Genomic DNA, 144,179 nt, shown 5'->3' with positions numbered 1-144,179 from the left:
GACAGGAGTGAGAGGACATAGAGTGGACTGAGAGGACATAGAGTGGACTGAGAGGTCATAGAGTGGACTCAGATGAGATACACTGGACTGAGAATAGATAGACTGGACTGAGAGGACATAGATTCGACTGAGAGGACATAGAGTGGACTGAGAGGACATAGAGTGGACTGAGATGACATAGAGTTGACTGAGAGGACATAGAGTAGACTGAGAAGACAGGGAGTTGACTCAGATGACATTGAGTGTACTGACAGGAGATAGAGTGGACTGAGAAGACATAGAGTAGAATGAGAGGAAATAGAGTGGACTGAGGGCACAGAGTGGTCTGAGACGACATAGAGTAGACTGAGAAGACAGGGAGTGGACTCTGATGACATACAGTGTACTGAGAGGAGATAGAGTGGACTGAGAGGACATAGAGTGGACTAAGAGGACTTAGAGTGGACTGAGACGATTTGAGAGGACAGAGAGGACATAGAGTGGACTCAAATTAGATAGACTGGACTGAGAATAGACTGGACTGAGAGGACATAGATTCGACTGAGAGGACATAGAGTGTACTGAGAGGAGATAGAGTGGACTGAGAGGACATAGAGTGGACTGAGAGGACATAGAGTGGACTGAGAGGACATAGAGTGGACTGTGATGACATAGAGTGGACTGAGATGATATAGACTTGGCTGAGAGGACATAGAGTGGACTGAGAATAGATAGAATGGACTGAGAGGACATACATTCGACCGAGAGGACATAGAGAGGACTGAGAGGAGATAGAGTGGACTGAGAGGACATAGAGTAGACTTAGAGTACATAGAGTGGACTGAGAGGAGATAGAGTGGACTGTGAGGACATAGGGTGGACTGAGAGATGATAGTGTAGACTCTGTCATCTGAGTCCCCTCTATGTCCTCTCAGTCCAATTTCTATTCTCTCAGTCAACTCTATGTACTCTCAGTACACTGTCTCCTCTCAGTCCAATTTTTATTCTTTCACTCAACTCTATGTTCTCTCAATCCACTCTATATATTCTCAGTCCACTTTATGTCCTCTCCGTCCACTCTATGTCCTCTCAGTACACTCTGTCCTCTCAGTCCACATTTTGTCCTCTCGGTCCACTGTATGTCCTCTCGGTCCACTTTCTACTCGAAGTCCAATCTGAGACCTCTCAGTCCACTTTTTGTCCTCTCAGGCCACTGTATGTACTCTCAGTCCACTTGCTATTCTCTCAGTACACTCTATGTCCTCTCACTCCACTCTATGTCCTCTCAGTACACTCTGTTTCCTCTCAGTTTACTTTCTGTCCTCTCAGTCCACTCTGTCTCCTCTCTGTGCTCTCAGTTCACTCTATGTCCTCTCAGTATTCTCTGTGTCCTGTGAGTCCACTTTCTGTCCTATCAGTCCACTCTATGTTCTCTCAGTCCACCCTACGTCCTGTCAGTACACTCTGTGTCCTCTCAGTCCACTTTCTGTCCTCTCAGTCCACTCTATCTCCTTTCAGTCCATTCTATGTCCTCTCAGTACACTCTGTGTCCTCTCAGTCCACTTTCTGTCCTCTCAGTCCACTCTATCTCCTCTCAGTCCACTCTATGTCCTCTCAGTACACTCTGTAGCCTCTCAGTCCACCTTCTGTACTCTCAGTGCACTCTACATCCTCTCAGTCCACTCTATGTTCTCTCAGTCCACTCTATATCTTCTCAGTCCACTTTAAGTCCTCTCAGTCCACTCTATATCATCTCAGTCCACTCTATGTCCTCTCAGTACTCTTTGTGTCCTCTCTGTCCACTTTCTGTACTCTCAGTGCACTCTACATCCTCTCAGTCCACTCTATGTCCTCTCAGGACACTGTGTCCTCTCAGTCCACTTTCTGTCCTCTCAGTCCACTCTATCTCCTCTCAGTCCATTCTACGTCCTCTCAGTACACTCTATGTCCCCTCAGTCCACTTTCTTTACTCTCAGTCCACTCTATCTCCTCTCAATCCACTCAATGTCCTCTCAGTACATTCTGTATTCTCTCAGTCCACCTCCTCTCCTCTCAGTCCACTCTATGTCCTCTCAGTCCACTCTACTTCCACTCAGTCCACTCTATGTTCTCTCTGTCCACTCTATAACTTCTCAGTCCACTTTGTGTCGTCTCAGTCCACTCTATATTCTCTCATTTCACTCTATATCTTCTCAGTCCACTTGATGTCCTCTCAGTCCACTCTACATCCTCTGAATCCACTCTATGTTCTCTCAGTCCACTCCATACCTTCTCAGTCCACATTATGTCCTCTCAGTCCACTCTATATCTTCTCAGTCCACTCTCTGTCCTCTCAGTCCACTCTATGTTCTCTCAGTCCACTCTATGTCCTCTCAGTACACTCTTGTGTCCTCTCAGCCTACGTTCTGTCCTCTCAGTCCACTCTATCTCCTCTCAGTCCATTCTACGTCCTCTCAGTACACTCTTTGTCCTCTCAGTTCACTTTCTGTCCTCTCACTCCACTCTATCTCCTCTCATTCCATTCTACGTCCTGTCAGTACACTCTGTGTCCTCTCAGTCCACTTTCTGTCTTCTCATTCCACTCTATGTCCTCTCAGTCCACTCTATGTTCTCTCAGTCCACTCTATATCTTCTCAGTCCACTTTATGTTCTCTCAGTCCACTCTATATCTTCTCAGTCCACTCTATGTCTTCTCAGTCCACTCTATATTTCTCAGTCCACTCTATGTCCTTTCATTCCTCTCTATGTCCTCTCAGTCCACTCTCAATCTTCTCACGCCACTCTATGTCCTCTCAGTCCACTCTACTTCTGTTCAGTCCACTCTATGTACTTTCAGTCCACTCTATTTCCTGTCAGTCCTCTCTATATATTCTCAGTCCAGTCTATGTCCTCTCAGTCCACTCTATGTTCTTTCAGTCCACTCTATATACCTTCTCAATCCACTCTATATCCTCTCAGTCCACTCTACGTCCACTCAGTCCACTCTATATCCTCTCAGTCCACTGTATCTCCTCTCAATCTACTCTATATCTTCTCTGTCCACTCTATGTACTCTCTGTCCACTCTATGTACTCTCAGTCCACTCTATGTCCTCTCAGTCTACTCTATATCTTCTCAGTTCACTCTATGTCCTCTCTGTCCACACTATGTCCTCTCAGTCCACTCTATGTTCTCTCACTCTTCTCTATATCTTCTCAGTCCACTCTATGTCCTGTCAGTCCACTCTATGTCCTCTCAGTCCACTCTTTGTCCTCTCAGTCCACTCTATGTCCACTCAGTCCACTCTATGTCCTCTCAGTCAACTCTATATCCTCTCAGTCTACTCTATATCTTCTCAGTCCACTCTATGTCCTCTCAGTACACTCTATGTACTCTCAATTCACTCTATATGTTTTCAGTCCAATCTATGTCCTTTCACTCTACTCTATCTCCTCTCAGTCTACTCTATATCTTCTCATTACACTCTATGTTTTCTCTGTGCACTCTATATGTTTTCAGCCCAATCTATGTCCTTTCAGTCCACTCTATCTCTTCTCAGTCTACTCTATATCTTCCCAGTGCGCTCTATGTGCTCTCAGTCCAGTCTCCGTCTTGTCAGTCCTTTCCCTGTCCTCTCATTGGATGTATAAGTTCCTAATTTTACGATAATTTGCAATTCTCTCATACATTTCCCAAAGAATTACTTCTATACTGGAATCGATCCCGGGTATTAATGTGTTGGATCAACACTTGCTGTACCGCACGGGTTTACTGTGCTGGATGCATCGTATCAATGCGACTCTGGTGTTGTGTCTATAAACTACGTCCACGATTTCATAGTCAAAACTTATTGGCTTTTCAAATACATGATTGCAGGCTTTCTCTCATTGCTAAATAGTGTAGTGTTGGCTGCAATTTATACGTGCATAATTTTGAATGACGTAGTAGCCTTGCGCTCGCCCGCCATGACACTTGGCAACCTATCATTGGATTTAACCAGGATTTGAATTATGTGCATATGATCTCTCTGTAGTAACGTTAATTTTCCTTTGACGTGCCTCAAATTTTTTCACTGGATGTTTAGATGCAGGCAGAAAATCAATGGCTTTAATTTGATTATATTGGGTTACTGTTCAGTTAAAACTTATCACTTTTACACAATGAATTATATCATTGTATGTAAATATATTTTATTTTATTATATGACGAGCGCTTTCGCCTTACAGCATCACCAGGTTTCATGATCATAACAGAAACACATTATAAAGCATCTGGTTAACAACATATAATATGCATGAATTACAACATTGCGATGAAGACTAGAAATACCGGTGATTTGCTTAGGAGCATGTCAGGATGCATATATAATTTATGAGGCATTTGCATATTATTGTTCAATATGGAAGAACCAGAAATATACAATATTATGCACATGATGTATGTCTTATATGCCAGGTAAAATAATTAAAATACAATGATAGTTGTAGGTGGATATTGGATAGTGGTAAGTTTAGACTGAACAGTAACCCAATACAATTAATTTATTAGTAACTTATCTGAAAAAAGTCTGTCAATGACTTTGGCTAAGGAGAGCTACAAACTCGTCTACTAATGAGAAAAACGTATTATCATCGATATCATTATTTAATTTACTTCTCTACATTACCATTCGCTTATATTCTGAATTTTGTTGTTGACTATTATTGTTAGACTTAACTCCATTACTGGCTTCCTGTTCAAGGGGTAACAATAAAGTCACTTGTGATTTAGAAATAACAGAATTATTAGATGGGTCATTTATCTGTCTGTTCACTAACCATGTACGATGTAGCTCTGGATGCACTTTTGTGACATGAATATTAACACCTTTAGCGAATTTGAATAATTTTCCACAGTGAATGCACGCAGTCTGAGAATGAGAGTCACAGTTATTAAGGGGAGAGACGGTATTTGTTAAAAGTTTTTCTCTATTTGGTGTAAAATATTGTTTTTTGTATGTAGAGACCTCATGGCTATAGAAACTCAACCAAATATAAATATTTTGAAAAAAATATATATATATTTTGGGACTCAGATTTGAAAAAAAAAAAATGTACTCAATGTAGGATTTTACTAAAACCGATATATCTAAGCCATTTTTAAAGATAAATTCAACAGTTTTTTTTTTCCGTTTCACTTGTAAAAGCATGCTGTACAAACTGTCTGTCACAGAACTTTGATATTAGTCTTTACATTTGTAAAATAAACAATTAAAATTGAATAACCCTTTTTGATTTCCTTTTTTGCAAACAGACAGACATATTTTTAAAATGAAAACAATTACCAAAATTCTGTTACAGAAAAACGTTTCCTAATAGTCTAGGGAGTATGTGTTCTACTTTATCCACGTATCTTTAATAGTTTAGAAATTATATCCATTTTTGTCTATCAATGTAGCAAAAAAAATGAAGTTGGCGGAAACAAGAATCAAAGGGGGCATGTGATTTAAAAATCCAGAGTGCAGGAAGTTTAAAAATGGCATCTCAACATCCAATAAGGGCAAAAATACCCACAAAATTTATGCAATGTATTCCACACATATAACAGAGTATTTTTAAGATTTTCTTTTATTTATTCATTTTTACAAAAAATACGATCTCCTCCCCTTAAATTAATCATTACAAATACTGATTCAACGATGTCAATATCATTTTCTGAGTACTGTTGTTTATCCGTAACTAGGGACGTATCAGAAGACATCACAAAAATCTTGAATTACACACAAAATTCATAATGCACATCCGAATATTCACAGAAAATATTGAAACAGTTATCGTCAATTATAATACAAAAATGAAGTATCTACCGCGAAATCAGGTGGCCTGGGTTCGAATCCCGGTCGGGACAAGTTACGTGGTTGATGTTTTTCCGGGGTTTTCCTTCAACCCAATATGAGGAAATGCTGAGTAATTATCGGTGCTGGACCCCGAACTCATTTCACCGACATTATGACCTTCATCTCATTCAGACGCTAAATAACCTACAGTAAGATGTTGATACAGCGTCGTAAAATAAACTACAAAAAAATAAAACAAAATAAATCGCTGATACCTATAGATTTCTTGTAGGCCTAATAAACAACAGAACAAACAACTGTTTGATAAGTCATAGCTCCCTCAAACTCTCGAATTTCTGTGGTGAACTGAAGTGCCCTGATACTTTTTTCCAAGATTTCTGACCCATTTCTTTTACTAATCTTAAATTTAAATTGTTGCAGCAACGATATTTCTTACTTACATACTTACAAATGGCTTTTAAGGAACCAGCAGGTTCATTGCCGCCCTCACATAAGCACCCCATCAGTCCCTATCCTGTACAAGATTACTCCAGTCTCTATCATCATGTCCCACCTCCCTCAAATCCATTTTAATATTAATGTCCCATCTCCGTCTCGTCCTCGTCAAATGTCTTTTTTCCTCCCGTCTCTCAACTAACACTGTATGCATTTCTGGATTCGCCCATATGTGCTACTTGCCCTGCCTATCCAAAACGTCTGGATTTAATGTTCCTAATTATGTCAGGTGAAGAATACAATGCGTGCAGTTCTATGTTGTTTAACTTTCTCCATTCTCCTGTAACTTCATCCCTCTTATCCCCAAACATTTTGCTAAGAACAGTATTCTCAAACAGCTTCAATCACTGTTTTTTCCTCAAAGTGAGAGTCCAAACAAAAAATTAAAAATGACCATCAAATAGGAAAAAGTTCAAATTATACAATCCATACCCTTAAGAATAAGGTTTACATGTATCTTAAATAGTACAAGCAGGTCACTGACAGATTGTGTATCTGTGTATGCCTTGTGTAGGGATGGGGAAGGGTGTGTATCGATTTATGTGTAGGTCATAAAGAAATGCCGTTCCATTTAGTGAATTAAATTATTAAATATTCAGGCCAGTATAACTGATTCTGTGACAATAGGGCTGTGATTTCGTTCCGGGGGGGGGGGAGATGAGAGTCACTACTCAAAAGTAGAAATTAAAAAAATATATATATTATTAAACACACAGTTGGTTGTGCAAACTTTTCGGATATCAAAGCGCACTTAAACGTTAATATGAGTATAGGAAAATGTATTATTTTAATAACAATTATTTTATATTTATTTTCGAAAATTGAAAAGGGTCAACTATCTGAATATGGCTCCTAAGTCTTTTCATTGTAAAAACTAATAGAAAGCAACAAGAATTTACAGTAGCAGCAGCAGTGATAGTAGTGGCAATACTCCTCTATCTTCCCTCTACTGCAGCAATACTTGTATTCATTGCTCTTGTTTAAAACATTCTCGGCTACAATCTAACTAATCCTCCTCTACTATTTATTGCTACATTTCATTACTATTGTCCCTAATTTTCTGTCTATATTCAAGCTTTTATATCTTCTTCTTGTTCTTCTCTTCATGGAGTAGGAGAGTCTCCTGTTCCGTCCTCAACTTCCCACCTTGTTCTTGGCCGACCAATATCTCTTCTCCCTTGTGGTTTATAATCCAACACCTGTTTCGGTATTCGTTCCTTATCCATTCTTCTCAAATGATTCGACCAACGAATTCTATATTTCTTTATTTTATCTATAATTGGGAGCAGGTTTAGTTCATTCCTTATGTCATCATTTCTATATCTATCCAATCTTGTACATCCTTTTACTCCTCTGAGAAATTTCATTTCCGCTGACTGGATTCTATTAATATCATTTTTCTTCAGGGTCCATGCTTCACATCCATATAAGAGAGTTTGTATAGCCATTGTCTTATAAAATTTTATTTGCGTTTCTTTCCTTGTTTTCTTCTTTAAATTCTTGGCAATTGTGCCACATATAGCCTGGAAGCGTTGTGTTTTAATATTCACATCCTTATCATAATCATAAGTAATATCGCAACCTAGGTATTTAAAATGGCTCACCTGTTCTATAACAGTATTATTTATTATTATTTTACTTCTAACTGGATGTTTTCCTCTGAAAGCCATTACTTTTGTCTTTTGTATTGATATTTTTAGATGATATTCTCCACATATTGTATTTAATTTGTGTATGGCCTTTTGCAAGTTATCTTCACTATCCTGAATAATTATCTGGTCGTCTGCAAATAAAAGGGTATTTAAAATGTTTTGTCGATTTAACGAAATCCCGTCATTAGTACATTTCTTCCATTCTCTAAGAATGTCGTCTATGTATATATTAAAAAGATTTGGGGATAGACTACATCCTTGTCTGACACCTTTATTAATCATAAATTCTTCCGATAATTTTCCTTTTATTGATATTCTGTTCATTGTTTTGGCGTAAATCGATTTTATAACTTGTATTAAGTGCAGTGGAATGCCTCTTCTTTCCATGATTTTCCATAATGTCTTGCGATGTAGTGTATCAAAGGCTTTTTCATAATCGATAAAGCCAATATATGTCTCTAAATTATGCTCTCTTCGCTTTTGTATAACCATGTTAATTGTAAATATGTCATCCATGCAAGATCTTCCATGTCTAAACCCATTTTGTTCTTCTAGCAGTATTTTATCAGATATAGTTGTAAATCTTTTATTTATAATTTTCGTATATATCTTATATGCAACATTTAATAACGTAATTCCTCTATAATTTTCTGGCGAGCTTCTGTTTCCCTTTTTAAAAAGAGATATTACTTTCGCTTTTGTCCATTCATCTGGTATTTTGCAATTCTTCCAGCATAAATTCAGAAGATGTAATAATCTTTGTTTTAATGTTGTTCCTGAGTATTTGATCAACTCTAAATTAATTCCATCAAGTCCCGGAGCCTTCCTATTTTTTGATTTTTGTAATGCCTCTTCAAATTCATCCATAGTGAGTGGATCGATGTTATATACTTCATATGAGGTTGAATCCTCCTCTTCAATTTCTGGATCATACCATAATTTTCTGTAATGCTCCAACCATCCCTTCTCTTTAATGATATTTAATTCTGCATTATCTTTTTCTTCTGTGTTTAAATGTCTCATGATTTTATAAGCTATTTCTTGTCTTCCATGAATATCATTTTCAATATTACTTGCAAACCGGTCCCAGGATTCTTGATGTGCTTTTGTTACTAATATCTTTGAATAGTTTCGTTTTTGTTTATGTATCTCTTTCGTCTCTTCTGTACTTAGTTGTAGCATCTTTTTGTACGCTTCTTTCTTTTCTTCTATGGCTGCAGCTATCTCGGGTGTCCAAATTCTTAAACCCTTCCTTCTTCTATTTTTGGTTTTTGATCCTAAAGCTTCATTTGCTGCTATTTTTATGATTCCCTGTATATTGTTCCATTCTTTATTTATATCCAAATCTATTGGGGTATTAGCTGTGATCGAATTTATTCGTGTCTGATATAGATTCCTGATACTTTCTTGATTCAGAAGGTAGATCTTGTACATCTATGTCTCTGTTGGTGGAACATTTTTTATTTTATTTCTTTTCCATCTAGCCATTATTTGGATTTTTGACATTACTAGGAAATGATATGAGTTCACATCATTTCCTCTATAAACCGTTGTATCAATTATTTGTGATGCTATCTTTCTATTGGCAATTACATAATCTATAATTGATCTACTTCCTCTAGCGCTCCAGGTATATTTGTGAATATGTTTCTTCCTGAAAAATGTGTTTGTTATTTTAAGATCATTATATGTTACAAACTCTTTTAGTTCTTCTCCATTTTTGTTTATAGTCTCTTCTCCAAATTTTCCGATTACATTAGGGATATTTATATTCCCAACCCTAGCATTTAAATCCCCTGCAATAATAAGATAGTCTTTCTTATTCCATTTATGTAGTTGTTTTTGAAGATTTTCGTAAAATTCTTCTGTGTCTTCTTTTTTGCCTTCTTCCGGAGCATATACTCCAATTATGGTTAGATGTCCTCTTTCTATATTAAACCTCGTCATTAAGATTCTATCGTTTATGAAAGTATAGCTATGTAGCTTATTTTTACATTTCTTATCTATTAATATTGTGACACCACTGCTAGCTCTCTCATTTTGAGGTTTTCCATTATAAATCATTACATAATTATCTAGGTCTTTCTTTCCTTTACATTTTAATTTTGTCTCTGATATTACTGCTATGTTTATTCTCTTAGACATAAGTTCATTTTCCAATTCTTTTTCTTTATTTCGTAGTCCTCTTACATTCCATACTCCCAAGTTCATTATATCTTAAATACCTACTCGTTTTCCTTTGTTCTTGCTGTGGTCGTCACCATTGTTTCCGTCCGGCTTCATTTGTTGAGGATTGTCAGTATAAAAATGTCCCCATAACAGGTTACGAGCCTGTTGATGGGTTAGTCCAGTGATGGGGCTGCCATCTTAATGCCTCTGGACTGGCATCCTTGTTTAATTCCCCAAACAGGAGGGGTGCCTTCTCCGCCGACTGAGCCGTGTTGAAAGAGTCTTTCTTCGCCTGAGTCGCCGTTAAGGTCTTCTTCACCATAACCCTGGCAGGGCTCTCCATATTTATGTCCCCTGGAGAGAGGGTGTCCCAGTATTTTAAAGCCCCCAGGAATTGGGCTCCTTGTTGGTCCACGGGTCTTTATTGTTAATTATTCGGACCACCCCACCATATCTGGTGGGATCCCTCATCCGCCACCTGAGGGACGCGCCCGATAGGGGTTACAAGGTCCCCCACGGGGACTATCTCTGACTAATATTCACTACCGTCAACTGGGGTTACTTTACACACTTTTTTTGCTTATTCGTTAAAATAATTGAAGATTATAAAGTTAGATACACAAATTAATTTTTATGTGAATGTTCCTGGTTAATTTGAGTAAATTTGAAAATCTAGTGGTTGTACATATGCATTATGACACACTTGTAAATAAATAATCACGTGTGGAAAGATGCCCCGTTTACAGGGTTACTTCACACACATATTTACTTTGTCTTATAATCGAGTATTCTGTCCCATATGGTCCATCATTGCACTGTTTTAAGTACTGGGATTGGAAAGGTAAAGCATTTCTGAACATGACGTGTTTCGCAATTTATTAGCCCACTACAGTTAGCACAGTGGGAACAAAATGTATAGGTAAATTCCTGAAAATGAAATATTTTATATAAAAGTAAAGAAATGTAATAACAGTACAATAAATGGTTATATGCTGTTCATGAATGCGCTGCTACATTGTGATTTTCCTGGGAAGGTGCTGTAGGAAGCCTTTCAGAACCTGGTGACGGTCCAACGGTTGAGAGATAGCGTCATGCTAACCACATGACTATACTGCTACCTACTAGATGCAGTAACCGATCCAACTGGCATTGATCCTTCAGAGCTGACGTGCCACGGATTTTTAAAATAATAATAATGATAATAGTAATGATAATAATAATCTACAAGTAACAACCTTGTCTGTTTTGAAAGTCATTTATTTTCCCCTATCATTGACGGGAATCGATCCTACTACCATTAATAGTGACATTATATATCATATTAAAAAGAATTTTTATTTTTAATAAGTGTCCATAAACACTTCACATCTGTGTAAAGTTGCCCCATTCAGAGGTACATTAGGTTATTATCATTCTTGTTTTCCCTCTCGCAGGATAGCACATGTAACGAAAAACTGATCAAGGCAGTCCGAAAGCTTCATAATTTCATACAATACTAGTCAACATTGAATGTGTGAACTGAACTGTTCAGTGCAACACAAAGTTTTTACACAAAAAAAAAGAGTAAAAATACTTGCCTCGTGAAATTCACCAGCAACAATGGTGTATAACAGCTTTAATAATGGCACACACTTCAGACTACTACACACATGTGCTGTTGTCACACAGAATCAGTTCCACGGAGTTGCTACACATTGTCTGTAATTTGCTGCCATCTAAACATTTTTTCTAGAAATGTGTAAAGTTACCCCCCTTGTGTAAAGTATACCCGGTTGACGGTAATTATCTATATTCCACTTTTTCATTTACATTGCAATATTACATTATTTGCTCTACTTTTTACTGACCTTTTCTCAGAATTTTACTCTTGCATTCATTCAGTGTTCAGTATTCAATACTCCAATGTTTCTATAATATGATATGGTATGGTATGGTATGGTATGGTATAGTATGGTATGGTAAGGTATGGTATGGTATGGTATGGTATGGTATGGTATTATATGATGATACGATATGGCATGGCATGGTATGGTATGGTATGGTAGGTTAGGGTAAGGTACAGTACAATATGATAATTGTATTTATTGATTGATTTCTTTGATTGATTTCTTTATTTATTGATTTGTTTGTTTGTTTGTTTCATTGTTTGTTTGATAATTAGTTTACTAGCATATTAGTTTATTAATTAATTTATTCGTTTATTAATTCATTTATTAATTTATACATTTATTTATTAATTTATTAATTACTAATTAGATAATTAAAGTATTTACTTATTTATCTACTTATTTATTTATTTAACAATATACTAATTTATTAACTAATTTATTAATTTAATTATTAATTAATTAATTAATATATTTAATTAGTTCTTAACTTATTAATTACTTTTATACATCAGATACAGATTGAACTTAGCACTCTGTTGCTCACATTGTTTGTACTCAATGTTCTACCGAGGATTTCCCTCTAACTGTTCACCTTGTTCATTATTCACAGAATTCTACCAGGGATTTCATTCGTTTTTTGCATTTGGTTACGTGGTATCGGTCACATGGTTGCTCGCGCAGTTCACACACACAGTTGTTCCCAGGTTCGTGGAAGCACTTAGTCTTGCATATTTTGTGGTGGTATCCATGCACCGCTATTGAGTTCACTAGGTGTCGGAGATCTTGATTTGCGTCGGTCCAGGATCTGTTTGTCATGGCTTCTGTTGTATAAAAATCCAACCATATGTCCCTTCTCTTTTTCTCCCTTTCGTGTAGAAGTTTCTTTGAGTTGTCGGTAGATGGGAGCCTCATACGTAGGTCTTCTATGAAGAAGGGTTCCCTGGCGAGTTCGTATGCTAGCCTCGACTTTGTGTATTTGGAGATACCCAAGGTGGCTTTCAGAAATCGTGACTTCACTGCTTGCAGAGTCATTAAGTCTTTTAGGCTCAGCTTTTCCCAGATGAGGTCTATTCTGTAGGTTGCGATGGGAACTATTTTTGCGTTGAACAAGGCCATGGCGGTTTTGAGTGATATTCTGGATATCGCCTGGATGTCAAACATGGCTTTTGTGGCTGCTGCTGCTCGGGATTTTATGTGTATTCTAAATGACCTGGCGGTGGTTTGCAGAGTTAGACCCAGGTATTTGAAGCTGTTAACTGTCCTGAGAGGTTCTGATCCTATGTAGATTCTGTCCTCCTCAGCTTCTCGGCCTCCGTTGCGGAATGTCATCTGTACCGTTTTCTCCATGTTAATTTCCATTTTGTTTTCCCATGCCCACTTCTCAAGTTGGTTGGTTGCTCTTTGCAGGGTGTGTGTGGAGTTCGATCCGATGACCATGTCATCTGCGTATATGTAGATTTTGACTTCCTCCGTCTCTTGTTTAATCATCTGAACAACATCGTATGTGGCAATGTTAAAGAGTAGGGGGCTTAATGGGTCCCCCTGCAATACGCCGTTGGTTTGCCTTATTGTTTTCGATGTGGTTACGTCGTCTGTGATCTGGATGACGTTGGCTGTCAGCATATTATGGATCAGCACTGTGAGTTTATCTTTTCCTTTTATTTGTTCCAGCTTCGATACTAGAAGGCGTCTGTTTAATTCATCAAAGGCCTTCGTATAATCTACGAAGACTGCGTGGAATTTTCTTCAGGGGTGTCTTAGTGTCATCTAGCAGGTTCTTGATGGCATGTAGTGTGCTCCGGCCTTTTCGGAATCCGAATTGCTCTTCCGGTATCTTGTGTTCTACTTCCTTGGAGATGCGTTTTGTGATGATGCTTGTGAGTATTTTCAGTATGCTTTTCTCCAGGGCGATGCCTCTGTAGGAATTCGGGTCCATTTGGTCGCCTCTCCCTTTGAATAACATTTTTATTGTCGAGAGCCTCCATATATCTGGTATGTTGCCCTTTTTTAGGCATAGATTTAACATATCTGTGATTGCTTGTGGTATTAGGTTTGAGTCTTTGATATGCTCGTTACATATCCGATCTGGGTCTGGAGTCTTTTTCTTTTTCAGAGACATTATTGTCTCGTGCACCTCTTCCATCGTGAAGGGGTTCGTTCCGCTAGGTGTATCCCCGCAGTGACCGGTTCATATGCTGAGGTGGTTTTTTCTATGTTGAGAATGCTGCTAAAGTGTTCTTCCCAGATTCTTATGTCCATTTTTCCGCTGCTCTGAGCTCTTCGCGGCCTCAATGCTATGTACGGGTCCTTTTTGGCTTCCTCCACCATCTTAGTTTCTTCCTGTTCCATGTACTTGCGTTTGGCCTTCAGGAGGTCTTTGTATTCTTTCCTGTTTTGGCTGTAGTATCTGAGGTCTTCTGGGCTTCCACTGGATCTTGCCGTATGCAGCACCTGGAGGGTGGTTCTTCTTTTTTCCATAGCATTTTTTGTCGAACCATTTCTGTGCTCTTCTTTCGGGGTTGTATACCATAGCAGACTGAATGGTTTTTTCCAGTGTGATGGCTGCCAATTCAATATCGTTTTCTTTTATGTGGTTTTCAAATTCTCTCCATTCACTTGTCTTCTGGCTTAGTAGTTGGTTATTTAGCTGTCGTGAGGTTTTGGTAGCTGTGATTTTTACTCTGTTCTCCACTTTTGGGATGCGGAAGTTGGCCACGACCGGGCAGTGTTTCTTTAGGGGTGTTTCATCTTCTGTGTAACAAACTTTGTAAGCGAGATGTTGGGTCCTTTGAAGAAGATTAGGTCTATGGTGCTACATCCGGAGTGTGCGAAGTATGTTCGTTCGTCTGCTTTGTTGGCAAGGGTGAAACCTTCTTCCGTCATCATGTCTAGCAGTTCGTTTGCTTTGTGACTGGCGACGTCTAGTCTGCAGTTCAGGTCCCTGGCTATGATGATGTTTTGCCCTGGCGCAACGTGCCTTAAGGCGGTCATGATGGTTTCTATTATGTCTTCTATTGGGGTTAGTGGCTCTGTGTATATGGCTATTACGGAGAGGTTTTCGAAATTCATCACTAGTGTGTCTTGATCCTGATGCGTGCTTAGTAATTTTCCCATTTGAGGTTTGAAGAAACAGGAGGTTCCTCGCTTTGGCCGTCGTCTTGGACCTTGCCTTGCAGGTATGTGTTGTGAGTAGAATCCGTTTATTTCTAATGTTTTAGTTGCCAGAGTTTCTACGAGGACTATTATGTCATGTGTGTGCAGAAAGTTATTAGTGTTAGTGCTAGGGCGCTCTTTATCCCTTCTACATTCCACAGAAGTAGACTAAACTGGTAGTCTGGCTCCTGCTCCCTGTGACCGAAAAAGCCAATAGCGTCTTATGACGACTCCCTCTGGCCACGCCTCCGGTGTGTTGACTTTTGTTACATCTGTCAGAGGGATCACCACTTTGTATGCCTTAAGTGTGCCTCTTGATTGGAGTTCTTCGCATTCCATTACGTTGGTTACATGTAAATTTGTGAGATGTCTTTTAACTGCTTCCTCGGTTGTACTGTGGTGTAGTTTCCCTATGTATAACCAGGCTCTGCGTTCTGCGGCTTGCAGTTGTCGTGGTTGCGATTGTTGGTTATCATTCTCATTTTCGGGTTTTCTTGTACCCACGGTTGTTGTGGCCTTCATTTTCGCGCTGTTTTCCTTGGGCGTTAAGGGTTTAGTGACTACAGTTGTCCATAGTTCTTTGTCTCTCTGTGGTTGCTCTTGAGGTGTTTGCATCTGAACGATTTTTTTTATCAGCCGTCAGTTTTGGGTTTGTTTTGTTTGTAACTTCTTCTCTTATCACGTTTCAGATATTACTCGTGAAGCTATCCATCATGTTTTTTAGCATCTGTGTTACGTTTTTAGTGATTTGTGTTCCATTTCGGTGACTGAGTATGCTATGTGGGTCTGTTCTATAGGTGTCGTCTGGTGGGGGAAGTCCTTTTCATCCCCAGTCTCCTGGCTGACGTGATTACGTTGCTGTCCGGTAGGCGTCGGTAGTGACTGGTTTCCGCTGGCAGCTTCCTGCGCAGGGGCCGGCAGATGTCGCTATTTGTCCCTTAGGTCGATTCTCGTCTCCCTCCGTATTTGTTGCTTTATCTATTCCAACCTCATTGTGAGGCCTCTTCTGAGCCTTAGTTCTATCATCTAGGGCGAATTGTAATTCATTAAAACTGTTTCTAATGTCACATCTTTGTGCATGGCTTCCTTTGCTCATTTCTTCATATATCCGCCTTCATCAGCGATATTCTCTAGGTGTGTTATTGCACTTTCGAGACGCGTGTTAGCCCCGTCCGCCATCTTGCACAACCATATTTATTTTATATTTATTGCATTATTTATTTATTAATATATTAATTAATTTAATTACTTATTTCTTAATTTAATAATTTATTAATTTATATACTTCTTAATTAATTCATTCATTAAATTATTTATTTATTTACTTCTTTATGTATTTATTTATTTACTAATTAATTACTTAATTTATTTAATTCCTTATTTATTTATTCATTTATGTATATATTTATTTCATTATTTATTTACATATATATATATATTTTTTTTCATCAAGTATTTAATTAATTGATTAATTTTTTAACTATTTATTTACTGACTTATTTATTTCCTTCTTTATTAAGTTATTCATTTATTTATTTATTTATGAATGAATGAATGAATTGATTAATTATTTAATTTATTTATTTACATATTTGTTTATTTATTTATTATTCATTTTGTTATTTATTTATTTACTTAATTATTTATTTCCTTATTTATTTATTTATTTATTTATTTATTTATTTATTCACTTAATATTTTATTAAATAATTTATATACTAATTTATTTATCTATCTATTTATTAAGTTATTAATTAATTAATTCATTTATTTATTCAATTTATATATTTATTTAATACGTATTTGTTTACTTATTTATTTATATTTATTAATTTATTACTTCTTTAATTTAATTATTGATTTCGTAATTAATTAATAAATTTATTTATTTATGTATTTATTCATTTATACTTTATTTACTTACTTCCTTATTTATTTATTTAATTTTTAATATATCAATTAATTAAGTAATTTAATTATCTATTTATTAATTTCTTAATGTATTTATTAGTTTATTACTTTATTAATTTCTTAATGAATTGATTAAAATATTTATTTATTTACATATTTACATATATATATATTTAATTAATTACTTATTTATATACTTATTTATTTATTTAGGTTCTTAATTTATTTATTTACTTCGTTATTTATTTATTTACCAACTTATTTATTTATTATTTATTTATATACTAAATCACATATTTATGTGTTTATTTATATATTCATTTATTACATTAATTCCTTATTTGTTTATTTCTTTTTTTATTTATTTACATATTTATTTATTTTAATATTTATTTATTTATTAAATAATTAACTAATCTTTATTTATTTACTAAATTAATAGTTTATTTACGTAGTTTATTAATTAATTATGTGTTATTTATGAATTAATTTCATTATTTATTATTAATTAATTAATTTATATATTTATTATTTATTTATTTACTCATTAATTGATTAATGAATTGATTAATTAGATTTATTTATTTATTATACACTTACTTCCTTATTTATTTATTTATTTATTTATTCACTTGTTAATTTATTAACTTATTTGTTTACTTATTTATTTATTTATGTATATTTATGAAGTCATTAATTAATTTATTTATCACTTTATTTATTAATTTATTCATTAATTTATTTTTATATTTACATATTAATAGATATATTTATTTAATATTTATTTATTTACTTATTTATTTGTATACATTTATTTATTTAATCTTTAATTTACTTAATAATTTCGTAATTAATTAATTAATTTTTTTAATTAATTAATAAATTTATTTACTTCCTTATTTATTTATCTATTTATTTACTTCTTAATGAATGAATTTATTTATTTATTTATTTATTTAAAATTTATTACTTTATTAAGTTATTAATTAATTACATAATTAAATAATTAATTTAGTTATTTATTATATATACACTTATTTACATATTTATATACATATATATTTATTTTGATTTATTTATTTACTCATTTATGTATTTATTTATTTAATTATTTATTTATTTTTTTATTTTATTGTGCTAAAACAGCATGTTCTATTGCATACAATAATTTGCAATACTACATTCTATGATATTTTTATTTATTTATTTATTTATTATTATCAATTATTTGCTTACTATTATCAATTTATTTATTAACTTTTATTAATTAATTAATTTATTTTTTAATTAATTTATTTACTTCCTTATTTATTTATCTACTAACTTATTTATTTGTTTATTTACTAATTTATATACTTATTTATTTATATGTTTATTTATTTATTAAATTAATGCTTTATTTACTTAGTTTTCATTTATTTATTTATTTACTTATTCATTTATATATATGGGTATTTATTTCTTTATTCATTTATTCATTTTTTTTCCTTTATTGTGCTAAAACAGCATGTTCCATTGCATACAAGCTTTGAAATACTCATGCTATGCTTATGTTACATATTTGATAGTTCGAAGTTGATATTTATATAGCAGTACACTATTGCAATATACAGAGCCGGACTATGGGCACAAATAACACTCCAAGCGAATCCTATCTACTTAACCTCCATTGGTCACTTCGAAATTGTGTGAGGCTATTTATTATAGTGGGAGACTCTCCTCAATTGGAACTATTATCTCACAATGCTCCAGATATTACAATATCACAATGCACAGATTAATTAATAAGTACTTACACGCATCGGTTAATATGTGTATCTATTTCAGTCAGGCACTTCTACTGCGTCCATGTCCATATTTATTTTATATGTATTGCCTTATTTATTTATTAATATATTAATTAATTAATTTCTTAATTTAATAATTTATTAATTTATATACTTCTTAATTAATTAATTAAATTATTTATTTACTTCTTTATGTATTTATTTATTTACTAATTAATTACTTAATTTATTTAATTCTTTATTTATTTATTTATTCATTTATGTATATATTTATTTCATTATTTATTTACATATATATATATATATTTCTTCAAGTATTTAATTAATTGATTAATTTTTTAACTATTTATTTACTGACTTATTTATTTCTTTCTTTATTAAGTTATTCATTTATTTATTTATCTGTGACTGAATGAATTGATTAATTAATTTATTTATTTATTTACATATTTGTTTATTTATTTATTTATTCATTTTGTTATTTATTTATTTCCTTACTTAATTATTTATTTACTTACTTATTTATTTATTTATTTATTTATTCACTTAATAATTTATTAAATAATTTATATACTAATTTATTTATCTATCTATTTATTAAGTTATTAATTAATTAATTCATTTATTTATTTAATTTATATATTTATTTAATAATTATTTATTTACTTCTTTATTTATATGTATTAATTTATTAATTCTTTAATTTAATTATTAATTACGTAATTAATTAATAAATTTATTAATTTATGTATTTATTCATTTTTAATTTATTTATTTACTTCCTTATTTAATTATTTAATTCTTAATATATCAATTAATTAATTAACTTAATTATCTATGTATTAATTTATTAATGTATTTATTAGTTTATTACTTTATTAATTTCTTAATGAATTAATTAAATTTTTTTTATATATTTACATATATATATTTAATTAATTATTTATTTATATACTTATTTATTTACTTAGGTTCTTAATTTATTTATTTACTTCATTATTTATTTACCAACTTATTTATTTATTATTTATTTATATACTAAATCACATATTTATGTGTTTATTTATATATTCATTTATTAAATTAATTCTTTATTTGTTTACTTCTTGTTTTATCTATTTACTTATTTATTTAAATATTTATTTATTTATTAAATAATTAATTAATCTTTATATAATTACTAAATTAATTATTTATTTACGTACTTATATATTAATTTATTTATGTGTTAATTATGAATTAATTTAATTATTTATTATTAATTAATTAATTTCTTATTTCATTATTTACTCATTATTTCATTAATGAATTGATTAATTAGATTTATTTATTTATTAAACACTTCCTTATTTATTTATTTATTCACTTGTTAATTCATTAATTTATTTATTTACTAATTTATTTATTTATTTATTTATTTATTTATTTATTTATTTATTTATTTATTTATATGTATGAAGTGATTAATTAATTTATTTACCACTTTATTTATCAATTTATTCATTAATTTATTTATATATTTACATATTAATAGATATATTTATTTAATTATTTATTTACTTATTGATTTATATACATTTATTCCTTTATTCTTAAATTCATTTATTAATTTCGTAATTAATTAATTAATTTCTTAACTAATTATGCAATTTATTTACTTCCTTATTTATTTATCTATTTATTTACTTCATAATGAATGAATGAATTTATTTATTTATTTATTTAAAATTTATTACTTTATTAAGTTATTAATTAATTAAATAATTAATTAATTAATTAAATTATTTATTTATATATATGTACTTATTTATATATTTATATATGTTCATTTTGATTTATTTATTTACTCATATGTATTTATTTATTTAATTATTTGTTAATTTTTTTTTATTTTATTGTGCTAAATCAGCATGTTCTATTGCATACAATAATTTGCAATATTACATGCTGTGATATTTATATTTATTTATTTATTATTATCACTTTATTTATTAACTTTTATTAATTTATTTATTAATTAATTTTTAATATTTATGTTTTCTAATTTATTTATTTACTTCCTTATTTATTTATATACTAACTTACTTATTTATTTATTTATATACTAACTTATTTATTTATCCATTTCCTAATTTGTATATTAATGTATTTATATTTATATATAAAATTTTTTTATTAAATTAGTTCTTTATTTATTTACTTACTTTTTTATATATTTACTTATTTATTTTCTTATGTTTTTATTTACTTAATTTATTTATTTATTTACATATTTATATATATTTTTTTAGTTTTTGATTTAAATATTTATTTATTTTATATTTATTTTTTTTATTTCTTAATTTAAAAATTTATTAATTTATATAATTATTAATTGATTTATTTATTTGATTTTTTAATTACTTATTATATTTATTTATTTATTGATTTACTTATTTAACTATGTATGTATTTATTTATTTAATAATTTGTTTACATATTTATTTCTTTATTTATTCATATATATATTTATTTCTGTATTTTATTTATCTTTTATCTACATATTTACTTAATTATATATTTAATAATTTATTCACTTATTAATTTATTAATTAATTTATTTACTCATTTATGTATTTATTTATCTATTTATTTAGTTATCAATTTATATATTATTTGATTAATTAATTAATTATATAATTATATATATTTATTTAATATTCATTTATTTATTTACTTATTTGTTTATATACATCTATATATTAATATTTACATATTTTTTAAATTTATTTATAATGTCTTAATTGATTAATTTCTTATTTATTTATTTATTTATTTATTTATGTATTTATTCATTTTTTCATTTATTTATTTACTTGATTATTTATTTCTTAATGTATTAAGAAATAATTAATTAATTAATTACTTAATTACCTAATTAAATTATTTATTTCAATATTTATTTACTGATATATTTATTTATATATTTATTTTATTTACATATTTATTTTTCTATTATATAGGCCTATATATATATTTTTATTCATTAGTTATTTATTTATTTCTTTACTCATGTCTTTATTCATTTCTTAATTTAAACATTTATTAATTTATATAATTATTAATTAATTTATTTATTTCATTTTTTTTCTTTACTTATTACTTATTTATTTATTTACTTACTCATTATGTATTTATTTATGTCTTTAATTCTTTACTAATTTATTTATTTATTTAGTTTCATATTAATTAATTAATTAATTATTTTATTTGAGTATATATTTATTTATTTTTTTACATATGGATTTCTTTATTTATATATATTTACTCAGGTATTTTATTTATTTATTTTCTACTTACTTATTTACTTACTTATTAATTTCTTTATTTATTCACTTCTTCATTTCTTAATTTATTTACTAAATTATGTATTTATTTATCTATTTATTAAGTTATGAATTTAGTTATTAATTTATTTATTATGTGATTAATTAATTAATTTATATAATTATATGTTTATATATATTTATTTAATATTTATTTATTTAATTATTCATTTTTGTGTATATAAATATATTTATATTTACTTATTTATTTTTTAAATTTCTTTGTTTATTAGTTAATTTATTTATTTACTTATGTATTTATTTATTTATTTATGAATTTATGCATCTTCTCATTTATTTATTCACTTGATTAATTATTTATTTACTTCTTAATGGATTAATTATTTTATTTATTTATCTATTTATTAACTTATTAATGTATTTATTGATTTATTACTTTATTAATTTATTACTTAATTAATTTATTTATTTATATATATTGATTTTGATATATTTATTTATTTTCATATATTTAATTATTTATTAATTTATAAATTTATATATGTATTTATTAACTTTTTATTAATTATTTTATTTATGTATTTAATTAACTTATTTACTTCCTTATTTATTTATTTAGTTATTCATTTATTTATTTAATAATTTATATATTTATGTATTTATTTGTATATTTATTTATTTATTATTTTTTATGTCAAATTATTTCTTATTTATTTACTTATTTTTGTATTTATTTACTCATATATGTATTTTATTTATTATTTTTTATCTATTTACTTATTTACTTATTTCCTTCTTTATTAATTAATTAATTAATTTATGAATGAATTAATTAATTAATATAATTGTTATATATTTATTTATTTTATTATGTTTATTTATTTATTCATTCATTTTTTATCTATTCACTTATTTATTTATTTATGTATTCACTTATTCATTTATTAATTTATTTACTAATTTATTTATTTATTTATTTGTTTATTTATTTATTTATGTATATATTTATTATGTTATTAATTTTTTTATTAAATTATTAATTAATATATTTATTTATATATGTATATTTATATATTTGTTAATATTTACCTATTTATGTATATTTATGGATTTATTTATATATTTATTTATTCCTTAATTTATTTACTAATTTCTTAATTAATTAATTACTTTTTTATTTATGTAGTTACTCATTTTTTATTTATTTATTTACTATTTATTTATTTATTTATTTACTTCTTACTATATTATTAATTGATTTATTAATTGATTTATTTACTTATTTATCTATGTATTTATTAATGTTTTAATGCATTTATTAATTTGTTACTTTATTAATTAATTAATTAAATTATTTATTTATTTATTTACTTATTTATATAATCATGTACCTGTATATTTATTTATTTTCATTTCTTTATATACTTATTTATTTTTCCCTTTATTGTGCTAAAACAGCATGTTCCATTGCATACAAGATTTTCAATACTACATGCTATGTTTATGTTACATATTTTATAGTTCATAGTTGATACTCATATAGCAGTACATTATTGCAATATACAGAGTCGGTTAAAATAGATATTACAATACAAAAATTAAAATAAATAAAAATTATCTTCTCTACACAATATAAGATCATCTAGCCAATTATAAGTTTTATGCTTAATTACATTACAAATCCACAATTAATTAATACATTACAAATACACATTACAAATCCACAATTAAATTATCCATGTACTATATAGAATCAATCCGCTCGCCATTTACAAAGCTTATGCCTAAATGCATTATAAGAAAAATTTTGTACCAGTGTTGCAAAATTACATACTATGTTTATATTATTAATCGAATTTGATATACGTAGAATAGTTCATAGTTATCTAGCAATACACTATTGTAATAGATAGAGTCAAATTTAAATTATACCTAACAAATCCAAAAATTAACATATGTATTACAAATCCACAATTTAAATTGTACCTTACAAATTCACAATTAAAAATATTATACATTACAAATCCACAAATTTAAAATATGCATTACAAATCCACAATTTAATTTATACATTACAAATCAACTAATTTAAAAATATGTATTACAAATCCACAATTTAAATTGTGCCTTAGAATTTCACAATTTAAATATTATACATTACAAATCCACAATTTAAATTGTAACCTACAATTCATAATTTAAAATATACATTACCAATCCAAAATTTAAAAATATGCATTACAAATCCACAATTTAAATTGTACCTTACAAATTCACAATTTAAAATATTATTCATTACAAATCCAAAATTTCAAAATATGCATTACAAATCCACAATTTAAGTTGTACCTTACAAATTCACAATTTAAAATATTATACATTACAAATCCACAATTTAAATTGCACCTTACAAATTCACAATTAAAATATTATACATTACAAATCACAAATTTAAATAAAATTTTCTACTCTGGACAATGGATGATAAGCTAGCCAAATATAAGGCTTATGCTTACATACATTACAAGACAATGTTGTACATGTGTTTTAATATATTTATATGCTATTTTTACGTTACATACATGTTCACAGTCATTTAACAATACACTATTGCAATAGACGGAGTCATATTTGAATTGTACATCACAGATCCACAATTTAAAATCTTATAATTGTATGCTTGTTTGGATTCATGTTTACAATGTGTTGTACTTATTTGTATTCGTGTTTATAATGTGTTAAAGTCTATTGATTGTATGAATGTTTTGAATTGTTTTTAGTGTTTCAAAATGAGTTGATCTTGATTAATTGATTTATTTACTTATTTATCTATTTATTCATGTATTAATGCATTTATTAATTTATTACTTAATGAATTAATTAAATTATTTATTTATTTACTTATATATTTACTTATTTATATATTCATTTATATATATACTGATTTATTTATTTACTTAATTATTTATTTTCTTATTTGTTTATATATTTAATAATTTATTAACTTTTTCTTAATTTACTTATTTATTTATTATGTTTTTTAATTTATTTATTTACTTCCTTATCTATTTATTTACTAACTTATTTATTTTTATTTACTAATTTATATATTTTTATATATATTTATATATTTATTTATTTATTAACTGATTTCTTGTTCTATTTACTAATACTTTATTTACTGCTTTATTTAGTTATTTATTTATTTATTTATAGCAATAAATAAATTAATTTATTTATTTTATATTTATTTATTGCTTTACTTATGTATTTATTAATATATTTATGAATTTATTTATTTATTTCTTAATTCAATAATTTATTAATTTATATAAATATTAATTAATTAATTAATTTTTTGATTTCTTTATTTACTTATTACTTATTTATTTATTTACATACTTATTTATGTACTTATTTACTTCTTTATTTATTTACAAATTAATTAATTTATTTAGTTATATATTAATTACATAATTATTTTATTATGTGTTTATTTAAGTATTTATTAATTTATATAATAATTTATTTACACATTTGTTTCTTTATTTATTCATATATACATATTTACTTATGTATTTTATTTCTTTTTGATCTACTTTTTTACTTATTTGATTATTTAATTATTTTGTATAATTATATATTTATTTATTTATTTTATATTTATTTATTTACTTATATATATTTGTATATACTTTTTAATTTTATTTACAAATGTCTTAATTTATTTATTTGTTATTTATTTATTTATGTATTTATTCACTGTTATCATTTATTTATTCATTTGATTATTTATGTATTTACTTCTTAATGTATTAATTAATTTATTTATTAATTAATTTATATTCTTATCTATTCATTAATTTATTAATGTATTTATTAATTTATTATTTTATTAATTTATTGCTTAATTAATGAATTTATTTACTTATTCATTTATATTTATTTATTTTCATTTATTTATTATTTATTTACACATTTATATATCTATTTATCAATTTTTATTACATTATTAATCACTTTATTTATTTATGTTTTTAAATAATTTAATTACTTCCTTATTTATTTAGTTATTTATTTACTAATTTAAATATATATGTATTTATTTATATATATATTCATTAAATTATTTTTTATTTCTTTACAATTTATTTACTTATTTATGTATTTCATTTATTTATTTATTTTTGTCTATTTATTTATTTACTTATTTTTTTCCTTATTTTTTCCTTATTTATTAATTAATTAATTAATTTATGAATCAATTGATTAGTTTATTTATTGATATATTTATTTATTTGTTTGTTTACTTATTTATTTATTTTTATTTATTAACTTTTTCATTATTCACTTATTTATTAGTTAAATTATTCATTTATTCATTTATTTATTTACTAATATATTTACCTATTTATTTATTTATAAATTTACCCATGTATTTATTAAGTTATTAATTAATTTATTAATTAAATTATTAAGTAATTTATTTATTTGTTTATATATTTATATACTTATTTAATATTTATTTATTTATTTAATTATTTATTCATTTTCTTATTTATTTCCTTATTTATTTATTTTACTTACATATTGATTTATTAATTTATTCATTTATTAAGTTATTAATTTATTTATTTACAAATGTTGTATTTATTTATTTATCTATTTATTAAGTTATCAATATATTAACTAATTTATTAGTTAATTAATTTATATAATTATATATTTATATTTATTTATATATATATATATATATATATATATATATATTTATATTTACTTATTTATTTTTTAAATTTCTTTATTAATTTCTTTATTTATTTATTTGTGCATTTATTCATTTATTTATTTCCTTGATTATTTATATACTTCTCAATATATTAATTAAAAAATTTATTAATTTATTTACTTAACTATTTAATAGTTTATTATTGTATTTATTAATTTATTGTTTTATTAATTGATTACTTAATTAAATTGTTTATTTATTTATATATTTCTTTATTTATTTTGATATATTTATTTATTTTCATATATTTCCTTATTTATTTATTTATTTATTTATTTATTTATTTATTTATTTATTTATCAACATTTAATTAATTAATTAATTTATTTATTTATTTATGTTTTAATTAATTTATTTACTATCTTATTTATTTATTTAATTATTTATTTATTGATTTACTACTTTATATATTTATGAATTTATATATTTATTTATTTATTAAATTATTTCTTTATTTATTTACTTATTTTCATATTAATTTACTTATTTATTTAGTTATTTATTTTTTATCTCTTTATCTTTTTACTTAATTATATCCTTATTAATTTATGAATTAATTTATTTATGAATTAATTAATTAATTAATTTTTTATGTATTTATTTATTTAGATATTTGTTTCTTTATCTATTTATTTATTTACTTATTTATTTATTTACTTATTTATTTATTAATGTATTCACTTATTCATTTATTAATTAATTTATTTACTAATTTCTGTATTTATAAATTTATCTATCTATTTATTAATTTATTAATTTATTTATTAATTTATTAATTTATTTATTAATTCATATATTTATATTTATATATTTTTTAATATTTATTTATTTCCTTATTTATTTATGTATATTTAATGATTGATTTCTTCATTTATTCCTTAATATATTTATTTATTTCTTAATTTACATTTTATTTATATACTTATTAATTTATTATTTATTTATTTACTTTCTTATTTATTTATTTACTTCTTAATGTATTAATTAATTTATCATTTATTTATTAATAGATTTATTTACTTATTTATCTATTAAGGTATTAATGCATTTATTAATTTTTTACTCTATTAATTAATTAAATTATTTATTTATTTATTCACTTATTTATATATTTATTTATATACATATGTATTTATTTATATACTTTCATTTATTTATTTACTTATTTATTTACTTATTTATTTATTTACATATTTATTCATTTATTAACGTTGTGTTAATTAATTTATTAATTATTTTTTTATTTATTTATATTTTATAATTTATTTATTTACATCCTTATTTATTTATTTACTTATTTATTTATCTATTTACTAATATATATATTTATTAATATTTATAAGAATTTATTAAATTATTTCTTTATTTATTTACTTATGTTTTTATTTACTTACTTATTTACTTATTTATTTACATATTGATTTACCTATATATTTATATACTTTATTAATTAATTACTTATTTAATTAATTTTTTATTTATTTATTTACTTATTGAATAATTTGTTAATTTATTTATGTATTGATTTATGAATTAATTAATATATTTCTTTACATATATATATATATATATATATATATATTTGTTGATTTATTTATTTGTTTATTAATTAATTAATTATTTAATTTGCTTATTTATTTATTTATTTACTGATATTATTAGATTTATTTATATATATATATATTAATTTATTTAGCTATTTATTTATGAATTTATTTGTTTACTTATTTATTAACTTATTACTTTATTAATCTATTTATTTATTTAGTAATTTATAAATGTATTAATGAATATATTTATTTATTTTATTTATTTATTTACTTTATATTTTTTTAGTTATTAATTTACTTATTAATTAATTTATTAATTTACTTTTTTATTAATTTATTTATTTACTAATATATATTTATATTAATTAATTTTTTTTATTTATTTATTATTTGATTATTTTTTTTAATTTATTAATTCATTTATTAAATTATTAATTTATTAATATACATACTGATTAATTAATTCATTCATTAATTTATTTATTTATATTAATTTAATAATTTATTAATTTATGTATTATTAAATTAATTAATTTATATATTAATCTATTTATTAATTTGTTTGTTTGGTTTTTTGTGTGTTTGTTTGTTTGTTCGCTTCTTTATTTATTTATTTATCATGGTGATGTGATGCGATGTGATGTGATATTTATTTGTCAGCCAACTGTACAATTCATAGTTATGGTGGATTATTTCATTTCTACCTTTCGATCGACACTTCAGACTAATTCATCATGTAAAATCATCACTGACATTTCATGTTATTCTTAAGCTTCTAACACTTTTTGCGACGTCGAAAGAAGTGTCTTGCAATGTAAGTTTGTTTAAGTGACCACTTGACTTCAATTTTGGCTAATTTCGTATGTACAGCATTGTTCATTTCAACGCTAGTGTGGCATAGCTACCAGGTGATCCATCTGCGCCGTCTTTTGTTGAGCTACACTTCCCTTCGGGTATTAAACGCTAAATAGTTGCCTAGAGGCTTAGAGAACGGATCCCAAAACAAATGCAAGTGTTTGACTCGAGTGTCCACTGTTTCAAACATCAAGCACAACTACAGTAATAACAGGGTTATGAAACCGCTTCATTTAGTTCGTTCCTGTTTTGTTACTAATGAATGATAACTGCAGTATTCCTGGTACACAGACATTGTTTTACTCTTTGGTGAAACACTGCAAAATGCAGCTGTAGCTCGTAGGCTTTACTGGCAGTGATTTGAAAGTGATGTTAATAATAATAATAATAATAATAATAATAATAATAATAATAATAATAACAATAATTACAAGCTATAAATCCCTTTCAGTATATTTAGCCATGGATAGAAACCAGCGACAATCGCAATCACATTGATTTCATGAAGACATTGCTCCTGTAATGCAAAACTCGTTTCGTGCTCTTCTGTTTGATGGGTTTTCAATAATAGTTTTTAAAACGGCGCAGATGGGCCACCTGGTATAATACTCTCGGAATATCTTGACCGATAGAGATCGTTAGATTAGAAGTAGTTGGTACCTATCACGCATGCGTTACATTTACATCTATATTAGCTACATTTCTATTTCTACTGTTGTAATTATATTTCTGTATTCTGTATATATATTCAAATTTAATACATCAGTTGTAGTATGTACTATTTAATTTTACCATATGTACTTAATGATAAGATGTTATTAAATTAAAATTAAATCGTCGAATTCGGTATAGTCTGTAGTTTCTTTGGATGCGACTGCATTATCGATAAAGAACATAATCTAATCCTTTCATTTTCACATGGATAATCCATAGTAAAATGCACAGCTAACTTCAAATAATGGTCTACAATTTGGTTCTCTAAATTATTTCACCGAATAGTAGAACATCTGTCACTACAATTTTATAACATAAAACATTTGTTTCTCTAAATTTTGAGCAATGATTTGAAGAAATCTCATTACATATTATACAAATTTAATAATCTCGTATTCGAGAGCATTTATTTTACTGAAGAAATATTATATGGATGTAATAACGGAAGTTAAAGTATGAAACAGAATTAAAATTGTACCCTACAAAGACATACACTTCGCAATATATACAACGTTGAAAATAGTTCATCATTTCTTGGCTTACACCATCGCAAAGAAAACTTTAAACTTTGATATTGCAACACCATGATGAAGGATAAAATCGTAATTTTTAAAATAACAATAAATTTTATTATACAGTCTACAATATTCAATAATCTTTTACATTACAACAATGTAAAAATTTTAGATACAAAATATACATCAGAATATTAATTTTCGGAAATTTGCATCATTCCAGTTATTTAAGAAAGAACATCTATCACTGAATAATCGTTCGAATTTTTATGTTTGCAATTGAAAATTGCGATTCTTGTGCTGAAACAAAAAATTCACAATACTTTATTAAACGTGTAACAAAACCGAAGTTGGACTACACTGCAATGATGTGCAACTAAAATGTGACTTAACAGAGAGGGCAAGTGAACTCTGGATGGAAGTTAGTAATAAAACAAGAAGAGACGCAGTCGCAGTATTAATATTCTCAAATAGTGAGAACAGCATGGAAAAACATCTTCATCGCCTCAATATAACAGACTGAAAATAACTCCTGATATTATTATGATGAGGGCCATCTTGTACAGTACGAAGACCTGGATCAGTAATAAGAACAACAGTGGTGTGAAAAAGGACAATAAAGTGTATTAAGACAATGCCCGAGAACATTAAATAACGTAAAGCTTCCTTTAAATGAAAGAAAATATCATGTTTGAAATGTAACAAAAAAAAATAGTAAAGGCAAAGGTATAGATCCTAGTCTAGTAGACGGATCCTTGGCAAAGGAATTTGAGAGTCTTGCTGCTGGCAACCGTTGATCCTCTCCTGCCCGGATACACACTTGACATCCTATGGGAATAAATCGTTATTGAAATGGGAAAAAAATTGCTAGAAATATTGACAGTGGATATTTCCATATTTCTTCACAATTTCCAATTCAGATGTTATTTATGTAGAGTATTTCAAGACTAGAAAGAGAGAAACTTCAATACGTATAAAAAAATTGAGAATAAATGGAAGGAAGAGAGAAAGCCATAAAATAGAGAAACAAGAAATATAAGTTACTAAATTCTTGTCACAAAATATTATTCATCATAAAGAAAGTTATCCTACACTTTAGCTAAAAGGGAAAAAAATGACAGACGACAAGAATGACATCGAGCATTTTTTCATATATCTTGTTGCACTGATATACAGTAATTGATTATATTGTACTGGAATATCTTAATAATGTGATTTTCATAAATTGAGACAAAAAAGATATGAAGTGGAAATCTAAATACTGATTCAAGTCGAAGAGTACGAACATAATTGAAAGAACAAAGAATGAATAATGAAATGGACTTGCCCACAAGGTAGGGAGGTTGGGATGGGCAGGGCGGAACTCGACATGCAGCCACCTCCACGTGGTGAGTTCTGGGTTGTTTCAGTTCAAGAATGAAACAAGCAAAGAGCTGCATCTCTTCTTTCGCCATTTCTTTCTTTTTATTTAGTAATAAATCGATTTAACAAAGAGAACATAGATCTAGGATTATCTCACCATAATGCAGTCCTGTTACATGTAACTATACCAAAACAAACAAAAATAATCTAAATGAAAACATTTGCATATGGAAAAGATTTATAATGCTGAAAATATTAAACAATTTAACTTCTTATTATCTAAGGATAATTGGAATGAAGTATTAAACGAAAGTGACATTGAGAAAAAGGCAGACACATTTATAAACATTGTTACATATATTTTTGACCGGGCTTTTCCATTGAAAAGAATTAACAAATCAACTGCCGTATTAATAAAATGGGCAAGGGATGCTCATAAAAACACCTCATTGAAAAAAAGAAATAGTCTTATATTCGAATGCCAGTTCACAAAGTGCAGTCGTAGAGAGCGGTCGAGTGGTAAACAGTGTCTATAAGTAGGTTAGCGTGTGTGAAGAAGTTATGGGTGACGACCTAGTTTCCTACAGAGCGCGGATGAGAGGCTATAATGCAGGGCATTACCACAGGAATACAAAATGTGAAAACGCTGTAGTGATAGATAGATACAATATATTTCTGACCGCGGCTGTTTTATCAATCCTATTAATTATTGGAAATGTGGAGTTAAACCCTGGGCCAGGCTCTAGGGAAGGAAGAGACAACAGTGATGAAGTGTTTCAAAGAGGATGGATAAACTACATGAAAGAAACGAGAGAAGACAGACAGAAAGCAAATGTTCTACTAAAAAAAGTTTCAAACGACTTAGATACACTAGTTAATAGGTATAATGAAGTGGAAAATAAGTTAAAAGAGGTTATTCAAGAGCAGGTTGTGTTAAAAGCAATAGTGAAAAGATGGGAAATTGAAAGCAGAAGAAATAAAATTGTTTTCTATGGTGTGGAAGAGGAAAATTATGAAAAAGGAAGTGACACTTGTTTCGTTGTGTTAGACTTATTAACTAAATATTTGAGACTTAACTTAATTGTAAAGGCATATTGGTTCCGTTAAGTTCAATGTTAATTGATAAATGATTTCTATTCAGTCAATACTTAACATGAAAACACAATAAAACATGTTATAATAACATTTACACAGATCTAAAAACAAACGTTTTCGCCAATTTTGATTGGCATCTTCAGGTCGTGTAGGTCGAATAGAACATGTTATAATAAGTGAACACTTGGCATATAAAGTTAAAAATAGAAGTTAAAACTATGATATAACTTAAAAACAGAGAATAGAACTTAGCAAAATGCCACAATGTATATAGAAGCACTATGTTGAAAGAGGCGTGTGTGACCCAAGGGAACGGCAAAACTCTTCCGTCATTGCAGGTACAGTTTTCGAGACGGATTTGACGATGCTACAAACAGGTCGGTCGTGTGTCCGATTATGGAAAGCGATTTACAGGATTTTTGCCGGTGAACAAAACACATAGGCTACCAGAGCAACGAACGGTGTTTCAAATCCCCACAGAATTTTGTTCTAACAAGCAGTGTAAGCATTGTGGGCGAGAAGAGTGTTAAAATGCCTTAATTCGGTGTGCTTGGTGCATGATTAATTTGTGTTTCAACACTCCGTGAATTACCAACCACAATACAAGTGTAACAACGTTATACAATAACTGCAGGGGTGCAGTCAGGGTGCGATGAAGCGCCGCCCCGGTACTTTTCTCTGCAACCTGTGAGCGCCCTGTTTCTTTATTTTTACTTCTTAAAATAGTAATTGAAAGAAGTGAAATAGGGAGAGGAGTACATCAAGGATGCTCATTATCACCTACCCTGTTCAACATATACTGGAGGATTTAGTGAAGAACTGTTTTCAGAACATGGGAGGAGTGATAGTAGGAGGAAGATGAATAAAGTGCGTAAGATTTACTGATGATACAGAATTTTTAGCAGAAGAGGAGCTGATACTAAGGGATATGCTACTCAAGGTAAATGACAACTGTGAGCAGAATGGAATGAAGATTAATGCAAATAAGACGAAGAGCATGGTCATTGGAAGAAAAATAAAGAAGGTAATCTTGCGAATTCTCAATGAGGCAGTAGAGCAAGTGGGCAGTTTCAAATACTTGGGGTGTACTATAAACAGTAACATGAGCTGCCAGGAAGTGAAAACGAGAACAGCAATGGCAAAGGAAGCTTTTAATAGAAAAAGGACCATCTTCTGCAGACCTCTGGAAAAAGAACTAAGGAAGAGATTAGTGAAGTGCTTTGTATGAAGTGTGGCATTGTATGAGGCAGAAGCATGGACATTACGAGGAAGTGAAGAGAACCGACTAGAAACACTTGAAATTTGGATATGGAGAGAATAGAGCGTATGAAATGGACAGACAGAATAAGAAATAAAGCTGTGTTGGAAAGAGTGAGTGGAGAAAAAATGATGCTGAAACTGATCAGGAAGAGAAAAAGGAATTGGCTGGGTCACTGGCTGAAAAGAAACTGACTACTGAAGGATGTACTGGAAGGAATGGTGAACGGGAGAAAATTTCGGGGCAGAAGAAGATATCAGATGATAGACGACATTAAGATATTATGTGGATCATATGCGGAGAGAAGAGGAAGGCAGAAAATAGGAAAGAGTGAAGGAAGCTGGATTTGGAGTGAAAGACCTGTCTTTGCGCAGAAAACTATGAAAGACTGAATGAATGAAAATAATAAATTGTCTTACTCGCGTTTTACTCGACTTAGTGTAAGTATGGATTAGTAAATCACTAACAAATAATAATAGAAATAATAATAATAATAATAATAATAATAATAATAATAATAATAATAATATATTTATTATTATTATATTCATAATACACTTTTCGTGAAGAGCCTTAGTATTAATTTTTTTACGACTAAATCTCTCACAATAACAAATTTGCAGCTGGTTTAACTTCAAGCTGTACGAGGGTCGAGACGAACAGAAGGCGGAGCTAGAGTGGAGTCGTAGTCCTGGAAAGAAGGCTTCTCAACTTCAATCAGCGATATTTTACACAACTTGTTTCCGTAAGTATTTCAGTTGAAATTTGTAGATAATATTTACAGGTTATCTTTACTTTTTATGTATCTCAGCATCTCCAAAATTTCAGGTAGAGTGTGCTCCCTTGTCAATCACCGCACCTATGCCGCCAGCACACTGGTCTTCCATCCTAGCGACCTGTATTCGACCCCCAGAGAGGTCATAATAGAATTTGTGGTGGACAAAGCAGACGTTGCAGAAGGGTTTTCTCGAGCTACTCCCGTTCCTTCTAAGTAAAAATGGTTAATTTAACTACAATGGCTTTATTATGACGACGACGACAACAACAACAACAACAACAACAACAACAATGGCATTAGATAAAAATACATGAACACGATCTTTTTTCAGTTTGTGAATTAGCAAGGGAAAAAGCAAGAGAAGTAATCAGTTTACTATAAAGGCAATAAAGACAGAGCAAAACAACAGAAGAAGGCAATCTTTCTGAGTTATTGAATTTAAAACAAAAGTATGTTATTTAACGACGTTCGCAACTGCCGAGATTATATCAGCGTCGTCGGGGTACCGGAATTTTGTCCCGGGGGAGTTCTTTTACATGCAATTAAATCTACTAACATAAGCCATCGACCTGGGCCGGGATCGAACCCGCAGCCTCAAGCACATAAGGCCAGCGCTATACCAACTGTGCTACCGAGACCGACTTACTGAATTAAATAAAAGTATTTCACGTAATATATATATATATATATATATATATATATATATATATATATATATATATATATATATATTAGAGTAATCCCATGAAACCCCACCATACATTTTTGCAGACTGTATTAAGCTTATCCACATACTGCACATATGTACAATAGTTGGGAGATTTGTGAAAATTTTAAGAAATATAACTTTAACAATTTCTGGAAAAACGAGATGGAGTCTTCTAGGCTCTCAAAGTTTGTGACTCATTTCCTGGAAATAGTAATTTTAGAATATTTAATTCTTTCAAACATATCTCAGCCAAATATGGTGATACCAAGAAGATATTGGCGTCATTTTCAAGCTTGAAATGTCCCCTAGTGCCTGACAATGAGTAAAATAACATTAATACAATTAATAATCATCTATGGGTTTTTACATGATTTATGCAACAAAATATTATTGTAAAACACATATATGGTAATATTTAATCAATGTAAATAAAAATAAAAAATAGCTCTATGTCAGGCACTAAAGAATAGTTTTAGGTATAAAACAGTGAAAAAACTGTGGCTCTATCTTAAAAACTGCATAAGACATCATGTTTCAAGTTGCATGTCAAAAGCATAAACAAAATAATTTTTATAAACAAATTAGACATAATTTCAAGGGATCTGTTCACTTCATTCTCTTTCTGGTACCATTCTCAATTGTATAAAAATTTATCAGAGCAAAAGTTTACAAAACAAAAATTTTTGTATGTAAAGGTGTACATATACCTTATATTAGAGACAAGACGTAGAGAACAAGTGTTGAATTAGTAAAAGGCAGAAACAGAAAATTATGTGATTTTCAGTCATCCTTCAAGAAAGTAAGGACTGAATAGGGGTTGGAAAATAAAATTCGCAATGTAAGAAAATGAAGCTAGATAGACCTGCACATGGACAGAATAATCTGTTGTCTATCTTTCTCACGCTCGATGCACCACATATACGCGTGTGTGTGTGTGTGTGTGTGTGTGTGTGTGTGTGTGTGTGTCCGTGCGTGCGTTGACCAATTGGGAAGCGTCTTGTGTGTTCATCTGCTATCATTGCATTTCGTGGAGTCGCTTGTATGTTTTCTGCGTCAGTTTCGTTGCCTTTAAACTGTGTGTGACTTCACAATATTACTATTGAACAAAACGTTCGTGTTAATATGATAGAAAGCGAGTGGATTTCTCAAGGGGGGCATAAATAAAGTTTGAATTCATTGTACATATATATAGTCCACACCTGTGGAGTAACGGTTAGCGAAACCAGGTGGCCCGGGTTCGATTCCCGGTCGGAGCAAGTTACCTGGTTGAGATTTTTTCGACCTAGCAAATCCTAGGTAACTCTCAGTGCTGGACCCATGGACCCCGGACTCATTTCACCGGCATTATCACCTTCACCTCATTCAGAAGTTAAATAACCTAAGATGTTGATAAAGCGTCGTTTAATAACCTACTAAAAATAATAATAAATCTTCAATTGATGCTTCTCTAACCGTGTCATTCCACCCAAAATGTTTATATTGCCAAGCAGTTGTCTTCCTCCTCTTCGTCTACTGTTTCAATCTGTCTTGAGGATCCACTTTCACAGTCTTTATCGCCACTTTCATAAGGTACATGTGCCAAATACGGCCCACTTAACGTATCAAGATCTGTTGTACGTTTACTGAAGGAGATAAAATTCTAAAAATTGTACTAAAACATATATCAAGGTGAGCAGTAAAGAAAACGTGGTCTTAGATTTAGAGTTATTGAAAAACTTTTCTATAATATTGCAATATTTAAAATGTGAGTAATGGGCCTTATTTAGCACACTCGTTCCAAATAAGGCCCATTATCAGTCCCAAATAAGGCCCATGTGTAAATAAATAGTCATTACGAAAGCAAATAAAAATCAATTAAATTACAATTCAAATGAACTACAATAATAATATTCAACGTTAAGTAGAGAAAAACACAATCTGGACAAAGCAAATGGATATTTTGTCCTTAGTCTAGAGATCACACTCTGAGTAAAAAAAAACTCTTCTTAGTCTAAGATCACATTCTGGGCAACGAAAACTGAGTATTTTAACCATATTTTCACTGTTGTCTGAAGATTACACTCTTGGCAGAGAGAACTCGTATGTTGTCCTTAGTCTAAGATGACATTCTGGGAAAATCACACTGTGGACAAAGAAAACTGAATATTTTTTCTTAGCCGTAAGTCCAATGCATTCTTCATGAACATAATTTGAACACTTTACAGACAATCTCATGTCAGCAATACGATCTTTTCTGCATAAATAGCAGAACCAACTTTCTTTTCTCACTCTTTTAGTTTGAATGCCACTCGGTCCAACTTCAAGAAGATCTTTCACGGAAGGCACAGGACATATTTTCCTCTACTGAATTGTCTTCACGCTCAAACCTTTAGGAGTAGTGGCACTATTCTTATCGCTTTCGCGGTCCTCTGTAGGCCTATGTTCTTTAGCAGTTTTAACTGATTGAGTCTTCTTTGCCTTGAAACAATTCCTAATTACCTCAACTGCTTGGTAATTAAGGGCCTTTCGTCGCTGGTTTGTATGGTTTTTCTTCATTTCACGGTACGAAAAATGTCTTGAAATGGAGTTTCTAATTGTTCTTCATTATCACTAGAGATATGGGAAAAGTTACTGGATTCGTCATGAAGAGAGAAGATGTCACTTGTGAAGCTTGAGTCCCCTGAATCTCTTTTTCTGGGTTAATGCTTCAACTTGATTTGGCTGACGTATGAGCAATTGGGATCCAGATTGTGATTGTAATCGGGTTTCTTCAGGCTTTTCTCTCCTGGTGAGTTTGGAAGAAGCGAAGGCACTCAGGGATAGCACTAGGGTCGAACGGATAAATTCCAGTAGCGCTAAACCCACTTGATACATTAGAAGGAGTAGCAGCTCTTGGCCAAACCTTACTAAATATTTCCCAAATATCCGTTTGTTTACTGTACGACTTTCAGCATCTTCCTGCGTTGACCAGTAAAGCAAGACTTCATCATCCCAGAATGCTTCGTAAGGTCCAAGCACGGACTTATCGAATGGCTGCAACGTATGTGTGGTATTGCTAGGTAATCAGAACAATGTAACGACTCATGAGTCTTCAAACCTTCTATGTCTCAAGTCATTTCGAGTCAAAATAACGCAAGTTTAAGCTCTCTAAATAACTGAAACTTTTGTGTTTAGGTATTATATATCGAAAGAATTAAAATATTATATTTGACAAATAAACACAATTATTATGCTAAAATAAATAATTAAATTACGAATTTAGAATAATTATCGTAACTTTGATAATTGTCTTCACAATTTTCTGATAAATAAATTACTGTATGTACAGAACGTCTTTATGAGGCTCAAAATAAGAAAAACCTTGAAGATAATTCATGTTCCAAATAAGGCCCATGGGCCTTGTTTAGCTCATCTATAGAGGGCCTTATTTGGAGCTACCTGTAAATCCACACTTTCATTCATAGCTTTACTAAGGGATAAATAAATACACGTTAAGTGGAAAATATCAATACACTATCTTATTCTACTAATCACATGCTTTGAAATGACATATACCATGTTTATTTATGTTAAGTCACCAAAAAATGCATCAGGTTTATTAGAATACCTCGAAATAATAGCGACAACAGCTTCAGACGTCGTTCACTGTTCAACTGAAGCAAACATGGCGAAATCGTTCACTTAAACTGTTATAGTTTCTGGTCTAGCCATTAGAAGCCAGGAACTGTCAGAAACATTAAGAAACTAGTGGAAATTGTAATGTTATCTTAATTAAATGACAGATGGGCCTTATTTAGAACCGGGCTTTATTTGGCTCATGTGCCTTATACAACATTCGTTCCTATGCGGTCAATAACATTATCTGGCAACTTAATTATATGTGTAACAATTGCTGTCACTTCTTTTTAATCCATACCGTGTTGAGAGAATTGGAAATAGCAAAGGAAGATGCATTCCATTTCTTGGTTTGTTTTTCGCTACATTCAATACACTAAACATCCGTTCTATATCCCTATTTCAATGAGGAAGTGTGAGAATGGACTGACAGCGAACTAATAAATTTAATGAAATAATCGCACGACCAAAAGCGAAGTACGAAAGTCTAGATCTAGCTCGAAAAGGGCTAAATTGGCAACGCTGTTGATGAAAGAGAGATGGAACGGAGAAAAATTCTCTCCGGCGCCGGGATTTGAACCCGGGTTTTCAGCTCTACGTGCTGACGCTTTATCCACTAAGCCACGCCGGATACAATCCCGACGCCGTTTAGAATCGTCTCAGATTAAGCTCCATCTCTTGGGTTCCCTCTAGTGGCCGCCCTCTGCACTACGTCATAGATGTCTATGAACGCAGGACCGAAGTCCATACATGTGTTGAGGTGCACTCAGAATATCTGCGTGGAAATATCATATGTACTTCGGTACATCAAAATATATATGATATGCGTAATAAATCACTTTGTGATTTAAAGACGGCGCCCATACCGTCGGATCCCGGCCAAACAGTCACTCATCTGAGTGCACCTCAACACATGTATGGACTTCGGTCCTGCGTTCATAGACATCTATGACGTAGTGCAGAGGGCGGCCACTAGAGGGAACCCAAGAGATGGAGCTTAATCTGAGACGATTCTAAACGGCGTCGGGATTGTATCCGGCGTGGCTTAGTGGATAAAGCGTCAGCACGTAGAGCTGAAAACCCGGGTTCAAATCCCGGCGCCGGAGAGAATTTTTCTCCGTTCCATCTCTCTTTCATCATGTGATGACGCAGAATATCTGCGTGGAAATATCATATGTACTTCGGTACATCAAAATATAAACGCTGTTGATGCTTAGCGTTGTGACGTTTTCTCATAACCTATAAACCTCCTTGATTCTATAAGCTGTATTGAAGGTTGTACTTCCATTTTCCACCAACAGAGTTTATATTAAAACGTTGTGAGAAGACTTATTTTCAGAATTTACGTATTACGTTAAATTCGATCGCACGTAACTGCGTGTACTTCATTATTATGTTAGGTCTGTCCGTTGCTACACATGTCTAAGTTGCTGTTTATGTTCTTACATTTGTACGTAAATCTAATTCCAATTGTTTTGTAACTGTATTTTTGACAACTGTGCTTTTAGTATGAAAATATAAATTCGGAATTAGTTTTATATAAAAAAAATATCTTCCGAGTCATTGGCGTCACCTTGTAAACCCCGTTGCGCAGTAGGCCCCATATGTATTTTTTTACTGAGATTTGCGCGGTCATTACGTCGTAGCAGCTGTGCTACAGTACCTGGCCACATTATTATAATCACTCACATTTTTACTATATTTTTCATATTACTTCCTCATTTGAACTCTGGTTTCCTTTCTTAAGCAGAATTCACATTACATATTTAATTTTTAAACAATATTGAGTATAATTACAATTATAACCATGTTAATTCAAGAAATATTGATAAATAACCAACCACATCTCATTTTTACAGAAATTTCAATATTTCGTACGACCTCCTTTGGCTTTAATTACAGCTTCAATTCACTTTGGCATGCTTACAATACACTTCTGTATTATTTCCTGGATCCTCTCATTGTGATTCCAAACATGTATCAGCCTTTCAATAAGTCGAACTCTGGTAGTAATAAATTATTTTGCTATCTCTCTTTTTACGAGTGTCCAGACGTTCTCAATGGGATTCAAGTGCGGTGAGTTTCCTGGCCATGGCAAAAGTGGAATGTTTTTGGAAGCCAGAAACGTTACGACTCTCCTAGCAGTGTGGCAAGGTGCACCACCTTGCATAAAAATATATTTCTCCCCATTTGGGAACCATTCGTTCAGCTGAGGGATAAGCCTGTTTTCCAATACCTGGATATATTGAACTTGTTTCATTGTTCCCTGAACAATGTAGAGTCGTCCTGAACCTTTGCCTGATATCACAGCGCAAAATAAACATTCCTGAATAGAAGGATAATAAGATTAAAGCCTTAAGGAATGCTGGGATGAAAATATATGAGTAGGAAAGGGTATTTTGTCCCGGGAAAATGTGTATCAGAAATGGTGAGTGAAACACTGATGTAACCGCAATTTTTATTATAAGCTGTTTTTTTTTATTAGTTTTCAGATCTGTAGTCCGATTCATTGGTAATATTTCATTAAATATTTAGGCAACATCATAACATACACATATTACGTCGTGTGAAACCATTTTTAAAAACATGTTTTGTCGAATACAAATTATTTCCGATATCGAAATTGCGATAGAAAATCTGAAAAAGTACAAGTCTCCAGGTATCGATCAAATTCCAGCAGAATTAATACAAGACGGTGGGAGTGCATTATATAGCGAAATTTATAAACTTGTACTTGCTATTTGGGAAAAGGAAATTGTACCAGAACAATGGAAGGAGTCCATAATTGTACCTATTTTTAAAAAGGGGGACAAAACCAACTGTGTTAACTTTCGAGGAATATCACTTTTGTTGACGTCGTACAAAATTTTGTCCAATATTCTTTTGAGAAGATTAACTCCGTACGTAGATGAAATTATTGGGGATCATCAGTGCGGTTTTCGGCGTAATAGATCGACTATTGATCAGATTTTTTGTATTCGACAGATAATGGAGAAAAAATGGGAGTATAAGGGTACAGTACATCAGTTATTCATAGATTTCAAAAAGGCTTATGACTCGGTTAAGAGGGAAGTATTATACGATATTCTTATTGAATTTGGTATTCCCAAGAAACTAGTTCGATTAATTAAAGTGTGTCTCAGTGAAACATACAGCAGAGTCCGTATAGGTCAGTTTCTATCTGATGATTTTCCAATTCACTGCGGGCTAAAGCAAAGTTATGCACTATCACCTTTATTTTTTAACTTTGCTCTAGAATATGCCATTAGGAAAGACCAGAATAACAGACAGGGTTTGGAATTCAATGGACTACATCAGCTGCTTCTTTATGCGGATGATATGCATATGCTAGGAGAAAATACAGAAACGATTTGGGAAAACACGGGAATTTTACTTGAAGCAAGTAGAGCGATCGGTTTGGAAGTAAATCCCGAAAAGACAAAGTATATGATTATGTCTCGTGACCAGAATATTGTACGAAATGGAAATATAAAAATTGGAGATTTATCCTTGGAAGAGGTGGAAAAATTCAAATATCTTGGAGCAACAGTAACAAATATAAATGACACTCGGGAGGAAATTAAACGCAGAATAAATATGGGAAATGCGTGTTATTATTCGGTTGAGAAGCTCTTATCAACCAGTCTGCTGTCCAAAAATCTGAAAGTTAGAATTTAGAAAACAGTTATATTACCGGTTCTTCTGTATGGTTGTGAAACTTGGACTCTCACTCTGAGAGAGGAACATAGGTTCAGGGTGTTTGAGAATAAGGTGCTAAGGAAAATATTTGGGGCTAAGTGGGATGAAGTTACAGGAGAATGGAGAAAGTTACACAACACAGAACTGCACGCATTGTATTCTTCACCTGACATAATTAGGAACATTAAATCCAGACGTTTGAGATGTAGCACGTATGGGCGAATCCAGAAATGCATATAGAGTGTTAGTTGGGAGACCGGAGGGAAAAAGACCTTTGGGGAGGCCGAGACGTAGATGGGAGGATAATATTAAAATGGATTTGAGGGAGGTGGGGTATGATGATAGAGGCTGGATTAATCTTGCACAGGATAGGGACCGCTGGCGGGCTTATGTGAGGGCGGCAATGAACCTTCGGGTTCCTTAAAAGCCATTTGTAAGTAAGTAAGTAAGTATGAAAATTTATTGAAAACTTGGAGGGAGAAAATAGTATTAATTTCACAAAAATACTTTGCTTTCACACTTACTTGAAGTGTAAGCTGTATGTTGATTTTTGTACAATACTGGTAATCATTATTATTAATATTATCATCATCACACTTTTTAGGTTACTCTATGCCGCTGCCATAATCAGTGTGGAGTGATTCTTCCTGATATGAAGAAACAGTTATTCCAGAACTTCTGCAAACTAACATACGATGAACAGTCTATATTTTTAGTAGGATTTGGTGCACTACGATCAGACTCTTGTGCATATTGTGATAAAATGTATATCCAACTCGTGACAGCTGACACTGAAGAAGTAGGGAAGAAGATTACTGCACAGGGTACACTTCACCATATGAAGGCAGAAGGTGCCTACAGAACTCTTCAAAATGATGTTGAAATTGCAAAGAAAAAATCTGAATATGTGGTACTATGTATGGATATGCAGCATGTAGGGGAGGGTGTTGTTCCTAGACCATGATGTACCTTGGACCGTCTTCTTTATCTGAGAGATGCTGCCACCTAGCGAGTCATCCCAAGAGCACGTGCTTCTTTGTATCGTGGTGGAGTGTCTGTGTGAGTCGGCAGGTTTTTGCATAAGTGCTGTGTGTGCAAGGGCAAAAAGTTGTTTTTTCTTCTAAAAAGTAAATTGTTTTCACTCCAATTGTTTGAGAAGTATATTTCAACTAGTGTACGAGGATTATTGTGTGAATGTACATTGGATTCCACGTTATTTGGTGAGTAAAATGAGCATAAAACTTTTACGTTACATTACGTTATGTTATGTTATGTTATAAGTCGTTGGTTACCATGTTTGTATAGTAACAGAGACTCGTGTACCTTGGGCCACGACTACATCTTGTACCTTGCGCCGGCGGTTCATGGTACAATAGGTTACAATATTTTTTTGTTTGTGTGTGTTTCAGTGCTGGAGTAATAGACAAATATGCCTCGTAGCAAAGGTGGAAAGAAAAGGAAACCTGTAGACGCAAATGCTTTGAAAAATCCCCTTAAGGCAATTAATTCTGTTGATCCCGAAAAGAAAATGTCGTATAGAGAGGCACTTAAACAAATTTTTAGATTGCAGAGATGAAGACTTTGAATATTCTGTAAATTATTCAGTTAGGAAGGTATTTTCTGAATACGAGGAAAATTGCCTTGTTAAATATATTGAAACTGCGGGAAAAATGCAATATGGACTAACAAAAAAGGGTGCTAGGCAACTTGCCTATAAATTTGCAAAGGCGAATGGAAAGAAATATCCGCAGTCCTGGGGTGAAGAGCAGATAGCAGGAGAGGAATGGATGCGCGGTTTTCTTAAAAGACATTCCAGTTCACTGTCAATAAGGAAATCCGAAGCAACAAGTTTAAGTCGGGCTACAAGCTTCAACCGCTACAATGTTGAACGTTTTTTCAACAACGTCAAAGACGTCCACAGCAGATTTGGTCCTATTTCCCCCGAGAAAATATGGAACTTGGACGAAACTGGTCTCAGCACTGTGCAAGGGCAATCAAAGATTGTTGCTCCTAAAGGCATGAAACAGATAGGCAGTGCAACGTCAGGCGAAAGGGGGCAACTTGTGACTATGACTGCAGCTGTGAATGCTGTTGGAAATTCCTTACCACCCATGTTTATTTTTCCTCGCGTGCACTTCAAGGACAGAATGTTGTTTGGTGGTCCTGCAGGATGTATTGGAGCCGCCAATATATCAGGGTGGTCAAATGACGGAACCTTTTTGAAGTTTCTTGACCACTTTCTTGGGTCAGTGAAGTGTTCCAAGGAAGATAGGGTTCTCTTGATCTTGGACAACCACGAGACGCATCTCTCTGTTCAAGCCCTGGAAAAGGCATCAGCTGCTGGTGTGGTGATATTAACATTTCCCCCACACACTTCGCACAAACTCCAGCCGTTAGACATTTCTGTCTATGCTCCAATGAAGATATATTACAATCAGGCTGTCGAGTCATGGCTGTACAACAATAGGGGAAAGACTATTGATATCTATGCAGTTGCGGAGGATGCAGGGATAGCCTATCCAAAAGCGTTTACACCACAAAATATTTTGTCGGGATTTCGTAAATCAGGTATCTATCCACTGGACACAGAGATCTTCACAGACGACGATTTCTTGGGCGCCTACGTAACCGATCGAATCCCAGGTAGTCAGCCAACAGAAATTGTTACAGCAAGGCCAGAGAGCATAGAAGAAAACTCAAGACCACACATCACTTCAGCAGATTCGGATGAACCAACTCCTGGGACCTCTTTTGACGCTGGAAACAAACGTTCTGGCTCAGATACTCCCCAATCTAAGCACGAAGTGGCAAATATTGTCATTCCTGAAGAAGTTCAGCCGTATCCAAAAGCCACGCCAAGGAAGAAATCCAACAGAGGACGAAGAGTAGGAAAGACAATGATGGCGACAGACACGCCTGAAAAATTGGCTCTAAAGAAACAAAAAGAAAATAAAAAAACAAAGAAACAAAAATATTGCAACAGAAAAGGTGCGGCATTCTAAAAAAGTGGTAAGAAATTTAGCAGGCATTGTGAAACTACAGCCAGGGATTAAAAAAGCAAGTTGCATGGATCTTCAAAACTGATGAGGAGGCAGAAAATAATGGAGAAATCGTCAATCGAAAGTGTTTGTGTTTCATATACACGTGTTTCAAGATAGTTATAAAAATATTATTATTCTAAAGCTTCCTTTTAAAATATGGTCCGAGGTACAGGATGGCTGGCCCTAGGTACACGAGGGTATTGTACCTTGGTCCACTATGCAGCATAATTTTATTTTCTTATCTGGTAATGTATTTGGCTGAGTTTATGTTTATTTTCAATTAAAATATATTTAAAAAGTATGAAGTTTCATTATGACCTAAGAAATCCCAAAATATGCTAATAAAATCAGAGTTATAACGTATATTTTAAAAAGTGGCTCAAGGTACAACACCATCCCCTACTCTTCTCTTCTGTCCTACACTTCACCATTCTTAAAGACAGTTTGCTACCTACAACCAGGGTATTCATAACATGGGAGAAGATACAGCCTTTTTTTTTCGTATGGAATGAGTCAGTGGCTAAAAAAGGTTCTTGAGAAGTTACGTCGTGAATTCTGGAGTACATCGAACTGCATTTCCAGCCACTAAAACCAGGCGAGAAGAAGAGGTTAGTAGTGTGGTCTGATCGTTGCATCGGTCAGAATAATAACTGCTGATGCTTAACTCTCTATCATTACCTCATTAGGAATAAATATTTTACAACCATTGATAAGAAGTTCTTGGTTACTGGACACAGTTTTCTTCCCTGTGACAGGGATTTTGCATTAATATAGAGAAGAAAGAAAAAATCTACAGTCTATCACCCTAAACACCCTGGATTTTCCGCATACTATATGGACACAGAAGATTTTGTTGATCTGTCACTCATAGAAGGCATGCTTAAAAGAGATCCTAAATTTAAGATTACTTCATGCTTCTGGATCCAGTTTTAAAGAGGAGCCAAATAGACTCTGAACTCGAGCAAGCCATAATATTCTTCAACCATGGCAAACCTATGAGATCTTGGCAACCCACAAACGACGTAATAAGCTAATTCCACTCCCAACAGTTATACCTCAACTCTACAATGGAGATATGGCAATAAAGAAAGCAAAGAAAGTGGATTTGTTGCATATGTGCAGGTTCATTCCTCCCCAATTTTGTGAATTCTATCAAAATCTTAGCGTAACTGAGTGACAATGTGACAGATGTTTTATAAAAAAACTCTCAAAGTAGCTGAGTGAAAGTGACAATATAACATTTGAAACTGAATCATCATTGATTGTGACTTTTACACTTATTATTATAGCATTTTAAGTTAGTTGTAGGGATAGATAGTTTTTCCACTCAATTTTGCATTAATTTGTTAATATTTAATAGTAATATATATTTTTTTGCCTACAGTTTGACTTAAATGTGTTTAAAATAGAATGGAATACTACAAGTATGTATGCTTTGCTTAAATATTAACCTTCAAATAAGAATAAAATGTTTTTTTCGTTTGCTCAACAATTTGTCATTTGTGGGTTAGATCTCTTTTCGGGGTAACTGTTAAACTTATTATAATAACTACAAATAACCCCTTTGCATGCAACATAAAAATTAAAGAATGACACTAATAGAAAGTTACTCATAATCATTAACTAACCACACTTTTGAAATGATAAGATACGGTTAACATTGTTTGTGAGGGTATTTTGTATGCTGAGTTGAACAAGCAACCGTTCCAATGCCATATTGGTGGGTATGTGTGCGTGCGTCAGAAACAACTGGAGCCACAGGTCGCTACACTACTTTTCACGTGATGGACACATCGTGTAGTCTAATATAATTTGAAACAAATATTGATCTCACACGTGTCTCGCAACCAGGCAGAGGCTTTTGAAGACAAAGAAGTATGTGCCTCACCGGGCATTCGTAACAAATCCCGCACGTAGGTGGACGTGGCAAAAACTAACAGCGTGGATGAAAAGATGAAAATGGCTGTGATGATGTGGTGGGCGTTCTGCATGCAATGGTGGCTGGCGGAAAGAAACATTTTGATGAAAAAGACGAGAGAATGAAAAAGGGCTGTGCGGTGGTAAGTGGAGAAATGGACGAAAGAAGAGCACGAGAGCCACCATTACACCATTATACTCCCCGATCACCAATTTGGAGGAACCCACCTCGACCGGATCTGAGAGAATGTCGATGTAAATGAAGTATAAATTATTCTCATAAGTGACATTATCAGCGGTTTCCCGCTAAATCTAATGCTTTTACACAATCATTAGAGAGAGATGAAATTTTGAATTTTATAATGCGGGTATATTTAAGTATTATTGGTGACACTGACTGTTACCTTCGCCATCTATACATGGAGGTAGTAACTAAAGAAGCGACACTTATACCACTGCCATCGTGATCTAATACAGGCCGTAAGGCAGACCACGTGACTCGCTTAACAGCTGATCGCGAAAGGCGGTCTTTCAACCATATGAATTAGTTGCAGTGCATGAAGAATAACATATATTTCAAACAGTGATTGTGAGACACTTGAGACACAATTTACTTGCAATTTAAGGTATAATATTATTTTTGGAGTGAAAATTATGTTGTTGCAGGCAAAGTTCGTATGTGTAATACCTGCCTTTATTTCGATTAAATATTGCGCCCTTATGTGGTTAAGTGAAATTTAGGTCTTATAAACAGTAGGCTAAATATGTGTAATAATATATACGTGAAAGTGAAAAATTGACTGGCATGTAAAGTAAGTTGTGATTAGGCCTAAGTGCAGCGTTACCGATGTTACTCTTGTCTAATCCATGTCCATTATTGTTAGTTTACCGTATTTGTCTTATTAAATTTAAATTATTGTGCCCTTTTTATTTGTGAATAACCTACATTATACGAGTAAATAATACGACGTTTGATAATATACACATTTTGAACTAAAAACGAGATACATATAGTATATTACGAAAAATTATACCCTATAGTTTTCATTACTGTTACAGTATCTAGAATTGTAATTAGTTGAATTCTTGCACATTCATTTATGCACATTTCAACAATTTTCAGTTGCATCGCACGCATATTTTAATGTGTTGAAGTTATAGTTATGTTTATTCTATCAGTACTTGCCTTATTTCCATATTCGCAATTATGCATTATAATTAAGCATAACGCTACGTATAACTTATAAATGGAATTTGTCTACACTTCAATTGTATTTATTCGTTTCAGACGGTACTCCAGTCTGAAGTCTGATTAGTTTAATACCGTATGTTACTAGGGCTAAACTAGCGCTGAGGTAGTTCCCTTCGTATTCATACATCTTGCATATACAAATTAGTTCGGTTCGTTCAGGATTTTAATATGCCTTGCTTATAGGATCAAATGCATCTCCACAAAAAATAAATTCAACTGTTTTCAGTTAAGAAATTACCGGAACTATACCTCAGCGCTACTAAGTAATATAACGTATGTACATTTCATAGGAGGTGAATTTTCTACCTATAAGTAAGGACGGTAACCGTGTTCTGAAGTTTATCCTAAAAATATATTCTTCTTTATTAAATCTCAAAACCGTTTTCGTTCTCAACTTAAGCCTAAAATGTTGACGCAGATAGGTTATGTTAACATGGTAAATTCTCTTCACATAAAAATAACACAGTTTTATTTATTATTCCTGCCACATTATGCAACACATAAATGGAACTTATGCACATATTACATTGAATAAACATTTAATTGTATTATTTATTTATTCCCTACTATACTGGGTTGTAATTAATTGTATTTATCTAACCTACCAGATTAACACACAACTGTACATACACTAATTTCATAGGAGGGACTGTGGTAAATTTTGTACCTACAAGCCTAGATCATATATGTAACATATAACTCCTCGCTATGTTAAAATCGGCAGCACTTTGAAGAGAACAACCGCCAGGATCGCCACCCGTCCGCCGTAAACGAACACGAGATGGCAGCACAGTCGCTAATGCAATTCAAATGAGTATTAGGACGTGACTCCTTATGTAACAACTAGATGGCAGCGTAGTAAACCTGACAAAAGTTGTTAACCTCAAAGCCTATAACCCCGACATATCTGTTACATACATGATCTAGGCTACAAGTAAGGAAGGTAGATGTGCTAAATTAAAACCACAATATAAATAATTCTTCTTTATTAAATCTCAAAATAGCTTCCATTCCAAACTTAAAATGTTGATGCAACCAGGTTATGTTACCACGTGAAACTCCGTTCACATTAAAATAACACAGTTTTGTAATTATTTCTGCAACATATTATGCAATAAGAAGTGTGAAGGGGTCTTATACACACATTACACTAAATAAAATTGAGCGCCGACACGCTATAAAGTAATATATTTCACTCAGCTCCGTATACTCAAATAGAAAAGCCCGACTCATCGAGTGACGTCACACAACCTGCATTACAGCCTGGTCTAGATCACGATGGCAGTGCTTATACGGACAAGTTATCGAACACTATCGATTAGTGAGTTGAGATACCTTTGAACCTCAGTGTACATATATGTTTAAACAGCAAAACTCGTTTTCACTTGTTTTTACCTATTGTGTCCGTTACTGCTGCCACTGTTGGTGGTTGTAGTGTCTGCTGATGCTGCTTACATACTAATGATGACGATGGTGATGAGGGCATCGCCACTCCCTTTACTGTTATTGTTGTTGATACAGACGAAGACATTTGCAGGTAGAATATTTTTAAACTCATGAAAATTTTTGACACAAACGATGACAATTAAAAAAAAAATGCAACGTTCATGTAATTCATACTTTGTATGCAACACTTGAACTGGTAAAAATCACGTCATCTGTCAACCACTTAATAAACGCATCTTCATCTCTTGTCTCTTCTTCTTTCTTTGATTATTTTTGTTTACATTTGGGTGGCAAAAATGACTGATTTGGTAATTATGAAAGAACTGCATCATCTGTGAGTTTAGATACTTTTGTGTGAGATCGTATTTGCTTGGTTTCCGCACAAAACCAATCCGCAGGAAGTCTAAAATTCCACATTCAGTACTCCCAACCTAACACACATAACAATTTCCCTCTTCTTACCGCTTAAGTGACATATTGATTTTACTCCTTTAGGCTTTTAACATATTATTTTTAGAGACGTTCAATATAGTAATAATTATAAATTAGAAACTCTCCTAAATTGCGCTGTTAATTATTGTTTTTAAATATTTGCAAAAATTAAGTAAACTCTACAACTCCACTGAAGTTACTGCATTCGTGATATGTGCAGAATTAGATGTCAAAGATATTTTCCATTTCTAAACATCTCCTTGACCGGCAAAATTAAACTTGCCGATGTTATTACTGCAATATGTTATATAAATAATATTGTTAAAATATTAAAATGAAAAATAAATCATTACATAACCTTATCGTTTGTTTTAAGTTCACATTTATAGACTGGGGAAAAAAAAAAAAAAAAAAAAAAAAAAAAAAAAAAAAAAAAAAGGACAGACGTATATCACGGCCTGTTGGAGTATAGTGAACACAGAAAACATTTTAAAGCAACAATGTTGAAGATAGATATTCTTGTTTTGCAAATTTGACGTCATTGAACAGAAACCAAGATGAAGATTTCATTGCAACTAATTAGAAATTCCTCTTTCAGGTATGTAATAAACGATCTTTGCACAAAATAACATACGATATACGAACGGTATGTTTTCTTTCAATTCTCGGAAATTAAAAGAGCTTAACTGCGTTTCGCTTTTTCAAACTTTTCCTCGAACATGAAAACTTCAACATACCGCTCTTGTGACGCATATTACTATTCTATGCACTAAAAGAACGCTACCGTCTCTTCGAACTGTTCTATCTGCTTGCACAATTTGTTGACAAGAATTATTTGTGTACGACGGTGGTAGTACCACAGTCTACTGTATACAGTCGCGAAGCTTGAGGTGATTTTTTGCAAATCTCGTGATAAAGCGCTCCAAGCGGTTAGCAACTAGAAACAATAGCCTGTCCACGGTCGACTTTGGACTGTGTCGTATTTCCATCGAGTGCTAGCTCGTTGCGTATTTCACATTGATGCTTGTGAAATGTTCGTTATTGTTTGTAATGAAAATGTTAATGGCTAAAATACAATAATTAGAATCATAATATTTTACTAGAGACGTAGAAAAATTAAGTTTGTTTTAATGAAATTTATTGATCACGTTTTATTTTCAATTCTGGTGGGATTATTATTGCTTAGGCCTACTTTATTTTTAAAGGATATGTTTTTAATTAATGCTGTTAATTTTGTTGTTATTTTTGTTACTTTACTAGAGACGTAGAAAAAGTCTGTTACAATAAAATTTATTGATCACGTTTTATTTCCAATTCTGGTGTGATTATTATTGCTTAACCTCATCCCACTTTGTTAACTACGTAAGCCTACACTACAAGTACCGGTACACGTAAGTTACTCCATTAATTCATATTTGCATTATTATTGTTGTAAAGGGAAATGCAAATATATATTTATTGGTTTCATAGTTAATTATCGCTATAATCTTGAATGACTGAAGCGATTATAGTAAATTTCAGTTCGTTTTGCACAAACAAAAATAATATTAACCTATTTCTTGCAGGTATCTTCGAGTTTATGGTGGAATTTAATATACTTCATTAAAATAATAAATTAACTTTATGCATTTAATATTTCAATAATGGAAGGAAGGTGTTAATTTTTCCAAAAGAACACAACGAAAGTGTAACATATTTTGTCGTCTACTAGGCGAGAGATCTGCGATGATGAGGCGATAGTAGCGATCCTAGTGGTGGGCAACTACCCATGTTTGCATTTTTACTACATATTGAGCTTCGCGACTGTATATAGTAGACATGAATGAATGTAACCATTTTTGCTGTCTTTGGAAAAGGAAATGCCGCTATATAATCGTCGGTAACAACATTATAACTTTGCGTACAGCAAGGAACACAACACTACTACGCATGATAAGTTGATAAAAAGAATGTCATCATTTATGTACAAAATGTTCTTAAGAAATTTAAGCAAATCAACACTACAAGAATACAAACCCACACCAACATTTGCATATATTGCAAAGAGTATATTGTCATTGGTACATCACACAACTAAACGACACATTAGTTGCAATGATACTGAAGCAGCTTGCGTAGGCCTGGGAAAGTGTCACATTTTTTATTATAATCGCCAGCCTGCAAATATTACCCACCAATATGGCATTGGAAGGGTTGCTTGTTCCACCCAGCATACAAAATATTCCCTCACAAAAGTTTTATTTGCATAGCTTCACCCGAGAATGTGTACGTGCATGCAGTGTCACATTTACCCGATCTCACAAAACATTTCCCCAAAAACGTCGGACTTGAATGGCTTCTCGCCAGAATATGTTATTTTATGCAGTGAGTAGAACTGATTATTGGAAGCACTTCTCCCAAACTTAGGATTTGAAAGGCTTCCCGCCAGAATGGACGCGTGAATGCACAGTCAACTCACGCGATCTAGCAAAACATTTCCCACACACATTACATTGATATGGCTTTTCACCAGAATGGATACGTGCATGTTCGGTGAGAATGCCCGAGTGTGCAAAAGTTTTCCCACAAACGTCACATTTATAAGGCTTCGCGCCAGAATGCGTACGTGCGTGCAACGCGAGAACACCCGACGTTACAAAACATTTCCCACAAACATTACATTTGAAAGGCTTCTGGCCAGAATGAGTGCGAGCGTGAACAGTCACATCGCGAGACCTTGCGAAACACTTCCCACACACATCACATTGATACGGCCTTTCGCCAGAATGCGTACGTGCGTGTTCGGTGAGAACGCCCGACCGTGCAAAACATTTCCCACAAACGTCACATTTATAACGCTTCGCGCCAGAATGTGTAATTGAATGCAATGCGAGAACACTGGACCTCACAAAACATTTCCCGCAAATATTGCACTTGAAGGGCTTCTCGCCAGAATGGGTGTGAGCATGCATTGTCAAATCGCTAGACCTTGCAAAACATTTCCCACAAACATCACATTTGAATGCTTTCTCTCCTGTGTGTGTAGTGACATGGGATTTGAGATTACCTAATCGTAAAAAATATTTTCCACACGTATCACATTTAAATCTCCTTTCGGCGGTATGGATTCGCAAATGCTTCCTCTGGCTTTGGCGAGACTGTAACAACTTGCCACAAATATTACATTCAAAGGAACTTTCGGCTGTGCGATTATCTGACTGTAACTCCAGGTTCCTCTTTCTTCCATTCAACTGACCGGATAAGTAAGGTTCACGAGTAGATTCGCTCACAGAATATTCTGAGACACTATTTTCAGCTCTTGTGCACTTCATCTGAGCCGTTTCACTCCCGACACTGTTGAGAGTTCTGTAATCAAAAGGTACTATTAGAGAAAGTTACGACCATCGCTACAACAAAGGTTATCAACACCGTCGCCAAAGAAGTTTACTGTCGTAAAATGTTTAGCTATGAAAAATATGTAAGCAGTTTGCATAGAACTTCTTGTACGGATATGGCAACTGGTGTCATAATTCAGATTGGCTAATTAATGCAAAATACAGACAAGATGAGGTAATTACAGAGGCCACAATAAATCACTCCATATGTCAATAAAAGATTATATATACGTGCACGTGTGATTCGCATTTAAAATAAATGTTCCATTATAAAACAACAACGAATCGTCCTAGATTATAGGCATACCGTCACATATTGTCATAAAATCTCCAAACAGCTCAATAATATCAGACATTAAATCTAAATGTTGATATGGAAAACATCGTTTTAACAATTTACAAATACTATTATAAAACTCTGAATGTCTTGATGTAAACCACATGGCGCCCTGAAATGAAGTATATTACTGAGAATTATATCCGAGTCAGGAAAGGCCGTTAAGGACAATAAGGAAAGTGTTGAGGAGTTTAATAGTGAGGTAAGAGACTATGTGGAGCTGAATCACTCTTAAGGGCTAGACACTGCAAATAGGAAAATGAAAGTAAACGTTTTCCAAAGAACTAATCATCTACAATATTGCTTTGAAAAATATATTTCCCTATGTAGATAGATGGTGGATGCATGCTGTAAGGATAGATGCATCAAAAGGTAGACAGACAGACAGGTAGGTGAACTAACGGGTGGATAAATTAACAGAACCAGGCAAGTAGACAGGGCAGGCAGAAAGAAAGGGAAGTAGAGGAAAAGGATTTACATATAGACAGAACAGGTAAACAGAAAGGGCAGGCAGAAAGAAAGGGAGGTAGATGAAAAGGATTTACAGATAGACAGGACAGGTAAACAGAAAGGACAGGCAGAAAGAAAGGGAGATAGATGAAAAGGATATACATATAGACAAGACAGGTAAACAGAAAGGGCAGGCAGAAAGAAAGGGAGGTAGATGAAAAGGATTTACAGATAGACAGGACAGGTAAACAGAAAGGACAGGCAGATAGACAGGGCAGGCAGAAAGAAAGGGAGGTAGATGAAAAGGATTTACATATAGACAGGACAGGTAAACAGAAAGGGCAGGCAGAAAGAAAGGGAGGTAGATGAAAAGGATTTACAGATAGACAGGACAGGTAAACAGAAAGGACAGGCAGATAGACAGGGCAGGCAGAAAGAAAGGGAGGTAGATGAAAAGGATTTACATATAGACAGGACAGGTAAACAGAAAGGGCAGGCAGAAAGAAAGGGAGGTAGATGAAAAGGATTTACAGATAGACAGGACAGGTAAACAGAAAGGACAGGCAGATAGACAGGGCAGGCAGAAAGAAAGGGAGGTAGATGAAAAGGATTTACATATAGATAGGACAGGTAAACAGAAAGGGCAGGCAGAAAGAAAGGGAGGTAGATGAAAAGGGTTTGCAGATAGACTGGACAGGTAAACAGAAAGGACAGGCAGATAGACAGGGCAGGCAGAAAGAAAGGGAGGTAGATGAAAAGGATTTACATATAGACAGGACAGGTAAACAGAAAGGGCAGACAGAAAGAAAGGGAGGTAGATGAAAAGGATTTACAGATAGACAGGACAGGTAAACAGAAAGGACAGGCAGATAGACAGGGCAGGCAGAAAGAAAGGGAGGTAGATGAAAAGGATTTACATATAGATAGGACAAGTAAACAGAAAGGGCAGGCAGAAAGAAAGGGAGGTAGATGAAAAGGGTTTGCAGATAGACTGGACAGGTAAACAGAAAGGACAGGCAGATAGACAGGGCAGGCAGAAAGAAAGGGAGGTAGAGGAAAAGGATTTACATACAGACAGGACAGGTAAACAGAAAGGGCAGGCAGAAAGAAAGGGAGGTAGATGAAAAGGATTTACAGATAGACAGGACAGGTAAACAGAAAGGACAGGCAGATAGACAGGGCAGGCAGAAAGAGAGGTAGATGAAAAGGATTTACATATAGATAGGACAGGTAAACAGAAAGGGCAGGCAGAAAGAAAGGGAGGTAGATGAAAAGGGTTTGCAGATAGACTGGACAGGTAAACAGAAAGGACAGGCAGATAGACAGGGCAGGCAGAAAGAAAGGGAAGTAGAGGAAAAGGATTTACATATAGACAGGACAGGTAAACAGAAAGGGCAGGCAGAAAGAAAGGGAGGTAGATGAAAAGGATTTACAGATAGACAGGACAGGCAAACAGAAAGAACAGGCAGATAGACAGGGCAGGCACAAAGAAAGGGAGGTAGAGGAAAAGGATTTACAGATAGGCAGGACAGGCAAACAGAAAGAACAGGTAGATAGACAGGGCAGGCAGAAAGAAAAGGAGGTAGAGGAAAAGGACTTACAGATAGGCAGGACAGGCAAACAGAAAGAACAGGCAGATAGACAGGGCACGCAGAAAGAAAGGGACGTAGATAGAAAGGGCATGCAGATAGACAGGGCAGGTACATAGAGAGGACAGACAGAGAGACAGTATGAATCTTCGCGGCAGATATCTGTGATTCTCGAACTTTCTGGATTGAAAATATGGGACTATTACAGCAGCGAGTCTACAGGTGACATGCTAGTTGTTCCATTGCGACTCTGTTTTGAGTTATTCACTTGGAGTTCCAATGCTAGTGTACGTGTGTAGTAAATATGGACAGATTTTTAACAGGAGGCAAACGTAAGCATGATGACGAAGAAGCTATTACTTCTTCAAAATCTCCCAGTACAGTGCTAAGTGGTAATCCTATTATAAAATGAAAACCACGAAAATATGACGAACCATAGGCCTACTCAAACTTTGGTTCTACACGCAATGCAGTAAATGGTGAAGAAAAGTCTCAATATGTTACCTGTTTCGAGATTTCTGCTGCAGATAGCATGAAACTTAATAAATTGAAGAGAATTTTAGAAATCCTACCCTTCACCTAGCATATATAGATAAGCCCAGTGACTCAGATATTTACAATCAAATATCTACAAGTTCCCACAGTACATGAGAGAGCTTTATTGGCCTGGTACAAAGTGGCTTATAAAATAACCAAATGTAAAAAGCAACTCATTCTACCAACTGCTATAGATCTAGTAGAAACAATGCATGGTGAAAGCAGTGATAAACAACTTAAGGATATTCCTATGTCAAACGATACAATTTGCCAACGAATGAACAACACCTTGAATCTGGGCAAGTTTGAAAATTATTTACCATACAATTACTTGATGAAACAACAGGCAGCAGTAACGATTCCTATTTGATTTCCTATTTCAGATTCTGTCAGAGTGCTGCAATAGTTCAAAACTTGCTATTTTTCCAAATCTCTAGAAGGAAGAGCAACTGCTATGGAGTTGTATTTTTTATTGGGTTATTTTACGACGCTGTATCAACATCTAGGTTATTTAGCGTCTGAATGAAATGAAGGTGATAATGCCAGTGAAATGAGTCCGGGGTCCAGCACCGAAAGTTACCCAGCATTTGCTCGTATTGGGTTGAGGGAAAACCCCGGAAAAAACCTCAACCAGGTAACTTGCCCCGACCGGAATTCGAACCCGGGCCACCTGGTTTCGCGGCCAGACGCGCTGGCCGTTACTCCACAGGTGTGGACCTGGAGTTGTACAAATGATGCTATTGGCAGCGCAAAAATACTGTAGAAAGATTGTGTTGGAATTTGCATTGATGGAGCTCAAGCAGGGGCGTAGCGTCCATGGATGTGGGAGATATGTTACATACCCTGCAATTTCCTTCAAGGTGACTCTAGTGAATTATGAATTATAATATTGTAACATATAATCGTTTTCGGACAGATCAAGTTTTCCCAGAATGTTTGATTTTGAATTTGCACTATGTTTTAATCACCTTGAACAGAAGGCGCGACCATTAGTAAGAATTATACTGTAACTCTATGGGCACGGCCCGCTTGATGTTTAAAAACACTTCGCAACGTCTCAACGACATCTGTCGTCAGTCCGAGGAAACTCGTGCAGTGAGCATTCTCGTGACCCTGGGCATGTACAGCGTTGTAATACATATTGTCGTATAGTCATGCTTGTGTTATAATATTATTTCCAGTGACTTATAAAGAATAATGAGTGAGTTATTTGTTCCAAAATGTTACTCTTTTCATTTGTGAACACTGAAGACTGTTTTGAAAGCTTAATTGTTTAGTGTTGAAATAAATTATTTAGGTTAAGATCTTTGTGTTACGCGCTTATGGGCCTCAAGATATGTAAGCTGACAATATACATGCAAGAGGTCACGCAGTGAGTGAAAGGGAAATTGTTTCGTGTTCATTGTCGCAGTGTATCAAATATGGAAAGAAATTGTTGTATAATCGACAAATTGAAGGTAAGGACTTTAACGTTCTGTGAAAAGAGGACGTAATTAAAGTAGACCCTTAAAAACTAGTACTGAATATCACTACGAACATAAAAAAGTGTGTAAGACATTTTAATGTAAAGATTTATGAAAGTAAGTCGTGGCTGTAAGGTTGTAAGACTTTAAACAAACTGTTCCACTGGTCTTGTCTTCTCTTTTCTCTTTTCTAATGAAAAGTCCGTTTGAAATACCAATGGCTATGAAGATTTAAATAATATTTATAAGGCAGCCAAGAAACATAACTATTTTTATAACCATATAATATTTGAAAAAACGACTAAAAATGTTCGGGGAAACTCCAAGGAGAGCCACCGGCGTAACTCGGTTGGCTAAGGTGCTTGCTTGCCGATCCAGAGTTGCAATCGGGCGTGGGTTCGATTCCCGCTTGCGCTGATTACCTGGTTGGGATTTTTCCGAGGTTTTCCCCAACCGTAAGGTAAATGTCAGGTAATCTACGGCGAATCCTCGGCCTCATCTCGCCAAATATCATTTCACTATCACCAACTTCATCAACGCTAAATAACCTCGTAGTTGATACAGCGTCGTTATATAACCAAGTAAAAAAAACTCCAAGGATAGTAAACGTGAGTTTATTAATTTTATTTTTACTGCATAGTCCTAAACTAAGTTTATTAAACACTTTTCAGTGTGTCTATTATTTGTCGATGTTTTACTAGGTACGTAATATACTTGTAAATTTGTATTAGCAAGGAAGATATATGCAGTGTTTATACTACATGATACAATTGTATTCGGTATATACGCTATGCTGGATACAGATATGAGAAATTCCATTTTCAAACTATATTAACCTATATTAACTGGGTTACATACCCCAGTCTGAAAACCAGGCTACGCCACTGAGCTCAAGCCATGTCTGGCACATATAACAGTTTAGAAGCACTTGTGAAGGAATCTCCAGGGGTTATCTGCACACACTGCATGATTCATCGGAAAGTTTTATCATCGAAATCACTAAGTTTTGGTTAAATATTGTTTTGACAGTAGTTATTGCTGTAGAATTATATAAAAGATAGACCTGTAAAATCAAGAATTTTCGCTGATCTTTGTCAAGATATGGGAGCTCAACATAGATCATTGTTGAAGAATAAAAAATAAGTAGAACAGAGAAAAATTCTCTCCGGCACCGGAACTCGAACCCGGGTTTTCAGCTCTACGTGCTGACGCTTTATCCACTAAGCCAAACCGGATTCTACTTCCGATGCCAGATGGAATCTTCCCAGTTTAAGTTCTACCTCTCAGTTCCCCTTTGATGGCCTACCCTCATGTACTGTGTCACAGAATATGTGACAGTGCAACAATGTCCAACACCACTGTACAGAGGTGCACTCATTACGAGTGACTACAGTCCATGAGGACTTACTTGTCTAGTTCCTTTTAGAAAGAGAGAGAATACTCACCATCTCTCTCTACCCTCATTTATGATGGTCGACACTCCTTCAAACGACCACGAGTTACCAGTGGCGGCATTCTCTTCCTCTTCAAATTCTGACTCCACTCCGCCAGAAAGTTCGTCCATGTCCGTGTCGTCCAAATTGATTACGAACGAATAATAAATTTCCATCTACAAGTCCATCCTTCGCCCAATAAAATTTTTCAACTTTTTCTACGTGTTTACAGGCCTTCCTCTAATTTTCTTCCGTCACTTTTGCAAGTGCGCTCATTTTTAACCTGTTACACACGTTTTTTAAGAATCCTATTCGGGCGTTTCTTTCCTGGAGATCGCAGCACGCTTCCAATTCCGCTTCCGCTTTCTTTTGTTTTTGTTTTGTTTTGTTTTGTTTTCTATTTTAATCCTGTTAACACCACGAGATGATATATCTGTCGCTGCAGCAGTTTTTTTCGATAAAACTCGGCACAGATATTGTTTGTTTTCCGCATTTCAGTGCCTCATATTCTTCAGTAAAGAATTTATATGCCTTAATAACCATGTTCATATCGTCCGACTTCAAGGCTTTCCCGCGTTTTCCCATATTGCCTAACATTATTATTAAATACAGGAGCACAACACTCATTACAATATTTAAGGTAACAGTTAAACCATGCATCTCCGAAAACATTTTAATTTCTGAATTATATTATGTTAAATTGGTACAAGATACAAACTCGTCCACACCTGTGGAGTAACGGTCAGCGCGTCTGGCCGCGAAATCAGTGACCGGGTTCGAATCCCGGTCGGGGAAAGTTACCTGGTTGAGGTTTTTTCCGAGGTTTTCCCTCAACCCAAAACGAGCAAATGCTGGGTAACTTTCGGTGGTGGACCCCGGACTCATTTCACCGGTATTATCACCTTCATTTCATTCGACCGCTAAATAACCTGAGCTATTGATACAGCGTCGTAAAATAACCCAATAAAAAAAGACAAACTCACTTCACTATTCACAAAATACTACTATAACTAATGAACTCAAACAACCCCGAGACGCCACTGAGAGATCCACTAATTGGGTTTGCAAAAGTGTGAAGGGAGAAGGGAGGAGAAAGGGAATTCCAAGAATTGTACAAAAGGAAACCTCTTTCCCGTCACATCTGGTGGCAATCGGTAGACAAGGACCTCAGACAAGGACAGTAGAAATCACGCCAACTTAATCCTCATGCACTATAAGTGGTTGGGATCCGACGAAACATATGGTAATGCAGAATTCCTGCACGGAATTATGAAATGCACTTAGGTACATCACACTAATACATCATTGTTCGTATTTTATTCATCCAGATGGTTGCCGCGTGATAAGGGGTTCAAGCGCGTCTAAGATCTAAGAAATGAAATAGCGACATTTTTGGGCTAGGAGGGCCATAAGCATAAGGAAGAATTCTACAAGTTATTTTAATTAAGCTCTCCTACTGTAGATATGTTAGAAAAATTTAATTCACTTGGTCTCTGACTCCAGGGCAATAATACAAACATATTTCATTCAAGTGAAACGGTCAACGCTTTTTGTAAGAAAATACCGTTATGAAATAACATGTTTAGGTGAGGAGTTTGGATTTTTCCATTGCTGGTTGTCACAATAAAACATTATGACACAACGTTTCGAAGGGTGGTTCTCCCTTCGTCTTCAGGTGGAAGGAAGGAAGGAGAGAAGAGAAAAATCTACTGTTGGGATCGTTACGTACAGCTATTCTGTGTGACTGATCGTCGATTCCTGGCTTCGGTGGAGATTATAATTAAGAAAGACCCGAAGTCATTAGCAATGTGTTGGCACTAAAACCAAACGGAATAAAAAAATAGGCGTGAAGTGGCTAAAAAATTGATGAAAGACACACAAAAGGACCACCGAAGCCAGGAATCGACGATCAGTCATACAGAATAGCTGTACGTAACGATCCCAACAGTAGGTTTTTCTCTTCTCTCCTTCCTTCCTTCCACCTGAAGACGAAGGGAGAACCACCCTTCGAAACGTTGTGTCTTAATTTTTTGATTGTGACAACCAGCAATAGAAAAAGTCCAAACTCCTCACATAAACATTAACAATCCACCATTGCTTTCCAACCCCTCATTTAGATCATGAAATAACATATTGAAATAAAACTGATTTGAGATGTTTCTCACGATGTGTGAATTTATCGAGAGTTACCAGCTGGAAGACAATCATAAGAAAGTGTTGCTAAAGACAGTGGAGGGTGATTTAGAAAACTTGAGCACTACAGAAATACTTTTTCGGTGAAGAAGACATTAAATTATGTGACTGTAATTGGGTAATAAGTCCATTTGACAGTACAGCTACCAGCGTATCGCTGCAAGAAGAGAAACTGATAAATCTTTCTTTACCAAATTGCTAGAGTGAACTGTCTTGTAATTATTGGCGTCAGCTTACGCATTTTGCTCAATTTATTTTCCTGTTTTCTTCCTTTTACTCTTTCCTTCTTCCTTTTATTATATTCAGTTATTCTTGCTTAATCCTAGCTGTTCTAGTAGTCCTATTTCTTTCCGCCAGATTTCCGCATCATCTTAGCTGTTCCCTTATATTCTCGATAGGTAGCATTATTCATTTTATTTACTTGAGGTCGAGATTAACTAATTTTGATCATTGGGTTGGAGTCTAGCGCCCTGATTTGCTAATTTGAAATTTAACGTCTTTTTCTCTCTCCATGCTTGAAGGGTATATGTGACTTCGTGTCGAGAGAGTAGCGACCGAGTAGATGGCGCAGAAGATATCAGCCTGAATGGAGGAGTGAGTCAGTCACCCGTGCCAGAAGGCCTCCTTGTTTCCGGTCCATCTACATGCAATTCTCCGAGGGTCCTGCTGAGTGTTTGTTAAACTCATCCATTGCCAGCACCGGAAAGTGGAGTAGCCTATGTCTTTTCTTTCTGCTTAATTCTTGGAAGTGCCTTCCTGCGTATCTTACGCTACAGATAATGAGTTATGTTATGTTATCACATTATGACGTGTGGAGTAACGGTCAGCGCGTCTGGCTGCGAAACCAGGTGGCCCGGGTTCGAATCCTGGTCGGGGCAAGTTACCTGGTTGAGGTTTTTTCCGGGGTTTTCCCTCAACCCAATACGAGCAAATTCTGGGTAACTTTCGGTGCTGGACCCCGAACTCATTTCACCGGCATTATCACCTTCATATCATTCAGACGCTAAATAACATATATGTTGATATAACGTCGTAAAATAACCAAATAAAATAAAAAAAATCACACTGTGACAAGGGTAAGCTACGTTGTTTTTTTTGTTGGTGCTTAGTGAGGTGAAATACGAATCTTATCTAAGTGCACAGCACTTGGTCTGCAATATCCGAGTAGTTCTGTCTGGTCGTGGGTTGTGAAATGGTGTGTGTAGCTAGTCAAGAGGACGTTATGCATATTAGTGATGGGTCCAACCGGCTCTTAGGCGCAAGCTAGCTCGTCAGCTCGCGCTCCCAAGAGAGAGTCGTTCAAAAGAGTCAGTTCGTTCACGAGCTGGCTGCCAGCTCGTTCGTTCACGAGAGGCTAGACAGCTCGCGAACGACGTCGTTCAAAGAGCTGGTTGCGTAACATATCGAAACTGTCAATAATAGTGTAATCTATGACATTAGGAATCAGAAGGATAAAAGGGACAATTGTATTATGTTAAACAAAATAGATGAAAAACAAAGCCTGCAACATAAACGTTATAATGTTATACGTGTATTTTTCTACACACATCAGCTGACAGCTGATAGAAAGCCGCGTAATATTAGTTCCACATCCGTCCGCTACCGGCGTATGGCGCGGTCTCATCTTCTCTGTCTTTCTCAAAGTAACCAGCGAATAGGGATTATAAAGAATGGACACTGAGCGAATTTGCCTGTGTTTTGTTTCTCTGTGCGCCTGCGGCTAGTTCCACTTTCAAGCGCTAGACGTTAGAGTAATCGAGCATACGCTAAAATAATAATTGAGAATAGAGTTGAGACACAGGATCCAAACATCGCCTACCTTATTGCATAATCCAGTAACGCTTTGCTTCAAATAAATTCAAGTTAACAGCTTTTCCTTATTTCTCAGTGACAAACTAGTTGTAATAATAATATTTTATATTTCAGATATCATAAATTATATTATAAAATAATATAATACATTATAATATTAAGTATCGAATTCGTTTAATATTTGTATGTAATATAATATAGGTATATGGTTTTACTTCTCGTAAGAGTTTTGTTTTTCCATTTTCAGCGCTATCAAATCATTACATATTTTAATTGTTGTTGAGGTCAACGCCTCAACTCTCATTATAAAGGAACTCTAGAGACTAGACATTACAGTTAATGACGGATTTATTATTTTATGGATCCAATTTATTTTATTTGAGTACATAATGTACCTAGATGTATTAACTATATGTGTTATATTTCCGCTGTATCGACTGCTAGCTGGTGTGATGTCAGCGCAAACTCTAGGGAGAAAGCAAAATCTCACGCTTTAGCTGGCTTGAAGGTCACTGAAATCAGTCCGGCTACATCAAAGGTACCGACGCGAAGTGTCCATTCTTTATAATCCCTATTCGCTGAAGTAACTACAGATGTCACGTAATCATGCAGTGAATGCCATTGGTTATTCGAGAGCGGGAGTCGTGAGACGAGCTGTGAGCTGGTTGAGAGTCGTGAGCTGAAGGAGCTGGAAGTGCTCGCGAACGACCAGCTCTCAACGAGCGAGCTAGCTCTAGTGATGGGCGAAGTTGTTCTTTTCCCGGAACAGTTCCGACTGTTCCGGTTCCGAAAAAATACTATGTTCCAAATAACAGTTCCGAAATAACAGTCACCAGTGGTGATGAGTCGGAGTCGTTGAGTCGTTCAAACGAACTGTACAGTACCCTCCCTCTTCACCACGCTGCTCACACTGGAGCACTCATAGGCATGACATAGTACACATTCTTATCTATAGATGGCACTGCAATGCACATTCGAATCGATTTTGGAAAATTGCTATGCATGCGGACAGAACTCAAAAGCTTAATGTTAGTAATTACACAGCTGTTGACTACAAGGACAGAATACAACACTTTGTTTTCGTACATAAAGTTATAAAGACATGGTAGCCAACTAAAAAAAAAAAAAAATAACATAACATTTAAAACATATGGTATGTAATTTCTGTTCTATTACATAATAAAAAAAAAATCATTAATTTTTATTTTTACTTTTCTTAATGCACAGTTATAATAATAATAATAATAATAATAATAATAATAATAATAATAATAATAATAATAATATATTACAATTTCATAAATAAAAAATATATATATTGGCAGTACTGAAACCTGGAAACCCCGCAGTGGGTTAGTAAAATGTTGGAATCGCATCTTTACCAAAGTGTAATTTAAACTTCGCATTAAACCTCGCTCTCCAAATCAGTACTTATATGGGTAGTTTCCAACAAATAATGCTACAACATTTTTGTCGTTCTTTGATAACAGAGAAGATAGCACAAAAACTTGTGCTTGTCAGACTTAACCTCAACAAACGACATACAGACATTGTAACTAAACCACTCATTACCATTTACGACTTTAACCTTTGTATAAAATCAGCTGATCAATGAATTAATAATAGTATGCGTACTTTATGACTTTGTAGAATGTTTATAAAACAGAATTAGTCAACTAATGGTGAAATAAACCATAAAGCGGGAATGAATATTACAGATTATTAAATACTTACTATAACATTACAGATGATTGGCCAGTCTTACAAATGTTGATATTAAAGTTCGCGCCACCGCAAGGATTTCAATTTCCATGCGCCCCCCTCCAACCACGTGAGAGTTTCAAGTACCAACTTCATCCAACGAAGTTCCAAGTATAACATAAAGAACAACGAGAACAGTGTAACTGCAGCTATCGGTTCATCGGAACAAGCTCCGACATTCCGACTGTTATCTCGGAGTCGGAACATACCTTGTGCAACGCGGTACTGCGAGCCCGCAACAGCTGGGCGAGTGAGCAGCTCGGAGTCGGAACACTGTTATTTCGGAACAGGAGGTTCCGACCTACTGTTCATTTTTGCAACAGTTCCGAGACCGGAACAGTTCCAAAATAACTGTTGTGTTATTTTTTACCCATCTCTAGCTAGCTCGTTACTAGCTCGAAGGAGGGAGTCGTTCAAAAGAGTCAGTTCGTTCGCGAACGACCATCATGCAATGCATATGTAGTTGGACAGTTATATATTGTGCTACCCAGACAAGCAGTGTCACTAAGATCATTGTACTATATTGTTATTTTCATTGTTATCCTATTACTTGTTTGCTGATCTTAAGGTACGGTCACATATCGCTACAACGGTGCAACCCGAAAAGTAGCGGCTGCCGAACCTGCTGCCCGTAGCGCAGCTTAAAAGTAGCGACGTGTGAACAGGGTTCTCAGGGTTGCAGCCACATCATTTTTGATATCGGTTTTGTTGTAACTTTTGCTGCGGTTGCGACCAGTGTTACCACTCAAATGTGCCAATGACACTTTTATTGTATGGATATATTTTAATGTTAGATGTGATGAAAAGAAATTATTTGTAACAGTTACTAAATGTACAACACAGTCTGAGAATATTTCCTGACGATATAATTCATTTTTTTTTTTAATTTTCCGTAGCATAGTTTCAAACAGGAGGGTTGCCAACATTGATTACGTGAATATGCTGTTGGTTATCATTTAAGTATATAGGCGTTTTTAAAAGCTTTATAGTAAAAATAATGCCAATTTCTTAATACGTCAGAAAAGCAAATAATAGATAAGTAACCTTTCGCATGAGTTTCTTAGTAATGCGAACATAACCACAAAATGTATATTGAGAAGTCAACACGCAGATGGAAACCTGCAGCATGACTGCGGCTGCTAAAGTAGCGCCTTGCATGTGAACAGACTCGCAACTTCCAGTTGCAATTTTTGCAGCACTCGGGTTGCGCAGCACGAAAAGTAGCGTGCAGCGCGCTACTTTTGGTTCACGTGTGAACACGACACGCAACTTTTGCAGCTGCACTACAAAAGTTGCGCAACAAAAGTAGCGACGTGTGACCGTACCTTTATATTAACTTCCTTTATTAAATATGTTTTAGCAAGTGAACAGTCATTTATTTTATTGTAACCTCAATCAAAAGCAATTACAGTAAGATCCTTAGACTTCAAACTAATGGATGGAGGCCCACTAGCTTACACAATAAAGCAAAAGCCTTCGGATACTGTTGTTACCTTTTCCCACTCCTTACCATTGCGAATTTTTTTTTCAGCTTTAGCTGCTTTAAAATCTAAATATAGAAACAAATTTTAAACTGAAAATGAGCTCAGAGTGACTATCTGGAATACAAAACCAAACCTGGACAGACTGTGTACTTCAAAGCAAGCACATATTAGTCATTAGATCTATGCCTTAGAAATGTTTTATTGCATTGCTTTCGTTTTGATTATATTTTAAATTCAAAATTTAAATTTGAAATAAAAATGCAAAAAACAAACTTGTTTTGTGCACTTATTTGATGCCCCTCTCCACCATCAAGCTACGGCATCCCCCTAAAGGGGGCGCGCCCCACAGAAACGCCGGATTAGAATAAGACTTTACTCAGATCTTTTCCTAGGCATAAAAGTTCAATGAAGAGGAATCTGCATAACACATACTGACACTACCAACTGCTGAAAGAATCTGGATGTAGTTGAGGAACTTAGGATTAATACATTTATAAATACCAAATTGAGAGTTAATAATGTACAGCGTGCTACATTTCTTACATAAATCGTTTGCAAATTCTACGATAGGAAAAATGTCTGCCACTAGATGGCATATCAGTCCACAGCGAGCAGCGTAACAATATAGACGTGTGTTAAGGAGCTACAAGATTGTAACAATGGCGAATATAGAAGCATACAGTCAATCAGTAGTAAACGTAGACGCAAGCATAGAAGAGATCTACAAGAAGATGGAAACTCTCCAGAGGGAAAAAGATCAAATGGAAGATATGCTGAAATATTTAGGAGACGATCAGATACGAAAGAAGTTAATATTTCTTGCAATCGAGGAAAGGAGGAAGGAACGTGCATTCGAAAAATGAGACTGTAATCAAAGTTTGCTGCATTTATATGAGTGATGGACAAATAAAAGAACCTACAGGCTAGGGAAATATGTAAATAGACTGATTCTGATAAAATTCTCAAGTACAATCATAAAGAAAGAAATTTTGAGCAAGCAAAAGAACTTAAAAAATTAAAATATTAGATTGGAACACGATTCTGAATATAAAGTAAGATGGAGGAGAAGAATATGGGTTTCTTTCATAAAGCCAAAAAGAAAAAAAAGGTGATTTCGTGAGATTATGGAGGTGAGAAAAGAGGTGAAAAAGTGGTCAGTGTCATATAATTATATGTAATACGGTATGTAGAAGTCGGATGTTTTTTTTTAAGTAGAACATGTATCCACAGGACTGTTGTCCCTGTATGGGTAATTATTATTATTATTATTATTATTATTATTATTATTATTATTATCATCATCATTATTATTATTATTATTACAGTAATTATGCATTTGCATTAATTGTAGATCTGGTTGAGTGTAAGAGAAGGCCTTAACTCTGCGAGGTAAATAAAATAAATTATTATTATTATATTATTATTAATGTGAAGGGCCATCATGACCAATGTAAGCTGTTGGAAATAAATATCATATTATGTCGTATATCGCATTATTTGGAAAATCCGAAAAGAACGATAAAAGTGAAATTTTGATCACTAGCTAAAATGTCTCTATTTGTTGTACCTAGCTAGAAGTTTGCTAGAAATTTAAACAGACAGGTGATTTGACCCACTGAATAATGTTCAATACCTGCTGAGTCCTGACAGAGGAATTGAAGAAAATAATAAAATGTTGGTATTAAAACAAAACAAATAGTGGTAGCTATTTTATCTTTATATATTTCAACCTTGCTCCCCCCTCCAAAAAGAGAAAAAAAAACATTTCATCATATATTCTCTTCTACACAAATAACCGCAATCATAATAACCTTAATAAATGATATTTTTATGTATCAACCCTCCCGCAGCACACAAAATCTAAAATAGTTTCGAATGAATGCAGTCTTGCAAATTCATATGCAATATTTATTCATCGATAAAAAGAACAGAAGTGACAGGAAAGATTGCAAGACAAACGGCAGGACGTAACTAATACTCGAAAGGGATGCCATCTGAATTTATTTAGCCTATAAACTGTTTCGATGAAGTATGTATTTTATGTAACAAGTATTTCAAAAAGCTTCGTAAAACAGCTATATCGACAATGAAACCATTTATAAAATTAAATTTATTATTACGAGATTCGGCATTTAAAACTTACAAAAAACATTGAGCTACACAGACTTCAATTTGGTTCACTGAAGTATAACAAGAGTGTACGTGACGAGAAGTCCTAATATAATTACTTGAACTACAATGGTTCTTCCCTAACTAAGGTTGTCACTAACTCTAACTAATATTATTTCAGGAAACGCAGGAAACGAAATTATGAGCAGAGGGGGTAAATTATGAGCAAAGGAATGCCATTTTGTGAGCTCAATGGCAAAATACCAATTTTTACTCAATATGTGCTGTATTTGTTGTCCAGTAAATGTACTCATCATTATGACAAAACTCTTAAAAATACTATTATGTTCTCTGGACAGAACCATTTATTATTCCCATCATAGAAAACAATAATTATCCTAATGAAAACAGTTTAAATGAATATCTTTTTATTGTTATGCAAAGCCATCTTAAATACACGTAGTCATTTCTTTTCATTTCATTATACCTATTAGTCTGAGGTGCGCTGATAAAATACATTGTCATTATAGAACTTGTGTATCTCGTTAAATATCAGTCCTATCACAATTTTACACAGAATAAAACTTATTGGAATCTGTTTTAAAAGAAACTTTTTTATGTAACATAATCCACAAAAAATCAATAATAAGGGAGCTATTTCGATTTATTTAATTCAGGCTCCTTATAACCCTCCTTTTATATGAAGTACTGTAGTTTGAATGCTATATAGCCTAAAATCTAAGTTAGAACAAATTTAATTTATATTCCAATTTTCATAGAAATCGGATCAGCCATTATCGCGTGAAAAGGTAACAAACATTGAGACAGACAGACATACAAACAAAAATAAAAAAAAATGCTATTTTTGGTCTCAGGATGGTTAATTAAACAAGTTAACACCAACTATTTTTGGAGATGCAAATATAACCAGAAAAATTTTCGTTATAGATTTATTATTAGTAGTCTATAGATTACTTGATGATCAAATTTATAATGTAATTGTTACTGCCCATGCCTTCATTATAATTTTCTTTATGGTAATACCTATTATAATTGGGGGATGTGTCAAACATTTACTGAAAGCATTGTTTACAGTTCTATAACATTTCATTCCAATTGCAAAGATATGTTGTACTAATAATTTAAATCTGTAGCAATGAATTTTTGTGTACAGTTAGGCATAACACATCTCGTTTATAAAATAAATACTCTAATCGGGTACAGAGAGCGCACATATAACAAACCGTGCAGTCCCCGTATGTAGCTATTACTATAACATTTCTCAGAGCCGATTTTGGTAGCTACCACAGCCTCCTTTAACTCTATTTATCAAACAATTTTAATCCTGTACGGAATTTTCTAGAAACATATGAACATAATGAGGCACCCAAGATCAAAATGGGCTATGTTATCCAAAGTGAATTTTAAGAAAAGTTCATAAATTTCCTACATCTGATGTATGTACTGATTTTTTCTTTGTGTTTTACACATCTAAAATAAATTACTTTGAACCTAAACCTTTCACTGTGTAAAGTCTGCAACTCAAATTTGCCAATGATGTCAATAACTCATTTTCTAAAAAAAAGTCACATAGCCCATTTTGATCTCGGGCTCCTCTGTCTAGTGTAAATAATCCATGGCGCTACACCCCGTGAAGAGCCTAGACCGACCAGCTGGCTGCAGGCCTCAAGCCCACATGCCGAAGCAGAGGTGGACGATCCATCTAGTGTAGTCATAGTTATATTAATATAAAAATTGAGCTTTTGCGGTTTGAACAGAACCCCAACATTATGTATAAACATTTATGTCCATATCATAGATTAGAATGATATCCATATAAAAAGAATAAGTAGATAATATCTTCCCTCTTGTGCAAAACCGCATTAAATAAACCCAGAGACATTTTGTTCCCACTTTATTGGATCAGTCTGATCGAGGTTGCACTAACTTATAAAACACATTGTTATTTTATTAGTTAGCAATATTGAAAAAAATCAAGCAGGTCAACTCATGGTAATGTTCATACACATATACAGACTCCAGTAAACCCTAAAATTACAACAAACTTTTATGAAAACGTAGCTAATTATCTAACCAATGACACCAATAAAAGTTGAAATTCGCCAGAAATAGAATGTAGGTACAATATAATCTAATGAACTTAAAACTGTGCAATGTGATAATAATAATCAATTCTACTACAACAAAATACTGATTTCAATTCACCTATTGCAGCCGCGGCGAAAATGCGACTCACGAGCACATTGTGGCTCGCAGTGCATTTCCCTTGCTTCCTACCTACAACCCCCACCCTCTCACTCACCGGAGTCAAACTCCGTTCCATGTATATTTGTCTCTGACCTGCGTGTGGCGTATCATCGCAATGTCTCTTTCGAAACCATGTATCTCTATAAAAACGAAAGTTTCAAGTAGGATGGGAGGATGCATTTTTTGCTGACAATATGAGAATATTAAATTTATTCACAAGTATTACTAGGAAAACGGTTGTATAACATAAAACGGCATTATAAGTTACTACATGTTACTGATGAAACATTAAAAGGTTAAGTGTTGTTGTTGTTGTTATTATTATTAATATTAATATTATTATTATTATTATTATTATTATTATTATTATTATTATTATTATTATTATCATCATCATCATCATCGCTGTACGTCGATCCTTTTTCAGCAGATGTACGAATAATGCGGTTAGAACTTCAATTTAAATTCACATATTTACAATGTGATGTTAAATGAAAGCTAGATGTAAGGACTTGACTAATGTTGAACTTTTCAAATCTTTGGCAAAAAAATAAATATTTGAAGCTTCGTTCTTTCGCTTGCTCTGTTGAAGCCATGTTCGCTACAACTTACGTTTGTGAAAAATTATTTTCAACAATGAAAACAGTAAAAATCAAATTTAGATCACGACTGACAGACAAATACCTTCGTGATCAACTACGACTGGCAGTAAGCGACATAATTCCTGATTTTGAAACTCTGCCGCAGAGACATTCTGAAGACAATTAATTTTAGGTTGTGATAATGTGTCCTATGTTTTTTCGTTCATTTCTTTCTTCGTTACACATACTAAACATTAGTTTGTAACCTTGTACTGTATATAATTTTATTTAAGTGCTTGACGTAAGGAAAATTAAAAACCGTTAATGTCAGACAGTTGCTTCAATTCCCTTTCGGGTGTCCGCCTCCTTCCATAGGTGCTATGCACGTTGCAGCTTACACAGTGGCTCGGAGCACGATAGCATTTTCGCCACCGCTGACCTATTGTATACAGGGTGATTCATTATTACGTGTAAATACTTTGTGTATGTAATGTAGAGGTGAAACTAAGACTAAAACGTTCTATATAACTTTTTCTCAAAACCTTTGATTCCAGAGTTAACGCCATTTTGCGTGGTACTTGCGCTCCCAAACAAAGAAAGGATAACAAACCAAATGTAAACTAATTATCACTTTCGTACAATGCATTTGGACTTCAATACAAAAAACAACCAAAGTCACTAAACCGATATCCTCAGCAGTCTACTTATGCACGTTTTGTGAACTAAAACCAAACACAGTAAAGAATGTAAAGCAATTTCTTTTAGACTTTACACATTTGCACAATTCTTAGTATAATGCATGTTCAAAGTGCTGTCCCTCAACTTGAAGACATACCTGTGCTCGCCGCCTTAGTGATCTCTGAATGTCACACAACTCGTTCAACTCATTACAAACAATTCCACACGCATATTAAATTCGCTGTTGTAGTACTTCTAAGTTAGGTGCAGCAGAGGCATGCAATAACGACTTCAGGCAGCCTCAAAGGTAGAAGTCCTGAGGGTTCATGTCTGGTGATCTGGCTGGCCAAGGAGTTGGCTCTGCGCGGCCTATCCATTGTTCTGGATACGCAGCATTGAGATACGCCCTTACGTTGCGGCAGTAATGCACAGTAGCACCATTGTGCATAAACCATAAGTTCACTCGCGTTGCAAGAGGGATATCATGTAGCAGACCATTCAATTCGCGTTCCAAGAATGCGTGGTAGATTTTCCCATTCAATTGGGAGGTAGAACTCGAGGTCCGAGTAACTGATCCCCCACAATTCCACACAAAATGTGTGGGAGAACAGTAATGCCTATGCAGTTACTACGACGTAGGTGCCATCTACTGGACCTCTGGAATTAAAGGTTTTGAGAAAAAGTTGTAAAGAACGTTTTAGTCTTAGTTTCACCTCTACAATACACACACGAAGTATTTACACATAATAATTACTCAACCTGTATATGTAAAATCACAACAGTGGTTAAACAAACGTATAATTTACAAATACAAATTGTGTGTGGAGAGTTCCACCTGAATTTAAAAAATGACTCACTGATAACGTATATCTAAAGAAATCACGAAAAATATCAAATTGTGTAAACAATGATCAATAATGCCCATGGCTTGTCAGTGTATCTTTTCATTAATGATCTTCCTCGTATTCAATCGTGAAAACTTTGTAACTAATTCAACAGTTCATAGCAAAAATACACGTCAAAAAAATGACTTTCATACTCCATCGGCAAGTCTATCGTGCCATCAAAAAGGAGTGCGTTATATGACAGTAAAAATTTTTAATAGCCTCCCTATCTATATAAAAAATGAAACTCAAAACATAAAATTAATTAAGGCCAAATTAAAGAAGTACCTAATTTCTCACGCCTTCTATTCTGTAGGTGAATTCATGACATTCAATAACACTTCATGAAATTGATACTAAAACTTTGTATTGTACTAGTAGACTATATTGTAAATCTCGTCTATATATATTTCATCTAGACTGTGACTATGAATTAAGATTTTATAATAGTATTGTTTTTTGACTTGTTCCATATTCTAGCTGTAAGCATGTATGAATACCATGGAATGTTAATAAATACAATACAATACAATACAATACAATCAAGCTTGACAAAATAAGGAATGAAGATCAAGACTCACCTTTATGGCTGTTTCCTACTTACAATAATCAGCAGTATGAGGTACTTAATTGAAACAATCTTCTTCAATGCTACAATGTAATGAAATTCTTGATCATTACTTACTATATTTATTTGTCTGTAGCCGCATACCGTGGTGACATTGAAAATAGCATATAGCCATATAGAACCATAGGCTGTACATATATCGCTGGCATTCGGGTCCTTCAGTTTTTATGCACGTGCAATAAAACTTCACTCCCAGGTCCATAGGTTATTATGGTGTTAATTATAAAGTTAAAAACTTCGCGTGGATAGATGAACAACTAAACATTATATATTCCAATCACAGAATAATATATTCGTATAAAAATAATGTTAAATGAATAGCTTCCGTTTGTTGTTTGCAAGACCCGTTTTAGATGAAGTCATTTGTTTTCATTTCATTATAGCCTATAAAAAGCATTGTTAATTTAAAACTCATTTATCACATTAAATATCAGTCCTATCAAAATTTTGCAAAGAATAAAACTTATCGGAAATCAATTTTAAAGAAACTTTTGTTATGTAACATTTTTCACGAAAATCAATAATATGGGAGATATTTCGATTTATTTAATTCAGGCACCTTATAACCCCCCTTTTAAATAACGTGTTTTCAATGCTACATAGTTATAATCTAAGTTAGAACGAACTTCATTTATATTCCAATTATCATATAAATCGGTGCAGCTATTATCGTGTGAAAAGGTAACGAACATGCAGACAGACGGACGGACAAACAAAAATTAAAAAAAAAAAAAAAAAACTATTTTTTGGCTTCAGGATGATTAATTATACATGTTAACACCAATTATTTTTGAAAAAGCTAAAATTACCAGAAAAATTTCGGTTACAGATTTATTATTAGTAAAAAGGTAAAGATATCCCCGTAACATGCCATGAAGGTATTTGGGGGGCATTGAGGTAGAGCCCCATGCTTTCCATGACCTCGGAACTAGAATGAGGTGGTGTGGTCGGCACCATGCTCTGACCGCCTTTTACCCCTAGCAAAGACCCAGTACTCAATTTTATTATTAGTACAGATATAAAATAAACTTTCCAACACTTATTGCCCTCATAACGTCCACACCTGTGGAGTAACGGTCAGCGCGTCTGGCCGCGAAACCAGGTGGCCCGGGTTCGATTCCCGGTCGGGGCAAGTTACCTGGTTGAGGTTTTTTCCGGGGTTTTCCCTCAACCCAAGATGAGCAAATGCTGGGTAACTTTCGGTGCTGGACCCCGGACTCATTTCACCGGCATTATCACCTTCATCTCATTCAGACGCTAAATAATCTAAGCTGTTGATAAAGCGTCGTAAAATAACCTACTAAAATAAATGCCCTCATAACTCTTTCTTCCATTATTTCTAAGGTAATTGTTATTATATGAACAAACCATTCGATGCCGTAACAGATTGCTAATCAACATCATATATGACAATTAAAATGAAGCAATGAAAGAAATTACCATGTGAAGATTCACACATCATACTCACCTGTGAGGAAAAATCTCATTCTCTTCTGCCGCAACTTCCAGGTCCAACTCGTCCTTTACTATGTCCAAATCACACAACTCTTCCTAAAAATAAAGACACAATAGAATAGAAACATGGAGTAAGTTTACATGAAGAATGCAAGGATTCTTCACGACACAGGCCTGGATTTAAAGCCTACCGAGTCCAAGTATAAACTGAGTAGCAAAAGGAATTCCTTGGAGTTCTTATTTCAAACGTTTCTTCCGTTTCCAATATAGTACGATTTGAAATACTACTGCAAGAAAAAATGTAAGGCAATAATTCTTTACCCAGGCATTAACTTCGCGAAATCTAACTCAACTACAAAATGTCAAAGAATGTTATTGTGTGGCGACAAAATTTAACATTAAAACATGCTTTCCATTAAACATTCTGTACATCACATTTTGTAGGAATTTTTTGTTAGATGTCATCTAAAATTATATTTTATATCCTCGAACCTAACGAGAGTTTTAAAAACAATATTTAATTCTTGCGCATATTTTTAGTAAACCGTTATAGGCTGCCCACACCGAAAACAGTACAGAACAATGGACATGGTGAAAAAGGAGAATAATATAGGGAAGACAAAAGTACAAAGGGGGGGAAACAAAGAAATCCAAAAAATATTAAAGCACAACAGCAGTAATGTAGTGAAGAGTGAAGGGCAATGCTGGAAAGTAAGACACTCTTGTGGGGATTCTTTTTCACAAGTTACCTTTCCTTTTCCATTCCCCTTTATTTTAGTTCCTTTTGTGCAGTTTCGTTTTTAATAATTAGTTTGGCTTGTGTTATTTTATGATGAAGGATGGGTTGAGCAGAGAAAAATTCTCTTCAGCATCAGGATCCGAACTCGGGTTTTCAGCTCTATGTGCTGACGTTTTATCCACTAAGCCACGCCGAATTCCAGTTCCAAAGCTGAATTGAATCCTCTCAGTTAAAGTTCCACCTCTTAGTTTTCTTTTAGTGGCCAACCCTCATGCACTGTGTCACAGATGTGTGACAGTGGCACAATGTCCAATAGACAATGTGCAAAGGTGCACTCATTACTAGTAACTAAGTGGCTGGGATCCGAAAGAATGAGCGCCGTCTTAAATCACTAAGTGATTATTTACGCATATCATATTATTGTGATGTACCGAAGTACATATGATATTTCCATGCAGGAATTCTGCATTATCATATGATGAAGGATTAGTGGATTGGAGAAAAATTCTCTTCGGTATCGGGACCCGTACTGAGGCTTTATCCACTAAGCCACTCCGATGCTGCTCCACTGTGTGTCCACTGATTGTATCGGGATATTCCCATGGCGTGTTCCTAGGATGTTTAATATCAAACTGGGTGAGTGTAAATGAAATAAGTATAATAATCCTTCAATAACTGTCCTTTTAACCTAATAAATAATACAAGAAATTACATTAGGTCATTACACAATCAAACATGACTAGCGCTTTCGCCAATTAAATGGCATCTTCACGTCTAATTAGCATATGATAATGCTTTAAGCATAAAGACGTAGGTAAAAAGCAACATAATAAAATATGATGAAATACATTATGTAAGATTGGAGAAGATTAATTAAAACAGTATTACATGAATGACTGTACGATCACAAAGTAATGTAATACTGTTTTAAATTAATCTTCACCAATCTCACATCATGCAATTCATCATATTTTATTATGTTGTATTTTACCTACGTCTTTATGCTTAAAGCATTACCATATGCTAATTAGACCTGAAGATGCCATTAATTGGCGAAAGCGCTAGTCATGTTTGATTGTGTAATGACCTAATGTAATTTCTTGTATTATTTATTAGGTTAAAAGGACAGTTATTGAAGGATTATTATACTTATTTTACTTATTTCATTTATATGCTAACTTGTCGGACCAATATGTCTCTTAAATTTTGGGTGAATGTGTTTGTTTGCATGGTGATTGTACAATTGAGTAAATACCGCGATTATCTGGCCATTGCTCTCTGCATTATACAGCAGTTTGTATTTTACCAGTATATATATGCACGTTCCTTGCTTAGTAACGAGACATTAATATTCTTTCTGTCGCGTCATTTCCGAGACTTATTTTTTTATTGAGTGTGTTAATACTGTTCCATTAGGGAGTGCCCTGGCGGCGTGGCTTAATCTTTTCAGGGGTTACAGTTGTATAAGACAACTGTTATGTTATTGTAAACTTAAAGTGTGGTTATTGGTTTCACCTTCCTTTCCTGAAGCTGAATTTATTTTAAGAATTCTCTTTTACGAACTTTGTTGGTTATCCACCTTTTGGACAGGAAAGGTGGAAAGGGAATAGAAGTGTGTGCATTGGGGGTGTTCCCCTTATGAATTTTTATAGTCTGTATTGTAATTCTGTCTGAAGTCAACGTGTTTATATTAAAGCTGGTCTTCTATTGAATATTGGTGCTATGTGTCTTTTTGGTCTCCTTTCTCTTTGCAAGACAATCCAATGGGTTCCTTTCGATTTACTCTATTCTTCATCATGCAACCGATCCATGGTACAGGAACAAGACAGTTGATGGACGCAGGTGAAGTGCGAGAACAAGGTATTTCGTAGCATATAAATTACTACAGCGCACTGTATTTTTCTTATATTCACCACATATGAGACAATCAAAACTTTTTAAGCATTTTTAAACACCATCTCCATGTACAATATCCAACATGACTTTACGAAATACTCCACAGCAAGTCTCGATGTCTATATATTATCCTTGAGCAAGAAAACAACCACATTAGCAGCAGTCTAATTAAATTATCATCACAGTACAGTTTAGGGTAAACAGCATTCACAACTGGAGATGATTGCAGCTTGGCTTGGTCCTTCAGGCACAGACTGGGATAGATCCTTCCATTTAGGTTTTCTTTGGTCCACTGTGCACGCTACAAATCCGATGATGATCATCAAGTTCGAAAGGCAACCTGCGTGGCATTCATGAATCCGATGCTAACAAGTGGGCCACTCAGCATCAGCCCTGACAGAGCCAGGGCGCATCTTCAGACGAACACCTGATAAACTCTAGTGCCCGGAGGAATATATATTTGTAAATTATAGACATCAGCTCAAAAAATATGAGTGACCACAAGGGTCCTGAATACAACAAACATGTACAATATAATGTGATGTAATACATTAAAGAAGGCAAATAATATAAGTGGATTAATTGAAATAGAGATGATGATGTAATACTTGAAGAGAATCCTTGATAATATTTATAAGAATAGACATTACATAATCAAAAGGAATGTGAAGTTCCTTAAGATAATTCCATGTGAATTTTGTAATCGAACTTCTACTGCCAAACAGCAAACCAATGACAGACCATTGTTTAAGAGGGACGTTGTACTTTTGAGAAAGTTATGGCAGACAAGGTTCATATATAGACTTTAGACAAGGTTCATATATAGATTTTTTCTCAATATCAACTTCGGTGGCCTGATTTAGGTTTCTCTCGAAATGGATAGTAGGGTCAAGAACAAGAGCCCGTTTTAAGCGTTAATAGCAATAATGTCTGCCCATCTAAAAGAACCATATGATGATACACAATGTACTTCCTCATGAATTTCCCAATTTAAAGTTTTTAACGATGTCGCCAAAGCATGTCGTACGTGATGATGTCTAGCATTGATCAGCAGCTCGCCTTTAGGGCATTGTCCAAGCACATGTCCTCTATCAGCACTGGAAGTCTCTACTACCTCCAACATTTCATCTTACCCACTTTTAATTATTTCAAACGACAGATGAAATGATAAGAAGATATATTTCAATGCTTGGCATGCCTGTTTAAACTGTTTTTGGTTAAGAAATGCACATAAATTAAAAAAATTGCTTCAACAACTATTTTATTAACTAGGCATATGAAACAATTAAAAATTAAATGTAATTATAAAAAAAAAAGGGGACACCAAAGTCTGAACCAGGGAATTCTCAATCTGTAATAGTAGAATGCCCCACAACTGAACTATGCCACCTTCTGCATTTAATGCGACAATGTTTCAATAATACAATAAGGGAGAAAACAACGTTGGAGGAGTTTGCGGAATTATCTCTATAGCCTATCAGCATCAATGAATGGCTATCTAAAAGACAGTTACGATGCATGTTAAAAGTGCTGCCTCGTTTGGCAAACATCTCTACTCACGAATTAAAATGCCACTTTCAACACCTGTATCGTAAATAACTAGTGCAATTAAAACACTTAAAACACATCTTCGTATAATTCTCACAAACCTTGTTTATGTTTTTTTAGTTGGTTATTTAACGACGCTATATCAACTACTAGGTTATTTACCGTCGATGAAATTGGTGATAGCGAGATGGTATTTGGCGAGATGAGACCGAGGATTCGCCATAGATTACCTGGCATTCACCTTACGGTTGGGGAAAACCTCGGAAAAAACCCAACCAGGTAATGCGCAGACAAGAGCCTTAACCGACTGAGATACGCCGGTATGTTAAATATAGTCTTTGATTTGAGAAGAGAGCATATCAGGAGTAGAGTTTCTATAAAATTGCTTCAATGTAACTTTTTATGCATGCACCAGATTTTCGCGTCAAAATACGTAATTTTCACAGTTATATGAGCATGAAGTTGGTTAGGACATTTTTCTTTTCCTGTACAGCAGATTTTTGTATTTTTCTTGAAAATAAAAAATATACAAAACTGCATGTAAGAAGTTCACTACTCATAAAAGTAGCATCAATCATTAAAGGATATAAAAATGGTAATATGAGGGGCTTAACTCTATATAGCAAGATCTTATTCCTTGCCAAAAATAACTGTGTTATGATTGAAAGAATCGTTGTCTCCAAAGTTTAAAAAAAAAGAGCCACATCGCAATTTAAATTTAGGCTGTTCCGAAACAAAGAAATAAACAATAATAGCATGCAGATAGCTTTACTGTCCCCACTGTCAACAAAAATCCGCTGTCACCATAGCTGTACAGAGAAGGGTTCTGTGACGAACAGAATACAAACTAAACTTTGGAAAGAAGAGTGCCAATGAGCTCCACTCACCTCAGCTTCACACTTCACCACGGGAAAGTTATTGGGTTCAGATTTTATCTCTGATGTGTGATCGTAGCTGTCGTCCATGTATTCCTCCTTTATCCTAGTCACGTGCAGATCCAATAAATTCCCTTCCTGCAGAACAAAGAGACATTCTGACTGAGTTATATTTATTTATTTTATTGGGTTATTTTACGACGCTGTATCAACATCTAGGTTATTTAGCATCTGAATGAAATGAAGGTGATAATGCCGGTGAAATGAGTCCGGGGTCCAGCACCGAAAGTTACCCAGCATTTGCTCGTATTGGGTTGAGGGAAAACCCCGGAAAAAACCTCAACCAGGTAACCTGCCCCAACCGAGATTTGAACTCGGGCCACCTGGTTTCGCGTCCAGACGCGCTGACCGTTACTCCACAGGTGTGGACGACTGAGTAATATATAACAATGTGACAGATGCTGATCACAAGTGTTACAGGTTGCACTCTAGGTCTGCATGCCAGCGTTTCAATACCACTTGGAGCATAGACAAGAAATTACGGTAATAATTGAAGGAAAAATCTATAACACATATTAAACGCAGAATATATCAGAGAGAAGGTAATACTTCACTTCTGAGCGTGAATAAAATGGAGACACATCCGTAATGGGGTCCAGTTCACATTATGCCAATATAAGATAAAACATTCTCATTACAGTGACTGTAATGTTTTCTTGTTCAATTTGGAAATTTTACTTTGGCACTCAACACTGCCTCAAAAGTAAATTTTTGAAGTACATTTCCAATGGGGGGGGGGGGAACCCAACACATACTATTGGCGCTCAAGTGCAATGTAAGAAATATGACTTGTTTGTGGCACATCATCGCAACATTTAATCAAGGCACAATGTATTTCATGACAATTATGTTGGCGAACTTGCCACCATGCGCTTATGTTGGCAGCACTGTGCAAACAGCTCGGTAAGGTTTCATAACCTTAAGCAGAAAACCTATGTATGTATAAAATTGATTGGTGTGTGGATAAGCTTCAGGGCTTCTACCGCGTTGTCTTGGTGTTATTGGCTGACGTTTCGACCGCTGTGTTGTGGCCATCTTCAGAGCAGTTGTTGGGTAAGGAAATAGTCTCCCAGCTCTTATATATATATAGTAGTCTCGATGGGGGAGTACTATATATATAAGAGCTGGGAGACTATTTCCTTATCCAACAACTGCTCTGAAGATGGCCACAACACAGTGGTCGAAACGTCAGCCAATAACACCAAGACAACGCAGTAGAAGCCCTGAAGCTTATCCACACACCATGTACACCAGCCGCGGAAGCCTACGCGAACATATAAAATTGATTGTTTGTACGTTTTATTTTATTTTATTGGGTTATTTTACGACGCTGTATCAACATCTAGGTTATTTAGCGTTTGAATGAAATGAAGGTGATAATGCTGGTGAAATGAGTCCGGGGTCCAGCACCGAAAGTTACCCAGAATTTGCTCGTATTGGGTTGAGGGAAAACCCCGGAAAAAACCTCAACCAGGTAACTTGCCCCAACCGGGATTCGAACCCGGGCCACCTGGTTTCGCGCCAGACGCGCTGACCGTTACTCCACAGGTGTGGACTTGTTTGTACGTGAATAACAGCTAAATGACTGGAGGCCAATGCTGTCACTCAACATTGTAACGCATTGCAGCGAAATAAATACAAATAAACAGTAATATAAGAATGAGAGCGTATACAAGGGAGGCAGCAAAAATGGTCTTACATCTGGTGCAGGCTTTTCCTCTTCTTTAATAGTGTCATCAAATGGCTGTACTGCCAGAGGGTCAACTTTGGGTTCCGTCTTGATAGCAGCCATCACAACTGCAGGAACAGTGTCACAAAATTACCTGTGAACATTAATATAGCTACATGTGTGACCTGCTTACCTTCAATAAGAATCAGCGCGATACAGAAGAGTGATTAGGGTTACACATAAATTAATTTTGGATTAAAATCGTAATTATCAAATATAACAACTGCCTACAAATTTTCTCTATTTCTAGCACTAATGTTATTTCCACAGTGAAAAACAGATGCACAACACTGTAAACTCTGCGCAGAAAAGATTGAACTATTCGAAACGAGACACAATCAGCTGATATCATTTTTGGTCAATGTTACTTATGTCCCGCCCACTATAGAGACATAGGCCAATTTTACACATATTTAGTATAACTTGTTGCTTCTTTGACAGGTTAGGTTTGGTTAGTTTAGGTTTTTGTTATAGCCTACCTTCCATATAAGATTATAGCGCAACATTGGCAATGATAAAAGTGAAATATTCGTTCAGTGGGCGTTGGATACTCTACATTGACCTCATTTTCTTTCGCCCTTGCAATACAGTAACATTTTAACATACATCTACAGGAACTAACACAATACTGGGATGCCCTGAATTGCTTAAGAGCGGTAGCAATAGGAGATTATTAAACTATGACATTAAAAGATTGATTTCACTATGAGCCACTAATAAGCCCAAAACAATCTTTTTCTGTGTTTCACAGGACAGATACGTTGTTAAAAGCTAATTTTAAGACTGTTATGGCGATTACATTCAATTTTTTTTACTTATGACATTAATTTTGTCGTATATATTATACTAGGCTACATTTAAAAGTAAATTACGTATAATACGAGGTTCATTCAGGAAGGAAGTTCCAATCACGTCCAGAGATGTCGTGACTAGTTGAACAGGTCCAGTGATCTCAATAGAGCTCAATCAACAGGACTGCGCATGCAAAGCAGTAGAGAGGGGGTAAGTGGGAATAATGTAGTGGAGTTTCAATCTTGTCATTGCACACCGCTAGGAGAAAATGGCTGCACTGATATTGTCTCCTGCCAACTGCGAGATTCTTGCAGTTAGGTGATTTCTGCTCGTTCAGAAGCAATCTCCAGCAGAGATCCAGCTCCAATAGTGCAACGTGTATGGACCCGACCTTATGAGCGACAGTATGGTCAGACGATGGTGCAGGCAATGCACTGAAGGCTGAACCAATATGCACAACGAAGACCGTTGTAGCCGACCGTCCCTGGTGATGTCAGAACTGACGAAAAGTGTGCGGAAAGCAGTTTTGCAGAACCAGTGCTTCACAATTTCGAAACTCTCTGGCCAATTCCCCCAGATGTCTCCGTCATTGATGCACGAAATTGTGTCCCAGTGGCTTGGTTTTCGGAAAGTGTGTGCAAGATGGGTGCCAAAACAGCTGACAAATGAACACAAAATGAAACATCTGGCAGCAGCATTGACATTCCTCCAGCGGTACGCAGAGAAAGGTGACGAGTTTTCGACAGTGTTGTCACTGGGGATGAAACATGAGTGTCGCATGCCACACCAGAAACAAAACAACAATCCATCCATTGGCGGCCTAGTGGTTCACCTGTGAGGATCAAATTCAAGCAGACAATCTCTGTCAAAGAAAAAATCATGTGCTCTGTCTTCTGGGATCGACGTGATGTCCTCATGTGCGAGTTTCTACCACATGGGGAGACCGTTAATGCTAAGCGGTCTTGTCAGACATTGCGAAATCTGAGGAGGGTGATCCAGAACAAGAGACGTGGAATGCTGACAAGAGGCACTGCACATATATTATTGTATTGTAATGTACCGAAGTGCATATGATATTTCCATGCAGATATTCTGCGTCATCATACGATGAAAGAGTAATGGAATGGAGAAAAATTCTCTCCAGCACAGGGATTTGAATCCAGGTTTTCAGCTCTAAGTGCTGACGCTTAGTGGATAAAGCGTCAGCACGTAGAGCTGAAAACCCGGGTTGAAATCCCGGCGCTGGAGAGAATTTTTCTCCGTTCCATTACTCTTTCATCGTAAGAGGCATTGCGCTTTTGCACAACAACGCACGACTCCCTACAGCCAAGGCCACACGAAATCTGTTGCTTCAATTTGGATGGGCGATCTTCGACCAACCACCCTGCAGCCCAGACCTCGTGCCAAGTGCCTTTCATCCCTTTCGTCTCATGAAGCGCTTTCTGGCAGGAAAACATTTCCACAATTACGCTGAAGTATAGTTGGCAGTGACTTCATGGCTCCAGATGTTGGTGTCAGACTGCTATGACATGGGTATATGAACATTATTCACCAGTACGATAAATGCCTCAATAATGGTGGTGACTGTGTTCAGAAGTAGCCAGTGAATTTCTGTAAATAGAGCAATAAATATTTCTTACTTCTTGCTGTTTTTCTTTTCTTTATCAGCCATTGGTACTTATTTCCTCGATGAACCTCGTACCTACCTAGAAATAGAAACTTAATTACGACCAGAAATACACAGTGTATCAAAACGGACTTTACAAATTTATAAGCTTATAGAAATTTATCCACATATATTACAGAAATGGTTATGATGTCATTTTAAAGCAAAACACATCAAGTTTCTACAAGACAGTTATTTTGGTTCGATGTGACATCTAACCTAAAGTCGAACTCTTCCCACACTCGAGCCATTAGATCAGGAGTTACTTCTACAATTGCAGCAATAACTGGAGTTCTCAATTCAGCGAGGAATGTACACAAGATCTTTGAGGAACCATCACAGGAAAAATTCGAGGGAGGGGGGTCAGATCTAGTGAGGGAAGTGGCCATGCAGTTGACCCTGCACGACCAATCCAACGACCTGGGAAACGTCAATCAAGTAGTCCACAAATCGCGTGGTGGCAGTGAAGTGGTGCCTCATCTTGCTGGAAGTGAATGCGTCCATCTTGTTCACCTTCGTCAATCTGCAGAATGAGGTACATTTCGAGCACATATTGATACACCTCTAATCACTTATTACTACGTTTTCGTAGTATCTGGCAAACCACAGTATAAAGAAGATACAATAGAGACAACTCTTGTCGGCACCTTTGATGTTGTTGGTACTAAAATCAAGCTTAGGGAGGTCTAGTTCTCAATGAATCCAACCATGTCGCCAGTATCGGCAGCGCTAACAGCTGATTTTAGTGATCGCTGTTCAGACATGCTAAACTTTCAGATGAAACTTTGTATTAACTGTTGTAATAATTCCTTTGTTCTGTAGTGATATTTGTGTCTTATTATGTAGGTCTAATGAAAATTCACTTTTTCTTTTCAAAATACATATAAAATTGCAGTGTTTATGATTGAAGTAAAACATACTATTAGCGAAGTGCTTACCATTTTATTCTGTTTCTTCATATCCATTGCATTTCTTTCCATATAATGTTATTAGCTAGTCAACAAAATTTTATTATATCCATTGTTGACGTAACTTCATCGAAACTAATGTCATGATCTATGTAGCTAATGATTCAACATTACGTTACCAACATAAGCATCTACCAGTGACTTTAAAATTAGCGTCAATTAGTGAATATTTTCATGATGTTTACATACGGAAGTAATTATTATTATGATTATGTTGCCATTCCTTCGCCTCATGTCTTTCAAATTGTTAAAAGATGAGTAATAAATATTTTCAGTTAATATTAAATTATGCCAGCCTATCGTAGATGGAGAACCATCTGGTGGAGGTTCCAGACAATACACCTGGTTTCGTGACATGTGCACTCAGAATTTGTTCCCACTAAATGGGCTAGTTGAACTTACTGTATCTTCTTTATACTGTGGCCAAACCGTCAAGATCATCCTCTGGAATGCAAAGTATCGTAAGCGCCACTTTTACCGAAAATAAGTTATGGTGCTTGGAATAAATTGTCCACCACTGCCCAACGACTGTAAAAATTCCGTGAGCCCCAACAATTTTTTTCCCTCTGACAAGTTGGTTCATCGTATTCACCAACATGTTGGATAAGTACCGTAACTGCCTTCACTGTAAAGTTAGCAAAATGGTGCTTACCACATTCTGCCTTGCAGGGGACGGCGTGTGTTATACAATCTCACGAGAAGCATCTTTCGTTGATTTGCTGGGGCTACGAACAAAGCTCTCCCTGACTCCTTCAACAGTATCAGAAGTTCGCGGGCGACCTGAGATTTGTCAAGTCACACGAACATCCTGACTCAACAAAAGGCTAGGTAATGTCACTCTATATGGTGCGAGATGTCTTTGTGGACGAGCGCAAGGCTACTACGTAAATCAAATAAATGCATGTATGCATGGCAGCCAACACTACACTCCTTAGCGATCAGAGGAAGGCTGCTATCATGTAGTTGAAAAGCTAGAGTTGTAACTGTACGAAATGTGGATGTAGTTTATAGACATAACTCCAGAGTCGCATTGATACGATGCGTCCAGCTCCGGGAACCCGTGCGGCAAAGGAACTCTCAACCAAACACATTATTACCTGGGTTCGATCCCCGTATAAATGTAATTCCTTGGAACACGTATGAGTAGGACAGAGTATATAGAGTGGACTGAGAGGATAGAGAGTGTAGTGGCAGGACAGAGATTGGACTGAGAGTGCATAGTCTACTGAGAGGACAGAAAGAGGACAAAGTGGACAAAGTGCAGTGACAAGACAGAGAGTGGACTGAGAAAAAATAAAGTGGACTGAGAAGACGGAGAGTGGAATGAGAGAACATAGAGTGGATTGAGACGACACAGACTGGACTGGTAGGACAGAGTGTAGTGACAGGACAGAGAATGGACTGAGAACAAAGAGTGGACAGAGAGTAGACTGAGAGCACAGAGATTGGACTAAGAGGACAGAGAGTGAACTGAGAGGACGGAATGGACTCAGAGACAGAGAGTGGACTGAAAGGAGTTAGTTACTGGAGGTACGTTAACAGAAAGCCACAATTTAAGTCACACAAGCATTTGTGTGCACTCATAGTTGAATTCTGGCGTCTTGTCAGCTCATTTGAGTCGTGTGGATACAAAGGAAAAATTGTGACGGTGTCGTGCATAGTTCCTGGGGTAGCTCATTCGGAGGAGCGTTCGCGCGCTAAGCGAAGGGTCCCGGGATCGATACCCGGTTCCGGAACAATTTTTCCTTGAAATTACTCGGTCCACTATTGCTTCGTTGCTGGGCGCCCTGACGGGCTACACAATTCGGAAGTCGCGCTCGAAACCGTGGGACAGGACCACAGAGATAGGAAAGATCCCTGCTAGTGAGACGGGAGTTATAAGCCTACGAAACAACTTAATAATGAATATAAGTAGTTAGAAGGGGAAGAAATTCGAGGCCTAATCAGGCATTCTCAGGAAATCCCATCATGTAGGCGGACGTGGCAAGTCTATACAGTGGGGATGGAGAGGTGAAAATAGCTGTGATGATGTGGTGGGCGTTCCCATGCAATGGTGGCTGGCGGTCAGAAGTAGTGATGAGAAAGACGAGAGAAGGAAAAGGAGTGGATGGTGATAATATGATAAATGTGCAGAAAGGAGCCACCATTGCATCCCCCGGTAACCAATTTGGAGCAACCTACCTGTCCTCTCAGTCCAATCTCTTCCCTCTCAGTCTAGTCTCTGACCTGTCACTACACTCTCTCTCTTCCGAGTTCACTCTCTGTTCTCTCAGTCCAACTATTTGTTGGTTTAGTCCCCTCAATCCACTCTGTCTTCTCAGTCCACCCTATGTGATCTCAGGGCAATTTCTGTCCTTCCAGTCCACTATTTGTTGCCTCAGTCCGCTCTCTGTCCTCTCAGTCCACTCTATTCCCCGTCTACTCTATGTGCGCTCAGTTCAGTCTCTGTACTCTCAGTTTACTGTCTGTCCTCTCATTCCAATCTCTGTGCTCTCAGTCCGCTCTCTGTCCTGTCAGTCCAATCTCTGTCCTGTCACTACACTCTCTGTCCTACCAGTCTACTCTCTGTCTTTTCAGTCCACTCTATGTGCTCATAGTCCAGTCTGTCCTCTCAGTCCACTCACTGTCCTCTCAGTCCATTCTTTGTCTCATCAGTCCACTCTATGTGCTCTAAGTCATTTCTCTTCTGTCCTGTCACTACAATTTCTGTCCTAGCAGTCGAGTGTGTCCTCTCAGTCCACTCTATGTGCTCTCAGTCCTTTGTCTGTCCTGTCACTACACTCTCTATCATACCAGTCCAGTCTCTGGCCTCTCAGTTCACCCAATGTCCCCTCAGTTCACTCTCTGTCTTCTCAGTCCACTCTATGTCCTCTCGGTCCAATCTCTGTTATGTCATTACATTCACAGTCCTACCAGTGCAGTGTCTGTCCACTCTACGCCCTCTCAGTCCACTCTATGTGCTCTCAGTCCATTCTCTGTGCTATCATTGGATCATTTTATATTCTAATTTCAGATTATCTTGCAATTCTCTCGTACTCATACAAGTTCCAAGGAATTTTATTTATACGGGGATCGAACCCAGGTAAAAATGTATTTGACCAACAACTCATTTGCCGTATGGGTTTCCGGAGCTGGACTCATCGTATCAATGTGACTCTGTTGTTCTGTCTATAAACTACGTCCATGATTTCATACCGTTACAAGTTACTGGCTTTTCAAATATATGATAGCAGCCTTTCTCTCATTGCTAAGTAGTGCAGTGATGGCTGCCATGCATTGATGCATAATTTGATTCACGTAGTAGCCTTGCACCATTTGAAAGTGTACAGGGTGAGATTATCAAGTCCTGTGCCAAGAGTAAATTGTAGGCTTAGTTGCAGGATCTTAACGATACTGAGTACGAAAACTACGTTGCCCTGTAGTCGCGAACTCTATTTCGTGAAACCAAAGCATACAGAGACCATGTTCCGAACCTGTGAAAGTAGCCATTTTGTACTGCAACTGATGTAGCGCTCTTGGTGTCTGAATGTGATATTACAGCACTATGCCCGTCAAAACTTGATGTGTTTTGCTTTAAAATGACACAAGTATTTTTGTAAGACATGTAGATAAATTTCTATAAGCGTATAAATTTGTAAAGCCCTTTTTGATAGGTGCACGGTGTATTTATTCGAACAACTATGAATAGAGTTGAGATAAAAGTTTTCCAGGGTAGCTAACTAAAAAGAGGTGCAACAATGACAAATTTCGCAATTTTCAATCTACCTTCGGTCCATAATTTCCTAAATAGATATGTAACTACATTTAATGGAATATATTACACACACTTTCCCTTTATTTGGCTGCACACCTTTTACGAAAATATATTCGAAAAAGTTCTCTCTTTCATTGGGTATTTCTGTTGCCTAAATAGTCATTCGTGTATTACGACTGAATATTACATACTGTACCGTAAACTGGGGTAAAGAGGATCACATGTGGTAAAGTGGATCATGTGTGTATTGTTAGATAAGTCAGCGCCACATGGATTACACATACAAAGAAAACTATTTTTAATGGCATTTATAGAAGAAAGGTTTTCTTTGCATGTGTGATCCATGTGGCGCTGAATTATCTAAGCAATACACATATGATCCACTTTACCACATGTGATCCTCTTTACCCCAGTTTACGGTACATTTTTTTTAATCTAACATTTTAGTTCTTTCAAACAGTGTTTCATTTATTTTGTCTCTAACCATACTTGAACGTCCTAGCATACCACATTCCTTTCCACCTTGCAGTATCTTGCAAACATGAAAAATAGCACAAAAGTTGGTTGAAATGTGAAAGAAAAGGGAGAATTGCTAATCTCGAGATCAGATGTGGAACCTTTCAGCTGTGTCATTATGATGCTAACAAAGTACGGAATATAGGCATGACATTTACCTTGCCATCCACACCAGGAGAAATATGGTTTCTCTCTCTCTCTCTTCTTCCCTCGCCCACCTCAACTTTACTGAGAAGTAGTGTCACTATTAGTGAAAAGGTTAGACAGGGTTTGATGAGGACATAAAGGTGTATCTACACGGTTCAACTTTTCTTCCAACTTTGCGCACTGAAACAATGAATGCAAGATTGAAATTTAATATTAATTAATGTATTTATATAGTGCAGATGACGTTCAAAACGGCGCACCATGTAGACACAAAATCTTCATGCACCTTAATTGAACGTACGTTTTAAAGTTTATTCTTTCAATATTCTTCCCAGACTGCATGCGTACACGCATGAGAATTTGAATCGCGAAGAAACAGCTTTAGATTAGTAACAAGCAGCCACAATGTTAGCGATAAAGTTAGGTAGAGTTAAATGAGATAGATCAGTTTCAGACGTAGCCTATTGTCAGTGACAAGGTTGAGTGTGGTTTGATGAGAACATAGATTAGTAACAAGTAGGCCCACTGCAAATAGAGTTTAATGAGATATATTAATGATAAGACGCACTGAGCAAAATTGACACAAGTGAACGTCAGCTAAATTATTCCCTTGTTATAACAATAGGTTTTGTTTCCCGACATTTTGTCGATTATCACGATATTCCTTGGATTACCACAACTAACTTAGTCGGTGATCCAGGTTGCTCGTCTTCTGATCATATGCACTGCCTCCTTTCTGGGACTTATAAAGTGCCTATGCAACAAAATTTTTTCTAAGACTATACATCTATTATCAGATAGTACATCTCACTCAACGATATGTGTCAGAGGAAGAACAATTGTTTGTATGCATCTGAAGTCTGACTAGTGTAATTGGCGACGTATGTAATTTACGGAGAAAGGAACTGGACACCCTACCCCATTATCTCCTGGTCTAGTTGTCTCATAAGCGTTGCCCTATTGGTGCCACTTGTAGGGTCCAGATCTGTCTTCGGACAGTTGACTAAACAATAATAAAGGACTAGTTTTTCCCATCCAAAGGTACTGAGATTTCGCACACAAAACAAATCTACTATCTGTAAATAAAATCCAAAGTTTTGTAAAAATTTGTTAGACAGGAGGAAAGTTATTAATTTATTCCAGCTAATCTGTCCCACTGTGTAGTGGCTACAATTTTTCTACACTTTTGACATTTTCTCTAGTTTCTATGCTATATTATTATGTCCAAAATAAATGCAGTCTTTTTAAAATACTAAGATATTTTAGTTTAATGTTCCTGTAATCTAGTCATAAATTTTTTATTACAACACAAGTCGTCTTTCAGCTTGTTTTAATTTTTACTCGTGTGTTTTTCCCCAGAAATATATATTTATTATTATTATTACTATTATTATTATTATTATTATTATTATTATTATTATTATTATTATTATTATTATTATTATTATTATTCATAACAGTGAACAGTTCGTCAGCTAACTGAAATGTGGGTTTATTCATTCTCCTTAATCCACACATAGATATTTCATTCCAAACTTTGGAACTAATTTAATATTTTATCTTTAAATGAACAAAACGTACCGAAACGCTCTACATGATCCGACTACTTAGCAACTGGATAATGATTTTGATCCAAAGTGTAGTTAACCATACACAGATATGTGTACTGGATGTGGACACTATGCAATACAAATAGAAATATTTTCGTATCAATTTTCAACTTGCTATAATAGCACAGTTGGTAGAGCAGTGGTATTGAGAATCAAGAGAAGACTCATCGTTGTTCGATTCTCGTCCAAGTAAAGTAATCAATTTAATTTGTATTAGAATCTATAACATTACTGTAGAAATCAGTCAGAGAATTAAGAAAATTCGAAATAAATATGAGTTACTTAAAGGAATGAAGAAAACAAGCGGGTAAACTGTGAGGGATAGAAGAGGGTGTCGACCTGGTTGGCAAGTTGGTATAGCACTGGCCTTCTATGCCTAAGATTGCGGGTTCGATCCCGGGCCAGGTCGATGGCATTTAAGTGTGCTTAAATGCGACAGGCTCATGTCAGTAGATTTACTGGCATGTAAAAGAACTCCTGCGGGACAAAATTCCGGCACATCCGGCGACGCTGATATAACCTCTGCAGTTGCGAGCGTCGTTAAATAAAACATAACTTTAACTTTAGAAGAGGGTAATTTTCTAGTTAGCTCACGGTAAGAGAGAGTCGGTAATAGTAATCCATTTGAATGTGGACCTAATTACGTTATAGGCCACGTCAGAAATCATGTGTGCGAAAACGTTTTGTCTTTGTCTTTTTTTCTCTTTTCTCATCTTCTCCCTTCCTCTTCTCAACAATCTGTGGGAAGCCGGTGTTCAATAATGACAATGTAACAATGTACTTACCTTTGTGGAAGAATATCGTGGATTTATATAGGCCTACTGTTTCAACTGTCAGTCTCCAGGATTAGCCACGTCCAATATTAATACAAAATAATAAGAATAATATTGCCGAGTAATTTAAGTATTCGTTCGGGATACGTGATCAAAGGGGCCGTGATACCTGTTTACTTTAAAAAACTGAGATTGTATAATGATATAATTTTTGTTCTTTACTGCTATCTCTACTTTAATACAGTGTAGCCTACTATACTGCTATTACTTACACACGGTTTTTAAGGAATACGCAGGATAATTTCCGCCCTCACATAAGCCCGCCATCGGTCCCTATCCTGTGCAAGATTAATCCAGTCTCTATCACCATATCCCACCTACCTCTAATCCATTTTAATATTATCCTCCCATCTACGTCTCGGCCACCCTAAAGGTCTTTTTCCCTCCGTTCTCCCAACTAACATCCTATATGCATATCTGGATTCGCCTATACGTGCTACATGCCCTGCTCATCTCAAACTTCTGGATTTAATGTTCCTAATTATGTCAGATGAACAAAACTATGCGTGCAGTTCTGCGTTGTGTAACTTTCTCCATTTTCCTATAACTTCATCCCTCTTAGTCCCAAATATTTTCCTAAGAACCCTATTCTCAAACACCATTAATCTCTGTTCCTCTCTCAAAGTGAGAATCGAAGTTTCACAACCATAAAGAACAACCGGGTAATATAACTGTTATATAAATTACAACTTTCAGATCTTTTTACACCCGACTAAATGACAAAAGCTTCCCAACCGAATAATAACAAGCATTTCCCATAAGTTATTTATTCTGCGTTTAATTTCTGCTACTGTTGCTCCAAGATATTCGAATTTTTCCACCTCTTTCCAGGGCAAATCTCCAATTTTTATATTTCCATTTCGCACAATATCCTGCAGAAACTACTTGAAAATGTATTTAGTATTGTTTACTGTCTATTAATTAATGTATTTATCTTGTAACGTTCTATGACTCATTCTTACTACTGCTTCTTTACAATTGTATATTATCTCTATATAATGTATTTAACATGAAACAAACTACAATCCTTATATACCAAAGATTGAAATAGAGTTAAAATATTTGGAGAATAATAATAATAATAATAATAATAATAATAATAATTTATTTATTTATTTTATTGGGTTATTTTACGATGCTGTATCAACATCTAGGTTATTTAGCGTCTGAATGAAATGAAGGTGATAATGCTGGTGAAATGAGTCCCGGGTCCAGCACCGAAAGTTACCCAGCATTTGCTCGTATTGGGTTGAGGGAAAAACTCGGAAGAAATCTCAACCAGGTAACTTACCCCGAATGGGATTCGAACCTGGGCCACCTGGTTTCGCGGCCAGACGCGCTGACTGTTACTCCACAGGTGTGGACAAATAATAATAATAATAATAATAATAATAATAATAATAATGTGCTTTTTTTCTGGAAAAAAGTTTACCGGAACTCTATCACTCAATCACATTATACAACAGAAACGTAGGTTTAAAAATATTAGGCGTACATACCTTATATTACAATAAGTTCCAAACGGAGCTCATCGATTTTAAGCATAGCGGAAATTTAGCGATTGCGAGCTATAGTTTCAGCATCAATAACGGAAGATGTAAATGTAAACTCTTGGACTCGGCAGTGGCGGCAATTTTAATTTTCAATTTTGCTTATAAGATATATCTCGGAATTTGTAATGGCGAAAAGTTTACCGGAATGCGTTCCGGACTGTTCCAGCTGAAAAAAAGCGCTGATAATAATAATAATAATAATAATAATAATAATAATAATTATATATATATATATATAAACAGAAGAATTCGACTAATCAAGAATACACGTTTATTTTGCTGTTAATGCGATAACTTATAGCTATAAATAAATGCTACAAAAATTACTTCTTCCACATGTCACAAATTTCAATTATTAAATAATCAGCGGTACAGGTTGTAATTACAGAAATATACATATATTAAGTTCTTACAATAAAATTATTGCCATCATACTTAAAAATCCATAATCTGAGATCCTAGTGCATAGGCTACCTTATATCACCTAATTCAAAACGCATTTATTGAACAAAATTATGAAACTTTTTCTTTAATATTCTGTGCTTTCCTTTGCATAATTCACTGCATGCATGTTGTATTTAACACTAACTGCAATGCCACTTAATCGAATGCCTCTCGTGTCGTATTATTCCTATTCTCTGCTGTGTGTCATCACAGGGCATTAATATGTCCGACAAGTATATAATTTCAAGACCATGAGTTACTACATTTTACTTCTATTTTATATGTAGAAAAATAACACATCAATACCACGATACAGTTTTCTTGCACATCGAATTTATAGGTAACGGGTTTGTTTCGCAATGTGAGTACCATTTCACATTTGTCTGTTTCGAGAAGAATATTCCGGGAACAACACAATTAAGCCGTTTCTATAAATTATGCCACTTCCGCGAAATCTCTTAAAACACTTTGAATGCCAGAAACACATTACACTGACATCGCATTTGAAAGGTTCCTCACCAATATTCTGGCGCGTACAGGCTTTTAAATTGGAAGCATTCGAGAAACATTTCCCATAAATATTTGCAGTTGAATGCTTTTTTCTCCAGAATAACTGCGTGTATGCACTTAAAGGTAATAAGAAAGTGAAAAACCTTTTCACAAACATAACATTTGAATGGTTATTTGCTCGTGTGAAGGCGTTCATGTGCTCATAAGCAAGAAACATTTCCCACGATTCAGCACCATGCTATAAGGCGAAGCCAGTGACTGAATATTTTAAGGACTCAGGAATTCAAGTGCTGGACTGGCCAGGCAATTCGCCTGATATGAATCCCATTGAAAATACTTGGTCCATCTTGAAGAATGAAATTTCTAAAAGTGCCATCATCACTAAATCAATGCTGATTGAAAATCTAATCAAAGCATGGTTTAACACACCTGAATTACGAGTTCAAAACAAAAGATGTATCTCCAGCATGCCAAAAAGCGTGAAAGCATTAATACAAGCAGAAGGTGGAATTACGAAACATTGACAAGTTTTTGCTGCTTCAATGTAAATTTAATTTTAATCTTATAAATAAAATCGTTTAGTGTTCATTTCGTGTTATTTCACTTAAAAAAAGTTCCAAGAACTCATTAGGATCATTTGAAGCAAATAAAAAAAAGTAATAAAGGCCTAATGCTTAAAATAACAATAAAGATTGAAAAAGGACCATCTTCTGCGGACTCTGGAAAAAGAACTAAGGAAGAGACTAGTGAAGTGCTTTGTGCGGAAATCTGGAAAAAGAACTAAGGAAGAGACTAGTGAAGTGCTTTGTATGGAGTGTGGAATTGTATGGAGCAGAAACATGGACATTACGACGAAGTGAAGAGAAGCGAATAGAAGCATTTGAAATGTGGATTTGGAGAAGAATGGAGCGTATGGAGTGGACAGACAGACAGCCTGATGGCCTTATCTCTACCAGGTTAAATAAATAAATACTAAATAAAATACTAAATACTAAGAAATGAAGCTGTGTTGGAAAAAGTGGGTGAAGAAAGAATGATGCTGAAACTGATCAGGAAGACGAAAAAGAATTGGTTGGGTCACTGGCTGAGAAGAAACTGCTTACTGAAGGATGCTCTGGAAGGAATGGTGAACGGGAGAAGAGGTAGGGAAAGAAGAAGATATTAGATGATAGAAGACATTAAGGTATATGGATCATATGAGGAAACAAAGAGGAAGGCAGACAACAGGAAAGACTAGAGAAAGCTGGGTTTGCAGTGAAAGATCTGCTCCTGGGCAGACACTAAATGAATGAATTACGGGATTGAAAATTCATAGCAGAGTTTTCACAATGGTTCTAATTATTGCCTTCACCTTATTTTTCATTATAAGAAAAGCCATGATAATTGAAGAGCACACTGAACAACGCTATATAGCACAATTTCTGTCAAGTTGAGTTTCGACCAAACACTGATGTATGAAGCGTTACGCACGCGCTGGCACACAAGATAAGCAGAAATTATCTTCCAAGCACCTCACATTGACAGAGGCTTAGCTCGTGGTGGAACAATGCTGTATGGCACAGTACAATGTACAAAATGGCGAGCGTGGCAACTTAAATCGATTTAATACATCAAGAAAACGTAGAGTGAACATGAGTGAGCGGAAAGATGTTAAACATAAGACGCTGAACAACCTCCAAAATAGGGAAGTGGAACAATGCCATACAGTACAGTCATAACTCATAAACTGCAATGTATATTCAAAGCAAGGCTGTGGGCCTGTGTGATGTATCAGGATCAACATACATGCTCACGATAATCTTGGGAATATTTGGACACTCTTCTGGCATCTTTCACATAGAATGTTGCAGAGAAACAAAAGGACTCTACCCCATACAAATTATATTACACAGAGGCGGAGTCAAACATTTCAGGCAAAGAGAAAAGAAGGCATCATAAGTTCTAAAGATCAACGTGGTAACCGTAAGAACAGAACTCATGCTATTAATGATGAAGTCAAACAATGTGTAAGACAACACACTTCCTCTTTTGTAAAGCAGCCAAGACAGAAGACTGCATTAATCCAGTTGCCAATCGCTCTAGTAAAAGTTATTTAAACAAATTTATCCGTCAGTATCAGTTCAAGATCTCTACACGAGGGCAATTTTCGTAATGATTTCAATTTACTTCTCGGTTTGCCCAGGTCAGATACATGCAAATATTGTTGCTTGCTGTTCTCCAAGCTAAAAACAGCACCAAACGAGTCAGAACACTGGGCTATCCAGTGAAATGCAACTTGCTAAAGCAGTCTGACACTAATGCTGTGAGTCACAATTTGTATCGACATGCAGCAAGTTCACTTCTGCCCTTCTATGACTCATTCACGCAGCTTTCCTGCTATAATTTAACCATTCATGGTATGGACAGCGGTGCAGTAACAATGAATGTTTGGCAAGAGGGGCTAGGAGAAAGACAATCTGCTGAAGTTACCTGGTGTAAGCTATTCTACTGCCTGGAGATGATCGAAACATGACTGTATGACTTGAGGCTTTCCCGGCGTTTGATATAGAATAACTCTTCTCGGGTTCTCAGCCAGGTGAGTTGAAGATTAGCTTCCAAGCTTTCGACGGCTAGCTCTGCCATCTTCTTCAGGGATGAAGTGATGTGGGACCATGTCTAGCCGGTATATATGCAAAAGTAGGGCTTCCCGCTGTGGGCCAATCAGGAGCTAGTGAGTGTGAGAAATGCTACATCGGGCAGACGGGACGAACTGTTATGGAACACTGCAAGGAACATCAATGCAGCACAAGACTATATTACCCCGATAAGTCTGCAGTAGCCCAACACAGCCTAGAAACTGGTCACAAGCTAGATTTCGGCGCCACCACCATCTTGGACAAGACATCAGATTACTGGGACTTGGTTATCAAGGAAGCCATCGAAATCCAGCTAGATGGCAATAATTTCAACAGAGACGGGGGTCTACAGCTGAGTACAGCATAGAAACCTGCCATCAATACGCTTAGACCACCAGCACACAGCAGACAGTTGGGACCAGCTGATAGCTCCTGATTGGCTGCCACGTCCACCAACCAGAAGGCGCATGGCGGTCGGGACTAGGAACTAGCTCCTGATTGGCCCGCAGCAGGAAGCCGAGAACCCGAGAAGAGTTATTGAAAGATGACTGTTTTGTCTGATCAGTGTGCAGGCCAGAATGGCGGTTCATTGCTCTGTATCTATAGTTGATGTGGTGATCTTTACACATATCCTATTGCTCAGGACACCGTTTTATCCCTCGTGAAAGGAATTTTGCCCTCACAGACAAAAGGGAGAGACTTTGTCATGTGATGATTCTTACGCAATGGAAATAAGGAGAAGCATCTATGAACAAACCATTCACCGTAAATGAACTTCAACAAACTCATTTTAAGGACTTCAGTGAGGTTGACGCATCTCTAAACAGATACTGTGTTCTGAAAATTACGAAGATCATGTGGCTAAAAATGTCTACAGATTATCCAACCGCACAAAGTGCTCGTGAGTGCTTGGGAAAGATATGTCATATTGTACAAGAAAATGGAAGAAACATTGATAGTATTTCTGCAGGTACTTTGCCATACAGTCATTCTGCCTTCTATGAAAGTCCACTTCTCATCACTAAAGAAAAGAAATGTGCAGGTATCTAAGCCAGCAATACTAGATATTCTATGAAAATCATATCAGTAAAAACTAAAACTGTTGTTTTGGCTTCAAGATTTATTACACTGTCTCTAATAAAACCCAAGCACAGAAATTACACATACATAACAACATCGAACACCTATATTACATGAAAAACAAACATAACACAAACGCATACAAAACATATCTACATCTAGCACACATCACACACCATACAGAACTAGAAGAAATCATAACACGCACCAATGAAATAATATCCAACATCAGCCACAAAATAAAGAAACGACACAATACCAAGACAGCAAAACTAAAAATACAATAAACGAAAACACACAAATCAGAACACAAATTCCACCCAAAAATACACAACACAACAAACATAACCTTCAACCGCAACGAAACCATTCTATTGGAAAAAGGATTAAAACATAACATACCACATAACTACACAGGACTCAAAACAAAAAACACAGACAATCATCAACACGGAAACAGCAATACAAAACACAAAAACAGAACACCAAGAATACATCAGACAAGACATCATAAGACACATAAACAAAATACAAGAACCCAATACAAACAAAAGAGAACATATAACAATAAAAACACTAAAAGCAAAACAACAACATAACCTCATTTTCACCAAAGCAGACAAAGGCAATTTGTACAGTAATACTACACAAACAAGACTTACACAACAAAATAGAAACATACTTTAAACAAAACAACATCACACAACTTGAAAAAGATCCCACCACACAATACCACAACACAATAAAAAACACAATCAACAAAAGCAAACACGTAATACCACACAACATGAAACAACAACTCAAAGCTATCAAACCAGTAGCACCTAAACTCAATGCACTACTCAAGATACATAAAGAAAACATACCAATCAGATCTCTAATCAACTACAAATAGGCACCAGCACACAAACTAGCCACACACATGGACAAAATCATCACAAACAACATAAAATTCAGGAAGAGGATGGTGTGAAGAAGCACCGAATCAGCTGTAAGCCGCACATGCTTACACAATTAACACGAGTAAGATCGCCATTTAATCAATTATTTATATTCAAGTGTTAAAAGTAGTGTACGAAAGATTCAACATGGGTCACTAATATGTTTAGTTTGTTTTCAATCCACATCGAATTTTTAACTTCATATTTATCTTTTTTGTGTTAGAATTCTTGAATCATTAGATGTATTATGTTTCGTATTATTTAACTTTCAGAGTTTGCTCCTACATGTCATGCTACAAGAATTTTGTACCATAAATACTTAATATTACTAGACAGATGTAGTGTGATGCATGTTCGATTGATATATTAAATGTCTTCTTAATATAATGCAATATGATCATTATAATTACTGAAATCACATTCACATTTATTACATCTGCTATGGAACAACGCTATATGGTACAGACATATACAGCGCTGTTCCACTACATTTAGATTTCAAACAGGTTTTTCGTTATCTGAGGATTAACGTTATGGATTTATCTGATTGAACAGGGTTCGTTATTCACCAATGATTATGATTCATTATTTCCAAATTATAGATTAATATATATGCTACGAACAAACGTTCTTCTTTGCTCCTGTATATTGTTAAAAAGCTCGATACAGCGTTGTTTGGTATGCTTCAATTTCTGTACGTCAGCGATGTTTATTGTTCATAAGACAATCTCGTGAAATAAATGTCTGGGGTCTCAACCGGGCTCCAATTTGGATTAAAAGCTTAAGATTGTATAAGCAAAATGGTCGAAATGCATGACTGTGTGTCAGGCTTAAAAGTGCCTGACTTTTGACGGGAGTGAGATACAATAGGTTCCCACAGAAATCGCACTTCAATGCTTGTGCCTGTGTGCAAGTCTACAAGTTTTTCAGGTTCCGCTCAAAGCAGAAACATTTACTATAAACATCGCAGACCAGGGGCGTATACTGGTTAAAGGGTTTGGGCTACCGCTGACCCTATTATTACACAAAATATATCTAACAATTACTTTAATTTTAATTACTATGGTAAAACTAATAATACAAAATTATTACATTATGTTATATTATAAACTTTTTCTTTTGTAATTTCCTTGGACTACCGCCGGTAGCCCCGGTAGCCCGCAAAATATGCCCCTGTCGCAGACATACCAATTCTCACCTGCATATGTGGTTACATGCTCTCCAGAAACGATTCACAGAATCATTGAAGTTAACACTTTTTTAAACTACCAAATTTTGAAAATTTCTTTCCACTTATATCTCAACTGAATGGCTTCTCTGCCGTATACAAAAACTGCATGCCTTTTTAACCTCTTCCCTTACTATTTATTTTACTAGTTTTGTGAAAAAAAGTGTCATATTTTTTTATTTTCGTAAAGAGGTCATTTAATATTGTAGAATCACTGTACATCACTAATTGCCTTACATACTTAAAAAATCACTATGAAGTACTCAAACGAGTTAACTCGGGTTAATAAATTTTGACACATGTTAGCAACCCGAGTTAACTCGGGATAATAAGGGAAGTGGTTAAACTACCAGATTGCGAAAATTTCTTTCCACTTATTTCGCAACTCAATGCCTTCTCCCCTGTGTGCATGTATTTTTAGACTACCAGATTCAGAAAATTTCTTTGCACATATTTCACAACTGAAAGCCTTTTGCTCAGTGTAGGAGTGCACGATTTTTTAAGTTATCACATTGGGAGAATTTCTTTCCACAAATGGTTTCTCCCCCTTGTGTACCAGTGCATGTTTTTTAGATTACCAGATTGCGAAAATTTCTTTCCACATATATCGCAACTGAATGCATTCTACGCTGTATGCACGAATGCATGCTTCTTTAGACTACCAGATTCCGAAAATTTCTTTCCACATACATCACAACTGAATGCCTTCTCCCCTGTGTGTACGACTGCATGCCTTTTTAGACTACCTAACTGGGAAAATTTCTTTCCACATATATCACAACTGAATGCCTTCTCACCTGTGTGTATGAGCGCATGTCCTTTTAGATTACTAGATTCCGAAAATTTCTTTCCACAGAATTCACAACTGAATGGTTTCTCCCCCGTGTGTACGCGTGCATGCTTTTTTAGACTACCCGATTGGAAAAATTTCTTTCCACATATATCACAACTGAATGCCTTCTCCCCCGTGTGTACGAGTGTATGCTTTCTTAGACTACCAGACTGCGCAAATTTCTTTCCACATATATCGCAACTGAATGTCTTTTCCGATGTATGTATGAATGCATGCTTTCTTAGACTACCAGATTCCGAAAATTTCTTTCCGCATACATCACAACTGAATGCCTTCTCCCCTGTGTGTAAGACTGCATGCTTTCTTAGACCATCAGATAGCGAAAATTTCTTTCCACATGTATCGCAACTGAATGCCTTCTCGCCTGTATGTACGAACGCATGTTTTTTTAGAGTACCGGATTCCGAAAATTTCTTCCCACATATATCACAACTGAACGCCTTCTCCCCTGTATGTACGAGTGCGTGCCTTTTTAGATTACAAGATTGCGAAAATTTCTTTCCACATATTTCACAACTAAATGCCTTCTCCCCTGTGTGTACGACGGCATGCTTCTTTAAACCACCAGAGTCCGAAAACTTCTTTGCACATATTTCACAACTGAAAGTCTTCTCCCCTGTATGTATGACTGGATTCATATTTAGACTACCGGATTCTGAAAATGTCTTTCCGCATATATCACCATCGAATAATGGTTTCTCGCGTGTGTGCATATGTGAATATCTTTTCACATCATTCGATTTAGAAAATTTCTTTCCACAGAAATCAGAACTTATTGATTTTCCCTCTGTGTGTATGCATCCAAGTCCTTTGAGATAATCCTTCTGCGAACAATCTTTTCCAAAAACATGGCAAATAGACGGGGTCTTTCGCCTATGTGAAAGAGCATGGCTTTTGAGCCTCGCCTTAACACGAACATCACAGCTGAATGCCTTCTCATCTGTCTCCAGGCACTCATCTTTCGTAATACTGTGAAAGGAAGCAGGAACTCCAATGCTGTAAAGAAAATGTGTTCTTAGTTCTAACAATAAAGACTAAAGCAGAATAAATCATCGAAAGAGCTTCATCTACACACACAGTCACACCCACGCACAGATATATATGAAGCGTGCATTTCCATAACGTTGTAAGTGCCGAAACCGGGAGAATCTGTTTTTTCACATATATCAGTTGTAGGTGCCCTGTTTGACAATATTAAGAAAGGTTATGAAGAAATTGCTGCTCCAAGTAACAAAGCAGTGCACTTTCAAGTTGTGCAAGTCCCAACGTTGTATGTACTGTACTTGTGCATGTGCTATAAGCACGACCTCTCTATCTTGTGTCTCATTGCGAATTCATAGTGCTTTTAGAGTATTTGTTACGGTGGCAAGACGATTACTACAACCATGAATATAGATCCAGAAAAAGGAAACAGAATGAATATAATTGGAGAATAATCAAACAAAACGCTTGAGAAATGCTGGGAAAGAATACATTTCCCCATTAAGCAAAAAAGTTGTTCCAAAACGACAGAAACTAGTTCAGGTAAGAAACAATATACTTCTCACATTCATTTTCTTAATCAAAAAACGGGATGTCGAAAATATAAATCTGGAGTTACAAATTTTTCATAGCTTAATTTCACTTTATCCTGTATTTGAAGCTATGTATTTAATGAGTTAACAATGAGATTGGAATTCTAAATTAAACAGTGCTTTATTAAAGTTTATTATTATTATTATTATTATTATTATTATTATTATTATTATTATTATGCAAATCAAATCTTTCAGGTAAGGCTCCCTGTAAAGCAGATTTGAATAATTTCAAGGGAAAAATTGTTCCGGGGCTGGGTATCGATCCCGGGACCTCTGGTTGAACGTGCCAGCGCTTTACCACTGAGCTACCCGGGAACTCCACCCGACACCGTCTGAACTTTTCCCTTTATATCCACACAACTTGCGTGGGCTGACGAAACGCCAGAGACCCACAACGAGTGCACACAATCTCTGTGTGACTTGAAATTGTGGTTTTCTGTTAACGTACCCAGTGACGTATATATTATGCAAATCAAATCTTTCAGGTAGGGCTCCCTGTAAAGCAGACTTGAATAATTTCAAGGGAAAAATTGTGCCGGGGCCGGGTATCGATCCCGGGACCTCTGGTTGAACGTACCAGCTGGGGTTATTTATTAAAAACAATATTTGGCACATTTACGTGCTACAAATGTGTATTCTATTCTTACTGTGAACTGTAGGAGTAAACTATCATGCAGCAGCCGTCGACTAGAATATCGAAATGAACAGTTTAGGCAGTTCCAAGAAATAGGAAAATACTCCAAATAGCAGGCTTATTTGTTTCGACTCATTCATCCCCAGGCAATCAAACGTAGAAAACATCGTAAATATGAGCACCCAGGTGAAAGTAGAAGGTAGCACTCTTTTCACTACTTCTTCGTGGAGGAAGTGAGATAAGAGTCTGTCTTAAAATATTTTGCAATACATTTGGTACTACTGGAAGAAGAGTTCAACTGATACTTACTTACTTACAAATGGCTTTTAAGGAATTCATTGCCACCCTCACATAAGCCCGCCAGCGGTCCCTATCCTGTCCAGTCTCTATCATCATACCCCACCTCCCTCAAATCCATTTTAATATTATCCTCCCATCTACGTCTCGGCCTCCCTAAAGGTCTTTTTCCCTCCGGTCTCCCAACTAACACTCTATATGCATTTCTGGATTCGCCCATACGTGCTACATGCCCTGCCCATCTCAAACGTCTGGATTTAATGTTCCTAATTATGTCAGGTGAAGAATACAATGCGTGCAGTTCTGTGTTGTGTAACTTTCTCCATTCTCCTGTAACTTCATCCCGCTTAGCCCCAAATATTTTCCTAAGCACCTTATTCTCAAACACCCTTAACCTATGTTCCTCTCTCAAAGTGACAGTCCAAGTTTCACAACCATACAGAACAACCGGTAATATAACTGTTTTATAAATTCTAACTTTCAGTTTTTTGGACAGCAGACTGGATGATAAGAGCTTCTCAACCGAATAATAACACACATTTCCCATATTTATTCTGCGTTTAATTTCCTCCCGAGTGTCATTCATATTTGTTACTGTTGCTCCAAGATGTCTGAATTTTTCCACCTCTTCGAAGGATAAATCTCCAATTTTTATATTTCCATTTCGTACAATATTCTGGTCACGAGACATAATCATATACTTTGTCTTTTCGAGATTTACTTCCAAACTGATCGCTTCAGTTCAACTGATAGGGGCAAAAATTGTAAGAAGCGAAATGGAATACTTACTTACTTACAAATGGCTTTTAAGGAACCCGAAGGTTCATTGCCGCCCTCACATAAGCCCGCCAGCGGTCCCTATCCTGTGCAAGATTAATCCAGTCTCTATCATCATACCCCACCTCCCTCAAATCCATTTTAATATTATCCTCCCATCTACGTCTCGGCCTCCCTAAAGGTCTTTTTCCCTCCGGTCTCCCAACTAACACTCTATATGCATTTCTGGATTCGCCCATACGTGCTACATGCCCTGCCCATCTCAAACGTCTGGATTTAATGTTCCTAATTATGTCAGGTGAAGAATACAATGCGTGCAGTTCTGTGTTGTGTAACTTTCTCCATTCTCCTGTAACTTCATCCCGCTTAGCCCCAAATATTTTCCTTAGCACCTTATTCTCAAACACCCTGAACCTATGTTCCTCTCTCAGAGTGAGAGTCCAAGTTTCACAACCATACAGAAGAACTGGTAATATAACTGTTTTATAAATTCTAACTTTCAGATTTTTGGACAGCAGACTGGATGATAAGAGCTTCTCAACCGAATAATAACACACATTTCCCATATTTATTCTGCGTTTAATTTCCTCCCAAGTGTCATTTATATTTGTTACTGTTGCTCCAAGATATTTGAATTTTTCCACCTCTTCGAAGGATAAATCTCCAATTTTTATATTTCCATTTCGTACAATATTCTGGTCACGAGACATAATCATATGCTTTGTCTTTTCGAGATTTACTTCCAAACCGATCGCTTCAGTTCAACTGATAGGGGGAAAAATTGTAAGAAGCGAAATGGAATGTAATGATAAAAGGGATGGAGCTCACTCAACTCTTAGAAATCAAGGATGGAGAGAGAAGATCATGGAACATATGAAGTCTTTCCCTACATGTGTTAGTCACTACTCTCGAAGCAAGAATTCATAGAAGATCTTCTTATCCCAAATTTGAATGTAAGCAGGATGTATCGCTCATTTTTGGAGAAGTATTCTCATGGCGACAGGAAGCCTCCAGTTAGTCGTCAGTCATACAATGAACTTTTCTTATCGCAATTTAATCCTTCCTTTGCTCCACCAAGAGTACACACATGTTCAACTTGTGATCGCCTTGGGCCGTATTCATAGACATTTTTAGCGCGGGCTTCTGATGGATGATCAGCGTTTTTCGTATTCATAAACCAGTGTTAGCGATAGGATATGATTTGAATTCTGTACAAGTAACCAGTGGATAGCCGGGGCTAGCTTAGTACGCTCATAGCGCGTGCTGCGAAATGTCTATGAATACCACCCATTATTATTCAGATGAAAACAGGTGATAAGAAAGCTGTTATGAGAGAGTTCCACCATAAAGATTAAGCAGCCTCAAACGCCATGTCTGCTAATACAGAAAATGCGAAGTCGTCCGAACACACCATTGTGATCTCATTTGATATGCAACAGCAGATGTAGCTTCCAAATCTGACATACTCAGGAATGTATTATTCGAGACACATTGCTTGTCGTAACGTTGGTATACATGACGAAGCTACAGACATGGGAACAATGTCCCTCTGGTTGGAAACTGTAGTGGGTAAAGGATCCCTGGAAAGTAGCCCATTATCTCCACAAGTATTTGAGTACACTTACAACAGATAAGAAAAAGCTGATTTTATAGTCAGATAGCTGTGCATGCCAGAACAAAAATCGGATATTGCTTGCAATGTATTTAACTCTTCTGGCAAATGGTAAATTTAAGGAATTTATTCATAAATTTCTGGTAAGAGGCCGCTCATTCCTGAGTTGTGACAGGGGTCACATAGAGAAGCGAAAACGCAAATGTAAGGCAGAGACACTCATGGAACTTGTGCGTATAATTACACAAGGAGGAATCAAACAACCTTTTTCTCCATCGATTCAAGAGAGCTTTACTGATTTAAAAAATTTCACTTTTTGAAAGATAATGCTGAAAGCTGAAACTTTTGGTCAAGTTTCTATTGTCAAAAGTCATGGTGATTTGCAAATATGGGAAAAAAACACTTTAAATACTGAAACCAGGAATAACCATGGGTACATTAAAAAAAATTTAATTAGTAGACTCCAAAACAAAACATGTACTGCTTGAAAATAAGACGACAGATGTAAGGAACTTGCTGGCTTATGTTTCAGAAGAACGTAAACGGTTTTTGTAAGATATCCTGATGAGTAAGTAGTAAATAAATGATGAAGATAGTCAGAAATGAAAGTTATGTTATGAAAAGTTTGTAAAAAAAGACACAAAGTTTGATTTGAACATGTTTAATCCATACTAATGATTTAAAAGGAGTCGACTACAGTTCAATTAAATGATACTTCAACATTTCTAGAAACTATCTAAACTGATTGAAAGTTATTCAAATAAAAATTACAGCACAAGTGTGGATGATATTTTCAACATTTTGATTTGCAATAATGTTAGGACATACAACGTTTTGGAACAAACTCAATTTCCAAACAAATATATTCACTTACTGTTTGACCTACAGCTTTATAATTGGTTTAAAACGTTGTTATTTTACACATTGTTCATGCAGGAATTTTGAAAAAATAAATACATAATAATTTCTTATATAAAACTATTTTTTGTTCCTACTGTAAGCTTTAAAAATTGGCACTTACAACCTTCTGGAAATGCATGCTTATATATTACTTAGCAATTAGTAAGTAATTCCGAAAAGTATTTGGATAAAAAAATTCTACTCAAGTAAATTCTCATAAATAGTTTTTAGTTGGTTATTTTACGTTGGAACTCAGACTCATTTCGCCTTCCTTTAAATGATTTTATTAATCATCTTTAACTGCGACACACTGACCACTGGCGGACGTGATTCCAGGATTCGCCTACAGATGGCATCTATTTGCGGGACCTGCACATATCCAGAGAAGCCAAAGAGGCTTCAATAAGTGGACTGTGGTTAGCTCGGGGGAGTGTAGCTTCCTCGGATACATGTCGTCTGGGTGAGTCATGGAATCGATAGTGGTATGTCCCTCTGTTGAGGATGCAGCAGAATCAGGCACATGGATTTCGATCTGAGGGGGCTGCAGAACAACATCACAGGCAGGTGGAGGAACTGTCTCCAGTCAGAAGTGGATGCTGGACTGAATCGATTTGATGGCACCAAGCAGTGAATCATGCACTTGAGCGATCCTAATGGACTTGAATAATAATTCCAACATAAGGAGGTTGCACAATGAGCCTAATGCTGCGGTGCTTGCCTGAGGGCCCTCCTCAGAGAAAAAAAAAATAGCCAAAACTTGAAATGTCAGCTAGACAGAGAGACAAACTTGCAACTCCTTCCATTTTGGTCTGATTGTCATTTGAAACTGATACTTATCAAAATGCTCATACAGAGACCAGAATCGGATTCATTGAGATATAAATTACATGAACTGCAGTTTCTTGTTGACTAAAAAGAGATCCTTTCCTAGCAGGCATTTATGCTGTTTCACTGCCAGAAATTCCACAGTGTTAGGGAAGGTTTGAAGGGCAAATCATTTTTCATCATTAAGCAGTGTAGACATAGCAATAATTTTGTGGTATTACTTTTTGCTTGGTCAAGACAGATCTTGACCACCAGCTTTGGAAAATGAGAGAACTACTATTTAGTAAATATAGGCTATTATTCAGAATTAATAGAATCTTCGCAGCTGTCTTCAAAGTGTGCATTTCTCCACAACAGTATCTTGGTCACTGTCCAGTATGAAAATAAATGCAAACAAGTTGACAAGTTCCACCTGCTCGAGAGCTGAATCATTATATAATGAAACTTTGAAGTAGAGAAACGGAAAGATTACATTAATGTGATCTACTTTTAATGTTTGGAGACTGCAAATAGGAAAATGAGAGAGAAATTGTTTACCAAGAAGTTAACATCGAAAAAATAGATTTCATACGCGGATTTACATATTGAGACTGATGGACGCGTGGATGGATGGATGGATGGATGGACAGGCGGAAGGACGATACATAGACAAACACACACAGAGACAGATAAACGAATAGATGGACAGATATAAAAAGAGTTGGATAAATAGACAACGACAGAGACAAACAGACAGACAGACAAACACAAAGAAAGATACAGACAGATTTAGGCTACAGGTAGACATAGAAATTCACAATATTGAGTACTGGTAGTTGATTTGAACAACAATCATACTGAAACTAATTTATTCAATTTTGTATACTTCATAATTATTAAATAAAGGAGTCAAACTAAAAACGAAGTAAAGCCTCACACACTTCACTCACCCCTCAGTGAAGACTTCATCCTCTTCTGCCGTTACTTCCAGTCTGACCTCCTCCTCCACTTTATTTAACTCACGTGCCTCCTGCAAGAGATTTTGTAAAACGAAACTATACGATAATCATCGTTTGTATGCTGTAGACTTGACTTTAAATCCTACTTAATCCAGTAAAAGTTCAAACATTGTCGATGAAAAATGCAAACGAATTTTAAAAGTTCAAAGACGAAATAATATGGCATTTTGTAACAAACATATCCTTTCAAATAAGAAATCCATAAACAGTAAGTTTAGAAGAGTAAATAAGAATAATGACACTCCAATCACATTCTGGGATGGCCATTTGCAAAAAAATATTTTCTCAACTTCACTCCTTGTTTCATATGAAAGAATTTCTACCACTTAGTCTAAAAAAGAATCTTATACAGACGCTTGTAATTCTCCATTTTGATTATTGCGATTCCTTGCTAACTAATGTAAGTTCACTCTTAGCTGAGAGACTACAACGTGTTCATGATGTGTGCATACGATTCATCTACAATGCTCGTAAATTTGACCATATAACGCCTTCCCTCCAGTTACTTTCATGGGTGCGTCTTAAGGAACGAAGAACAATATGTTCACTGTCTCTTCTGTTTAGAATCATGCATACTTCTATTCCGAATTATCTGTTATCGCACTTCCAGTTTCTTAGAACTCTTCGAAACCGACATCAAGCACTTCTTTCTATCCCTCATCATAGAACGTCTTTATACTCATCTTTCTATACTGTAGAAATACCTCGCCTATGGAATTTGTTACCTAATGACGTCAGGGACTGCCGGACTTTATCACAATTCAAAATTAAATTGGAAAATTTTGTCTTAGTTAATGTTTTTAGGTATTGCTAGAAGTACTGATTTGTGTTTTTTTTTCTTTTTCTTTTTTAATCTAGATTAAAATTGCAAGTTTCTTGTTTGTGTTAGTTAATTAGTTAGGATACAATTAATTATGATACTTAATCACTTATTTAAAGTTTGTGACTGCAACCTGTGTATATTTTTGTGTGGCTTTACTTTGCTTATAGTGTTTTTTTTTCTCTCCATTTCTTGTGTAGCTTTACTTTGTATATAGTGTATTTTTTTTCTGTTTATTTCTATTATTGTATTTGTATTCCTGGTGTCGTGGAAGAGAAGGCCTGATGGCCTTAACTTACTTACTTACTTACAAATGGCTTTTAAGGAACCCGAAGGTTCATTGCCGCCCTCACATAAGCCCGCATTCCGAGGCTTATTATAGGGATACGTAACAAGCTGTTTTTTACGGTGATGGGTTGTTAGCCCTTCGCCCAACCCCCAAGCTGGAGGACCACCCCCTATCGGCTGTCCACGACTGCTTATTCAATATATTCGCAGCTACCCTCCATATCTGGAGGCCGTCTCCTCTATCCGCAACCTGAGGACGCGCCATGCCGTGGTGATAGGGACCCACAATACATGGGGCCTTAACTACACCTGAATAAATAAATAAATAAATATGTGAGTAGGATTCAGGATGGCCAAGTTGACAAGTGATCAAACAATTTCAGAAAAACTGGTAATGGAATTTTGGTAGGAAACTATACAACAATTTCAGATATTTCTGGAACTAAGCAAATCAAGGTTTGTAAAAGTCTAAAAAAAAACTTGAAAATTGAGGGAAAATAATTTGCTTAGTGTAAAAACCAATCGAAGAAATTACCTAACGTGTGAATATTCGGGAAGACACTCCCACCTTCTACTACGTTCAGTTACATCTTTTAGGGCCTTTTGACTTTTCCAGAGTTTCGTTTGTTATTATGTTCCTTATTCAATCTGTTGGTTTATAACAGGAGTTTGGGCTCAATAACATGGTTAAATGATCCTCCCCATGTAACAGTCAGTGTGAGGTTGCTACTGCAAAGTGGAGGAGGATGGCAACAGAACTCTCAAGATGTCTTTGTGATTTATGACGTTCATGCGTTTTTAAAGCCAATTGGCGCCAAGAAATAGACAGCAATCTTGTGGACTTTAGCTATCAAAGGAAGTTAAAAGACAAATTACAAGAAATCTTATTACCTGTCTTTCCTATACCAGGCACAAAACACAGGTTTACTAACCTACCGGCAGGGTAATTGAGATTGACCCCACCCCCCGTATACTGGGCTGACCATTAAATTAGAAGTGCAGTTAGTTAGTGGGGTTTAAAAAGGGCGCGTCAGCTACTATGGCTATTTGCGCCCTTATCTAAAATCATTCACTAAACACGAACACAATACAATAACCAGAATGCTTAAAAGAACTAAAAAGCGTTGTCAAGGTTAAAACGAGGCAAACAAATGCAGTTTCAACAAACTGAAGCATAAAAAACCATAAAAGTGAGAAGTTCTTAGACCCTAAGTAGTATTTAAAAAGAAACAACAAAACTATAAAACAAATGACACCAGAAATAAATTGTCTGGCGCATTTATAAGATACATGGATGTAAAAGGTCCGTATGTAAAATTTGTTAAAATCATATACTAAAAATGTAACCTCCGGATGTAAAGAGTCCGGAGGATAAGAAAAACGGGTCATTAAAAACTACATCACCTTGTCAAGACCTGTATTCGATAAAAATCTCAGAACTGCACTTGTACAATTAAAATCATTTCCAAGAGCGTCACGTAGAGTCAGCCGAATTCCATACTGCTGATGGATAGAAGTGCATCTGTTAGAAATTATCAGCGGTGATTACCAGAAAAATTGGTTGGAGAAAATTCACGAAGGACTACAGGATGAAGAAATAGACAGCACAAGAGCAACAATTGCATCCTCTGGTCGCCTGCCACATCAGGCAGTAAATAACACTGTGAGAAGTCCGACCAAGATTCTTCATAATTTGCACTCACCTGAACTTCACTCTTCATGATAGGAAAGCCAATTGGCACAGGAATTTCATCAAATGTTATTTCTGATTTCAAATCATAGCTTTTGTCAATACACTCCATCTTTATTTCAGTCATGTCCAAATGTAATTCATTTTCTTCCTGCAACACACAATTCATAATAAGTATGCAATACTACATCACATGTAATTGTTCACGAAACAGCAGTCACCATTTTTAATGTCTATTCACACTATTCTCAAATCCTGAGGTAAACTAATGCATGTATACACGCTCCAGAATTAGTGAAATAATTTCGTCTAGAAAGATTTTATTTTTCTCAATCCTGTGTGTTGCTTTACTGAATTAATCCACTTGATATTAATTGTACAAATCTGTATAGCTTAATGAAAATATGCTTGTAAATTGAATTAATCTGCTTACTTTGTATTGAGAAGATCGTATACCACAAATAATAAATAAGTATAAACCTGTAGGTAGAAGAAATGTCGGCAGGCCACGGATGAGATGGTCGGATCAGTTTTCTTGAAGACAGAACGAGCCACAAGGCTTATGCCGTGATGAAGATGATGATGATGACTTTGTATTGTATATGTTTGTATAGTTTTGGCCGATGAATTGTATATGCCTTAAATTGAATAGTAATCTATATAGCTCTATTGATAAATTGTTTGTGTTTGTAATTTGAAGTAATTTGCATGATATGTATTATCAATTACTGTATATCACAACTGATTGAATTGTTTATGCCTTAAATTTAATTAACTTACTCGTTTAGTATTATACATATAGCTCAACTGATGAATGATCGTTTGCGTTTGTAAATTTAATAATCTGATTGGCTATGTATTGTATATTTTTAGTAGAGCCATCGATGTAGCTCAGTCGGCAGACTGTCGGCTGATTCGTAGCTGTGTTCGGGCTTGGGTTGGGTTGGATCCCCCTTTGATCTCAATGAATGGTGTCTTTCGAGGTTTTCCCCAGCTGTGGAATTGAAGACAAATGGTCTATGGCAAATCCTCGGCATCAACCCCTTTGATTTGATTACCTGGTTGGGTTTTTCCGAGGTTTTCCCCAACCAAAAGGCAAATGCCGGGTAATCTTTTGGCGATTCTTCGGACCTCACCTCATCTCACTACATCTCGCCAAAATATTGTAAAAATTGCACAAAATTGTAAAAATTGTAGAAAATTACTAAATTGTAAAACTGTAAAAATTTGTAAAAATTGTAATTGTAATATTGTAAAATTTTGACTTGTTCCACATCTTAAAGCTTCATTGCTCATGTAAGATCTATGGAATAAAATAAATAAATGAAATGAAAAAAAAAATGAAGGTGTTGAACGGGAAGATGCGATTAATACTTCCTCTCCAGGTAACAGTCAGTGCGAGGAGGCTACTGCAGAATGGAGGAGGATGGAAATGGAACTATGAAGTAGATTTTGTGATTTATGATATTAATACATAGTTACAAACAACTGGTCCCAAGAAATAGGCATAAAATATGTGGAGTTTGGCTAATAAACTAATTTAAAAAGAAAAATTAAAACAGACACATGTACCCTAAGTGTATTTTCTAAATCGGGTAGCAAACCACCAGTTTGGTCACCTACCACTGGCTTTACCTGACAGCCAGCCCCATTTCATACTGGCGTGTAAATTATATTAAAAGCAGTCATTGCAAAAATTATCAATAGGAATTAAATCAACAAAATCTTTATGATTTAGTGAACGTTCAGCATTGCAGTTGGGGTGGAAAAGATTCAAGAAAGATAAGAGATGAAGAAATGGACAGCATGAGAGCAAAAATCGTATCCCCTGGTCATCTGAATGTAGCAGTCATATCAGCCAGCACATAACAGAGAGAACTACAGACCTACTCACTTCATGAAGTGCACTCTCCTCGACTTCACTTTTGACGACATGGAAGTCCATTGGCACAAGAGATTCAAAGAATGTCATCTCGGTTTTTACATCATAGCTGTGGTCCATACATTCCGTCTTTACTCCAGTCACGTGGAGATCTAATATATTTCCTTCCTGCAACACACAAAACAAAATAATTATGAGATATAATATGTGTAGTTGTTCACGAAAAACCAGTGCCTATTTTTTAATGTCTCTCTAACTTATTACTGAATCCTGATATCCACGAACACACGTGTATACACTCTAGAGTCAATGGTGACATCAGTACGAAAAGGCTCGCAACGCAGCATGTAAGAAAATAGCTCTATAATATATTGTTTTGTTCAAGTAGGCCAACATGCTTGCTTACTTCCTTGTATATTTCCACATACAAATATACTTACTTTATGAATGACTGCTGAGAAATGTGAAACATGTTTGAAAATTATTTATTGTAGGCCTATTGAATGTTTCTTCCTAGATTAATCTGTGGCAGAAAATAACTGAGTTGTTCTCTTAAATACAGAGGTGTGAAAATTATTAGAATAATCTTAATTTTAAAGGTTTTTTAATAGTTCCTTCACAAATATTCATTGAATTGATGAATATTGGTATATAATATTACTATACTGATGTAGGTTATATTTACTACTAACAATGCCGGAAAGCATTGTTGTACATTGGTATTTTTTTTATTTTACAATTGTTATGGGAATTCAGAAATTATTATATTATGTTGGCGGAATTGGAAACATAAAAAATTAATTAAAAAATGCTTTAAACAAATTGTTCTTTGCGTTTACATTGTTGTGAAGGTTCAAATGAACGTATACATCTGTTTTGTGCATATAATTTTTTATGTTTCCAATTCCGCCAACATAATATAATAATTTCTGAATTCCCATAACAATTGTAAGATAAGAAAAATACCAATGTAGAACAATGCTTTCCGGCATTGTTAGTAGTAAATATATTCTACATCAGTATAGTAATATATACCAATATTCATCAATTCAATTAATATTTGTGAAGGAACTATTAAAAAACCTTTAAAATTAAGTTTATTCTAATGATTTTCACACCTCTGTATTGATTCGAGCAGCAATTATCTACGACCTTTGACATCTTTCACTATAGTCACTATATCCAAGGTATATGGATTTACTATAAGGTAGAGCCACTCGGCAATTTCCGCTAGCAGACGAACTCGTGACGTCACTTCGGAAGCTCGTTAGCCACGGGATGCATTATGGCGTCCTAGCACCGAAGTATTTGTAACAAGTTATCACACAAAATTCTTTTAAATGACAATCTGTTTTTTTTTGTTTAACTTTTATTTGTGAGGAAAAATGTACCACTCACAAAAGGAAACTATATTAAGCGTGCCTTATCCCTATGTGTTACAAGTAATTTCATCTTCTAAACTGGAGAAGAGTTTGTACGAAATAATATTTTTGTATCAGAAAATATAGTTACCCTTCATAAGAAATGTTCGTTATTAAATAGAACAATTACATAGTGAATGCTAATAATTTCCTAACATAATAACAATGACAGAAAACATAACACATTAATAAATATTATTAGAACATGCAGAAATAATAAAGCCATGGGTAGGCCTAATTATTTCTGATAGTAGGCCTATGTATTTTAATTAATATAGGCACATAATTTTTCCATATATATTACTATATCATTAGTCCTATATTTTCAAATACTCGTTATAATACACATTAAGCTGACTATTAACATAACTCACTTAAAGCTATAAACTGTATTAAATGTTACAAACATATTATGCTTGACATCTTTGGACCCAGATTGGCCCTAGAGCCCTTTCAGCCTCATTAAAATTACCATGACTCCACGGGATGAAGTCGGTTGGAGAATAAAGCTAGCCACCTCATGCCATTCATTGACTATGAATATGTGAAGTTGTGAACACTTTATTATGTTTGAAAATAGGCTGCATATTTTCAAACACAATAATCATTAAGTAGGTATTTATATCACATACCTTTTTCCTCCTCCCTGAAGATTGGAATGAATTCTTCTCTCTTGTCAGCGCCTAGCAGAAGCTTGCCATTTACGTGCCTTCTTTCTTTGTAGTTCCGCTGTTCTTGCAGTCTTCGCTGCCGTATTCAGTGAACGAATGCGGATAAATGTCCTTGTTCTTGTATATATTTTAATTATTAATGGATGTACATGTGGAAACTTCTGTGCGAGAATGTTACACATGCCCTTAATGACGTTGCAGCAGTTTAATTTATCACCATGCACACCTATAAACACTACTTCAAACTGTTTCACTGTGCATAGCCATTCATCTGATGGTTTGAGCAGACCTCCTCGAGACAGTTTTTCAATCCAGCCCTGATGTACCGGCAATGCATCTGGTGTAACACTAATTAATTGGCCTGTAGGATCCCCTAATGATCTCTCTACTTCACGACAGCGAAAAGCAATATAGCCAGTCAAATATCGTAGACCTTCGCTGGAAAATTCAGAAACATTTTGTATGACTCTTGCTTCAGGAAGGTTTTCAACAGTAATTTCTGAAATTTCAGAATCATTTTCTATCATTGCCAATGCCTCTGTCATGTCTGGTAGAAGTCCTGCAAAAAGGTTAGAAGTAAGATAATCATTTGTATCTGCTTCTAGTTCAACAGCTGAGGAATTGAACGAAATGTCTGAAATGTTGCGACTCATTATAAGCAGCCTCAAACGGTTTTTAAATTCTACTGGAAGGGGATGGTCGTAAGTGCGTCCCAATGCTCTTATTTGAGAGAAAAGATTTTCAAGGCAGTCTTGGTTCAATCTAGCAGTTAAGATGTAGCTTAGCCCATACAATTTTCTGAGGTCAGAAAAACAACCTAATAAAGATCTAATGGACATTATAAAACCTTTCTGAAAAGGAAGCAGTGAAGTGTTCTTGCCAACTCTCATTTTTTCACACATGGTATGAAATTTCCTTAGAATATTCTCTTGGTCTTTAAAATGTATGCCAAAACCACTTGCAATGGGAATTTGTTCACTGTCCGGAATCCTAGAATTGAAAATATCAAAAACATCATAAACAAGTTTGAAATATTCTGATGCTTCATGTTCATTGGGCAAGAGGTAACTAATGGCCTTTGCAACGTGATTTGAAAATAATTCACATGCAGGACGGACACACTGTCGGTCTCTACCTGATACCATTAGATGGTTATATTTCAGTTTCGGGCAGATTTTTATTTCACCTCCATCCATAGATAAAATATTCTCGATAATGGTTTTGTTAATTATCTTCCCACTGGGTAAAGTAAAACCATCGTCAATGAAGTGGTTTCTCAATAATTTTATCATGTGTGGCACATCTTGGAAAACCCAGATGCGCTTGGTGTCATCACTGGGGTTATCAAAACAACTTTTCTTGTGATCTACTTCCAAATCCTTCCGGACTCTCTTGTTTTTCCCACCCATGTCACTTACAACTCCCACAATAACAACACCCACCTTTTGCACTTCTAAAATGATTTCTTTTAGCAGTGATCCTGTCACTGTAACGTCAAAATCAAAAAATATTGGCTGCTTCCAATTACTGCATAGCGCTCGAACCATTACGACTTCTGCCTGGCTGTGGGGCCCATAAACTTTGTCCTCATCTTGGTCATAGCACACTCTTGCATCCACATTCATTTCATCAAAACTCAGGATACGTAAAAGTTCATTTTTTGTCAAATTCTTGCATTGAGTTTGCATCATAAATAAAATATCACTTAATATGCCAGGCCTGCACTTAAAGGAATTGGAAACCCAGCGCCTTAGAGTTGACAGTGATGGTAAGGGGATTCCTACACTTTGCCTTAAATATATGTAGCATTTCCTCGATATTGAGCGGAGTGTCAAGGCTCTGCTTATATCTTCTCTTGTCCATTTTGGCTTCTTTTTTGTCAGCAACAAGTTCTTGATCTGATTTTCTGTAAAAATTTTCCTCAAAACAAGGGAAACTCTCTCTTTTACTTTTGCATTAATTCTGTTCTCAAGTTGCTGTATATGTTTACTTTTCGTGCTCAGAGCCAAGGTCAGTGACTTATTTTTAAGTTTTAACTTATTCATTTCAGTCTGCATTTGTTTATTATCTTTCTCTAATTTGTCTAACCGTGCATTCAAATGTCTTTCTGAGTCACTAGTGCTATCTGTAATTGTACCAACATCAAACTTCTTCTTCTTGGGTGATAGTGTCTTCAATCTCTCAAGCCCTCGCTTTCTTGAATGTCGATTAATCTGCCTTGTCTGTCTGTCACTTACCGTAATTTGTGGTGACTCTGGCTGGTGTGAAGATGAAGCCTCTATATTCATCTTGTTTGGTCTTGAATCGATGTCCAGATGCAATGAAGGAACTGCAGAAATTTTAAGCATCTTTTTAGGTTTAATGTTCAAGAGCTCGGCTTTCAGGTCCCTCTCATAATCTTCTGGTAGAAAATGAACACTACACACGGTGGCATTTTTAATGTTGATTTTGTCTTTCCTTCTGCAAGCATGAATCCATTGCTTACAAACACTGTCATCCATGGGAAAGGTGTGGTAAATCAAATCTGAACCTTTAGTCTTACGATTATAATTTTTACACGAAAACACTGCGCAACCGGGCATGGTAAATAATGCAATATGTTTTTAGGCACAAAATATTTACAATAAACTAATTAACTTAATACCACGTGGGGTAACTTAAATACATAACCTATATACTACGATTATAAAACACGTGAAAGCCCGAATTAACAACAGTAACTGCTATGAATATAATTAAGTTCATTATAACACATTTTTATTTGGAAATATTCCACTATGAGTGCAGATTTGTAACATTTAGGGCACACGTAACCAGAATCACTGCTAGAAAACAACTTATAGCTTGCTTTTAATTCATACTGCGAATTGTTTAGCTTCCTCGGTGACGTCATGCGTCAACTGTCTAAAATTTACGTGTCTGCGCATAGCCGTATGAGCACCCCCTGCACTATATCATAGGTGACTAGCGAGACAAGTGGGAATGGACGCTATTTAATCTGTAACTCAAAGCTATGACCATGGCAAGAAATAAATAAGTGCCATGTTTTAAGCAGAAACACCTCCTGCTGATGAAACTAGTAGCGAGTCATCACAAATAACATATTCTTCCAGTTTACGAAATTAATTTGTCAGGCGACCACAATATCCGATGAGTCTTTCTTTATCGGAGTAGAAATTTTGTCATGTAACTTTATTGTTATAAACAACGTATTTAGAAATTAAATAGCAATTAGTAATCAGTCTCAATATAGGCTACCTCAGATAAAGGTTTCTGCTCTTCTGTATCTGTGTTATCACTTCTTTCTATTGCCAGAGGGTCGAGCTCATACTCCATCTGGATCATGTCCATTACCACTGAAAAAGACAATAGTAAAAAAAAACTTAAATTAACATGTGAACTATTTGGATAAACTTACTGGCATGTGAAATGATAATTCCACGTCTCCGTAGTACAGTCATACCGGTAAACAAACACAGATGAGCATGTCGATTGTAGGCATGTTACAGTAACTTACCTTACAAATAAAGCAGGAAAATTGAAGACTGAAGTTGTCAGAAAGACATTAACCGCAATTAACTAACAATTCCACCATAATGCACAAGACTAGCAAAGCATAAATTTTTCAGGAGGAGCAAAAAACTGTTGTGCTTAGAATAGGGACACTTTTTAGTTTCAGCTTTTGTGTTAATACGTCCAGAAAAGCATAACATTGAGTTTCTAAAAGCACTGTAGATCAATATTTAATACAAACCGAGAAAAATAAAGATAAAATATGGAGTTGGAATGTTTTGGAACAGGAATGAGGATTTGGTGAGTTTTGGAAAAGGTTATTGAGGATTTAGATAATTTTGTTGCAAAATTATTTTGAAAAGTTGCGTTTCAGAATCAAACTTTGCAGAAGTATTTGTTGAAAACATGTATGGAAAAATAGTTAGAAATATTGTAGAGAATAAGTATCAAATAAAACAAAGGTGTTGGAAATAATGTAGAGAATAAGTATCAAATAAAACAAAGGTGTTGGAAATAATGTAGAGAATAAGTATCAAATGAAACAAAGGTGTTCGAAATAATGTAGAGAATAAGTATCAAATAAAACAAAGGTGTTGGAAATAATGTAGAGAATAAGTATCAAATAAAACAAAGGTGTTCGAAATAATGTAGAGAATAAGTATCAAATAAAACAAAGGTGTTGGAATAATGTAGAGAATAAGTATCAAATAAAACAAAGGTGTTGGAAATAATGTGGAGAATAAGTATCAAATAAAACAAAGGTGTTGGAAATAATGTAGAGAATAAGTATCAAATAAAACAAAGGTGTTGGAAATAATGTAGAGAATAAGTATCAAATAAAACAAAGGTGTTGGAAATAATGTAGAGAATAAGTATCAAATAAAACAAAGGTGTTGGAAATAATGTAGAGAATAAGTATCAAATAAAACAAAGATGTTGGAAATAATGTAGAGAATAAGTATCAAATAAGACAAAGGTGTTGCTTATATTTTTATGAACGTGTACTTTACAGAATTTATGACCTTAGTTTTACATAGCATAATCACCTTCAACAATCAAAACATCACCTCCCATAGGTTCGTCATCATCATTTTCCATGTCAAGGACATTATCATCAACATCATCAGAAGGGGCACCAACATCCTGAGCATTCATGTGGAAGAGATTTACATAGTATCTGAGTGAATTAAGCATCATCCACTGGTCCTCGTAGTGCTTCTCTAGTAGCTTTTTAACATCCTTCACTTTATTTGGATTTAGAGGAACAGAATTTACTTTTGTCCGTGGATACAGATTTCCAACTCGTTGGCCCTTCTGGGCTATTGAACTTGTAACGCCGAAATCTATGATGTATGCCACCTCCCCTTGCACCAAACCAACAATGTTTCTTCCTCTTTGGAGTATAAACCTTTTACATGGAAAAAACTGGAAATGCCAGTTGCTGGGCTTCTTTACTGCTATCTCTGTTGCTGTCTTCCAGTCATGGACTTCAAAATCCAGCCCCACTCTCGTGACAGTGCCGGATTCCTTGAAGATTTCGATGTATTCATTGGGGTGAATAATGTTTTCAATTTTACGCACCTTTCTTTCGATCACACCGAATACCCTATCGGGGGGTATGTAGGAGTGCCCAGGCAAAGGGAAGTGCAACAGAATAGTTCTGATATTTTTTGGTGCTTCTGACAGTAACCAATTCAGCAGTGCAGTGATTACGATGGTGTTTTGTTCTGCCCACCTGCACCATCTGGAAATAACCTGATGGTGTCAACATAACGTCTGTGACGTATACATGAAGCAATTTCACTGAATCCTTGTTGACCTTCCATTTCTATCCACGCATATATAAATGTGTTTTCAGTTGTCCGTTGAGAGTCCGAAGAGCCCAAACACATTGTGAAGTTGTTTATATAAAACTGTCTCAGGAAATAGGCAGCTTGGTCTGTCATCTTTGGAAAGATTAGATTCTTCTGGCAGTCAAAAGAATACGTAATGACATTGTGACTGTCTTCTCTCAATAGTTTAAAGAATATTTCTGATCTCTTCTCATGAATTTCAAAATTCACTCGCAGTGAAATTTTTTCTTGTGGGTCTATTGTTGTCTTAATTTTTCCCTTCAATTCCATGCATATCGAACATTGGTCTGTTGCTGGAGACCCAAAGACAACATAATAATTCTCAACGAATACTTTTCTAAAATATTCATATTTCACTTTTAATTCTTCAGGTTCAACTCTGTTATTGTAAGTTTTCCAAAGATGTGTTATTGAGAAGTAGCTGGGAAGATATTGCCGTTTAGATTTCCCTCGGCAATAATGTGAATGAACGGTCTTTATAGACTCTATGAAAATTTTGACATGCATCATTTTATCTTCCATTGTTTTTCAACGATGGTCTCCTCATCTCAGTTCTTTAGGAGGTTCTCCGGTGCATAGAATATACCAGATGGTAAGTGTATTTCAAAGCAGAAATGTGCACTGGAAGGGAGTTAGTTTTGTGGTCATATGTTCTTACTGGTAGGCAATTGTAATGGAGTTGGAGAGTTTAGGAACAACAACTGAGGCCGTGTCTCAAAGCTCAAGTCCATACTACATACTAATGACTAGCAACTAGGTGACTTGTAAACTATACACTAGGGAGCTTTGGAAATGTATGCTTGAAATATGGCCTTCTTCATAGACTATTTTTCTAAAAATCATGACATCACGGTGCAGCACTGAATTAAGAAGGCAGTGTCCTAATGCAGTTTCATTACGAATTATGTGGAAAAGATGAGGGCTTAATATATTACAATAATGTTTAAAACATTGTACAGAAGGTACTAACAAAGTCAGTGTTCAAAGTTAACGTGTTATTCTACACTATATTTACATTTTTTCACTTCCAAAGCATTTTCAGATTTCATAACCCCAATTGCTAATGGCGTATCCATGTTTGTTTAGTGAACAAGTCAACAATCAAGCAAGCATTTTCGTTTACTAGCTACTACGGACTTGATTGCTATTCACTACGTAGCTTTGGATAATAACTTCTGACGTCACATCCGGCTATTTGGTCAACAATCTAGTTCACTTCAGCTGAAAATGTAGCTTTGAGACACGGCCTGAGTATCCAGCGAATTAGTTTTGGAACAGTAGAAATTGTGGATTTGGATAGTTTCGTTGCAGTGACCATTTTTATATGCATGATTTGACAGGGAATTAATGAGTTTTAGTACACAAATTTTACATCTTCTTTTAGGGGAGAAAGTGAGGATCAAGATGAAACTGATATCTCATTTTTGACAATTTTGGAGTTAAGTGAGTTTTGAAATTGGGCAACTCATATGTTAATGCAGAGGACTAGCAAAGCACAGCATAAAAGCTTCAAATGTAAATGAGTCTTAATGATCTAATTATTATATACGAGTGCAAAGAGTTAAATTAATTTCTCCACTACGAGCAGTTCTACATCACAAAGGAGAGATGACCTGCAATGCACTTGGGGAAAATGTGTGGGTGCAGTTTACTCCAACAGCTGTATCTTGGTTTGGACCAAAACCCGTTTGTGAAGAATTTATCATGCAACCTACGCTTATATAGAATACAATGTAACAATATACTTACCTCTCTGGAAGAATATAATGGATTGATATATTTGTTTCAGCTGTCAGTCTGCAAGATAAACCACGACCAATGTCCATACAAAATAATAGGAATAATATTGTAAAGTAATTTAACTATATGTTCCGGATGATGTGATCAAGGAGGTCGTGATGCCAGTTTACTTAAAAAAAACCGTGAGTTAGACAGTGATCTCAACATTATAGAGCTCAATTGAGTTAGATGAGACAATTCATCTTGATCCCTGTGTTCAAGCTGTATTCAAGCTGTATTCGAGAATATATGCAATTCCCGCCAGATGGCACTGACTGCCAAGTATCTGCTTCTTCCTACTGGTATGGGACTTTATTGTGATATGATTCAAAATGACATATTGTTGTGTACCATTGTGTACTTCGAATAGAAAAAAAAAAGAGTGGAGGAACAATATCACTCTACGAATTTCCGCCGGAATTTTGTCCCGCAGGAGTTCTTTTACATACCAGTAAATCTACTGACATGAGCCTGTCGCATTTAAGCAGCGCTATACCAACTCGCCAACTAGGCCCACTACGTTTATGGATGTATTTGCTATTACTAAAAGACACGAATTGAAACCCTTATTAAGCACCTTAGGTTAGGTGAGATATCACACAGTGAAAAGAGAGGCAACAAAGATGTTATGTTGTTTTATTTAACGACGCTCGCAACTGCAGAGGTTATATCAGCGTCGCCGGATGTGCCGGAATTTTGTCCCGCAGTTCTTTTACATGCCAGTAAATCTACTGACATGAGCCTGTCGCATTTAAGCACACTTAAATGCCATCGACCTGGCCCGAGATCGAACCCGCAACCTTGGGCATAGAAGGCCAGCCGGCAACAAAGATAAAAATAAAAATATACCGATGAGAACATCCAACGAATTGTAAATTATGTTAATTAATTCCTAACACAACGAATTGTAAATTGTGTTAATTAATTCCTAACACAATAAAGCCACTATTGTAGGGCCAAAAGAAAAAACGGTATTTGGGCTCTGATCAGAAAATATAAGTTTCGAAGTGGCAACTACGACGCCCAAAACATAAACAAGATGTTGCTATTTTTATGATTTCATTTTGTTTCAGAAGGGCTGAATAAAAATTTCTTCTTGTAGGACATTCGTTTTTAACCTGCGATATCACTATCGCACAAATAGAAAAAAAGAAAGCGAAAGACACTATGTCAGGTACCCCTAGACTAGTTAAATTAATCACAAGGACATGATAGGGTATTAGAATATGAAAATGAAGAGTTTAATGAAGAATTGCTAAGTCAAACAATGATGTTCTAAAATAGGTCTACCATACTTAGAAAAATTACCAGTTATGAGGTGTGGGACTTTTTACTGGATGAGTATTGCTGTGAGTTCTTTTTCTGTAATTAGAATACTTTTTGTCCTATTTAAAGGTTACTATACAATTTTATTTTGAAGACACAGCCCAATATACAAGAAAAATATAGATGCACATGACCTGTTATATAAGAATATTGTGTAAAACATAGCATGTTTTACTTTTTACAAATTAAAATGCTTCCCTATTGCACTGTAATTTAATAAAAAGGAAAATTCCAGTATGTATCAATGATAACCAATATGTAGTGTTAGAAAGATATAAATTTGACATTTTTCATCTCTTTTGGTCCTTTCCTGAAAAATTCCACTTTTTCTCCAAACTTTAATCTTGTCAACTAGCCCAGTATATTTTTCCACACTACATTTTACTGAATCGTTTCTAGAATTATTTCCACAAATATCCCACTTGAATAGTTTCTCAGTAACATGCCATCTTTCGCGTATTTTCTGTAAGTTGAAAACATCTCCACAAGCATCCTTCTAGGGTAGTCCACAGACAGAAGCACTTTCCACAATACATTTGAACGATTTCTCGCCTTTATATCCGTGTTCATGCCTTTTCTTAGTACTCAGCTGTGTGAAACTTTTTCCACAAACATCGCACTTGAATGGTTTCTCACCGGAATGAATGCGTTCATGGCTCTTTAAGTTACCCGAATCCGAGAAAGCCTTTCCACAAAGTTGGCATTTGAAAGGTTTCACGCCAGTGTGTTGGCGTTCATGCCTCTTCAATTCATTTGACCGTAAGAAGCACTTTCCACAAACATTGCACTTGAATGGTTTCTCAACTGTGTGCCTATATTCATGACCTTTCAATTTACCTGACTGCGAGAAACACTTTCCACAAAAATCACATTTGAAGAGTTTCTCGCCGGTATGCTCGAGTTCATGACTTTTAAGTTTATTTTGCTGAAGGAAGCACTTTCCACAAACACTGCATTTGAATGGTTTCTCACGGGAATGAATGCGTTCATGGCTTTTTAAGTTACCCGAATCCGAGAAAGACTTACCACAAAGTTGGCATTTAAAGGGTTTCACACCAGTATGTAGGCGTTCATGCCTCTTCAATTCACTTGACTGTAAGAAACATTTCCCACAAACATTGCACTTGAATCGTTTCTCATCTGTATGCCGACGTTCATGACCTTTCAATTTACTTGGCTGCGCGAAATACTTCCCACAAATATCACATTTGAAAGGTCTGTCTCCGGTATGCTCGAGTTTATGACTTCTTAGTTTATTTTGTTGTAAGAAGCACTTTCCACACACATCGCATTTGAATGGTCTCTCACCCGTGTGAATGCGTTCATGGCATCTGAAGTTACTCGAATCCGCGAAAGACTTTCCACAAACATGACACTTGAAAGGTTTCTCGCCTGTGTGCAAGTGTTCATGCTTCTTTAGCAGAGTTGGCTGGGAGAAACACTTTCCACATATATTGCATTTGAAAGGTTTCTCGCCCATATGCACTCGCTTATGGATTGTTAGAGAAGGCGACTGTGAGAAACACTTTCCACAGACGTCGCATTTGAATCGATTCTTAGATCCATGAGACCGTATTAAGTTTTCCGACGAAACAGAATGCTTGCCAGCCTTATAAACAGTCGTGTGGTCTTCAAGTGCTTGTCTGTCATGATTGTCTGTAAAACTATAATAGAAATTAAGCATTAGGTTATAAAAAAGGTCACATTAAAGGTAAGCGTTCACTACATCGTATCACACTCATCGGATGAATCGCACGGATCGGAAAATGACTATCTTTGCTGTAATTGTTATGTAACTACGTTTACTAAATCGTAATGGAAGCATCGCCTCTCGGCAAATCCGTCCATGTCTCTTGGATGAGCAACTTTTCCAATGCGTGCGATCATGGCCTTCATTAATAAATCAATTTTAATTCGTCAACTGTTACTATTATGTTGTGCCATGTTCAGTGTCGCGCCAAAACGGCAGACGGAAAACTTATTTCGCGTGTAGAAAATTGCGAAGAATTATATAGTTTGAGGAGTTTCCATTACAGTAATAAAGTCATTTCTTACATATATATTTTTTATTTTATTGGATTATTTTACGACGCTGTAACAACATCTAGGTTATTTAGCGTCTGAATGAGATGAAGGTGATAACGCCGGTGAAATGAGTCCGGGATCCAGCACCGAAAGTTACCCAGCATTTGCTCATATTGGGTTGAGGGAAAACCCCGGAAAAAACCTCAACCAGGTAACTTGCCCCGACCGGGATTCGAACCCGGGCCACCTGGTTTCGCAGCCAGACGCGCTGACCGTTACTCCACAGGTGTGGACTACATATATATTATGTAACCAATATTTCTTTCGTTTCTTCCTCTTAAATTATGACGCATTAAGCAATTACAAATTCTTATTCGCTAACAGACGTAATTAATAGACCTAACCTCAACTCCTCTGCTTTCAGCAATGTCAATATCGTACGACGTCATGTCTTAAACAGCTGATAGGGGAATCCGATGAGGCGATGAGGTGAAGCTGTTACAGTGAACGCACTGCACTTAAAATATCCGTTGTGTGCGATTCGTACGAGGAGTGCGATACGATGTAGTGAATGCTTACCTTAAATCGGCATTAGCAGAAATATATAATCTATAAGCAAATATATTAACACTACAACTCAACAGGAATTTACAAGGTCACACCTATATTAGATAAAGGTGCGCATCTGTAACAAATGTAACATCAATGACATATTATGTATTCATATAGAAATCAACAACTACAACGTACATAGTGTGCCGTCTATATTAGCAGGCTGTGAATGCATACTGAAAGTAGCATAACGTGGAAAGCAATAAATGGAGGATTTCGTCTTACTTCAGGCACGTTATCATTGTGTATCATGTTTGGCAAATCTAGACTACAGTTTGCAGCCTATAAAATATTATCCAATATCAGTCACATTTATATCATGAATATTCCACATGCATTAAAGCCCAAACTATCCTTAATCACTGGTCGAGTTCTTGTTGTCACTGCTGTTCCAGATTTGATGTTTCAAACTGAGGTTAAAGTTAAGAAACATTGTAAGTTATTACGTTCCAAAAGAAGTTATTAATAAAAGAATGCAATGATTAAATGTGTTCAAAATACTTTGAGAAATGTCACTGTTTAATTGCCACCGATCTTTCTTAGTAATTAGTCGACCTGGTTGGCAAGTTGGTATAGCGCTGGCCTTCTATGCCCAAGGTTGCGGGTTCGATCCTGGGCCAGGTTGATGGCATTTAAGTGTGCTTAAATGCGACACGCTCATGTCAGTAGATTTACTGGCATGTATAAGAACTCCTGTGGGACAAAATTCCGGCACATCCGGCGATGCTGATATAACCTCTGCAGTTGCGAGCATCGTTAAATAAAACATAACATTTTTTTTTTTCTTAGCAATTAGAATATTTATGGATCATTTTACCAGTAAATTAACGATGTCTTCAATCATTTCTTCTAAGCTTAACAATGCGAAGTGAGCAAGTAGGTTTGTGTAAATGTACAAAACTTTTCATTCTTTTTTTCTTTCGGAGGAAGGCCCCAAGTCTAGCACCTCAGCCTAAGGCTTATTATGTAAATCGCCACATATTATAGAATGATCCTTCAAGTCTTCGACTATATTACTGTGAGTATGTGATTCAATGCTTGGTGCCATCTTATAATTACGCTATAGCATCCAGTTCTGACGTAGCTCGCATAGACAGGAATGCCCTTCCATCTCATTGTTTATGTTCTGCTCCCTCCTCAGAGCGATGGCACATATTACTAATTCACGTACGATGTCCTGCTGCATCCTATATTGATCTCAATATCGCGACTCACCAGGATGCCATCTGTCCACGCCACTTCCTGGTCTGTGCGGCTCCTCCAGACAGATATCTGCTCAATCTGAAGCTATTGACGATGACAGGTGAGTCCGAGGTCCAACACCGGATGTTAGCATACCGGCAATTCTGACTGAAGTGGTTGACAGGGAAAAACTTGAATCTGGTAATTTGTCCCAACGAGTATTTGAACTCGGGTCGCTTTTTCACGGTCAGGCATGCTAACCGTTCCTCCGCAGCAGTGGACAAAGTACTTCCTAGAAAATTCTTCAGTGTCGTTAACGTGGAGAGACGCCTTTCACGCTCAATACTTTATAGTAATTATTAATTTAAGGATAGTGAAAAGTTCTGTCTACTCAATATGATGCAATTCAAATCCATATTCCCTAAGATTCTGCGGAATTGTCTCCCGTACAAAAGAGACAGTTCAGTTTTCTTTACTGAAGAAAGGAACAGTTAAAAAATTGTCATGAAAGTCGGATGAAGGGCAATTTATTTAATTTAAATTCTGTTTCAGATTAGAAAAATTGAACAATTTTTGTGCCCAAAGAAGTGTATTTAAAGAAAACTGCATCACATCTATCATGCAGAGAAAACATATTGCTTTCAGTCTTTTCGCAAGACTTTCTTCATATTGATCAGTGAAGGAATTAACGCTTGTTTCTTTCTTCCAGACTTCCTGAAGAAATTCATTTACTGTATTGTACATGTTAGTAAAAATGGTTCACAACGTGGTTCAAATAAGTAAAAAAAAAAAGTTACTGTTTTTCATGTCAGTAGTGATGTGTGAAGAAAGTGAGCTATTTTTAAAAGAATAAATGAAGATGACCACAAAGTACTCCATGTATAACGTTTCTCCACTGATTGTAAGTATAAAGTGCGGAGAAATTTCATCCACAAACATGTCCAAAGAAGCTTTTCTCTGTACACATTATATCCAATGGCTTTTAATGTCCACATATATTACGTCCATAAAATTAATGTCCACAGTACCATACATCACCAGATGTCACTGCTTCTTCTGTTCTGTCTTAGTAAAACTTTATAATGTCATTATAATAGAAAGGTTTGCATGTAAATAAGCACAGAGGTAAAATAAATTATCTTTGCAGGAAACGATTCATTTCCCAAGTCTTCGAGTCACTGCACACTTAAGACTTCTTCGTAAAAGGGAAATAAATTCCTTTCATGACAGTAGACATTAGCATTAATTATTCTAAAAACAAGAATGAAACCAGAAATTATTGCAGATACGTAAAAGGAGATATTTGCAATAGTGAGTTAACAATGCAAATATTAAGGAAGCAACAACCATTCACAAAGTTGGGCGACACGAGCAACAAACTCTCACAACCAAAATCAAAGTCACAGGGATAAAACGAATGTCACAGCATCATCCTAATAAACCTCTCACGGCACAATAATAATAATAATAATAATAATAATAATAATAATAATAATAATATAATAATAAAATTATAATAAGAATTGTAAAATTATAACAATAAAATGCATATAAGAGCAGGTTTCCAAACGCTCAAGCATCTTCCTGTCCCCACATTCTTTCCAGTCATTCTCTCTTCCTCCCACTATTCTCTTTCTAAGCACCTCATTTTGATAGCATCTGCATTTGGTTTCTTCCATGTAACTGGTGTTCCTCTTCTCCTATTTCCCATTGGTATCCAATCTAAAATTTGTTTTGGAGCCAATCGTCATCCACCCTTCTAATGAGTCCATTCCATGTCAGCTGCTTATAATCTCAGCCACGATTCGTATGTACATACAAATAGTAAAATATGCATGCAAATACGCAGGAAAAGAGTATACGATATGCACCAAACTATGCAAAAACAAAGAAAAATCAAATCACCTATTTGTTCTGAGGGTAGTCTTACCCTATACAAGTAGGATGGCATTAGGAGGTAAATTAGGTATTAACATGATACGGAGCAATTTAGTGTAATTTTCGACGTTCATCTGTTTATGAAACTCTTCTGTTTTCAATAGAAATTTGTACATAAGAAGAACATTTCTGGTGTAAAACCTTGGTAGTAGTAACACTAGTAGCAGTAGTAGTAGCAGCAGTAGTAGAACAGTAATAGTAGTAACACTAGTAGCTGTAGTAGAAACAATGTTAGCAGCAGTAGTAGTAGTAACACTAGTAGCAGTAGTAGTAGAACAGTAGTAATAACGGTAGGTGTAGTAGTAGTAGTAGTAGTAGTTGTAACACTACCAGTAGTAGTAGTAGTAGTATTATTAACGGTAGTACAAGAACAGTAGTAGTAGTAGTACAAGTAGTAGCAATAACAGTAGAACATTTACAGTAGCAGTAGTAACAGTAGCAGTAGTAGTAACACTATCGGTAGTAGTAGTATTAACAGAAGAGTAGTAGAACACTAGTAGCAGTAGTAGTAACAGTATTAGCAGCAGCAGTAGTAGTACAATTGTAGTAGTAGTAGTAGTAGCAGTAGTAATTAGGAGAACAGTTCTAGTAGAATTGTAGTAGTGATAGTAGCAGTAGCAGTAGAACAGTAGTAGTACTAGTAAGACTAGCAGCAGTAGTAGTAACACTAGGAGCAGTAGTAGAAGTAGTAGTAGCATTATCAGTAGTAACACTAGTAGCAGTAGCAGAGCAGTAGTAGTAACAGTAGTAGCAATAGTAGTAGTAACAGTAGTAGTAGCAGCAGTAGTAGTAATAGCTCTAGTAGCAGTAGTAGTAGTAACAGTATTAGCAGCAATATTAGCAGTAGTAGTAGTAGAACAGTAGTACAAGTAACACTAGCAGCAGTAGTAGTAGTAACAATATTAGCAGCAATAGTAGTAGCAGTAGTAGAACAGTAGTAGTAGCAACAATAGTAGCGGTAATAGTAGTAGTAGCAGCAGCAATAGTAGTATAACAGTAGTAGTAGTAACACTTGTAGCAGTAGTAGTAGTAGTAACAGTATTAGCAGTAGTCGTAGCGGTAGTAGTAGAACAGTAGTAGTAGTAGTAGTAGTAGCAGTAGCAATAACAGTAGTAGTAGTAGTAACACTTGTAGTAGTAGTAGTAGTAGTAGTAGTAGCAGTATTAGCAGCAGTAGTAGTAACAGCAGTAGTGTTAGAACACTAGTAGCAGTAGTAGTATTAGAAGAGTAGTAGTCGTAACATTAGTAGCAGTAGTAGTAGCAGCAGTAGTAGTAAAATAGAACAGTAGTAGTAGTAACACTAGTCGCAGTGGTTGTAGTAACAGTATTAGCAGCAGGAGTAGTAGTAGTAGTAGTAGTAGTAGTAGTAGTAGTAGTAGTAGTAGTAGTAGTAGTAGTAGTACTAATAGTAGTGGTGTTGCTTTTTAAGGGTAGTGATGTTAGTAGAAGTGGTAGTTCGAATTCTAATAAACTTATGCCCTTTCAATATCAGAGTATGCTGAGTTCTTCGTATCAGTAACTATTACACACATTATGTCACACCATCCATCTTCAAACAGAAGCTCGCTAAATCGCTGTTCCCTTTCTCCATAATTTTCTATTTTGTGTTCTTTCTGTCATGCGTATAACTCTCTGTCTTGCAAAGCCTTCATAACTTCCTCCTTCCATGATTTTCTTTGTCTACAACTTTTCTGTGTCGTCCTGCTGCTTCTCATTCGTACATAGTCCTTGGCCTTTTTTCCCTACTAATTCTTAATATAGAAATAAACCATTTCATGTAAACTGACGGTGACAATTTTAATGATGTAATGAAAGATATTGCAATGTGAAGACTGGGACACCACACTCACCTATCAGGCAAGATCGCATTCTCCTCTGCCGTAACTTCCTGCTCCAGCTCGTCCTTTACTGTGTGCAGGTCACACAACTCTTCCTGAAAAAGTGAATAGACGAAAAAGATAGCGCAACTTCACAGGAAAAGTGCATTCATTTTCAAGTCTTAGGTACGCATTTAAATCGTATTAAGTCCAAGTAATAATTGTAGTAATGGAACACAGATCTAGAAGCATGAATCTCATGGGGTTCAATTGCCATAGATTTGAATTGAAATTATAAAAATAATTAAGGAAATGTGTTAATACCGGGTAGCAAATTTAGTGAAATCCATGTGAGGTGTATAATATTCAAGGAAATCCAGAACAATATGGTTTGACCTCAATGAAATAAGGCATCTGTGCTCAGTTAGAGGACATTTTTTATGGTTTTACTGTAGCAGTATTATATATTCCGCTGGCTAATGCGAGTTTTAAGTGCATAATTTAATTTTTACCCATATTTGGTTAAACGTTTTAGTAAATAATGACACCAATATGTCAGGACAAATTAAGTCTGGGAAACAATTTTATATCGTCCTCGTAAGGCCACTAACAAAACAGATTGTGTAATTTCAAGGAAAAATTGTTCCGGGGCCAGATATCGATCCCGGGACCCTTCGCTTAGCGCGCGAACGCTCTTCCGACTGAGCTATCCCAGGAACTATACACGACACCGTCACAATTTTTCCTTTGTATCCACACGACTCAAATGAGCTGACAAGACGCCACAACTCAACTATGAGTGCACACAAATACTGTGTGACTTAAATTGTGGCTTTCTGTTAACGTAACTCCAGTAACAAAGTTTAATACAGGTTAAATCTTTAAGTTAAGAATTTCATTTACACTGAATAATTTTATGGTGCAATTCGATATAATCTGAAATATTATATAATTTTTTTTTTTTTCATTTTGAAACTGATTGCAATTAATTGCTTCTTATTTAAGATAGATTGAATAATCAATACTTTTTGAATGCAACCCAAATGTTATATTAAACTACTATCCTATGATGTATTATACAAATCTGGCTTTCATGTAGTAGCTCCCTGTAAAGCAGGTTTTAATAATTTCAAGGAAAAATTGTTCCGGGGCTGGAAGAGCGTTCGCGCGCTAAGCGAAGGGTCCCGGGATCGATACCCGGCCCCGGAACAATTTTTCCTTGAAATTATTAAAACCTGCTTTACAGGGAGCTACTACCTGAGAGCCAGATTTGTATAAAACAGATTGTGTAAAGACATCCAGCATGTTTCTAATACAAGCAAGACAATCTGTTACTATAAACTATATAATTTTATATAATATGAGCTAAGGCATATGACTAAGTTAAGAGAGAAGTTTTATATAACATTCTTATTGAATTTGATATTCCCAAGAAACTAGTACGATTAATTAAAATTTGTCTCAGTGAAACGTACAGCAGAGTCCATATAGGCCAATTTCTATCTGATGCTTTTCCAATTCATTGCTGACTGAAGCAAGGAGATGCACTATCACCTGTACTTATTAACCCACCTTACGCAAGTTACCCTTCAAATTGGGCAGTAAACACCTAACGGCAAGTCGTACACCAGAGGCGATACGCAATTTTATGCCCTACCACGGGATTAACCGCCCGTGGCTCCCCACTCTACACTGAACAACCCCAGGAGTATCCAGCTTCCACAACCTGACTCGTAAAAAGCTCGCCCGACCATCATAAGCCGAATAATCCGACACGGCAAAGCTACAGGGGACTTATGCTTGGTTACATCGCGTAACCCTTTCGTCAGCAGTAACACGTCGGAGCGATATATCCGACCCAGCGAGCAAAGTCGGTTACCTGGACGTTTAAATCGCCTCGGGCTCCCATTGCAACTCTACGTGAATGTACACGACTACTGGTCCGGGCTCCGCACCTAGACTTCCATATAGGGGCAGTATGAAGGGTCCACTATTGCTTCGTTGCTAGGCGCCCTGTCGGCCACACAATTCGGAAGTCGCGCTCGAAACCATGGGACAGGACCACGGAGATAGGAAAGATCCCCGCTGGTGAGACGGGAGTTATAAGCCTAGGAAACTTAACCTAATAATGGATATAATTAACTAGAAGAGGAAGAAATGAGGCCTAATCAGGCATTCTCAACAAATCCGTCTTGAAAGCGGATGTGGCAATCTATACAGCGGGGATGCAAGGGTGAAAAATAGCTGTGATGATGTGGTGGGTGTTCCGCATGCAATGGTGGCCAGCAGACAGAAAGATGGAGATGAAAAAGAAGAGAGAACGCGAAGGACTGGATGATGATAATACGATAAATGTAAGGAAAGGAATGTATGAGTGCCAGAATTGCTCGCCCCAGTCACCAACTTGGCAGAATCCACCTAGACTGGTATTTATATATACAGAACTACAACTCGTGTTAATATTATAAAAAATGGAAAAAAAATAACTCTGAGGCTGTTTATAACGATTGTGCTTGTGAAGGAGCTGAAGATGACATTTTGCTAAACGTGTAAATTTCGTATTTTCAACCGTACAGAAAATTTAGTTTATTTGATAATGACAAAAAGTTTGATTCATTTGAGTTGAAATTTTATCCATAAACCATGTCACTAATTCATTTTTTTTTCTCACACACATTTGTTTGAATTTCAATCTCCACTATATTCTGAACCTTGAACTACAGTTAAGTTTCAAAACTCCGTATCTCACCAATTTAGGAATAAAACCCACTATGAATGCAATTTCAATGTCTCTGTAGCTCTTTTACTCATACATAGAATTCAGATTCTTTATCTAAAACTAATCCTGACACCTAATATTGTTCATAAACTATATATTCTGGAAACAACCCGAATTTTTTTATGGAAATATAAAAAATTGCAATTCCTATAAAATCATGTTTGAGGATTATGGAGGGTTTTGAATCTAGACAACTCATATCTAACAAGCTCCATGCAACTGATTTTACTTATATGCCATACACGTATTTCTTATTGATATCAGTCATAGTAAATAAGTATCAACTACGAAAACATGATGCGAACAGAAGCTGGTATAACACTTGAAGTAAATTACATCAGCAGAATGAAACAGAATATCCATAACCTTCAATAATTTGTAACTGCCAATAACAGTGTTATTTATATTTCTCATATCAGAAACCATGTCATGATTTGTTCCTGTATGTTGATTTGTGTTATAAAACTATAATAAATAAGTAGTATTAGATTAGTAAAAGTTGTGTTTAAAGGAAATGTCAGAAGTGTCCTTTAATTCGTTCAGAACAAAAAGTCGATATCTAAAATAAATGAACACGTTTATGAGAACAACACAATTTAAAATTTAGCAGAACGAAAAAAAAAAAAAAAAAACACCAAAATTTACTTTTAGCTTTAAGTAAATTTCTGTATAACTCGTGGCTAAGATAAACTAGAGACATGTTACAAATTAAAAAAAAAACGATCCAAGAGATGATATATGAAGTGTTAATTTTTACACATACAGGAACAATTATTTAACAGGAATGATAACAAGAACGCTGGCTAAATTGTAAAATCTAAATGAAAATGTATCCCTGGGTACTAGATTATCGCACACTTAATCTAGGAGCATACCCCTTAGAAAATAAACTTTTAAAAGCTGAAAGTAACTTATATATAGACACAACCATAGTTAAAATTGAGTTATATTGAAATAAAGAAGTAAATAATATTATATTCAAAATATTAAAGTATTTTTAATATGCTGAGATTCCTATTGCTTCACTAACCTCGACGAAAAAAATTAAGACTGATATTCAAAGAAAAACAACCAGCACACCTTATGGGCTCCACTTACCTCAACTTCACACTTTATCGAAACAAAATTAGTTGGCACTGCAGTTTCCTCAACTCCAAACTCTGATGTGAGATCACAGCTGTCGTCCACGTATTCCATCTTTACTGCAGCCACGTGGGGCTCCAATAAATTTACTTCCTGCAGAAGACACAGACATAATGGACAAGTAACACAAAACAGCTCGCAAGAATTAGTGCCACTGTATCACTTGGAGTCCACACCTGTGGATTAAGGTTAGCGTGTCTGGCCGCGAAACTAGGTGGCCCCGATTCGAATCCCGGTCGGGGCAAGTTACCTAGTTGAGGTTTTTTCCGGAGTTTTACCTCAACCCAATATGAGCAAATGCTGGGTAACTTTCGGTGCTGGACCCCGGACTCATTTCACCAGCATTATCACCTTCATCTCATTCAGATGCTAAATAACCTAAGATGTCGTAAAATAACCTACTCAAAGTTTCACTTGGAAATAATTCGTTACATTTGTATTGTAGGATTTATATTGCATGAAATAAAACAAAGTGAGAGGGGTTTGGAAAATTAAACATAACCCCTGCTAATCTTATTCAATTACTAGACATTACAATTAAATTATCTAGTGATAAAAAAATGTTTTAAGAGGTGACTGACATATTCACAATTGCTCATCTAGTTTGTTGCGATGATATACACTGGAAAGTTCTACTATATCTGCCATACACATATATTTGAGAGCTCTGCATGCACCTACTTTCTTGTAGAAATATTCAACTTCTTGATCTTACATGGCATAGCCGTTAAAATATAGAAGGCATTAACAAATTAAGAGCATTTTTGAAAACCATTTCAATCGAAGGTTATCTTACACTCAGTTTAAACCAGCTCCCATTATCAGCTCTCAAAATATTATGAAAGAGTAAAAAAGCAGGACAACACGTGACATGAAGGCAAACACGACTATAGTAAAGGCAGAAGAAATAGGCGGGTTTTTGGTCTTGTTCGGAAACTACTCACTCCACACTTTCTCTAGCGGTTTCTGACCTGAACAAAGAGACCTTCCTGTCGCTGCGTTCAAATGCTAGTTGTTGAGAAGTGTTCATCTGTGGTATAACTCTGTTACAGCTTATTCGAAAAAATATGTCATAATAACATAATAAACAGTATTTTTAAATACTAATCACTCATAACAAACAGTATTTTTAAATACTAATCAATCATAATAAACAATATTTTTAAATACTGATCATCCAAGTAATCTCTATCATGTCTCAGTCGAGCCCTGATATCTGAATTCATACCAAAGGCGTTATTTATCAAGTTTACTGTTTCTTGAAAGAACTTAACGATTTTGAGGACATTAAAAGTGTCCTATCATCAATGCAGACAGCCACTTCCAAGACGTGTAGTGTTTCCCTACGATCGGTTAAGAGAACCTGTGCAGAACTTTTTTTTAGTCCTACTTATTGTGTTATTTTTGTTAAACTAAGCCATTCTTAAGTGTGCTTCTAATACATAAGTATTTTTATTACGAAACTCGTTCATGTTATAATAACGTGTACCTTTTCTACACACAGTAAAAATATATTAATTTTTTGCACTTTAATTTTCAATTTCCTCATCATTCACAAAGTTGATAACTGTATAAATATTATTTGGTACTTACTATTTCAATACAAAATTCGGAAAACACATAAAAACACAATACTAATTGTGTGTAATGCTAAATATTTTATTTATCGTATTATATTTACATTACATCATAATAACTATTACATTTGTGAAATGGCTAACTTGCGAAATATTATAAATGAAAATATCATCTTAAGTCTAATTAGTGTAATATGTTACTATTCAGCGATGTATGCAATGGAAGGGGAAAGAGAACTGGCCACCTTAACCCATTATCTCCTGGCTTAGTTACCTAATTAGTGGTGCCTTATTGTTGTCACTTATGAGTTTCAGACATGTGCTGACTAAACAAACCAACAATATTCAGTAAATCAGGTATTTGTAATTACTAGCAATCACGTTATTTTATTTGTTCTTTTAACGATGAAAGAGTAATGGAACGGAGAAAAATTCTCTCCGGCGCTGGGATTTGAACCCGGGTTTTCAGCTCTACGTGGTGATGCTTTATCCACTAAGCCGCACCGGATACCACCCCGGCGTCGGACAGAATAGTCTCTGATTAAGTTCAAACTCTTGGGTTCCCTCTAGTGGCCGCCCTCTGCACTACGTCATAGATGTCTATGAACGTAGGACCGAAGTCCACACATATGCTGAGGTGCACTCGTTATGAGTGACTAGTTGGCCGGGATCAGACGGAATAAGCGCCGTCTTAAATCACGAAGTGATTTACGTATATCATATATATTATTTTAATGTACCGAAGTACATATGTCATTTCCATGCAGATATTCTGCGTCATCATACGATGAAAGAGTAATGGAAAGGAGAAAAATTCTCTCCGGCGCCGGAATTTGAACCAGGGTTTTCAGCTCTACGTGCTGATGCTTTATTCACTAAGCCACACCGGATACCACCCCGTAGAGCTGAAAACCCGGGTTCAAATTCCGGCGCAAGAGAGAATTTTTCTCCGTTCCATTACTCTTTCATCGTATGATGACGCAGAATATCTGCATGGAAATGTCATATGTACTTCGGTACATTAAAATAATAGATATTGTTCTTTTAAGTTTTCCTATAGTGCAAAACGTGTGAATGGAGGAGTAAGTTATTTGGGACAGGTCCATACACCAAGCAGGTTCTGAGGGGTATAGGAGTCGGGGTAGTGAATGAGGGGTTCGCCATACCCGCCTATTTCTTCTGTCCCTAGTATATCAACTACAGATTTGAAATTTCTTAGTTTATATACTTGCAGTCTTACTAATAAACCGTGTATAGTTTTTATACGAGACTTATGCAGAGTTGAGACAGAAAACGTTACTAATAAACCGTGAATAAGGTATGGACGTATAAACAGGCTGTAACTATACAATGGGAATTGCTTTGCAATAGTTATATACACGAAACCCCTTGTTTAAGCGTTGTATATAGGGAAAAAATGGCCGCCTCTCTAACAGCTGTTCGTATCGACTGTCATTTTATGATGATGTTTACCTTGTAACCACAGAAGAACATCATAGAATTATTAGAATAATATTGCTGTAGCTTGTACTCTTTGACCAAAATGTAGTGTGGTAATCGATTAGAGCCAGTTGTACTATCGATATTTAACACGCCACACTAGAGCGCTCTACCGGATCCAGTAGAGAACCTCAGATATTCTATTACCTTTCGTAACGAAGTAATGACGAAACTATGACGTAGCTGTGTAACAGTTATTCTGTTATACACGACGTATATAGTGATTATTAGTAAGGAATTTACACGCGACTTATAAACGAGCTACTCATTGTATAAGTATAAGACAGTTAAACGTCTGTATATAGAGTTTTGATTAGTAAGACTGTGAATGTATACTAACTAAAAACTGGGAGATATACCAATGTAATTCTATGTTACACACGTCGCATATTGGAATTATTGGAATTACAACCAATCACTGTCAATGTACCTCTGATAAAGGTTTGTTCTCATCTGTATCACTCCAGTGTATAGCCAACGGGTCGACCTCGGGTTCCTTCTTGATCACATCCATCACGACTGTAACAGATATTTAAGTGTTGACACATCTGCAAAATATAAGCTGCTGAAAGAGACTTATTCGCAATGGTTACATGGACATATATATGTATATATGTGTGTATATGTATGTATGGTCCGGCAAAATGCTTTCCCCGGTTTGAATTGGCCGTCATACAGATTTCTTGATAGTTGCGCTTGAGTGGCATATATCTTTGAGCAGCACAAGCCATGCCATTTCAGTTACTATCATGACGTGGACAGGTAAACATCGTGCATTTTGTTGTTGAGTATTTTTAAGAAAATGGTAACTATGATTGCAACACTCTAGCAATTTCGTACCCGTTTTAGAGTATGTCGATACGAAAGAATTCCCTACTGATATAGGTGAGAAATTTCAAATGAAATGTTCAACTTTCAAACGAAGTCATCCGGTAGATGTTGCAAGGTTCAGGCTCCCAAGAATATCGCAGCAGTAAGGCATGCTGTTACCACATTTCCACGACGTTCAGTCATTAAACATGCTCTGTTATTGGAATATCTGACCAGAGTGTCAGACAAACCATACACCTAGACCTCAAGTACCATCCCTACAAATTTACAGTTGTTCAGGAACATCGGCAATGTGACTGGCTCAACCATCAAGATGCTTGCAGACCATATTGAAAAATATTCCAGTCGAGGCTGTTGTGTTCAGTAATGACTAAGCTCATTTTCATTTGTCTACACGCTTTGACCGATATTTGCCATAGTTTGCACATTTAACCTTCATAAACAGGAGAGGAACATAGGCTACATTAAAATCGGACAAATTGACGTTAAATTAATTTAAAAAATAAAAAATAAAATTATATACGATCAAACATTCATGTATAATATTAAATACAATCTTCTACAGTCAATTGTTCTTTATTATTGTCTGTTGTATTCAACAACGACTTTCACGAGGCCGTGGTAGAAAGAGCACGAAAGCATTGTTGATACATCATGAGGCCAAAATTTAGACAATTCATGCAATAAGTATCTTTTCGCAGTCCAGGACCGTAGTATGAGTTTCTTGATTCAGTTGTAGATAGTGAGCAGGCTGTATTTTATCCAACTGAATTCTTGAATTCTTTGAAACCACATAATTTAATTCTTAATTTTGAATCACCAATAGTACCGGAACTATTGCGAAATATTGACACACCAAAATTATGCAATGGAACAAGAATTGGTGTGCGAAAAAAGGTAATATAAATGACAATATTAACTGGTAAAACAAAAGGAGAATATGTTTTTATCTCACGTATTCCTATGATGCCTATTAACTTGCCTTTCGGCTTTAAGCAACTGCAATTTTATTTCAGTGGGACTTTAATTTGTAATGGACATATTAAAATAAAGCTTAGGGACAGTCGCTCAAAGTTGCATTAACTTAGAAACTCCGTGTTTTTCACATTCCCAACTATGCAGCTTGCTCTCGAGTGGGCACACCTGAACATATTTGATAGACATATATTTGTGCAAAAGAGGGGAAAACAAAGCATTTTATACATATCAAAAAGCAGTTCAATAATATTTGTGTTATGTTGCTAATGTTAGTATGTGAATGCACGTAATCATAGTGAGTGGAGTTTATCCGAAATGCGTATCAGCAAGTTGCGAAGAAAGTTGCAAGATGTAATCAGTCAAAATGTCGTCATTTACAATCCTGAACACGGACTGCACCCTTTCCCTCATACTTCAAAATTCCAACCTTGTGCACACAAAATAAATTATTGGCACTGAAAAGTGCCTTTTCGTAAATATAATGATGTGCATTCGACAAACGCAGACAAATCTGCTCTTTTTAGTATTTTAAGACATAATTTGGTAGGTGCAGTCCGTGTTCTAAAATTTTCCCGGTTCTATAAATTAGCAATAGTGGATTTATCTCCCTTTCTGTATATTGGCTTTACTATTGAGTAATAAGCTATAAATACATATCCAGATTACAAAAACATGAAATCGTAAAATTGTGATGTAATGGAGAGCATACTCGTGTAAGAAGATTAACAAATAAGACTGGAATAATAAATTACACTGAAGCCAAAACTGGCCATATTCATGGATACAGACTTACCCCTGAGAATTATTAAAATGAAAATGAACCACAATTGATATCCACACTTCCAAATACAGAATGTAGACTAAAATATGACTCAAGAAGTGAACAGCTTCCGATACCATCAAGTCAGCCGTGACCGTTGTTACGTCCAGAGCCTACGCGCGTTACGAATTATGAATTAAACCCGAACGTAAGCAATGAACCCGAGTCACACGGGGATAGTTTACAGGAGTCAAGTGCTTGAAGCCTCTAAACTTGATGCTATATTTGTGATCATACGGAGACATTGAACTTGAAACCATGCTTGAAAAAAGCGCGCGCTGAATGTTGTAAGCGTAGTGGTGTTTGAATTCTTGTATTCTGTTATAGTTAATAAAAATCAATAGTGAACTGACATTTTTAGTTTGGTGAAACTGAAGATGCCACCAGCACATATTCAAGCATGTGTGCAGCTAATTGGCGCCTTGTTATTGTATGAATTACAAAATATTCTTGAAAAACAGGAAAAGAGGACATGGGTTAAGAAATGGATTCGTAGAAGAATTAAGCACGGTGCATTTAATACCTTGTTGAAAGAATTGGCTGAAGAAGGTCCTGCAGAATACAGGAAACATTCAGAATGAGACCTGTTTTAAGGGTTTTTAACTTTTTTCGAACAACTTGTACGTCTATGTTTTCGAAACCCTGTTCCATGAGTTCACTGACTAGTTTCTGGAATAATAATTCCCGCTTGTTTTTTATTGAGGTATTCTTTGTCACGTATATTCCATACAAGTTCATACTTCTCATACACTTCCAAAAACTTTATGATATGGTTGGGATTCCACTTAGGGGCGCTCATTATTAATTTACTTCGACAATAGGCTTAAAACTACAAACTTTCTACTTGCCAAGTTGCTATAAGTTCGCATCACACGCGGGAAGTGGTGGAGCCAAGTTGGTCATGCGACGGGAAAGTGGACATAAAAGTTGACGGGTCGTCAACTCAAAAATTCTGCTTGACCGCCAAGTCACAACTTGACTGTCTCGACCATATCACACGGGGAAAGTTCAAGGAAAGTCGACTTGCTCCAAGCACTTGATTCCTGTAAACTATCCCCGTGTGAATTAGCCTTTACGTAAACAATGACCGTGACCATGGTTACATTCCAAAATACTGGAAAACACGACTATAATGTATGTATGTATTTATTTACACTGCAAGTGGACAAGCACTCGGTGGCAGTGGTACAAACAATATAAACAATACAAAATAAAATTACAATACAATCAGATACACAATACAGTCGACCTGGTTAGCGAGTTGGTATAGCGCTGGTCTTTTATGCCCAAGGTTCCGGGTTCGATCCTGGGCCAGGTCGATGGCATTTAAGTGTGCTTAAATGCGACAGGCTCATGTCAGTAGATTTACTGGCATGTAAAAGAACTCCTGCGGGTCATAATTCCTGCACATCCGGCGACGCTGATATAACCTCTGCAGTTGCGAGCGTCGTTAAATAAAACGTAACATTTACACAATACAATTATACACAATAGTTACAATTAATAATGATACATAAAGTAACCTAATTAATAAGTGAA

General features: G+C 35.0%; 2 protein-coding genes across 7 annotated transcripts; both read right to left on the bottom strand.

Annotated features, from left to right (window-relative positions):
• Positions 1-53,128: 53,128 nt before the first annotated feature.
• On the bottom strand, positions 53,129-124,322 carry LOC138692884 (oocyte zinc finger protein XlCOF6-like). 6 transcript variants are annotated; one of them, XM_069816193.1, is made up of 6 exons: positions 93,304-93,422; positions 90,920-91,088; positions 83,036-83,159; positions 81,289-81,414; positions 76,232-76,314; positions 53,129-54,527 (listed from the first exon to the last, which is right to left on the bottom strand). In XM_069816193.1, the coding sequence occupies exons 3-6, from the start codon at positions 83,126-83,128 to the stop codon at positions 53,585-53,587; spliced, it is 1,245 nt and encodes a 414-aa protein (XP_069672294.1). In that variant the 5' UTR covers positions 83,129-83,159; positions 90,920-91,088; positions 93,304-93,422; the 3' UTR covers positions 53,129-53,584. The 6 variants fall into 6 exon arrangements, with proteins under 6 accessions (XP_069672294.1, XP_069672295.1, XP_069672296.1 ...); XM_069816197.1 differs by lacking the exons at positions 53,129-54,527; positions 76,232-76,314; positions 81,289-81,414; positions 90,920-91,088; positions 93,304-93,422 and adding exons at positions 110,127-110,206; positions 113,007-113,144; positions 114,888-115,043; positions 120,226-120,323; positions 124,083-124,321 and having other exon boundaries at positions 83,067-83,159; XM_069816192.1 differs by lacking the exons at positions 53,129-54,527; positions 76,232-76,314; positions 81,289-81,414; ... (1 more) ...; positions 90,920-91,088; positions 93,304-93,422 and adding exons at positions 95,191-103,571; positions 110,127-110,206; positions 113,007-113,144; ... (1 more) ...; positions 120,226-120,323; positions 124,083-124,322.
• Positions 124,323-125,510: 1,188 nt separating this feature from the next.
• LOC138692886 (zinc finger protein 726-like) lies at positions 125,511-142,740 on the bottom strand. The gene is made up of 5 exons (XM_069816198.1): positions 142,614-142,740; positions 140,442-140,530; positions 136,890-137,027; positions 133,046-133,128; positions 125,511-127,102 (listed from the first exon to the last, which is right to left on the bottom strand). Exons 2-5 carry the CDS (start codon positions 140,523-140,525, stop codon positions 125,935-125,937), a joined length of 1,473 nt encoding a protein of 490 aa, XP_069672299.1. The 5' UTR covers positions 140,526-140,530; positions 142,614-142,740; the 3' UTR covers positions 125,511-125,934.
• Positions 142,741-144,179: the final 1,439 nt, after the last annotated feature.

Source organism: Periplaneta americana, chromosome 17 (assembly GCF_040183065.1).
Source record: "Periplaneta americana isolate PAMFEO1 chromosome 17, P.americana_PAMFEO1_priV1, whole genome shotgun sequence".
Lineage (NCBI taxonomy): Eukaryota > Metazoa > Arthropoda > Insecta > Blattodea > Blattidae > Periplaneta > Periplaneta americana.
The sequence above is the reverse complement of the archived record's forward strand: the minus strand, read 5'-3'. Positions and strand labels throughout refer to the sequence as shown.

Coding starts and splice junctions, on each gene's coding strand:
- LOC138692884 (XM_069816192.1), bottom strand. CDS start 120,318: ATGGACATGATCCAGATGGAGTATGAGCTCGACCCTCTGGCAATAGAA. Junction 113,145..114,887: donor AGGAGAGTGCACTTCATGAA/GTGAGTAGGTCT, acceptor TGTGTGTTGCAG/GAAGAAAATGAATTACATTT. Junction 110,207..113,006: donor TCATGAAGAGTGAAGTTCAG/GTGAGTGCAAAT, acceptor AATCTCTTGCAG/GAGGCACGTGAGTTAAATAA.
- LOC138692886 (XM_069816198.1), bottom strand. CDS start 140,525: ATGGATGTGATCAAGAAGGAACCCGAGGTCGACCCGTTGGCTATACAC. Junction 133,129..136,889: donor CGATAAAGTGTGAAGTTGAG/GTAAGTGGAGCC, acceptor TCACTTTTTCAG/GAAGAGTTGTGTGACCTGCA. Junction 127,103..133,045: donor AATGCGATCTTGCCTGATAG/GTGAGTGTGGTG, acceptor TTTCTATTATAG/TTTTACAGACAATCATGACA.